The sequence below is a fragment of the Heloderma suspectum genome, chromosome 2 (genome assembly GCF_057233095.1).
Source record: "Heloderma suspectum isolate Gila_16-S chromosome 2, 16-S_ref, whole genome shotgun sequence".
Classification (NCBI taxonomy): Eukaryota; Metazoa; Chordata; class Lepidosauria; order Squamata; family Helodermatidae; genus Heloderma; species Heloderma suspectum.
This window is the reverse complement of record NC_139459.1, coordinates 378,701,029-378,843,693: the sequence shown is the minus strand read 5'-3', so window position 1 is coordinate 378,843,693 and position 142,665 is coordinate 378,701,029. Positions and strand designations below refer to the sequence as shown.

Below are 142,665 nucleotides of genomic sequence, written 5' to 3'. Positions count from 1 at the left end.
CTCCATTGTTATCCAGCGGTCCAATTGCCTCCCTAGCTGGTTTCCTGCTTCTGATATATTTAAATAATTCCTTATTATTGGCTTTGGAGTTCTTAGCAATGTGGACCTCAAAACAAAGTTTTGCATCGCACATTGCGTGTTTTTCACCTCCTTTGAGCAAGTTTGTTTTCCTTTATGTTCTCCTCATTTGGGCAAGACTTCCTTTTCTCTGACAGCTTCCTTGGCACAACTTTTAACCAGGCTGGTAACCTCTTGGACTTGGTGCCACCTTTCCTGACAGGCAGTATACATTTTAGTTGAGTTACTATTGTTGTGGTTTTCGGTAAGCTCCAAGGATTTTGGCAAGAGATAACCCTATTGAGTACCCCTTTCAACTTCCTCTTTAGAGGTTTCCTCTTTCAAAATCAAATTTGACCGTGTTAGACTTCCTCAGCAATTTTACACTTCAGTATTGGATATTAGACTATTGCAATGGATTGGATTAGACTATTGCAATGCACTTTACGTAGGGCTGCCCTTGAAGATGACTCGGAAGTTGCAGCTAGTGCGAAATGCAGCAGCTACACTGCTGACAGGAACACCTCAGCAAAATCATATAACACCAGTTTTAAAGGAATTGCATTGGCTGCCAATATACTTCCAGTCCGAATTCAAGGTTTTGGTGCTGGCTTGGGACCTCGATATTTGAGGGAGCACCTCCCCCTATATATGCCTGCCTGAGAACTGAGATCTGTTAGAGGAGGCCTTCTCCACGTCCCACCAGTACGAGACATACACTATGTTGGGACATGGGAGAGGGTCTTCTCTGCTGTAGCACCCCAGTTGTGGAATGCCCTCCCCTTGGAGGCCCAGTTGGTGCAGACATTGGTCTCATTTCGCCGCCAAGTAAAAGCATGGCTTTTTACCAAAGCCTTGGATGGCTAAATGCATTCCCTGGCACATTGTTTTACCTGTTTCATTGTTTTAGATTTTAACTGGTTTTAGCTTGTTTAATACTTTAATATGTCTTTAGGTGTTTAAATTATTTGTTTCATACAGTTTAAATTGGTTTTATCTGTATGTTGCCCTGAGATCTTAATGATATAGGGCAGGATAGAAACGTTAGAAAGAAAGAAAGAAAGAAAGAAAGAAAGAAAGAAAGAAAGAAAGAAAGTTCCTCCTCTGCAAGCTCTGGGTCATTACTGACCCCTAGAGGGACGCCGCTTGCGCTGGCGTTTTCATGGCAGGCTGTAGCGGGGTGGTTTGCCATTGCCTTCCCCAGTCGTGACTACCTTTCCCCAGCAAGCTGGGTACTCATTTTACCCACCTTGGAAGGATGGAAGGCTGAGTCGACCTGAGCCGGCTACCCGAGACCTGGCTTCCGCTGGGATCGAACTCAGGTCGTGGGGAGAGTTTCGGTTGCAATACTGCCGCCTACCACTCTGTGCCACACGAGGCTCTAGAAATGTTTTAAATAAACAAATAAACAAACAATACATGTACATCCAATATCACTGTGGTCACTGATTCCGATTGGTTCAACAATACACACATCTCGCACGAAGTCCTGCATGGCATGACCTAGAGTTCCTAGGGGTACCTGCCCTTTGGTCAGTTCCATGAGCAAGGGTGAAATCCAGTGAGGCACTTACACCCCCACCGATTCTCTTGCGCTCTGCCCATTTTGTTGCGCAAGCGGTGGGTCTCACCGATTCCATTATGCACACAGGACCCACCGCTTGCACAACAGAGACGTAGAGCTTCTTCACGCGGAGCTTTTTATCCTGCTACTGAGATTGCTCACTCACAGAAGTTTGCGGGCCCTTTAGATGACATCGTGAACCTCCAGGGTGTCTCCTGCACTCAATGACCCTTATTCCATTGTGACAAAGATCAGAGATAATGAGGTATTAAATTACCGCACTTGTGTCCTGCTTGAGTTCTCTCCGTGAAAAAGGAAAAGCCGCAAGAAGGGGACCTAGATCAATGAAACATATGGAAGACGCAGATATGGAGCAGAAGGAGGGGGAAACAGGAGGGGGGAAAGGAAGCATGTGCAAAGGGAGTCCGTTGTGATCCTGCATTTAAAACGGAAGCAGAAAGCCCTCTTTAAAGGCTTATGGGGGATTTTAGGCTGGTGTAGAGATGCTCGAAGTGCTTCCCAGAGGAAGCCTTGAAATGTGAAAATGCTCGTTTCTCAGGGGTATTAGACCAGGTGGCTCTGAGACTCCCTCTCCCCCTGAATACAGCTCAGACTGCACTGTGGTTCACCCCGTGGTTGCGAGCTCTGAAGCGGGAGACAGCTGGAGCGCCAGTGGCGGAAATCTCTCTCCGAAGACAATCGGACACGGGTTAGAGTGGTAGCTTCCGCCTACCACGTGGCGATAAGAGCTGCAAAAAAGAATTTTTATGCTGCCTCTATCGCGTCCGCAGAGCGCTGTCCCAGGAGGCTGTTCAAAGTGGTCCAGAACCTGGTTGGTCCAGTTGTTCCGGAACCAATGAAGCATTCTAAGGCCTCCTGTGATGAGTTTGCAAAGCACTTTGCGGATAAAATCAACCGGATCTGGAGTGCTATTCCATGCGCTGTGGATACAGTTAGTGAATGAGGGGCGGCCAGTGGCAGACTGGTTGTGTGGGATCAGTTCCAGCTTCTTCCTTCTGAAGAAGTGGACAAGGTGCTTTCGTCTTTAAGGCCGACCACCTGCTTACTCGATCCTTGCCCATCTTGGCTCATTATGAGCTGCACGGAGAGACTCAGGGAGGGGATCGAGGTGGTGGTGAATGCCTCCCTGGAGGAGGGAGTGATGCCATCGGCCCTCAAGGAGGCAGTGATAAGACCACTGTTAAAGAAGCCCTCCTTGGATCTCCAAGACATGAACAACTTTCACCTGGTCTCAAATCTGCCATTTTGGGGCAAGGTGATTGAGCGGGTAGTGGCATTGCAGTTGCAGGCACACTTGGAAGAAGCTGATTACCTGCATCCATTTCAATTGGGCTTCCAGCCTGGGCATGGGACAGAAACGGCCTTGGTCGCCTTGGTGGATGATATGGGGAGGGCTCTGGGTAGGGGTGTATGCTCCTTCCTTGTTCTCCTCAACATCTCAGCAGCTTTTGATACTATCAACCATGGTATCCTCCTGGAATGCCTGGAAGGGTTGGGCATAGGGGACATCATATTACAGTGGTTCTGTTCCTTCTTCTCTAGCAGGTACCAGAGAATAGCTCTGGAGGAGGAGACTTCAGACCCTTGGCTGCTCACTTGCAGGGTGCCTCAGGGTACTATTCTCTCCCCAATGTTATTTAACATCTATGTGAAGCCACTGGGGGCTATCAACAGGAGGTTTGGGGTGCAGTGTCACCAATATGTGGATGACACGAAACTCTGCCTCTCATTTACATCCTCGCCAAGGTTGGCTGTAGAAACCCTGTCCAAGTGTTTGGAATCGGTGAGTGGCTGGATGGAAAGGACTAAGCTGAAACTGAACCCTGACAAAACCGAAGTACTTTTGGTGGGAGACAAGGGGAGGTTGGGGGAGGCTGACCTGGTGTTTAATGGGGTGCGGCTGCCCCTGAAAGACCAGGTCCGCAGCCTGGGGGTCATTTTGGACTCCCAGCTGTCCATGGAGACTCAGGTGTCAGCTGTGAGCCAGGCGGCGCTGTACCAACTCCATCTGATATGGTGGCTGTGCCCCCTATCTCCCTAACCATCTCCTCCCATCAGTAGTTCATGCCCTGGTCTCCTCTCGCCGAGACTACTCTAATGCGCTCTATGTGGGGTTACCCTTGAAGATGGTTTGGAAGTTGCAGCTGGTGCAGAACGCAGCAGCCTGCATGATTAAAGGCAGCCGCCGGCAAGATCACATCACTCCAGTGCTGAAGGAGTTGCACTGGTTACCAGTTGTTTTCTGGGCCCAAATCAAGGTGTTGGCATTGACCTTAAAAACTCTATATGGTTCCGGCCCAGCCTATCTTAAGGAGTGCCTCCAACAACACCAAGGACACTGCTCAATGAGATTGGCCTCAGAAGGCCTTCTCTGTGTCCCAGCAGCCAGGACAGCTAGGCTGGTGAGGACTAGGGAGAGGGCCTTTTCTGTGGTGGCCCCCACTCTGTGGAATTCCCTCCCTTGTGACCTCTGCCATGTCCCCTCTTTGATGAGCTTCTGCCAGGCTTTGATAACCTGGCTGGGGTGGGTTAGGGTTTTTTAGAGCAATGTTGTTGCTCAATGTTCAGTTGATTATGTAAATTTGTTGTATTTTGGGTTGTTATTAGTATTGTACAGTGCCTAGAGTGGCAGGCAGCCGACCAGATGGGTGGCGAATAAATCCAATAAATAAATAAATAAAATGTTGGTGCTTGCCTGATCTCCAAAGGCAGGGAATTCCACAGTAAGGGAGCCACCACACTGAAGGCTCTTTTCCTGGTGGACTCCAACCAAGCCATGGGTCCACGTGGAACAACCAGGAACATGCCCTCTGATGGCCTCACTGATGGGGCAGGTTGGTAAAGAAGGAGGTGCTCTCTCAGGTATCCTGGTCCCAAGTTGTTTAGGGCTTTGTACACTAGTACTAATACCTTAAACCTGGCCTGGTAGCGAATAGGCAGCCATTGCTACAACACTTCTACATTTGGATGCCTCTCTGATTTCGTTCTCCATCTGAAGATCACCCTGAGCATTTTGGTCAGGGGGACAATAACATGTCCTCAGTCCTGAATTACTTTTGGAACCTGATATTGTCACTCACAGTTATTCCATGGAGGATGACCCTTCTAAGGTTTCTGCTTTGCTTTACATTATGCCCTCATTGTGCAAAGCACCTTGGAGAGCGCCTTTAGAGTTCTGACTGGTTCTGATTGAAACCCGGAGCGGATCCCTGCGCCACTGACATTGGAGCCACCAGCCTCAGCTGTATTAGGTACTTAGAATGCAGTCCTGTGGATTGCGCTGTCGCCAATCGGAAGCCCCCAAAGCTTCCTATGCCCTGCCAGGCTGAAGCGAGCAGGGCAGGAGTGGGGGCAGAAGTGATCTTTGCCTCCCTGTCCTGCGATGTCCTCTATTTTCGCTAAATGGGCTTTTCAGGCCATCTAGTGAGGGCACTTCAGAGGGGGAGGGAAGGAGGCTGGAGGAGGCTCAGGATAAATTGTATCCTGGCTGCTCTGGTCTCCTCCCCTCCCCACCCAGCGCTCCTTTCCTCCTCTTCTGAGGTCGCTTTTCCAACCTTGGGGAAGGAGCTGGTACGGTACTTTCCACACCAGCTGCAAGGGGGCAGGAAGTGGTTCTCTGATGCCCCCTTCTGAGGTTGGAGAGCGATCTCCAACCTCAGAGGGCTTTTCCAACCTGTCCTATGATCCCTGGGACACTAACCCAGGGACCATAGGATTGCTCCATCCCTTGAATTAGGAGCATTAGTTGCTCCACGCTTAAAGCATATGACCGTATTAGAACAGAGCTTCAAACAGGGCTGTGGGGCTGGCTAATTAGCTGAAATGGAGGGAGGCTGTGCCTGCTGAGATTATTCATGCTCCTGTTTAGAGTTGGCTGGATCCTGCAGGGAAGAACTGCAGTGTTTGAGACTGTGACATATGGAGGAGTACCCTATAGAAGTCACTGTGTGGTTCCACGCTTTTTCTAGGACTCCCCAAAACACAAGCTTCCACCATCGGCTCATTTAGAAAAGAAAGCAGTAGGACTCTACTCTTTATATCCTTAGCCCGTGGGGTGAGATATGCTAATCTTCAAATCCACCCAGACCAAGACATAGGTATTTAAAATAATAAACATGCATTCATTCATTTATTCCTTTATTGAACAGGTCAATGTTCGGAACAACTCTGCAAGTAGGACCAGAACCACCGAAAGAGCCTGCCTTCAACTCCTAACTCACAGAGCCGGTCCAGAACAATACCATGGTCAACAGTATCGAACGCCACTGAGACTTTTTTATTGTAACCCCCCTGGGGAGCAGATAAAAAATAACAAAATAAATGGAAACCATTCCCACCTTCTTTGAGTCAGCACGCGGAATCCACCCCAGACCAAGTCTGCCCTAAGCAAGGCACAGCTGCAGCAAGGAGAGGCCCATTTCTGGAGGAAACCTTTCCAGTTCCAGATGGCTCAAGGAAGTGAGCCAGGCCACAAGCTGCCAGGGAAGAAAGACAAATGAACCCATGGGCCCAGCTGCCCCTGCATTTGGAAGGGCTTGGAAAGACTTGTGTCGGAACCCCTGGAGAGCCACTGCCACTCACAGCAGATTTTCCTAGACTACAGGCACCTAACAGTGTCACTCATCATCCTATAGCTTCCTCTGTGGATATGTAAGCAACCAACATAATCATTTTCATCCACCAGTGGCAGAGCCTACACGTTGCATGTTGAAGAGCCGAAGTTCAGTCCATGCCATCTCCACTTGGCTAGCAAGCCTCGAGAAGGCCCATCTCTGCCTCAGCCTTTGGAGAGCTACTACCAGAGAGAGCAAAGGTGTGGACAAAGAACCTGGACAAACACAGGGAAACTTCCATGTCCATAGCCAGAGAAGAATGGAGAGAGAGAGGGAGAGAGAGAGGGGGCTCCCTTCCCTCGAGCCAACGGAGGAGGGAACTGAGTGAAAAGGCTCTTGATGGTGATATTCTGGGTCAGAAAACAGCAAGCGTGAAGCTTTGTCTTGCATAATCAGTTTTATGAATCGAACTCATAAAATAATGGCTTCACTGGAATCCAGAAGCATTTTTCATGCAGGATGTGGGCTTCTGAGCTATACAGAACTCTTCCTCTGGATGCGTTTTTTTTTAAAGCGGAAAGGTTTCTTCTGAGTAAGGGCCAACTGTCAATGTGTCAGTCTGTGGTGTTCCTTGATGCTTGGGGGTTATGCATGTGAACAAGTATTTATTGGGATAGTCTCGTAAGAAAGGAAATAAAACCCAAGTGTGCCACATCACTGCTTATGGGTTTAATTATTTTTAGTTGACCACATTTCAACTAATGTTCAGATATCTGTATAGGACTTTCCTCAGTAGCCAAGAACATAATGCAAGCTTGCTTGGTATTTGCTGTTTGAAAGACCAAGTAACGTAGGATCTCTGTTTTTCACCAGGAACAGAATTTATTTAGTTATTTGTTACAGTTACAGTGATTACCATTAACTATATCCTGCCTTTCAGCACGAAAGCCTACCAAGGTGGAATATTGCTACAAAAATACACTGATATAAACTCCTATAAAACAATATTAAACCTAATTCATAGGGATCCATCTCACAGGGCTGTGGATGGTAGAAAGACCAGTGGGGAAAGGTGATGGGATTATTTAGTAATGATGCCTCCTGCTAGAAAGGCAATTACCAGGCAAACAAACAAAAAACAAAAGGCAAAACAAAATGAGTGTTCACAAGTCCCATATGCACACAGGCTATCTAAGGAAGCCACACCCTTCTTCAGTGAAGGTGAAAAGTAGTTCCACTCACAAATATTCTTGCATATAGAATGCAGGTACAGCGTGCAGTTTCAAAAGGAGTTTGTTCAGTCCGTTTTGTATTCCATGCCACACACGGGAGTGAGAGAGCAAACACACATGCTCCCAGTCTCCAAACCGTGGAACGTATTTGATAAATGCATCTGAGAGTTCCTCAAAGGTGAGGTAAGTACCCTGGGAGAGGGTCTGGTGGCTCTGAGGAAAATGGCTGGTTCCTCAGGTGCTCACATGGAAGAATCAGCAGCTCCATCTGCATGAATTGCTCAGCCTCAAAAGCCAGGCAAGGGTCAGCAGAGATCCCTGCTGGGCCAGAGGTTGCAGTGATGCTCTCTGACCCTCTGCAGTGGTGGCGGTCCTCTTCCAAGGCTCCTGGCTGGCAAAAGAAAGGTGCTGCTTGGATCCTGCCACCAAGATCCCTGTATCAAGACCAACAGTGGAGTCTTCTAGAACCTCCTAATCCATTGCTTTTACTTCTTTTTTTAAGCAAACCAGGGGTCATGAGAATTACTTCTCAGGGGGTTGCTTCTTTGAAAAAAAAACTTTTGCCCTTCTTCACCGCTAGAGTGATGTGACCCCATATGAATTAGGGCTCTCCTCCTTGCAGTGAAAGCCTCCTTGTACTTCTGTATCTACCTGGAATCCACAGGAAATCAACAGGACATGGATATGTTCCATATCTTTTTTGGACCCACCAGACGCTATGGTTCATATAAAGACACTGGTTGGTGAGGCGTCATCTCTAGGATCAGATGCCACATTTGATTTTGTTCATTAAATGCTCCCTTGTATTCAAATCAGGCCTCAGTAAAATAATGTAGCACTTGGGAAGAAAGATGCAGCCGAGTAAGCCAGCACTTGAGGCCAAGATAGAGAAGACCTGCACAGCTACCATGTATTTCCCCTTCGTGCTCAGGTAAGTAGGCACAAAGGACATCCAAACACTGCAGAAGACCAGCATGCTGAAGGTGATCAGCTTGGCTTCATTGAAGGCCCCAGGCAGCTTCCTGGCTAGGAATGCTACAGTAAAGCAGAGAGCAGCCAGGAAGCCCATGTAGCCAAGGGCAGTATAAAACACGGCAACAGAGCCTTCATTGCACTGCAGGACAATCTGCCCAGACTGTGAGTGCATGTCAGAATCTGGAAATGGGGGAGAGACCCCCAGCCAGATGGTACAGATTACAATTTGGACACTGGAACAGGAAATGACAGTGGAGTTGGCCAAACTCTTCCCCAACCATCTCCTCACCTTGTTCCCTGGCTTAGTAGCCAGGAAGGCCAGTACTACAGTGATTGTTTTGGCCAACACAGAAGAGACAGCAACTGAGAAGATAATGCCAAAGGCTGTTTGTCGGAGAAGGCAAGTCACTTTCCTTGGACGGCCAATGAAGAGGAAGGAGGACAAAAAGGAAAGCAGGAGGAAGACGAGGAGAATGTAGGAGAGGTCCCTGTTGTTGGCTTTGACTATTGAAGTTTCTAAGTATTTAATGAAGATTCCTAACACAAAGCCAGTACTTAAGGACAAGAAGAGGGCAAAGGAAGCCAGGATGATCCCCAAAGATTCTTCATAGGAGAGGAAGGTGATAATCTTGGGGACACATTGATCTCGGTCCCTGTTCGGATGCTGATCTTCTGGGCACTTGCTACAATGGTCTGCATCTGAAAAGAAGGAGAGCGACTTCAGCATCACTGAAAACAGTTGTGCATCAAGAACAGTCTGTGTTCTATTCCATTTGGAACAAAGATGGGGATGTGGCAGAGGTCAGGAAGCCACAGTGACCTGGTTTGCAAGGTGGTTTATACGCCATGGTGGTTTATTACCCACCTATGCTTGATGGTTGCATGCCACCCCAGTTTACATAACTACCCTCACTAGGCATGGCTTGCTGTGACTTCTGAACCTGGTGAGGGTGGGTGGCAGGGGTGGATAACAAACCACCCTGAACCCAAGGCAACTGGCATATGCAACGTGGTTAACAAACCACCATGGCGTATTAGCCACCCTGCAATTATGTGCACAAATGTGTGGTAGGGGAGGGAGAGAGGAAAAGCATCCCAGGTAGGGACCCTGCTTTTTTTCTTTCCTTTTAAAAATATTGTATTAGTTTTCCAAAACAAGATTAAACAACCAACAGAAAGAAAAAAATAAAAAGAAACACACTGAATTTAAATCTACTTATTGACAGAGAGTAGAACATTTAACATATACTATATGTATCTTTTCCCTTTACATTACAAACCAGGATAAAGGTGGGATCCATATGCTGCTTGGATATTTTCTTTATAATACTTGACCATAACAGATTAAATGTAGTATCTTTTCTGTAGCCTGAGGAAAAGCTTCGACAAATACTGCTGTGTAGGCCCCTGATAAGTATAGAAATTAAAATCCTTCCATATTTTATAAAAGTTTTGACTCTGACTTTTGCTAGTTTAAGCTGGTATGTCAATTTTTCTGCCATAGCTATTTAAGCCCCTTTATCCCCCACTCCATGTTCACTTTTCTGACCTCAGAGGACAGCAGGAGCAATTATTTCCATGCCAGCTGTAAAGGGAAATGGAGGGAGTCGGATTTCAGAGCACCCGACCTCAAAGAGGGGCATTAATCAATCTTATGGCCCCTCAGATGATGTCTAGGGATCACAGGATCGCTCCCTAAATTACTCTGAGCCTGCCCTTCAGAAAAACTATTAGGATGAATTATAAACCAGACTACTTTAGTAGAAGAAGAGCAATTAATCACAATAAAATAAAACAAAGAACAGCAGCATCAAATTTGGTAGAAAATATAAAGACATCATTAAAGCCACATTCTTTCTGTGTGCTGAAATGGCTGGGCAAATAAAGACATCTTCAGCTGGAAGAATTGGCAGCTGATGAGCCTTCCTGGGAAGGGCATTCCAGTAGCATAGTGCCACAACCAAAAAGGCCCTCTCTCTGGTCACCACCCAACTAATTTCTGATAGTGGTGGGATCTGGAACACTGCCTCCAACTAGGAACATGGAGTTTGGCAGGCTCGAATATTTGCCATACTTCCCAAGGGAACACACTTTCCTCTGAGGTCACCTACTTTCTTCAGCGGAGACTGTCCCTTCCTTACAGGGAGCACAAGCATAGCAGCAAGGTGGCTCTCCTTCTTGAACCTCCTTCACATATCCAGGGCGACAGTCCTCAACACACCTGGAATGAGGCACAGCCTAGAAATAAAGAGGAGGGTCATCAAGGAAAAAGAGTTACGTGTATTTGTGTCTATGGAAACAAAACATAGGGTTTGGAAAGAACCCAATGGGATCACTAGTTTTGATTGCCCCTAGTAACTCCAGTGACTCCCCCCCCCCTTATTTTCTTTTTTGAGGGAAGCACTTTCAGTGAACAGTGGCATGGCAGGGAAACCGCTTCATTGTACTTCTTTTTTTCAGCATTTATATCCCACTTTTCTGTATATAGGTCTACTCAAGACAATAAAACATTGCACCTGATTAAGGGTGCAATCCTATGCATGTTTAGACAGAAAAAAAGTCCTACAACTCCCATCATCCCTCAGCCAGCCTCTGTATTTCGACCAATGCTTTTTAACTTAGTCCTAAATTATCTGAAATTGGAAGGGAGAGCTGAGGCTTGTTCCCAAGTTTGCAGAAAACCTTCAATGTAAGCAAGTGTAAGGTGATGCACATTGGGGCAAAAAAAAATCCAAACTTCACATACACATTGATGGGATCTGAACTAATGGTGACTGACCAAGAAACAGATCTTGGGGCCATAGTGGACAGCTTGATGAAAAGGTCAGCCCAGTGTATGGCTGCAGTGAAAAAGACCAATTCCGTGCTACACATAGTTAGGAAAGGAATCAAAACTAAAATTGCCAATATCATACAATCCTAACACCGACAGATAAAGACCGCTTTATTCAAGAAGGACTTTAGCTTGCCAGAGGGTCTGTTGGGTTGGGCACTGTTGTATAGTTCGTTTGTTTTTATTTTCTTAATCTGTAATTGTTATGTTTTATTGTATTTTAGTGAATTGTTTTATTGTTTTAATCCATTTTACTTGTGCCGGTAAGTTACCTTGAGTGACATTGTTTGGTAGAAAGGCGGCGTATGATCAAATAAATTAATGAATAAATAAAATACATTATACAAATGTATGATGTGACCACACTTGGAATACCGTGGACAGTTCTGGTCACCGCTCCTATAAAAGGATATTGTGCAGAAAAGAGAAACTGAAATGATCAAGGGGTTGGAGCAACTCCCCTATGCAGAAAGGTTGCAACAGCTGGGATAGTTTAGCTTAGAGAAAAGGTGAGTGAGGTGGGACATGACTGAGGTCTACAGAATTATGCATGATGGGAAGAAAGTAGATAAGGAGACATTTTTCTCCCTCTGTCATAATACTACAACCCAGGGTCATCCCATGAAGACTCACGACAGATAAAAGGAAGTACTTCTCCATACAGCACATAGTTAAATGATGGAATTCACTACAGCAACATGCAGTGATGGCCACCAATTTGGATGGCTTTAAGAGGGGGTTGGATAAATTCCTGGAGGAGAAGGCTATCAGTGACCACTAGTCCTGATGGCTCCATGCTACCTCCAGTCTCAGAGGCAGTACGCCTATGTGCACCGGTTCCTGGGGAACATGGGCGGGAGGGTGCTGTTGCACTCATGTCCTTCTTGTGGGTTTCCCATGGGCAGCTGGTCGGGCACTGTGGGAACAGAATCCTAGACTCGACGGACTTTGGTCTAATGCAGGACAGCTGTTCTGATGTTCTTATGTTAGAGGCAGTGTAGAAAGCAAAACAAGGATCAGAGGCCTGATGCCACAGCTAGGAAAGGAAAGACGTTTTAAGGAGAGCAGGAGAGCTTCCAGACAGAGGGCTTCAAGCACTACCCCTCAAAATGAATAGCGCAGCTATTCTGTCTTTTCTTCCTTAATGGATTCATTTCTGGAAAAATAAAATAAAGGGAGAAGCACTGGGGGAACACGGGGGTGTTACACATGGAAGATCCTCCAGCAGCACCAGACAGGCCGCTTAACAAGATCAGCCTCGGATGGCTTTCTCTCTATCCCATCAGCCAGGACAGCTAGACTGGTGGGGACAAGGGAGAGGGCCTTTTCTGTGGTGGCCCCCACTCTGTGGAACTCCCTCCCTAGGGAACTCCGCCATGCCCCCTCTTTAATGAGCTTCTGTCGTGCATTAAAAACGTTGTTCAGGCAGGCAATTGGGGTGTGTTAGGGTATTTTAGAAAATGTTTTTATTGTAGAATTTCATTGTTTTAAACTGTTTTATTGTACGCTGTACAATACTGTTTGTACAATACAAACAGTATTGTAGCTGTTTTATTGTACGCTGGGTGACCAGCCAGATGGGCGATTAATAAATTTAATAATAAATAATAAAAATAAAAGATATCACCATATGGAAGCCCCATAACCTTCCATGAGTTAGGCAGAGTGACTGCGTGATAAATGCCTTGTCTGGGAGGACTGTGGGAATTCAGAATCCATTTTATTTACCGTATTTTTTACCCTCCTTTCAAGAAAGTGGCCTTCCCAGTGCAGTTCACTGTATAAAACAGTGAAATTGACAATAAACAAACGAGAAAATCACCTTAAACGCCAAGACTCCCAAAGCAATATGGAGTTACAGTGGTTCACAACCACACACAAACACTCGGAATACATCAAATTAACTGCATAAAAGCCATTCAGCATAGGTGATGGTAGGAGGCTAGGGATGAGCAGGCAATCCAAGCCACAGAATTGGCTATATAATTGGCATGGGAGCATTGGACAGGAAAGAGGCAGGGAAGAGAGGGAGCTGGAAGTCCAAGTGGTGGAGACGGATGAGGACCACGTCAAGCCTTGTTTCCTGGGGATTGTTGGAGGTGACAGTCCTGGCAGATAGATTGACTGAGCTGGGGAGGAGGTACAACAAAAGCTTTGTCCACTGTCATGGGTGAGCCATCCCTCGGCCAATGTCAAGAGTGGAAGACATTTAACTTTCTCTGAATCCTTCCTCTGGCCTTGTTCTCTGCCATTTTGCGGTCGCAACATGGAAGCCCTATCCATGGAAGCCCCCGTGCCATCTTTTTTACCTCGATCTGATTCGTCCATCCATTAGTCCACCTTCTACACCAAAATATTTGACCCTCTGCATTGATTAGTAGTTTGCTGTTCAAATGGTGTTTATAAGGCAGCTGAAGATGGATTTACAGGACAATGTGGGTTGCGATGTGTGTTTAGCAACAGGATAGCCTAACATGTGTTGAGAAGCCAGAACAATGATCACAACACAGGGTGGGTTTGGGGGGCTAAACACTCCCCAGCCTGCGCTGCTATGGAAGGATTCCTTTTACAATGCAATCCTGCAGGTGTTTACTCAACAACCTCAATTCCCACTATGGTCAAGGGGACTTATTTCCAGGTAAGTCTTCATAGAATTGCACAAGACATCTCATATCTATTTATTACCCCAGATATTATTAAAGCTTAACAAATAGCACAATCCCATAATATGACACAAATCATTTCCCCTACCTCCTTAAAATGCCCGGGCCACACAATGGCTTCCAGGTTAATGGTGAGCTTTGTAAGAGTGGTTGTCTGTTGCGTGATATTTCCGATTTTCTCCCTTCCATAAGAATAGTTGGGAAACAGCACCCAATTCACAATATCAAAGTCAGCTCCCAGGTCCCCACGCTCATCCAAATACATTCCATCAATGGAAATATTAGAAAGCTGGACTTCTCTTAAGAAAGCATGAAGCTAGAATGACAGACAAAACAATCTGCTTTTAGAAAACATGACAGCTTATTCTGTATATTAGCCCTCCTCACTTTGAGCTGTAGTCTTCTGGGGCCAGTGCACAGTCACCTGGGCTGAATCTACACATAGCAGTTTTACTGTTATCATACTGCGGTGATACCTTTTGGGTCCCATTGGTGTCATGTGCACCAATAGTTATCATTGCAGTATGATAACGGTAAAACTGCTATGTATAGATTCAGCTCTGGACTCCAAGGGGTTGACACTCACTGGTTTTCACAGTCACTACTGAGATACTTTCTTGAGTCCTCTCTTTCTGCTTCAGCATTTTATGGTTGGACAGAGTCAGCATCATTTCCTAAGTCACCCTGTGCCGTACTGCCCTCTGGCTGAAAGGCAGCATCTCTTTTTGACCCTGATGAAAGAGTGTGGGGAGATTCTGAGGGGTGGACATAATAACCCAATTCTGGATAGGAGAACCCAGAACGAAGGATAGGAGAACACTGGATAGGAGAACCCTCCAAATCTTGAGCCATGTTCGATGTCCTCATGGAGGACATGGGACTTCAGGAAGTGTGGGGACTAATGAACCCCACAGCTCGAGACTATGCTTTCTTGTCCACAGTCCACCAAATGAGCTCACAGCTTGATAAATTTTTGGTCTCCACTCCCATTAGTCACACTATTACTTTTGCGCAAAAGGGCCAATTATAATATCAGATCATGCCCAGTGACTATTAAAAAAAACAACAACAACAACTGGGAAATGGAAGATGTTCACAGTGGAAACTCAACCCATCAGTGTGATGTGATCCAAGCTTCCTACATACAATAAAAACAGAAACCCAGCACTTCCTGCATTTTAACGACTCACCAGCTGTCAGCAGAGCACAATTATGGGACATTATGAAGGCATACCTGTGGGACCAAATCATCTCTTATTCTGCCTATCTCAAAAAAGATTGGGCTAAGCAAATGTTAGCAACCTCACCTGCATATTTTAAACTAAAGCCAAGCTTAGAAAGGGTGAATAAGAGTCTGCTTATAAGCAGGAAAAGTGCAAGCTAGCTTCAGTTTGGGCTCAGTTTAGTCCCAGGCTTTAGGCCCTAAACAGCAGTTCATTAAATAAAGCAAGTTTAAGAATCCAGCTTATTGTTTAGTTTTTTAAAAACACACAGAAAAACACACAGATCTTGCAAGCCACAGCCTTCCCAAATCACCTGCCCTTTGTCTGCTGTCCCCTGCAATGACCCATTGAATAGAGGATCTCCCCTAAATAAGTGTCCCATTCACTAGTCTTAATAGTCCTCCTTCCTAAATAGGAATCACCATTCCCTGGGGCGTCAATAGACCGACATTCCCAGCTACTGGAAGCTAGTGCTGATCAGGAGTTCACACACAGCCTTCCTTGCTTTTCAAACAAGGTAGTCCAATCAGATTCACTGCAGCAGCAGTTGGGCCTATCTATATAAGGAAGCATGCTTGTAAGGGACCCCACTTTCCAAGTGTGAGGAGCCTCAGTGACAAAGCGTCAGCAAACAAGCAAGTTAAGCAACTGTGTGAGTTTAGCAACAGGGTGAGGAAGCCAGAGCAGTTGACTCTTTCCTCCCTACTCACAGTAAGTAATTAAAGTAAATTACTATATATAAATTCCTCCCCTTTTCCCACAAACAACTAAGCTTTCCAGGTAAAACATACCCAAATTTAAAAAAAAACACTTATGAAAGTAGAAAGCCAGCAGGGGTGTGGGGGCTATCCAGTGTATTACGCTGAGTGCCACATGTATGACTATCTGCCCACTGGACAGAAGTCATGGGTGTGTGCTTGATGTAATGAGTGCCTGGCTCTCAGGGAACAAGTTCATTCCCTTGAGGCCAAGGTTGCTGAACTGATCTGCTAAGCGAGGCAGAGAGGTTGGTGGATGAGACCTTCAGGGACCTATTAGCGATGTCCCACTCCCAGGGTGATAGCTCCTCTGCTGTCACGAAGAATTGGCATCTCAGGGAAGGAGGGTGTCATTCTGAGGAAGAGCGAAATGATCCCTTAGAAGGGACCCATTTCTCGGAAGATGAACAAATATCCTCTCATGCTGAGGATGTGCCTCCACAGGGAGGGGGGCTTGTGGTTGGGGGGATTCAATCATTAGACACATAGGCAGCTGGGTTTGTGGTGGGCAGGTAGACCTCATGGAGAATTGCCTGGTGTGAATGTTGCGGATATCACGTGCCATCTAGATAGCCTAGTAGATAGTGCTGGGGTGGAGTCAGTGGTTGTGGTCCATGCTGGTACCAACAATGTGGGGAAATGTAATCCTGAGGTCCTGGAAGGCAAAGTTAGGTTGCTAGGTAAGAGTCTGAAATCCAGGATCACCAAGGTGGCTTTCTCTGAAGTGCTGCCTGTTCCACACACAGGGCCAGACCAGAATGCTCAGGCTGAGCTTGAGATGGAAAAAAAAGTCAGGGAGGCCTCCAGATGAGGAACTGCTGTAATAATGGGTGACTTCAATTACCCCATATTGACTGGCTAAATGCAAATTCCAGTCATGATAAAGAGGTTACATTTCTTGATGCCCTAAATGACTGTGCCCTAGAACAGTTGGTCATGAAACCAACCAGAGCGGAGGCGACCCTGGATTTAATCTTATGTGGTGTCACCCGGGACCTAATACGAGATGTAAACATTGTTGAGCCAATTGGAAACAGTGACCACAGTGCTATCACATTTAATACATATTTAAGTGGGAAATTGCCCAGGAATTCCAACAGAGTCACATTTGACTTCAAAAGAAGAAACTTCTCTAAAATGAAGCAACAGGAGAAAGGGAAATTAAAAGGGGAATCAAGAGGATTAAATCCCTTCAAAATGCTTGGGGATTACACAAAACCACAATAATAGAAGCTCAGCTAAAATGTAAACCACAGGTTAGGAAAGGTAGCACCAAGTCCAAGAGGTTGCCAGCAGGGATAACGGACAGTGTCGAGGGAGCTATTAGAGAAAAGCGAGCTTCCTTTAGAAAATGGAAGACTTGCCCAAGTGAGGAAAACAAAGGGAGCACAAGCTTGCACAAGGGTGATGCAAGCAGACAATAAGAGATGCAAAAAAGCATTTCGAAGAGCATATCACTAACAATATCAAGGCCAGCAATGAAGAATTCTTTAAATATATCAGAAGCAGAAAAAAAGCTAGGGAGGCAATTGGACCTTTGGATGACAATTGAGTTAAAGGAGTATTGAAGGAGGACAAGGAGATTTCAGAGAAGCTGAATGAATTCTTTTTCATCCTTCTTCACTGCAGAAGATATAGGACAGATACCTGTGCTCAAACTGATTGTTTCAGGAAGGGAGTCTAAGGAGCTGAGGCAAACAGTGGTGACAAAAGATGAAGTTCTCAACCTTATTGATAAGATGAAAGCAAATAAGTCACCAGGCCCAAATGGGAACCATCCCAGAGTTCTCAAAGAACTCACATACAAAATGGCTGATCTTCTAACAAAAATCTGCAACGTGTCCCTAAGATACCAGAGGACTGGAGAATGGCCAGTGTAACACCAATGTTTAAAAAGGGATCCGGGGGGGGGTCCGGGAAATTACAGGCTGGTTAGCTTCACATCTGTTCCGGGTAAATTGGTTGAAAGCATTATTAAAGAGAAAACTAGTAGCCATACAGAAGGACAAGCACTGCTGAAAAAGAATCAACACAGTTTCTGCAAAGGTAAATCCTATCTCAGTAACTGTTTAGAATTCTTTGAGAGCGTCAGTAGACATGTAGACAGGGGTGATCTGGTAGAAAATGTTTACTTGGACTTCCAAAAGGCATTTGACAAAGTCCCTCACCAAAGACTCCTGAGCAAACTGAGCAGTCATGGAATAAGGGGGCAGGTCCTCTTATGGATCAGTCACTGGTTAAAGAACAGAAAGCAGAGAGTAGGAATAAATGGTAAATTCTCCCAATCGAGGGAAGTAAATGGTGGGGTCCCACGGGGATCTGTATTACAACCAATGCTTTTCAACTTGTTCATAAATTATCTGGAATTAGGAGTGAGCAGCCAAGTGTCCAGGTTTGTTGATGACACCAAATTATTTAGGGATAATAAAACCAATAGGGATTGTGAGGAGCTCCAAAAGGATCTCTCCCAACTGGGAGACTGGGCATCTAAATGGCAAATGTGGTACAATGTAAGACAGTGTAAATTGATGCAAATTGCAGCAAAAACTCCCAGCTTCATGTATATGCTGATGGAATGTGAGCTAGTGATGACCACCCAAGAAACAGATCTTGAGGTTGTGGTGGACAGCTCAATGAAAATGTCAACCCAGTGTGTGGTCAGTGTAAAAAAGGCAAACTCCATGTTAGGCATAATTAGGAAAGGAATTGAGAATAAAACTACCAATATAATTTTGACTTTATACAAATCTATGGTGCAACCATACTTAGAATACTGTGTACAGTTCTGGTCACCATACCTGAAGAAAGATATTGTAGCGCTGGAAAAAGTGCAGAAAAGGGCAACTAAAATGATCAAGGGTCTGGAGCATCGCCCCTATAAGGGAAGGTTACAACAGCTGGGTTTGTTTAGCATAGGGAAAAAAAAGGAGAGTAAAGGGAGACATGATAGAGGTAAAACCTCCTGACTGTTAGAGCAATACAGCAATGGAACCAATTACCTGGGGAGGTGGTGGGCTCTTTGACACTGAAGGCATTCAAGATGAGGCTGGACAGGGATCTGTCAGGGATGCTTTGCCTTGGATTCCTGCACTGAGCAGGGGGTTGGACTAGATGGTCTTATATGCCCCTTCCAACCCTACTATTTTAAGATTCTATGATGCATACAGAATTATGCATGGTGTGGAGAATGCGGATAGGGAGACATTTTTCTCCCTCTCTCAAAATACTAGAACCCAGCATCATTCCATGAAGCTGATTGGTGGGAGACTCAGGACAGATAAAAGGAAGGGCTTCTTCACACAGCACATAATCAAACTATGGAATTCACTACCACAAGAGGTAGTGATGGCCACCACCTTGGATGGCTTTAAAAGGGGGTTGGATACATTCCTGGAGGAGAAGGCTATCAATGGCTACAGGACATAATTACTGGAGGTATGTGCTACCTCCAGTATCAGAGACAGTATGCCCGTGTACACCAGTTGCTGGGGGACATGGGCAGGAGGGTGGGGTTGCACTCATGTCCTGCTTGTAGGTTTCCAGTAGGCAGCTGTTTGGCCACTGTGTGAACAGGATGCTGGACTAGAGGGACCCTTGGTCTGATCCAGCATGGCTCATCTTATGTTCTTATGTTCTTTAGAATGGTAACTGCAGGAAGAAGTGAAACAATGCACCCCACACCTCAAAAATATGGTGTCCTTGTTGTTGTTTTTTATTTAAATTACTTACGTACTGCTTGATATCATAAGATCTCTAAGCAGTTTTCATAAGAAATAGATAAAATTGTATTTATTTATGATATTTATATACCACTAAATATGACAAAATCCCTAGGTGGCTTTCTAAAATACAATACTAAAGCCAACAGAAAATAAATATAAATATTAAATACATTAAAAACAGTACAGAAACAGTACAACAGAGTAGTGCGATTACACATCAGGGAAAGCCCGACTAAAAAGCTGCACCTTCAAGAGGCACCACTTTCCACCTCTTAGACCACATGTGGGAGAGCATTCCAGAGGAGGGCAACCACAACCAGGAAGGCCGCTTACAAGCCATTACTAGACAACACACTGTTGGTCATGGGGGGACCAACAAAGCCTCCTCAGAAGATTTCAGGGGTTGATTTGGTTTATATAGGGGAAGACAGTTTGCTAGGCATCCTGGTCCCAATAACCAAACCCAATATGAAGAAAATAAAACACATGCCCAGCAAGCTGAGTGTTTGTTGGCGTAAACCAAGCAGTCCTATCGGGAGAAGGTAGACAAACGACTTCATTCCAGGCTAAAACACATCAAGAATAAAGCCACCATTGCATGCATTAAATGCAACAAAGGACAAAGACACAAAGACACAGAAGCCATCAATAACATGTTCTAACAGTTTTATGCTACTTTCAACAAAGGTGATATGGCCCTCAGTAATGAAGCCATACAAAATTTCTTGCAGAAAATAAGAGCTTTTCTACATGAGGCTGTTCATCCACTGTATCTACTTTTGGTTTTGTCACAGAATTGAGAGTACTACCACTGAACTGAGATCGACTGCTTGTCTGCTACATAACCTCTAGGTAGCACTGTGGTATAGCAGAATACCGCAAATACAGAAGTAGAAATAGTGTTTTCTTTCGCTCACTTTAGGGCGCCATCCTATGCATGTTTAGACAGAAAAAAATCCTACAACTCCCAGCATGGCCCAACTAGTCACATTGGTTGGGGCATGCTGGGAGTTGTACACCTTTTTTCTGTCTAAACGTGCATAGGATTATGCCGTTAATTAATACCACATTTTCCTTGCTCCAAAGAAACTTGCTGAAAGTGCTGTTTAAAAACAGAAGTGAAACAGGAGGGTGATGACATTGTCTCAAGAACCCATAAACAACGGTTAGTAAGGAATGTCGAGTGCGCAATAAATTGTGTAGAAAAGCTCTGAGATGCCTGGACTCATGATACTGGAAGTGGGGAGGCCTTTGACAGGATCGGTTGGAGTTTCCTCATGGCAGCCATGCACAAACTTCACTTCCCTCATCGATTTCTCACTTGGATCCAAATATTATATAAAGCACCTGCATCATGTGCTTTATACCATGCAATTAGTGGAAGTAATTCAGACCTGTTCCCACTTTACTGTGGAGCTATGCAGGAGTGTCCCTTTTCCATGCTTCTTTTAAACATCGCATTTCAGCCATTCAACAAACCATCAATGCCAACAAAGTGGGAGGCCTCCAATATAGACTTGCTCTCTGTGATGATGGTGTTCTGTTGCTTTTAACCGACCCAGATATTTCCTGCATTTGTTAATGCCGCAACAATCTTTTAGAAAAATAGGTAGCTTATTTAGGACCTTTCTGTGGGTGGCAACAGCAAATCGATGCATTGCATCATCCAAATTACAACTACCTGTAAAATTAGGTGGAGTTAACTTACCCAGTTTACACAGGTATCTTAAAACCCAGCTAATAGCCCCAGCCAAACATTGGAGGCAAGATGAGAATGTCCAGAATGGACAGCACTAGGAGCATTAGTTATGTCACCTGTAAAGGGGTGGGCAGCATTGGGAGCAAAGCATCTCAAGAATTTGATGCATCAGCTACTGACTGTTTGAGCCGACAGGACACCAATGGAGGACAACAGCACAACAGCTTCAGTTTTATGCCCAAGGTGAACTCAATTTATGGCATATATTCTAAGTGACCACAAACCTATAATTTGGAAGACATGGACTAGTACAAGAACCTTAAACCTGACCCAGTAGCAGATCGGCTCCAACGCATAGTGTGCTGCAGTAATGCAGTCTTGAGGTTACCAACTCCTGCACCACCATGGCCAAGCTAAACTTGTCCAGGAGTGGCATATCGGATAAAATTCAGAAAACGCACTGTGAGCTATCACAGTCACATGGGCCTCCAGCAGATCTAGGAGTACTCTCAGACTATGAAACTGCTCTTTCGTGAGGAGTGCAAACCCATCTTGACCAAGTAACAAGCCTATATCCCAGGCATGGGAACCACCACAGGGCCTCCATACCTGGACAACTCATAATAACTCCCTTGGGTGGCTTCTTGAGGATGCTATAGCAAAATAGTCTCTGTTTCCTGCCTGCACTGCTACACATTAGGCACTATTATGTACTCCCACACATTTTTGGCCATCTTCACCATGAGTCTTCTGCTATTTGTCGTGGGGTTGCAAAAGGAAAAGGGAATACCTGCCATGGTTGCAGTTTGTGATGATCCAGCTGTTCTCCTCTACCCATTATCAACATCTGCTTGGACTGGGATAAATATGCAACATTTAAGGCATGGGCCATAGCTTGGACACTGTGGTATGTCCTGTAACTGTCTTGAGACAAGGCTCGCTCGGTCTCCTCCTGGGGCAGCGTCCACAGATTCTCTTTCTCTGTGAATCTTGTCCAAATTTTCATGGACAAAACATGCTTTGAAATGAAGCAATTAAAAGCTTCATCCCAAAACCATTCAGCAGCAAAGGACTCTGGTTCATAGTAATCATGTTTTGTCCCTTTTTTGGTCTTCATTACGAAGGACAAACAGCCATGGAGGAATGGAAAGGTATTTGGTGCCAAAGTCAAGCTCAGGTTGATGTCTTGAAAAGTTGTTGTGATCCAGACTTTTCTCCCAATTTGTTTCGTTTCAAGTATTCTTTGTATGAAGATAATTGGATAAAGGCCATAGTGAGAGTCTGCATAGTAAACAACTACATTCACCTGTCTCCACACGATAGATAGTTCATGCTCAAGCATTTGGTCTATGATATTTCTTGGTAGTCTTTTGGAGAAGGCAACACAAATTCCACTACTGTGCATCAGAGGTGTCATGGCTTTCATGAACCTCTCTCCGTTGTCACTGTCTGGAGCGAAGAGACTGACCCACGTCCATTGGAAAAACAGGAGCAGTTGGACAATCCCCGGGTACTGGGTTTCTTCCTTTGGGGCCATCCGGTAGACAAAAGGGAACTGGGTTTTATCATTAAGAAAATGAGCAGCAAAGCCATAACTGATCTAAGGAGAAAAGGAGGAGATGGGTCTTGTTTTCAGAATAAGTACCACATATTTATTAACCTGAAATTACTAATGAATGGCCCTGCGATAGGAGTGGGGTATGCGGTGATGCAGAGAGCCAAAGTCTCTGAAGACTCTGCCTCTTTCTGGGGCAGCCATTGTGGGTGACCTTTGCTCAAAGAGATACAGTGGGGGAGTTGGCAGTAGAGCGCCACAGTACGAAGCCACCAAAGCCTTTTCCCCATAGGCATGAATGCAAACCTTTCACTTCTTTGTCACAGAGAACAGTGGTACACTTGAGGACACCACTAGATGGAAGATGAACTGGTTCCCTGCCTTGAGTGAGCCCACCATAAAGGGTAGATTTAGCCCCCATCACAGCTCTGCTCCAGATATTGTTTGGGGGGCAGACAAGAGCCGTATTCAGGAATTATTCAGTCAGAAGCAGGGGCTGGCGGATGGGCCCTTCTGGCAGAAGGTTGGGAACTAATCGTGGAAGCAGACCACTGAACACTGCTGCTGTGTGGCACTTCCGGTTGGAGCCAATGTCGCCCTGGCAGCATTCTGCGGAGCCTCCACGGGACGCTATCTCAAACAGCTTTTTAAAAGGTTGAAAAACCTCTTCATCTGGAATTAAAAGGGGAGGCAAGAGCCACATCTGGATGAAGTTTTGGAAGATAATCCTCTGTGCAAATTAGCAGGGGGCTAGGATCCAAGACTAGCCTGCCAGAGCTTAATCATAGCTCAGCGTTGTTTTGAACCTCCTATCTAATTAGGAGAAATCAGGGCTGACGTGCTCCATTGTAGTTTATAGATTAAGAAATACCAACAATATTTGAGGAATGGATTAAGAAATATCAACAATATCTGAGGACCTGCAAGATCTGTTTGAAGAGAAGGATGGCCACATCAAGGCGAAAAAAAGGATCTCCGCCTCCCCCCCCCCCATACCTCCCTTGGCAAAGGCTCCAAGAACTGAAGGTACAGGGGAGTTACTTGCTCTGATAAAAACTTTGTCTTCGCAATTTGCTGAATAAGCTAAGAGACTGGATACTATTCAAAATTCCATCACCGCCCTGCAAGGGGCTGTGGATTTAATCAACACTTCTTGGCAAAAAAAATGGAGGCGAAGTTTAACGAGCTGCAAGATCGGGTGGCAGGGAACGAGACTACATCACAAGCCTTTTTAAACAATTTTTCTGTTAGAATCTCTCAACTGGAGGCTTTTGCGCACAGGGCAAATGTACGTATCATTGGCATTAAAGATTTACCTAGTGATGTAAATTTGTCTACTTTTGTAGATAAGCTTTTGCATGAGATACTCCCTGTGCCATCTGATTATTCATATGATACTGAGCAGGCATTCCGTGTGTCAAATGCCAAAGGGACTGGTTATACAATTATAGTCCAATTTGCAAGAATCTCCTCAAAAAATTATATGCTGCGTTTGGCAAGAGAGGGCAGAAATCTTTTTTGGAAACAAGATAAAGTTATGCTATTTCCAGATTACAGCAAAGAAGTTGCTGATAATAGAAGGCAATTTAGCAAGGCAAAAAAATTGGCAAAACAAATGAACTTACAATATCACTTAAAATATCCTGCTACATTTTGCATTTTTTCTGAAGGCCAGATGACGAAGTTTCTAAATCATGAAATGGCGGAGGCGTGGCTAAATGGAAAATGTGAGATTTCTATTCCAGCCCATGAACTGGAATCTACAAACATGTTTTGTTAACTGGCTATGTTTAGTCTGTAAGATTCAGGCTAGGCCAGAGATAATGGCTCATATATATATCCGTCCTTTTTTTCTTCTCTCATTTTTTTTCTTTCTCTCTTTTTTCTTTTTTCTCTCTTCAATCCTTTCTTTTTAAAATGGGTATGATATACTGTACTTAAATTTACTGTTTGAGAGTGTATAGAAATGTGCACACTCATTTATATATCTAATACAAAATACATTAGTGATTGTTGTAAGGTTGCTTTTAAGCTTTATTATTATTATGTTAGCTGAAGGGCAATATATGGTTGTTGTTGTTGTTGTTGTTTCAGAGAGCTTCGGCTATTGGGTGGTATAGAAATGAAATAAATAACTAAATAAATTGTTGTTGTTGTTCAGTTGTTCAGTCGTGTCCGACTCTTCGTGACCCCATGGACCATAGCACACCAGGCCTTCCTGTCCTGCGCTCTCTCCCGGAGTGTGCTCAAGTTCATATTCATTGCATCGGTGATGCTATCTAGCCATCTCATCCTCTGCCGTCCCCTTCTCCTTTTGCCTTCAGTCTTTCCCAGCATCAGGGTCTTTTCCAGAGAGTTTTCTCTTCGCATTAGGTGGCCAAAATATTTGAGCTTCAGCTCCAGTATCTGTCCTTCCAATGAGCACTCAGGGTTGATTTCCTTTAGGATTGACTGATTTGGCCTCCTTGCAGTCCAGGGGACTTGTAAGAGTCTTCTCCAGCACCGCAGTTCGAAAGCATCGATTCTTCGGCGCTCAGCCTTCCTTATAGTCCAGCTCTCACAGCCATACATTACTACTGGTTAAACCATAGCTTTGATTAGACGGACCTTTGTCGGCAAGGTGATGTCTCTGCTTCTTACTGTGCTGTCTAGGTTTGCCATAGCTTTCCTCCCAAGGAGCAAGCGTCTTTTAATGTCATGGCTACAGTCACCGTCTGCGGTGATCTTGGCGCCCAAGAAAGTAAAATCTGTCACTGCTTCCATTTCTTCCCCTTCTATATGCCAGGACGTGATGGGGCCAGATGCCATGATCTTCATTTTTTTAATGTTGAGTTTCAAACCAGCTTTTGCACTCTCCTCTTTCACCCTCAACAAGAGGCTCTTTAGATCCCCTTTGCTTTCTGCCATTAGGGTGGTATCATCTGCATATCGGAGGTTGTGGATAATTCTCCCGGCAATCTTAATTCTGACCTGTGATTCATCCAGCCCAGCGTTTCTCATGATGTACTCTGCATATAAGTTAAATAAGCAGGGTGACAATATGCAGCCTTGTCGTACTCCTTTCCCAATTTGGAACCACTCGGTTGTTCCATGTCCAGTTCTTACTGTTGCTTCTTGACCCTCGTACAGGTTTCTCAGGAGACAGGTAAGGTGGTCTGGTACTCCCATCACTTTAAGAATTTGCCACATTTTGTTGTGATCCACACAATCAAAGGCTTTAGCGTAGTCAATGAAGCAGAAATAGACATTTTTCTGGAAGTCTCTTGCTTTCTCCATGATCCAGCGAACGTTGGCGATTTGATCTCTAGTTCCTCTGTCTCTTCGAAAGCCAGCTTGTACTTCCGGTAGTTCTTGGTTTGCATACTGCTGAAGCCTAGCTTGTAGGATTTTGAGCATCACCTTGCTGGCATGTGAAATGAGCACAATTGTGCGGTAGTTTGAACACTCTTTGGCGTTGCCCTTCTTTGGAATTGGAATGTAAACTGACCTTTTCCAGTCTTGCAGCCATTGCTGAGTGTTCCAAATGTGTTGGCATATCGAATGCAGCACTTTATCAGCATCATCTTTTAGGATTTTCAATAGCTCAGCTAGAAGACTGTCATCTCCGCTAGCTTTGTTGTTACTAATGCTTCCTAAGGCCCACTTGACCTCACTCTTGAGGATGTCTGGCTCCAGTTCACTGACCGCACTATCATGGCTATCTGGGACATTCAGATCTTTCCTGTATAGTTCTTCTGTGTATTCTTTCCACCTCTTCTTCATCTCATCTGCTTCTGTTAGGTCCCTGCCTTCTTTGTCTTTTATCATGCCCGTCTTTGCACAAAATGTTCCCTTGAGATCTCCGATTTTCTTGAAGAGATCTCTAGTCTTTCCCATTCTGTTGTTTTCCTCGATTTCTTTGCATTGTTCATTTAAGAAGGCCTTCTTGTCCCTCCTTGCTATTCTCTAGAACTCTGCATTCAGTTGGATATATCTTCCCCTTTCTAACTTGCTTTTTGCTTCCCTTCTTTCTTCAGCTACTTGTAAAGCCTCATCAGACAGCCACTTTGCTTTCTTGCAGTTCTTTTTCTTTGGGATGGATTTCGTTGCTGCCTCCTGAACAATGTTACGGACCTCCGTCCATAGCTCCTCAGGCACTTTGTCTATCAGGTCTAATCCCTGAAATCTATTCCTCACCTCCACTGTATATTCATGAGGGATATGATTTAGGTTTAGATTTAAACCTGAATGGTTTAGAGGTTTTCCCTACATTCTTCAATTTAAGCCAAAATTTTGCAAGAAGCAGCTCATGATCTGAGCCACAGTCAGCTCCAGGTCTTGTTTTTACTAACTGTATAGAGCTTCTCCATCTTTGGCTGCAAAGGACATAATCAATCTGATTTCGATATTGACCATCTGGTGATGTCCATGTGTACAGTCGCCTCTTGTGCTGTTGGAAAAGAGTGTTTGCTATGATCAGCGTGTTCTATTGGCAAAACTCTATTAGCTTTTGTCCTGCTTCATTTTGTACACCAAGGCCATGCCTGCCTGTTATCCCGGTGATTTCTTGACTTCCTACTTTAGCATTCCAATCCCCTATGATGAAGAGGACATCTTTTTTTGGTGTTAGTTCTAGAAGGTGTTGTAGGTCTTCATAGAACTGATCAACCTCAGCTTCTTTGGCCTCAGTGGTGGGGGCATAGAGTTGAATTACTGTGATGTTGAATGGTTTGCCTTGGATTCGTACTAAGATCATTCTATCATTTTTGAGATTGTACCCCAGTACTGCTTTTCCCACCCTTTTGTTGACTATGAGTGCTACTCCATTTCTTCTAAGGGATTCTTGCCCACAATAGTAGATATGATGGTCACCTGAATTAAATTCGCCCACGCTTGTCCATTTTAGTTCGCTGATTCCCAAGATGTCGACGTTCAGTCTTGCCATCTCATGTTTGACCACCTCCAGCTTGCCTTGATTCATTGATCTGACATTCCAGGTTCCTAAACAATAGTGTTCTTTACAGCATCGGATTTTCTTTTCACCGCCAGACACATCCACAGCTGAGTGTCCTTTCGGCTTTGGCCCAGCCGCTTCACTCTTTCTGGCGCTACTTGGAAATACCCTCTGCTCTTCCCCAGTAGCATATTGGACACCTTCCGACCTGAGGGGTTCATCTTCCGGCGTCATCTCTTTTAGCCTTGTGATACGTTCCATGGGGTTTTCTTGGCAAGAATACTGGAGTGGGTTGCCATTTCCTTCTCCAGTGGACCACATTTTGTCAGAACTCTCTGCCATGACCTGTCCGTCTTGGGTGGCCCTGCACGGCATAGCTTATGGCTTCACTGAGTTACGCAAGCCCCTTCGCCACAACAAGGCAGTGACCCATGAAGGGGAATATATGGTTACTGGAAATGAATTGTAGGCCTGCTTCCTTGTTATAAGACTGATGATATGATATTGAAATGTAAGGTTGATTATTTATGCTGTATTGAATTGTAATATTGCCAATGTTATAGGTATAATTTTTAAGTAGAATGGGATTTGAAGTTTCTGTATAATGGAGTTTAAATTTAATCCTTTTAAATAACTTTTTATATATATATTTTTTCATGCTTTCTTCTTCCTCCTTCTGTTTTCTTTTTTTCTTTCTTTCTTTTTCTCTTTCATTATTGCTGTGTCCTCCTAAGAATACTGTATTGTTGGGAAATTGTAGTTACTGATTAGGTTGTTGGTACTGTTTATTTTATTTATAAAGATAAAAAATAGAATAAAAAGTATTTTAAAAAAAAAGAAAAAGTAGCAGGGGTTGGCGAATTGGCCCTTCGGAGTCCATGAGCACTCAGCCACTGTCCGATCATGCCAGCCCTAACGACAGTCTTCCTCTGGCCCCACTTTTTGATGTCCTGGCTCCCCTTCCAAAACAACTACACCAGTACTGACTTCCAACACACGCTCCTCAGTACAAACAGCCCCACAGGCAGAGGCACTTTGGAGTGGGAGGTGACTCAAGCCAGGGATCACCTCCCATTTCTATGCAGCAGGCCTCCTCTCCCCTACCGGTTCATACCTGTGGGAGTTTGTAGATACTTGACATGGAAGAAATCAGGACGGAGAGGTCAGATTCAACCCCTTCAAGGATGGGCAGCAGGTGATTCTTTCTCCCACAGCTGTAATTGGGAATATCGCTTTCCCCTCCAGCAAGCAGCTGGAGCATGGCATAGGAAGTGGTTCTTCCATCAAAACTGGTCTCATAGATGTTGTAGCCCAGACTGATGTTGGGTAAGAGGCTGGGGTTCTGATTGGTCTCCTGAATGGCAAATAGGAAGGATAACATGTGCCAGTACCTTGGAGGTAGCAACCTGCAAAACAAGACGGGAAAATAAAAATACACGTGTCTCACTCTCATTGTCCATTCAATGAAAACAAAACATCACTTTCTTTCTTTTATGAATCTAAAGTTCTTTTAAGGCAATATAAACCTCAGAAGAGCCGATCCTCACATGACCGTTTGTATGTCTATAGCACACAGAGAATGCCCATGTTGCAAGGTAAAGGCATAAACATTTGGCACGTGAAAACAAAGATGGAGAGATTATGCCACATGCCTTAAGGGGGGAACGGCCTTTGAAGAACAACATAATTTTAAAAAAATGAACTTTGGAAAATACCTGCAACCGTTGCAGTGGGTTTGGTGGTTTGGGCTGCTTAAAAATGTGGATGGATGGATGGATGGATGGATGGATGGATGGATGGATGGATGGATGGATGCTCCTGTGCTGATACTGAGTGCTCAGCCAGCTGGCTCAGGCATTCTGGGAATTGTAGGACTTCTTGTTGTCTAAACATGTATAGGATTGCACCCAAAGTCAATAAACATTACTTCCAGCCATCCAACCCTTGACTGCAACAAACCACTAGGAGGCCACAAGGCCCTTTGTGTGCATCTCACTTGTGCAAGTGAAATCAGCTGAGGTCCACAGTAATGGGATGTGGGGTGAGCATATGGTAGATCTTGTTTGCTTGGACTTCCAAAAGGCTTAAAATAAAGGGATGAGCAGCATGGTTAATCAGCAGTGTCAAAGAGGCTACGAGAGAAAACTAGGCTTCCTTCAGAAACTGGAAGTTTTTCCCAAATGAGCAGAATGGAAAGGAACACAAACTTGCACAAATGAAATGCAAGCAAGTAATAAGGGATGCCCAAAAAAAAGAAAAAGAAAAAGAATTTTGAGGTGCATAATGCTAATAACATCAAGGCCAAAAATAAAGAATTCTTCAAATACATCAGAACCAGGAGAACAGCTTGGGAGGCAATTGGATTGTTGGATGATAATGCAGTTCAAGGAGGACTAAAGGAGGACAAGAAGATCGCAGAGAAATCGAATCTTTCTGTCTTCACTGCAGTAGAAGTAGGCAAGATACATGTGCCTTAATTTATATTTTCTGGGAGGGATTCAGAGGAATTCAGGCAAATAGTGGTGTCAAGAGATTACGTTCTAGGCCTTATTGACAAATTGGAAGTTAAAAAATCACTGGGTTCAGCTGGTTGGCCACTGTGTGAACAGAGTGCTGGACTAGATGGACCCCCGGTCTGATTTAGCATGGCTCTTATGTTTGTAGGTTCTTATACAAATAATATAATTATATTATATACAGAGTCCAAAGTACAAGCCCTTTGAGCCAAATTGAGTCCCAAGCTGCACTGCACTTGTGTTAGGGTAGTATAGATTTCCATTTTGAATCTGTGTGAACTACTTTGTTTTTTGGTGGGAAGGGGGGATAAGTGCATCTCCAGTTGAAAACTGTTATCTCAAATTATCATTGCACCCAGCTGTAAAGGAGAGACCTTCTTTTCACTGCAGAAAGAGAGTTGCCTGATCACTTGTTTTTCTCCCTGGGGTTTTCTCCATTCTTCCTTCAGCCTCACTGCAATGGGAAAGTCAGGCATGGGACATCAGTTCTCCAGATACCTCCCAGGAGGTGATGTCACAGAGGGACTGGGGAAACTAAAAAAATAACTGGCGCTCCAACCCATCCAAGGAAAACAGTGGTAACTAACACCCAGTTTGTGCTGCCAAAGAACACAGGTTGCACATTCACCCTGCCCCACCTTTCCCCCAACGCTGAATTGCACAATGGATTTGGGAACACGGGAAGCAGCCTCAGACTGAGCCACACTGTTGGTGCATCTAGCCCAGAATTGCCGACACTTTCTGAGTGCCAGCAGCCCTCTGGGTTTTCAGGCAGGGGATTTCACAGCCCTGCCTGGAGATTCACTCTACTTACTGAAGAATAGCTGCAAGTCAGATACACCCAAGTACATTTGCTGCCTCATAGCAAACAGCTATGCTGGGGATGGAGGGGGAAGCTGTGGGATGTCTGTGTTTAGACCACCAGCCAGAAAAAGCCACCCTGGCGCCAGCCTGTGTCTTGACTTTCTTTCAAAGCCAAGAGGGTGGTTGTTGTTGTTGTTGTTGTTTATTCGTTCAGTCGCTTTCCGACTCTTCGTGACTTCATGGACCAGCCCACGCCAGAGCTTCCTGTCAGCCAGGGTGCTTGTTATTTTGGTTCAAACTATGCCAGGAAACCCTGGTTATCCAGCCATATGTGACCATGCTGAACAAAGTGTTCCCTTCATGTTCACGAAGTCCGAATTCTCCTTCAAAAGGCACAACCGGGGAAAGGAGGGAGAGCGAATGACTCGAGGTGACCAGGGGCACCAGGAAATGTGGGCATGGTCCAGTAAATGGGGACAATGGGAATGGAGGTTGGGCAGCACTAAATCAGCATTACTTACGGATCAACCCTGTTTAACGGGGTCTTGGAAAAGACGTATGGCTGTTGTTTTTGAAAATACTGTGAAGATATGACTCCGCCAATGAGGTAGTCTCCTGGCCGGTAATAGTTCGATGCTCCAGTTTGACCTCCGATCAGATTCCAGGGACATTTTGCCTTCTGCATCTCCTGGGCTGCACGGGGCAGCAGCAGCAGCAGCAAGACCAGCAGCACTGATATCATTCTGGGCCAACCTGCTTCCTAGAACTCCCTTGTGACTGCTCCTTTCACCTCCATAGACAGCTAATTAGAAGACATAAAGAAACTTGCAAGACCACAGCTGCAGTGTCTTTGCAAATACAGTACGTTCTGACTGGGAAGGGGACAGGGAGTTATACTAATCTGCACCACAGTCATGGTCATCCAACCTGCCCTAGATCTTAGCTCAATTGCTCAGAACCTATTTTATGCACCAAGCTTTGAGGCACTGTGCGAGAGATTTCCTGACATTGCCCTTGATTCTGGTGTTGATTTTATTGGTCTCAAAGGCAGTCTCCAGTAAGCTCTCTTGAGCATTGGCAAACATTAAAATAAATCACTATGCTTTTGATAATTCCAAGGGGAAGGGTCACCTCGGCAACTTCATGGGCTCTGCGTGGCTTGAGGCACAGATGCGGAGCTGGAGAAAAACGTACTTGCAAGAGCTCACGGACATGGTTCCATCTTCTGCCATGGGTCAGTGAGGGGGAGAAGGTGAGCTTGGTCTCACCTTTATTAAAGAAACATGCACAAAAAAGAGCCAGGATCAAGAAAATCTTTGAGGATGTGTACCAGTGCTGGGGAAATTGTGGCCTTCCAGATATTGCTGAGCTGTGAGTTCATCCTCCCTTGAAAGCATAGCTAATGGTGAGGAATGGTGGGTTTTCTAGTCCAACATCTGGATTGCCACACCTTCCCCATCCCTGATATACATGAATGCACACACAATGTCTTTGTTTGTTTGATTTGTACCCTGCCTGTCTACCAAAATATGGTACTCAAGGCAGCTTAGTCAGACTTAAAATGGATTAAAACAATAAAATGATACTTTAAAACTCAAGAAAAGAGAACAATTGCAGAATAAAAAAATAAAAAACAGCACCCAACCCAAGCAACCCATTTACAAGCCAAAGGCCTACTTGAATAAAGTGGTCTTTGCCTGTCAACGCAAGGACAAGAGAGAAGGAGCCACCCCAGCCTCCTTTGGGAGGGAGTTCCACAACCTGGGAGCAGCCACCAAAAAGGCCCTTTCTTGGGTCACCAGCAAATATGCCTCTGAAGGTGGTGGTATATTTAAAGAATTCTTTATTTCTGGCTCTGGTGCTATTAGCAATATGCTCCTCAGAATTCTTTTTTGCATCACTCATTGTCTGTTTTTCACCTCCTTTGTACAAGTTTGTTTTCCTTTATGTTCTCCTCATTTGGACAAGATGGCCATTTTATGAAGGAAGCCTCTTTTTCTCTAACAGTTTCCTTGGCACAACTTGTTAACCAAGCTCGTGACCTCTTGCACTTGGTGCTACCTTTCCTGATCAGCAATATACATTTTAGTTGAGTTTCTATCATTCTGGTTTTCAGTAACCTCCAAGGATTTTGGTGAGAGGTAACTCTATGGACTCCCCCTTTCAACCTTCTCTCACTTTAGAGGTTTCCCATTTGAAATCAAAGGTGACTGTGTGAGACTCCCGCAGCGATTTTACACTTAAATATAAATTGCATCCAATGCCACTGTAATCACTGTTTCCAGTTGGTTCAACAACACGCGTCATACACAAGGTCCTGGTGGCACCACATCGGATTAAATCAAGGGTCGCCCCCCCCCCTTTGGTCAGTTCCACAAGGGCGGAATCCCATGGGGCGCTTCTGTCCCCAATTATTCTCTTGTGGGCCGCCAACGTTGTTGTGTGGGTCTCACCAAATCCATTGTACAAGCGGGACACAACGCGTACACAGCAGAGATGTGCTTTGCAGAGGAAGCCCTGAAATGTGAAAATGCTCACTTCTCAATTGGGGCAGTTGATCATAGAATCATAGGAGGGTTGGGAGGGGCCTACAAGGCCATCAAGTCCAAACCCCTGCTCAGTGCAGGAATCCAAGTCAGAGCATCCCTGACAGATGGCTGTCCATCTTCATCTTGAATCCCTCCAGTGTGGGAGAGCCCACTACCTCCCTAGGTAACTGGTTCCACTGTCATATTGCTCTAACAGTCAGGACGTTTTTCCTGGTGTTCAGCCGGAATCTGGCTTCCTGTCACTTGAGCCCATGATTCCGTGTCCTGCACTCTGGGATGATGGAGCAGAGATCCTGGCCTTCCTCTGAAACTCTTTAGTGGAACTCCCTGATGTGAGCTCCACCACCCTGCCCCTTTCCAGAGACGAGCAGTTTTGCTGGATTCCAGTGGCCTTAGAAGGGCTAAATCTTCCTTCCACAAGAGGTGGTGCCATTTGCAGATGGGAATTCACGGGCTGTCAAAGATTCGGTGGAGGCGCAAGTGTCCCGTTGAACTCTGCCCCAATTGTTCTAGGGCAGAGTCATTTAAGGTATAGAGAAATGTTACATCTTTATCATTACTAGAATGTGATTTTATCCAATCAGTGTGAGGGTAATTGAAGTCATTCATTGCTACAACACTTTCAGATTTGGATGCCTCCCCGATTTCATTCTCCATCTGAAGATCACCCTTAGCCTTTTACTCAGTGGAAAAATGACATATCCCCAGTCCTGAATTACTTTTGGAACCTGGTATTGTCACTCACAGTAATTGTATGGAGGATGCCCCGTTTAAGGTTTCTACTTTGCTTTACGTTATGCCCTCTTTGAGTGACACCAGCTCCAGGACCCGTTCCCTGTCCTTCTTATAGAGTTTGTACCCAGATATAGTCATTTCCTCATCATTCCCGCTGTATCATTCCCTTAAAACTAAGCTGTCCAATTCTCCTATCTTAGCACAGAGGTTTCTGGCATCCACACAGAAAGCCCTATACATGGTATCCTCTCCAGATATCCCTGGCATGTGCATTTTCCTCTATAGCCCTTAGGCCTCATTGACGAGCTATCATGTTTTATTGTACGCTCATGGCCAATATTCATCCCATCCCAATTTGGGCAATCATAAACGTTTTCATCTCCATCCCCTAGGGGTGATTCAGTGTGAATGGGATGCTTCCGAGCTCCTGTCAGCTTTTCCCCAGGGTTCAGTTTACGGGCTCCTTCACACGGAGCTTTAATCCTGTGATTGAGATTGCTCCTTCACGGACGTTTGTGGGCTCTTTACATGACTCCATCATCCTGCCGTGACCCTCCAGGGCGTCTCCTGCACTAAATGCCCTTTGTTCCGTTTTTAAATAGATCGCAGATAATGAGCTATCAAATTACCCCGTTGTGTTGCGCTTGAGTTTCCTCCATGAAAAGAGTTAAGGTGGCAAGAAGAGAAACGAGATCAATGAAAGAGAATGGAAGTTTCAGCTACAGGGAGAAGGAGGGGGGAAGGGGGGAGGGGGGAAGGGGAGATGGGAAAGGAGGCACGTGTAAAGGGAGTCAGTTGTGATCCTGCCTTTAAAACAGAAGCCCCATTTTAAATGCAGGATTTTAGGCTGGTGTAGAGATGCTCTTAATGCTCTGGCACCGTTTTTATGTTAAGCACCCACACTCTGGTTCCATTCTGGTTCAAGTGGAGCCCATCCCCCTTGTACAGGCCTGGCTTGTCCCAAAATATTCACCAATGCCTAACAAATTTGAACTCCTTCACCACCATCACATCCGCAGATTGAGACTTCTCACCTTCACCTGTCTTGCTGGCTCTGTGCATGGAACAGGTAGCATTTCAGAGAAAGACACCTTGGTGGTCCTGGATTTCCGCCTCCTACCTAGCAACCTAAATGTGACTTCTAGGACCTCACGACTAGATTTCCCCATGGCAACGGTACTGAAATGCAGCATGACCACTGACTCCACCCCAGCGCTATCTACAAAGCTTATTAGATGGTGCATGACATCTAAAAACGTTGCACCAGGCAAGCGATTTATCACGCAGTTGTGGCATGTGATAGATGAGCCAGGAAAATGGCACATTGGCAAGAAGGGAGTCATGGCAACAGTTGTTGGGGGAATGGAAGGTGGGAAGAGTGGTTAAAAAGGAATGGCAGCTGGGAAAAGGGTTGGAGTCAGTGGTGTACTGGTAAATTTTGAAGGGCAGGTGTTCATCATGACAATCCCTATAGCCACACCCCCAAGGAGAGCCCAAAAATTCAGGCAGCTGTGTTGATCCCTTCCCAGTTGTGGAATGAGCTTCCCAGGGGGGCTCGCCTGGCACCTAAGCTGTGCGTTTCCCAGAGCCTCCTTATTTTCCTAGGCATTTTAGTCTTTTAGCTCTGTTGTTTTAAAACTGTTATCATGTTTTAAATGCCTCCATTGCTGCTAGGTTTTATTTTGGTTTGTACTGTTATACCATAGCTTTAAACTTTCAATTTTTATATTGTGTTTTATAACAGTTTTAGTTGTGTGAACTGTCCAGAGAGCTTCGGCTATTGGGCGGTACAGAAATGTAATAAATAAACAAATCAATAAATTTCAACAAACCAGTTCTAGGAGGGGGGCGTTGTATACAAATTTTTATTGAATTTCAGTAATATTAACAAAAGAAAATAAAACCAAACCAAAATAAAATGAAATGAAATGAAATGAAAATAAAGCAATTTCCATCAGGATTACATCTTCTTACCATACAGTTAGATTTTAATGGGTATACAGAGGTCACAGCTAATTTTTGTTGGTGCTACTAGATGTTTTATCAGACAGACTCAGGATTACTCTTCATCTATTTTCTTCCTTATAAAAGTCATAGCGTTTTATAGTGTGAGGGAATCAAATATTGATGTTCTGTTCTGTTCGTATATGCAATAAAGTCAAACCATATCGCATGGAATGGATCGTGTTTGCTTTGACCCCTGGCCACCCTCAACTTGTGCAATATTTTTTCCATTATGGCAGTTCGCCAGTCCATGGCATGCCAATAATCTAATCCCTGGAAGGTGAATCCCTTCCAGAACCTAGCTATTGTGGATCTGGCAGCTACAAGTAAATGAGTAATCAGCTCCTTACTGTTTAATTTTTTTATTTTATTTTTATTTTTTTAAAAAAACAAGACACAACAACAACATAAACACATAATACACGTACACTAAAATATCTCTTAAGATAGTAAGATATCTTACCTTTGGCTCCCCTTACACAACATATGTTCAAATCCACCATTTTTCTCATCTATTTTAAACCTTTCTTTAACTTGCAAATATGAAAACCACTGACATACATGATCTTCTTCCAATAAGCTTTCCCTTGATTTTAACTTATATTCCCCTTGTGACAATTCTATTAAATCATTATATCTTATCCATTTATGCATGCTATCAAATTCTCTTCTGTGCATTGCTTCTTGTGAAGATATCCAAAGTGGGGTTTTTTTATAGAATCTTAATTTATATTTATTCCGAATTCTTAATACAGCCCTTCTTATATAATGATTATTTAAAATCTACATTCACTTTTCTTTTATCATACCACAAATAACCATGCCACCCATATCTCAATTCATGTCCTTCTAGTTCTAAAAGTCTTCTATTTTTCCACATCACCCATTCCTTCATCCACATCAAGCAGCAGGCAGAAAAATAGGCTTTAAAATCTGGTAATCCCAAGCCACCTCTTTCCTTTGCATCTTGTAATTTTTTTTTATTTTAACTCTTGGTTTTTTTGCTTGCCATATAAACTTCATTATATCTCTCTGCCACTGCTTAAAAGATAAATCCGATGTAATAAAGGGTATCATTTGAAACAAAAATAACATTCTAGGTAATACATTCATTTTGGTTGTTGCAATTCTTCCCAAAAGTGATAGTTGTAATTTTCCCCATTTTAATAGGTCTTGTTTAATTACATTCCACACTTTTACATAGTTATTTTGAAAAAGCATACAATTCATATTTGTCAAAAGGACTCCCAAATATTTTACTTTGTTTTCAATTTGGAAGCCAGTCTTATCCATCAACTGTTTTTTCTTGAACATTCATATGCTTTGTTAAAAAATTTGTTTTCTGTTTATTAACTTTGAACCCTGCCACTCCTCCAAATTCTTTTAATTTTTTCATTAAAATTTCAATTCCCTTTAAAGGTTCTTCCAACATAAACACCAAGTCATCTGCAAAAGCCCTCAGCTTATATTTCTCCTTTTTAATCTTTATTCCTGTAATTCGATCATCTTGTCTTATATCTCTGTTCAATAATTCTAAAAGCAATATCAACAGTAGCAGTGACAATGGGCAACCTTGTCTTGTTCCTCTTTTTATCTCACAAGGTTTAGTCAAATCCCCATTTATAATGATTTGAGCCTTTTGATCGGTACATACCGATTTCACCCATTTTATAAAGTTTTCTCCAAAGTCCAGTTCTTCTAAAGTCTTAATTAAAAATTTCCAGTTGAGATTATCAAATGCTTTCTCTGCATCTAAAAAGATCAGAGCTGCTTGTTTTTCTGGGTGTTTTTCCAAATATTCCACCACATTCAAGACCATTCTTACATTGTCTCTCATCTGTCTCCTTGGTAAGAAACCACTTTGGTCCTCATCTACAAACTCCTGCAATATTTTCTTGAGCCTTTCTGCCAAAATTGTTGTAAATATCTTATAGTCATTGTTTAATAATGAGATTGGTCTGTAGTTTTTTGTCGAGGTTAAATCCTGTCCTTCTTTAGATATTAATGTTATATATGCTGTTTTCCATGTTTCCGGTATCTCCCCTTTTTTAAAATACGGTTCATCATATGTTTCAATGGTTGTAAAATTCCTTCTTCACACTTCTTTTAATATAATCCTGAAATTCCATCTGGTCCCGGAGTTTTTCCCAATTTAATTTTTTTTATTGCTTCCACCATTTCATTTACTGTTATTGGGCCATTCATCATTTGTTTTTGTTCCTTAGTCATTTTTGGCAAATTTTGTTTATGAATATATTTATCCATTAATTCTGGGGAGATATCCTGTCCTTTATATAAATTTTAATAATATTGATAAAAGGCTTTCTGAATTGCCACATTATCAGTTAATTCTAATCCACTTTCACTTATTTTCACAATTGTTTTCTTTTTCCTTTCTAAGCCAACCATCTTTCTGGTTTATTAGCAAATTCAAGATTTCTTTGTTTTACAAAGTTTAATTTTTTTGCATATCCTGACCTGTTACATTGACAATTGTTGTTGGAGTAATTTAATCTGTTGGAGGACAATTGCCTTTCCCGGTTTTTCCTTTAGGAATTCTTCTTTCTCCTTTATCTGTTTTAGAATATTTTGTACCTTCTCTTCTCTTTTCTTTTTCAGTTGCATGTTTTGTTGTATAAAATATATAAAATAAGCTCTCATATAGGCCTTACTTGCATCCCATACTGTTCAGATATTTGTTCCCGTATCCAGATTCAATTCAAAAAATTCTCTCAAATTCTTTTTAGTGTCATCCACAATACTTTTATTTTGAAATACCATTTCATTCAATCTCCATCTAAAAGTAGTGCTTCTTTTCACATATGACATAGATATAGGGTTATGGTCCGAAAATGGTCTTGATAGAACTTGTATTTTGCCAATATTTGTAGCAAGCTCTTTAGTTGTCAAAATCATATCAATCCTTGAAAAAGATTTATGTCTTTCTGAAAAATATGTATATACTTTTGAGTTTCCATATTTATCTCTCCATACATCTACTGAAGCAAAGTTGTCTATCAATTCAAAAAAACTTTTAGGTAATTTCCCTTGATTACCCTTTATTTTTTTTCTCCAATACTCTATCAATTTGAGGTGCAATCACCCCATTCCAATCTCCCATTAAACACCAGCTGTCAAAGCTAGATCCACGAGTTTGATCCTCATAAAATTCCGCTTTGTGGTCATTAGCTGCATAAACCCCTAAAATCAACATTGATACACCATTCCGTGTAATTTTAACTCCCACAAAACGACCTTGTTCATCTGACGATACCAATTCCAGTCCAAAATGTGGCTTAATATATAAAACTACTCCATTTTTCTTTTTTTGGCTTGCAGTTATAAACTCTTCACCTAATTTTTAATTAATTAAATATTTGGTATCTTCTTTCTTAATATGAGTTTCTTGTAAGCATATTATATCTTGTTTTAATTTTTGTAAATACTAAAATATTTTCTTTCTCTTTAGAGGAGCATTCACCCCATTAATGTTCCAAGTTAAAAATTTATAATCCATTTTTTAAAAAATATAAGATTAAGGTACATTAAGGTACATCATCCCTCAAGGAGACAGTGATAAGACCGCACTTATCCTTGGTTCCTCAAGTTTTGAACAACTTTCACCCAGTCACAAATCTGCCATTTTGGGGCAAGGTGATTGAGCAGGTGGTGGCGATGCAGTTGAAGGCACACTTGGAAGAAACTGATTATCTAGACCAATTTCAGTCGGGCTTCAGGCTTGGGCATGGGACAGAAACAGCCTTGGTCGTCTTGGTAGATGAAATGAGGAGGGCTCTGGATAGGGGTGAATGCTCCTTCCTTGTTCTCCTCGACTTCTCAGCGGCTTTTGATACCATTGACCATGGTATCCTCCTGGACCGCCTGGAGGGGTTGGGCATTGGAGACACCGTATTGCGGTGGTTCCAGTCCTTCCTCTCCAGCAGGTACCGGAGGGTAGGACTGGGAGAGGAGGTTTCAGACCCATGGCCACTCACTTGTGGGGTGCCACAGGGTTCCATCCTCTCCCCGATGCTATTTAATATCTATGTGAAGCCACTGGGGGCTATCATCAGGAGGTTTGGGGTGCGGTGTCATCAATATGCGGATGACACGCAGCTCTACCTCTCATTCAAATCTTCACCAAGGTTGGCCATAGAATCCCTGTCCAAATGTCTGGAGATGGTGAGTGGCTGGATGGGGAGGAATAAGCCGAAGCTAAACCCTGACAAGACTGAGGTACTTTTGGTGGGAGACAAGAGGAGGCTGGGGGATGTCGACCTGGTGAATGGGGTATGCCTACCCTTGAAAGACCAGGTCCGCAGCCTGGGGGTCATTTTGGACTCCCAGCTGTCCATGGAGGCTCAGGTGTCAGCTGTGAGCCGGACAGCGCTGTATCAACTCCATCTGATAGTTGCACTGGTGGAGTTGCACTGGTTACCAGTTGTTTTCCGGGCCAAATTCAAGGTGTTGGTTTTGACCTTTAAAACCCTATATGGTTCCGGCCCAGCCTATCTTAAGGAGCGCCTCCAGCAGCACCAGACAGGCCGTTTAACAAGATCAGCCTCGGATGGCCTTCTCTCTGTCCCATCAGCCAGGACAGCTAGACTGGTGGGGATGAGGGAGAGGGCCTTTTCTGTGGTGGCCCCCACTCTGTGGAACTCCCTCCCTAGGGAACTCCACCATGCCCCCTCTTTAATGAGCTTCCGTCGTGCATTAAAAACGTGGTTGTTCAGGCAGGCATTTGGGGTGGATTAGGGTATTTTAGAAAATGTTTTTACTGTAGAATTTTATTGTTTTAAACTGTTTTATTGTATGTTGTACATCACCCAGAGTGGCTGGGTGACCAGCCAGATGGGCAATTAATTAATTTAATAATAATAATTTAATAATAATACATTCTTAATGTCCACCTGTTGCACCCTGAGTGCTGTCCTTCTGCATCAGGTTGTAGGTCTGTCCAATCTTTTCCATAAGTTGGAAGGAGCTCTCTTGCTTTTTGAACTGAGTTCAGCTTAAATCTCTGTTCTCTTTAAGAGAAGACCACGCCTTCTGGGAATTCCCACCTAAACATGATCTTTTTGTTTCAGGATTGTTGTTAAAAATGCATAATCTCTCCTTTTCCTCAGAAACCGTCCAGGAATTTCTTTCATGACGATAATCTCTTTGCCCATCTTCTTCAATTTAGTTTTATAGTGCTTCTGGAGAATTGAATCCCTTGTAGTTTTCTTTACAAAATGGACAATAATATCTCTGGGTAGACCTTTTGTTTTTGCATATGTCGAATTCAGTCTATAAGCTCAATCTATTTCCATTTCCATGTTTTTCTCTTCTTTACTCAAAAAGGCTGCTATAGTCTTTACCAATTCCGTTCTGAGGTCAGGTTCTGCGCTGCCATAGCTTTCTGCGACCCCTCTAAAACGTAACAACCGTTCCTTGTCTTTAAGCTCAAACCAAGCTAAGGCATCCTGCTCACATTCTAACTCTGTAGTTACAGTTTCGGCATTATTTTCCAGTACTTCCACTCTGTTTGTCATTATTTTAAATTCTTCTGTTCTTTGATTTAATGCATCATCTAATTCTTGTCTCAATTCTTCCTTCGTGTCTTTAATCTCCTCCTTTACTTCCAGTACTTGCCTTTCCATCCATTTTTCTGTACATTGTTCAAAGGTGCCCATCCTTTGTTCTATACGTTGTTCAAAAGTGCCCATCCTTTGTTCTATGCGTAGTTCAAAAGCCTCCATCTTTTTGCGTATAGCATCTATAATATTCTGTGTTTGTTCACCCAAGGCCATCTTTTGTAAATCTTGCTTCTGCTCAGGTACCCCTTCCTTGCTTATAGATGTTGCTTTCACCAATAATTTTGTAGCTCCTGTCAGAGTCTCTTTTAGAGAGCCTTTCCTGGATTAGGTATTTCTACTTAATTGTTCTGTAGGCATCTCCCAGGTATTCGCTCTACTACGGGTTGTTCCGATATCCTTTGCTGGTTTATCCAAATGCATCGCACTCATTCAATTATCTTCTTCATTACTTCCTTTATAAATTAATCTGTCTGGATATCCAGTAAGTTATTGATCCTCCAATGCCAAAAGAAATCTCTCTCAGTATCAAAAGGAGAAAAAGAGATTAAATAAAAAGAACATGAAAAGAAGAATTTTCATAAGCTGCTGATGTTTTAACATCCAACAGGTGTCAGCAATACTCCTTCTTTAGTCAGCCCACAAGTTGATATTATTCCAGCCTATTCCAGGTTTTCTGCCAAAGATTTATTTATTTTGACTTCATCACTTTCTCAAGGTCATGCAGACGAAAAAAGCAACTGGACAAAAACAGCTTTCAGCCATATAAATTCAAACATTAAAACCTTCAAACAATGATTTAAAGAAATAGAAAGCTAATTAGACTGTAATTGTTGTTGTTATTGTTGTTCAGTCGTTCAGTCGTGTCCGACTCTTCGTGACCCCATGGACCATAGCACACCAGGCCTTCCTGTCCTGCGCACTCTCCCGGAGTGTGCTCAGGTTCATATTCATTGCATCGGTGATGCTATCTAGCCATCTCATCCTCTGCCATCCCCTTCTCCTTTTGCCTTCAGTCTTTCCCAGCATCAGGGTCTTTTCCAGAGTTTTCTCTTCGCATTAGGTGGCCAAAATATTTCAGCTTCAGCTTCAGCATCTGTCCTTCCAATGAGCACTCAGGGTTGATTTCCTTGAGGATGGACTGATTTGACCTCCTTGCAGTCCAGGGGACTCGTAAGAGTCTTCTCCAGCACCACAGTTCGAAAGCATCAATTCTTCAGCGCTCAGCCTTCCTTATAGTCCAGCTCTCACAGCCATACATTACTACTGGGAAAACCATAGCTTTGATTATACGAACCTTTGTCGGCAAGGTGATGTCTCTGCTTCTTACTATACTGTCTAGGTTTGCCATAGCTTTCCTCCCAAGGAGCAAGCGTCTTTTAATTTCATGGCTACAGTCACTGTCTGCGGTGATCTTGGAGCCCAAGAAAGTAAAATCTGTCACTGCTTCCATTTCTTCCCCTTCTATATGCCAGGAAGTGATAGGGCCAGATGCCATGATCTTAGTTTTTTTAATGTTGAGTTTCAAACCAGCTTTTGCACTCTCCTCTTTCACCCTCAACTAGAGGCTCTTGAGATCCTCTTCACTTTCTGCCATTAGGGTGATATCGTCTGCATATCGGAGGTTGTTGATAATTCTCCCAGCAATCTTAATTCCGACCTCTGATTCATCCAACCCAGCATTTCTCATGATGTACTCTGCATATAAGTTAAATAAGCAGGGTGACAATATGCAGCCTTGTCGTACTCCTTTCCCAATTTGGAACCACTCGGTTGTTCCACGTCCGGTTCTTACTGTTGCTTCTTGACCCTCATACAGGTTTCTCAGGAGACAGGAAAGGTGGTCTGGTACTCCCATCACTTTCAGAATTTGCCAGAGTTTGTTGTGATCCACACAATCAAAGGCTTTAGCATAGTCAATGAAGCAGAAATAGACGTTTTTCTGGAATTCTCTTGCTTTCTCCATGATGCAGCGAATGTTGGCGATTTGATCTCTAGTTCCTCTGCCTCTTCGAAACCCAGCTTGTACTTCCGGTAGTTCTCGGTTCGCATACTGCTGAAGCCTAGCTTGTAGGATTTTGAGCATCACCTTGCTGGCATGTGAAATGAGCGCAATTGTGCGGTAGTTTGAACACTCTTTGGTGTTGCCCTTCTTTGGAATTGGAATGTAAACTGACCTTTTCCAGTCTTGTGGCCATTGTTGAGTGTTCCAAATTTGTTGGCATATTGAATGCAGCACTTTAACAGCATCATCTTTTAGGATCTTAAATAGCTCAGCTGGAATACTGTCATCTCCACTAGCTTTGTTGTTAGTAATGCTTCCTAAGGCCCACTTGACTTCACTCTCGAGGATGTCCGGCTCAAGTTCAGTGACCGCACTATCATGTCTATCAAGGACATTACTATCATGGCTATCAAGGACATTAAGATCTTTCCTGTATAGTTCTTCTGTGTATTCTTTCCACCTCTTCTTAATCTCATCTGCTTCTGTGAGGTCCCTGCCTTCTTTGTCCTTTATCATTCCCGTCTTTGCACAAAACGTTCCCTTGAGGTTTCCAATTTTCTTGAAGAGATCTCTAGTCTTTCCCATTCTGTTGTTTTCCTCGATTTCTTTGCATTGTTCATTTAAGAAGGCCTTCTTGTCTCTCCTTGCTATTCTCTGGAACTCTGCATTCAGTTGCATATATCTTCCCCTTTCTCCCTTGCTTTTCGCTTCCCTTCTTTCCTCAGCTACTTGTAAAGCCTCATCAGACAGCCACTTGGCTTTCTTGCATTTCTTTTTCTTTGGGATGGATTGAGTTGCTGCCTCCTGAACAATGTTACGGACCTCCGTCCATAGTTCCTCAGGCACTCTGTCTATCAGGTCTAATCCCTGAAATCTATTCCTCACCTCCACTGTATATTCATCAGGGATATGATTTAGGTCATACCTGAATGGTTTAGTGGTTTTCCCTACGTTCTTCGATTTCAGCCGAAATTTTGCAAGAAGCAGCTCATGATCTGAGCCACAGTCAGCTCCAGGTCTTGTTTTGACTGACTGTATGGAGCTTCTCCATCTTTGGCTGCAAAGGACATAATCAATCTGATTTCGATATTGACCATCTGGTGATGTCCATGTGTACAGTCATCTCTTGTGCTGTTGGAAAAGAGTGTTTGCTATGATCAGCGTGTTCTCTTGGCAAAACTCTATTAGCTTTTGTCCTGCTTCATTTTGTACACCAAGGCCATGCCTGCCTGTTATCCCGGTGATTTCTTGACTTCCTACTTTAGCATTCCAGTCCCCTATGATGAAGAGGACATCTTTTTTTGGTGTTAGTTCTAGAAGGTGTTGGAGGTCTTCATAGAACCGATCAACCTCAGCTTCTTCGGCCTCAGTGGTTGGGGCATAGAGTTGAATTACTGTGATGTTGAATGGTTTGCCTTGGATTCGTACTGAGATCATTCTATCATTTTTGAGATTGTACCCCAGTACTGCTTTTCCCACCTTTTTGTTGACTATGAGTGCTACTCCATTTCTTCTAAGGGATTCTTGCCCACAATAGTAGATATGATGGTCACCTGAATTAAATTCGCCCATGCCTGTCCATTTTAGTTCGCTGATTCCCAAGATGTCGATGTTCAATCTTGCCATCTCATGTTTGACCACCTCCAGCTTACCTTGATTCATTGATCTAACATTCCAGGTTCCTAAATAATATTGTTCTTTACAGCATCAGATTTTCTTTTCACCACCAGACACATCCACAGCTGAGTGTCCTTTCGGCTTTGGCCCAGCTGCTTCATTCTTTCTGGCGCTACTTGGAAATACCCTCTGCTCTTCCCCAGTAGTATATTGGACACCTTCCGACCTGAGGGGCTCATCTTCCGGCGACATCTCTTTTAGCCTTGGGGTTACGTTCCATGGGGTTTTCTTGGCAAGAATACTGGAGTGGGTTGCCATTTCCTTCTCCAGTGGACCACATTTTGTCAGAACTCTCTGCCATGACCTGTCCGTCTTGGGTGGCCCTGCACGGCATAGCTTATGGCTTCACTGAGTTACGCAAGCCCCTTCGCCACAACAAGGCAGTGATCCATGAAGGGGTAGACTGTAATACTTATTGAAAAATGCAGATAGTCTCAGTACTCTTTCTTTTTTCTTCTTTTGAAAGGGCCTCTTGAGCTAAATTCACTTTGTAAAAGTCTGCAACTCCTTGATTTTAATTCAGGTTAGATTTATACAACTGCCATACTTTTGCTTTTTGCTGTGCAAGTGGTGCTTGCTGGTAGCTTTAGTTTCCAAATACTAATCTAAGAGTGGAGCACGCCCATCCTTATATTCTCTTAATTAATTAAGAGTTTCAAAACAGCATTTCAGTAGGTGTTTATCTCCAGTAACTGACCTTAGTTTTGAGCCCCTTTGCATCTTCCACAAAGGCAGCTGTTCTTCTAAGATTTCATCCAGATGGTACTGCAGGCTTCCCCTTTATTTTCCAGAGGGGGGAAAAAAGGTTTCTCAACCTTTCCACAGCTGTTTGAAAAAAGCGACCTGCGGAGCCCCGCAAGTCACTGCCAGGATGACATAGCTCCTTACCAGGAGTACTCACATTATCTCAGCTCCTTACTGTTTAAATCACCAGTTCTTTAAACAGTTCTAGGAGTTTTCTTCTTTACCAGGAGCAGATCTTTTGTAAAGCTAATGGGTCCTAATTCAAGACCAAGCCAGCCCGAACCAGCTCGCCTTGCAACAGGGAACAATATATTGTTGTTGGGGAAATTCATTTCCTCCCAGCTACTGTGACACTCAGTCCATTCGCATGAAAGGCGGGCCTCACCGTGGGTTATTTAAGTCACTGCACATCCAGGCACATGCGGTCGCCATTATGAGTGCGCAACGCCCGATGTTGCAGCATGTCATCCGAACCCAGCCACCCAGGGTTACTCAAGGGTTAAACAGCCCTTGTATAACCCTACTACAAATGGAATCCATGTGAGAGAGAGAAGCCATTAAAATGCTTGGAGTGTGGAAAGAGTGTCAGTCGCATCACAAATCTTTCTCCCCACTAACGAATCCACATGGGAGAAAGAAACCATACAAATGCTCGGAGTGTGGAAAGAGTTTTGGGAGGATCAATAATATTACACAACATCAGTTAATTCGTACGGGAGAGAAAACAATAGGTGTTCACAGTGTGGAAACAGATTCAGGTGGAGTTCACAGCTCTGCTTGCGTCAGATAATTCACACTGATGAGAAGCTATGTAAATGCCGACCACAGTATCTTCCTGGACTGCCTGGAAGGGTTGGGCGTAGGGGACACCATGATACGGTGGTTCCGTTCCTCCCTCTCTGGCAGGTACCAGAGGGTGGCTCTGGTGGAGGAGACTTCAGACCCTTGGCTGCTCACTTGAGGGGTGCCACAGGGTTCTAGTCTCTCCCCAGTGTTATTTAACATCTATGTCCCATCTATCTCCTTGACCATCTCCTCCCATCAGTAGTTCATGCCCTGGTCTCCTCTCGCCTACACTACTCTAACACGCTCTATGTGGGGTTACACTTGAAGACCGATCAGAAGTTGCAGCTGGCGCAGAACACGGCAGCCGGCCTGATTAAAGGCAGCCGTCGGCGAGACCACATCACTCCAGTGCTGAAGGAGTTACACTGGTTACCAGTTGTTTTCTGGGCCCAATTCAAGGTGTTGGCATTGATCTTTAAAATCCTATATGGTTCCGGCCCAGTCTAAAGGAGTGCCTCCAACAACAACAGGGATGCCTTCTGTCTGTCCCATCTGCCAGGACAGCTAGGCTGGTGAGGACTAGGGAGAGGGCCTTTTCTGTGGTGGCCCCCACTCTGGGGAACTCCCACCCTAGTATCCTCCACCATGCCCCCTCTTTGATGAGCTACCGCCAGGCTTTAAAAACCTGGCTGTTCAGGTGGGCATTTGAGGAAGGTTAGGGTATTTTAGAGCAGTGTTGTTTTGTTATGTTGTTGTGTTCAGTTCATTATGTAAATTAGTTGTATTTTCTGTTGTTATTAGTATTATATGCCGCCTAGAGTGGCTGGGTAGCTAATGGCTAATAAATCTAATAAATGAATGAATGAAATGCTTTGTGTGGAAAGAGATTCATCAGGTAATTCACACAGGAGAGAAACCATATACATACTCAGAGTGCTGAAAGGGTTTCAGGTGGAGTTCACACCTTCCCTTGCATCAGATAATTCACACAAGGGAGAAACTGTATAAATGCGCAGATTGTGGAAACAGCGTCAATTAGAGCACAAACCTTACTATGCATCAGAGAATCCACATGGGGCAGAATACTCCGAATCCAAGAAATGCTGGGAGTGTGGAATGTAATGTGGATGAAAGTCACATTTTAATGTCAAAGGATTCAAACTCGTAAGATAGCATATAAATAATAAGGTTAGAGCTTTTCCTGCCATATTGAATGATAAAAGCTCCATGAATTGCACTACAGAGTTTAGTTTCATTTTTAATTTGAGAGGGCAGAGACTTTTGGAGTTACCGTGATGCCTGTTAATTGGCAAATATGTTATTCTGCTTTTATAGATTTGCTGGTTTAGGCTTATTTTGATGTAACTGTTATTTTATGATGATGTTAATATTTTAACTGATGACGGATAATAAATCATGGCTCTAAAAGCCTACTACATCTCTGCTTTCAATAATGTCTTCCCTGCCCTTCTCATACCCACCCTGTCTCTGATTCTACTTACTAACTGAGGCTGCAATCCTGTGCCCACTAAGCTAAGAGTAGGGAGGAGGCGAATGGCTCTGGCTGGCAGGAGGGAAGGGCCACATTTTATGGAAAATAGGTCTTTGTAGTGAATTTGCCTTCATAAGGATCGTCATAGAAGGAATACCTCCAAAGAAAAATTCAAGGCTCTCCATCAAGAATACATACTTTGAAGGTGTACCAGTGAGGATCTACCAACCTCAAATGCCCTCTCCTGGGAAAAGGAAGGGGATCCTATTCTTTCATGGAGGATTTTTCACGTTTGGAAGCATTGATGCCTATGAAAATGTGTGCTGTTACTTAGCTTGGAAAAGTGATGCAGTAGTTGTTTCTGTTGGGTATAATTTGGCTCCTGAGTACCGATACCCCATACAGTTCAGGAACTGCCTCACCACCACAGAATTCTTTATGAAGAATGCAGAGGATTATGGGGTTGATCCTGCCCATATTGTTATTAGAGGAGATAGCCTGGGAGGAATGTTGGCTGCATTTGTCAGCCAAGAGCTGGTGAAAAAGCCAGACCTTCCTAAACTTCGTGCTCAGATCTTGGTTGGCCCTTTTCTCCAGGCTCTGGATTTCAATTTGCTTTCTTATCAGCAAAACCGCTTTGTCCCCATTGTGCCCCAGGCTGTTTTTGTACGTTTTCTATTACTGTGTCCAGTTCTGGGCACCACACTTTAAGAAGGATGCAGACAAACTGGAGAGGGTTCAGAGGAGGGCAACAAAGATGATCAGGGGACTGGAAACAAAGCCCTATGAAGAGAGACTGAAAGAACTGGGCATGTTTAGCCTTGAGAAGAGAAGACTGAGGGGAGATATGATAGCACTCTTCAAGTACTTGAAAGGTTGTCACAGAGAAGAAGGCCAGGATCTCTTCTCCATCATCCCAGAGTGCAGGACACGGAATAATGGGCTCAAGTTACAGGAAGCCAGATTCCGGCTGAACATCAGGAAAAACTTCCTGAGTGTCAGAGCAATACGACAATGGAACCAGTAACCCAGGGAGGTGGTGGGCTCTCCCACACTGGAGGCCTTCAAGACGAGGCTGGACAGCCATCTGTCAGGGATGCTCTGACTTGGATTCCTGCATTGAGCAGGGGGTTGGACTCAATGGTCTTATAGGCCCCTTCCAACCCTACTATCCTACTATTCTATGAAAGCGATATTTTGTACACAAGGGATCACTAATATTTACTTTGGGATTTTCAAAAGATTGCTTAGTGACAATTCTTTAGGACACAAGAGACACTGTTGCTGTTACAAGCCTCTAAGGAACTTTTACCTCAGACCAAATTCCTTAAACCTCCACCCCAGCCAAATACTCTTACAGCCCGGTGCAGCTTCCGGTTACGTCTTCCTCTGACACCAAAGCTCCTCCAGTTGTGTTTCTGGCTGCCTGGACAGTTTATCTGGGTATTTTACTGCCTGCTTGTGTAACCTTCCTCTGGCAAACAAGATCTTAGGGCCACCTCCTGGCATAACACAGCCGCTGCTCCCTGCCCCTAATCTTCATACGGTTATCGCCCAGAGAAAGAGTAGCTACATATTCAAAGTTCCGCTATTTGCTTTACCTCGGCTTTCTCCTCGTCCTTTCAGTACCCCGCCACTAACCGGCAGACCTCCTCCCGCTCGGACTACCGCAGACTGACCAACCCCTAACTCAGTTGTCATTCCTTAGCTGTCCTTTCCCAGCGGCTCTGGAATCCCCAGCCCATCGGAACGGAATTCACCTGATCCAGCCCCACCTAGCAATATTCAAAGCGATGGTCTCTGGCCCAGGTCACTCGGCATCTACGGCACAGGCCTTTGCCAACGACAAAACCAGGCCTCAAGCCTAGTCAATTACATTATTGCCCCACGGAGTAAACCATTAAACGTGGGGCATTTCTTCACAGGAGCTCAACAGCCAGGCAGAGAGGTTGGTGTGAGCTGGCAGAAACAGATCAACCGACAACAAGACTTGCCAAGCCAAGTGGGCCATACGCAACATGCGGAGGGGCCGTTGCTCCGTGGCAGAGCCCTGCTTTGCATACGAAGACCCAGGCTCAGTCCCGGCTGGCATCTCCCGGAAGAGCTCGGGCAGAACCCTCTCGGAAACCTGGGAGTGGCTGCCAGTCAGTGCAACCCGTCCTTCCCCAACCTGGCACCCTCCCGATGCTGCGCACTTCAATTCCTGTCAGCCCAGATCCAGTATGCCCATGGCCAGGAACGTTGGACGTTGTAGTCCAAAACATCTGGAGGGCACCAGGTTAGGGAAGGCTGGGTAGACGATATCGAGGCGGGCCAGCGGTCTGACTGGCGCGAGTCAGCTGCCGATAACCCCTATGATCTTTCAGGAAGAAGCCTCCGATCCAGTATAACCCCTATGATCTTTCAGGAAGAAGCCTCCGATCCAGTATGTGTTTTTTCTTTGTGCTGGGCTGGGGGGAAGCTACGTGTAAATAAACTGATTGACCTGGAGACCCACAGTGAACGTTGCGGTGCGTCTGCGTAACCGGAGCGCGTGGAGGAATGACTGACAGGGCCAGAATGGAGTGGCGGGTGAAGTTAGTGGCAGTTGGGGAACGTCAGAAGGAGGACAGAGACAGTTATGGAGATGTTGGGGGAGAGTAAGTTGTGTTAGGACGGAGAGAGACAGTGAGAAGACTTAGGGGGTAGAGTTAGTTAATTGTACAATCCTATTCATGCCTACTCAGAAATAAGTCCCATGAGTTCAGTAGGGTTAGAATCATAGAATAGTAGGGCTTTGTTTCCAGTCCCCTGATCATCTTTGTTGCCCTCCTCTGAATCTACAACCATTCCAAGATCCTTCTCGCTTGTAGTATTGTTGAGCCAAGTATCCCCCATCTTGTAACTGTGCATTTGGTTCCTTTTTCCTAGGTGCAGAACTTGGCATTTATCCCTATTAAATTTCATTCTGTTGTTTTCTCCCCAGCACTTCAGCCTATCAAGATCACTTTGAATTCTGTTTCTGTCTTCCAGAGTATTAGCCATCCCACCCAATTTTGTGTCATCTGCAAATCTGGTAAGCATTCCCTGCACCTCTTCATCCAAGTCATTAATAAAAATGGGCCCAGGACAGAGCCCTGCGGTACCCCACTTGTTACCTCTCCCCAGTTTGAGAAAATCCCTTTGATAAGCACTGTTTGAGTCCAGTTCTGTAGCCAACTGTGGATCCACCTGCGAGTTGTTTCATCCAGCTCACTTTTAGATCGTTTTCTAATCAGGATGTCATGGGGCACTTTGTTGAAAACGTTGCTGAAATTGAGGTATATTATGCCCAGTCCACAGGGGAGATTACCTGATCAAAAAATGAGATCAGATTCGTCTGGCAGGATTTGTTCTTGACAAATCCATGTTGGCTTCGAGTCATCACTGCATTGTTTTCAAGGTGCGTACAGACTGAGGAGAGACTGGTACAAAGCCCTATGAGGAAGGACTGAAAGAACTGGGCATGTTTAGCGTTGAGAAGACCAAGGGGAGAGATGATAGCGCTCTTCAAGTACTTGAGAGGTTGTCACAGAGAGGAAGGCCAGCATCTCTTCTCAGTCATCCCAGAAATTAGGACACGGAATAATGGGCTCAAGTTACAGGAAGCCAGATTCTGGCTGAACATCAGGAAAAATGTCCTTACTGTTAGAGCAATACGACAATGGAACCAATTACCTAGGGAGGTAATGGGCTTTCCCACACTGGAGGCATTCAAGATGAAGGTAGACAGCCATCTGTCAGGGATGCTCTGACCTGGATTCCTGCATTGAGTAGGGGGTTGGACTCGATGGCCTTATAGACCCCTTCCAACCCTACTATTCTATGATTCTATGATTCTCTTAGATGCTATGCATGATATTTGATGTTGTGAAATCTGCTATATATGGACTGCTATATACAGGCCCAAATCAAATTCCAAACTGAATTGGTAACACAAATGCATTGGTTTCTGCTGAGGGCTTGGGAGATTGCCATAAAAATTAACACAGGATTTTTAATAGGTTTCAGAACTTAGGAAGGAATGATTTTCAGAGCTGTGGCTAACTTCTGGATCCCTGAGATAACAGACTTTACACAGAAAGAGAAGGAAAAATCCTGCACAGTGAGAAAAACAGGTAGCAGGTTCCAGAGCATCTCCCTATAACACCCCAAAGTACACTTCATCCACCAGAACTCCCCCCCCCCACTAGAAAATGCACCCCCTACTCCTGCATGTGACAACTGGAGCCCGGTTCCACCTAAACCCAGCAGATAGTTGGTCAAACAAAATGGTAGATATCATACTAAAAAGAGGGGAGGCTGGTGGATGCGGTTTTGATGGGGCGGAGATGCCATTCTGGGTTTTAGTTACAACCCGCCAGAAGTCTCTTCCCATTTTGGGAACAGGGTCCAGCACCTTGGACAGCGCCTTCAGAATTCTGGCTGGTGGCAAGTAAAACCCAGAATGGAATCTCCGCTCCACCGAAGTCAGATCTACCAGCTTCCCCCGCCTAAAAAGTGTCTGTGGGGGGCCGGATGCAAAGGAGCCCTTCTGGCGAAACTCGGATTTCGTATACTTTGCCTTTTTATTATATACCGGTGATATATCTCATCTGAACTGTCGCCCCGGGCGCGCGGGCTTATGATGCAGGGTGAGGGTAGGACAGATCGATAGCGGGGACCTAAACTGCTCCCGGGTTCCACAGGTCTGTCAAGGAGAAGCACTCGCGTGCACAAAAGGGCCTCTGGAAGCGTTGCTAAGGCGGGCGAGGTAAAAGGCAGCCTGCTTTTCAGACAGATGTGCACATCTGCTTACCGGAGGGGCAAATCATAAAGCCACCGCAAGTATCACACTCCCTGCTGTAATTCGCCCAGACAGCATTAGGTATTGGGCGGGTTGGAAACGCACTCAATGAAATAGCGGAGTTTTCTCGCAACCACAGCCAGGCGAAGGAATCTACAACGCCCGAGTCAATCAAAGCGAAAGTTACAGAATACCAGCAAACGGGCTCCGAGGGGGAGCGGAGGGGAGAGGGGAGGAGAGGGGAGGGGAGGGGAGGGAGAGCCGCTTCCTGGTCCCCGGGTCGGGTGGCCACTCCTTGGGACGGCTTCAGGGGGGCTCGGGCAAGTCCCCGGAGAAGGCCATCGACGGCCACGCTCCGCCAGCAGCAGAGGCAGGGCGCCTGCGCACACCAGTGGCGGGGGAGCATGGGCGGGGGGTGCTGCTGCGCCGTGCCCCGCTTGAGGGTTTCCTGCGGGCGGGCGGCGGGCCGCCGTGCGAACGGAGCGCGGGCAGAGGGGCCCTGGCCCGATCCGGCGCCGCCCTTCCACGCGCTCCCCGTGCCTGGTCCGCCCTCGCGGTCCCGGGCGAGGAGGAGCTCCCCGCGTCGCGGATGCCCTCGCCCTGGACGCGCGCCTGCCGGCCCCGCGTCCGGATCTGGCGGCGCGAGGAGGCGCGGGCAGGCGGGAGGCCAGGCCGCCGGGGGCCGCTCCGCGCGCCCGGCAGGCCACCGCTCCGCGGCCGAGCCTTGCTGCACCCCGGGCGAACGCGGGCGCGGCTGCAACACCCCGCCGGGGCGCCGGAGAGCCGCTGCCGCGCGGGGATCCCTGCCGGCCCCGCCGCTCCGCACGGCGCGCGGCCCTCCGGACGGCTGCGCCTGCGGCCCGGCGAGGGCGGCCCTTCGGACGGGGGGAGGCGCGGGAGGCGCGGCGCCGGGGAGGCGCGGGGAGGCGGGGCGCGCCACTCGCCCGGCCCCGCACGTGGCCGGCGGCTCCGGCGCGGGACCGTCCGGCGGCGCGGCGGGAGGCGCGCCGCGGGTGAGCGCGGGCAGCGGGGCGGGGGCAGAAGCCGGCGGGGCGCTCCGGGGGAGGGGGCGTTCCGGGGGAGTTGCGCCGGGCTCCCCGGAGGGCCGGGCGGCGCTCCCAGGCGGGGCGGCCCAGGGGCGGCCGGGCGGGCAGCCGGAGAGGGCTGGGAAGCGCGCGCGCGGCGGAGGGAGGGGCGCTTCCAGAGGCGCAGCTCCCAGCGTGGCCGGCCAGCCTGCGCGGGTGCTGGGAGGGGCAGTGCCGGACCCGGAGGCGCCCCGCGCGCACGGCGCCGCCGCCCCCAAGCGACTTAAGAGCGGGGGCCGCGCGAAGCGGCGGGGGAGGCGGGCGATGCCGTCGCCCGGACCGCGCCCCGGCATCGCGCGCTTGGGCAGGCGAAGGCGCGGCGAAGGTCGCCTCGGAGGCTGGCAGAGGACGAGAGGCCGCTGCCGGGCGGGCTGGGGGGCGCGGGGCCCGAGACGCCCCCCGCCCCAGGCCGCCGCAGGGAAGGCGGCCTGCTCAGCTGCCCCGCGCGCGGCCGCCCGGCCCGGAGCTCCGGGCTGCCCTCCTGCCGGGCCGGGCAGCCGCGTGGGCCGTGGAGAAGGGAGGCTACACGAGCCCCCGGGAAACCCCCGCCAGGCGGGGGGGGCAGGCGGAGTGCGGGCAGGCCGGGGAGGGGGAAGGCCAGTTGCTCTGCGTCGGGGCTGGGCAAGGCGGGGTGGATCCGCGGGCTGAACGCGCACCGCGTTGTTGTTTTGAGGACTTAAAGCCGACCCAGAAACGGGGGTGAAGGGCCATGAAAAGACGTCCGAGTAAACAAAGCACCGCCCCTGCCTGGTGGGGCTCGGGGCACGGCCCCTGTGCTACAGGGCAGGAGCGGGCCGCCTGTGGCCCCGCAGATGTTTTCCCCACGGCCCCCAGCATCCCCCTCCGTTGGCCAGGCCGGCTAGGGCTGATGGGAGTTGCAGGCCAAAACATCTGGAGGGCCACAAGTGGCCCGTCCCATTTAGGGCTATGTATTGAGTGTTACTTGTCTGCAGCAGCCCTCCAATGTTACTTGCTGCTGACATCCCCATCGTGCAGATGGGGGTGAGGTGGGGTTTATTTTTACGTTTTTAATCCGCCCAGTAACACATGTTCTCTGCTTACAACCCCCCGTGTTGTAATTTCCGCACGTGAGATGTGGGCCGAGGGTGAAGACGGTGGCCCGCGTAACATTACAGGGCAGCCCGCTGTGGTCGAGGCTGCAGCGCCCAGGGGTGCCGTTTTGCAGCGTCCGCTCAGGGTTGTGCAGATCTGGAGGGCACCGGTTTTGCAAGGGTTAAACATTGCATCACCCATGGTCTGTTCTAGGTCTGTTACGGAACCCTCGCATAACCCACGCGGCCAGGCTTGCAGGACACAACAACCGCAAGGCGTCCCCCCCCCCCCATTCGGTTATTTTGAAAAGAAATGGCCTGTGCCTTAGAAAGGGAGCTGTACTTTGGGCTTGGAGGAGAGAGCAGAGTAACAGCTCCATGGGACAATTCAGGCCCTGCATTTCAGGGGAAGCACAGAAAATACTTCTTGCCAACAATTTTCTGGTCAGCCACTGGGTTCTGATTGCTTTCATTCCTCGGTGTTAACGCAGATTTCACATCTAGGGCTTCGGAGCACCAACCACGAATCCCCCCCCCCCCGAAATATTTTATGCTGATTTCTAACCTTCCTGTTTAAGCCAGATGGAAGGAAAGTGTCAGTTTAACCTTTTAAGTATTTTAAATACCCTTTAAGCTGTGAAACCCTAAAAAACCCCTCTGATATTGTGTCCAAATGGAATTGGGAAGGGAAAAAGGCAGCTTCTGCTGTTGTCCCTTCAGTGAGGCCTTTGTCTAAGGCAATTACCCAAATCCCCCAGGCTAGCTTTTTCCCTAGAGCTGTGATCACCAGAAATGTGAATGCAAAGGACCAATCAGCTCCCACACTTTTCCTCACATAATGGAAGAGAAAGAAAAGCCATTTTCTTCTTTCTTGCCCCAGTGCCTGACACCTGAAAAGCCATTGTGAGCAACTCATTTTGTTCCATGTTAATTACTAAATCCTGAGAAGAGGGACAAAAGGAGCACCCCAAATCTTTCCGTTTTTCCATCCAGGAAGGACCCTCACACTACTCTGTTGCTCTCAGAAGAGGCTCAAGAGGGCTTCCGAGGCTCACAAGTCAGCAGATAACGAGAGGTAATTCTTTGCATCAACTTCGGTTTTACTTACATAAGCCAGTAGCTGTGGTTCCGGTGTTTTTCCTAATATTCCTCCCCATTCCCAGCATCAAAACTCTTGGAGGTGGAGCCTCACACCAACCGCTTTCTCCAGAAACCTCTGCATTTGCTGTACTCCCCCCGTTCCCAAAACAGCCTGCTTCCTTCCACCCCATTCAAATTCTCCCAGGCTTGAAACTGCTTTCCTTCCGCCCCCTTTTCTCCCCGCTCTGTCCATAATCAGCCATTCGCGCGCACACAGGCTTGCTTGAAAGGCACTCATGGCTGCCGATTTTTGGCTGGCATTTGCCTCCCTCTTCAAAGGGCTAGTTTTCATCTCAGTGTCAGCTGCTGCCTTTTGGCTCGGTGCATGAATTAAAGCCGTTCTCTTCAAAGTGCCACACTTCCATCACCCCTTTTTGACCACACGCAGACACCGTTACGCACAATTTTCTACCGATTTCTAAATGTTTGCTGCCTTTTAACGTTCCTCGGTGTTAATGTATGATTCTGATGCTCCTGATGTGTGACTTTAATTCAGTTTCAGTCCTTCTTTAATAAAACACAGCATTGCTTTTGAGGGCCTTCTCTGTGGTCTCTGTTTCTCTTAACTTTTGGGGTATCAAGGGGTAGAATCCAACTCAAGTGCTACTTGGAGTAGACCCATTGAAATGAATGGGGCTGAAGTTAGTCATGACTAACTTCAGCCCCATTCATTTCAGTGGGTCTACTCTAAGTAGCACTTGAGTAGGATTATTCATTTATTACATTTCCATGCCGCCCAATAGCCAAAGCTCTCTGGGTGGTTCACAACAAAACCACAAAATACATCATAAAATACAATATAAAAGGTAAAAGTACTTTTATATTGTAGTTTTAAGCTTTCATATTTTATATTGTTTTATACTGTACCTTGTGGTTTTAATTTTGGGGAATTGCCCAGAGAGCTTTGGCAACTGGGCAGTATAGAAATGAAATAAATAAGGGTGCAATCCTACGCAGGTTTAGACAGAGAAAAAGCCTACAACTCGCAGCATTCCCCAGTCAGCAGCTGCATAGGATTGTGCCCTGCATAGGATTGTGCCCTGAAAGTGGAAAACTACAGTATACAAACACAGCCCAAAATAAAACCTAGCAGCAATGCAGAGATTTAAAATGCAGCCACAGACTTAAAACGACTGATCTAAAAGACAAGTAAGGACTGAGAGTCCCCTGGCTCAGGCGGATGGGAGGGGTGGTGGCAGCCTACCGGGTAATTGTTTGCCCGCTGCCTACACTGCAGGGAGGCTGGGCAACCCACTCTCCTCCCTTCGCTTACATGCTTGGTTTACAAATTATATATATGTAATGTGCGTACCATGTAAATTAAGGCAAACGTCTTAACACCAGGGGTGTGTTACTTTGTTTTTCTTATCTTTATGTGGATAACTGGGTAGGATTTTTGCAGGCATAAAAGAGGAGAAGCTGTGTGGGAAGAGACAGGAAGGTCAAACACTCTTGAGCCTTTCTAGACCAAAAGCACAGGGAGACCACGGATTTTGAGGCACAGAACTAGCAGAGGAAACACGTACTGATGTTTGAGTCGTTTTATGATGTTTTGATATTTTTAATGGAAATTGTTCTTAGATATTTGATACTGTGTATTCTGTAGTTACTGTATTACAATAATTTTGTTTAAGAAATTGTTGTAGTTCGCCTTGGGTCTTTTTAAGGAGAAGTGACTAAGAAATTCAATAAATAAGCGATGACAGATTTTTCAAAACAAAACATGCTATCCTTCTTTGTCTTCCTCAGAGGCAGTAGAAAGTCCTCAGTGACACATTCTAGATTGTCTCCTCTTTCTGGTGAAGTAGAAAGGGCCACTATGCAGCCCGCTCAGGTAAGGGAGGGGTCATTCGGACGACACATGAGGGATGGCTGGAATGGGGTTTTTTTTAGTTGTGAGGCTCAGAGGAACCTCTCTGTTACTTCTATAGCTAGAAAGTGTCAAGGCTGTAGAGCAGGAAGCAATGGCCAAATTCCTGTAGTTTGCTCACAGGACACGTTCGACTCTCAGGAAAGCACCCAGGTATCCCTCCCTGTCTTCTCTCTGGCCTGGTTTGCACATAATGCTAACCCACTGTATGGCTTGCTGAATTCTGGGTTGTTGTGATGTGTGAAAGCAGCCATGCTAACAGACTATGGTTTGTTAACCACAGACAACCCAGAAAGGGAACCTATATTTTGTTGTTGGGTTGTGAACTCTGGGTTGTTTAAACCATGGGTTGTTGTTACATGCAAACCCAGAACTGTGGGTTGTTCATGGGTTGTTTCGGCAGGCTACCAAGGTGGCAGGCAAGGGTGATTAAGAAACCCAGCCGCTGTATGTGCTAGTACTACAGTACCACAAAGGCACTTGCGGTACAGGGAGGGAGCCGGTGAAGGAGGAGGGAAGCAAACTACCCAGGGCTTGGGAAAACAGACCAGTTTGTTCAGCTGCCTGCCATAACACTAAACCAGGCCTTTGTGATTAAGTGGAGTGTAGAACCCTCCCAGGCACAAAGCAGAACATATGGGAGGATAAATCCACCCGGGGAGAGTTAAGAAAAAACACAGACCTTTCTTTGAACCAAACAAAAAATGTGTGCAGTAGAACTCTCCCTCTGGGCTGATGGTGTGTGTGGGGGGGGTTATGTTCCTGACAGATGGCATGGAGGTAGCATAGTGTGGGGTAGGTTAATTTACACATCTTTTTGTAGGGAGATATGAGCCTCGTGTGGCCCAGAGTGGTAGGCGGCAGTATTACAACCGAAACTCTCCCCACGACCTGAGTTCGATCCCAGCGGAAGCCGGGTCTCGGGTAGCCGGCTCAGGTCGACTCAGCCCTCCATCTTTCCGAGGTCGGTAAAATGAGCACCCAGCTTGCTGGGGAAAGGCAGTCACGACTGGGGAAGGCAATGGCAAACCACCCTGCTATAGTCTGCCATGAAAACACCAGCGCAAGCGGCGTCCCTCCAGGAGTCAGCAATGACTCGGTGCTTGCACAGGAGGAACCTTTCCTTTCCTTGCAAGTAGATCAGCTTGTACCTGGTACAAGAAATCTGAGGCATGTTGGGATATAGGAAGCCAGTATCCCCAAATGAAGTATATTTTCGTGGGGGCTACTCTTCCTTTAAAAACAGTGAAGTCCCAAGTTAAATGTTTCAGGCAGGAATTAGAACTCATGGGATTCCTATGAGGTACAGGCAAAAGTAAAGGGAGTTTTAATTGGTTTGTATAAAGGTACTGGGCAAGATCCTACTTAGAGTAGACCCATTGAAATCAATGGGATTTAAGTTAGTCATGACTGACTTGCATCCCATTAATTTCAATGGGTCTACTCTAAGTAGGGTTTATGTTGGATTTTATCCACTGTTTGACCATGCTTGTTATGGATAGTTCTATGGGACCATCATGAATTCCTGTATTTTCTATGATGAGCAATGCATTCTTTTTCTTTAAGGTCCCAGTCTCCTTTGAGGAGGTGGCTGTGCATTTCACCAAGGAGGAGTGGGCTCTGCTGGATCCAGGCCAAAGGACTCTGTACAAGGAAGTCATGCTGGAGAATTATGGGAATGTGACCACTCTGGGTAAGGTTGCCTTTGCCTTTGATTAATACACAGATAGATAGTTAAGGCTTTAAACTTCTATTTTATTGTATTGTATAGAAATCTATACAAATCTCTGATGCAACCACACTTGGAATACTGTGTATAGTTCTGGTCGTGATACCTAAAAAAGGATATTGTAGAACTGGAAAGGTGCATAAAAGGGCAAGTAAAATGATCACGAGGCAGGAGCAATTCTCCTATAAGGAAAGGTTACAATGTCTGGGATTATTTAGCTTAGAAAAAATTCGAGTAAGGGGGGACATGATAGAGGTATACAACTTTATGCAGGGCATAGAGGAAGTGGATAGGGGGACATTTTTCCCCTTCTCCCATAATACTAACTCCCAAAGGGGTCATCCCGTGAAGCCTATTGGTGGGAGCTTCAGGACTGATAAAAGAAAGATGTAGTGATGGCCACCAATTTGGACGGCTTTAAAAGGGGCTTGGACAGATTCCTGGAGGAGAAGGCTATCTGTGGCTACTAGTCCTGATGGCTATATGCTTCCTCCAGTCTCAGAGGCAGTGAGCCTACATACACCAGTTGCTGGGGGAGGGGGCTGTTGCCCTCGTGTCCTGCTTGTGGGTTTCCTTCCCATTGACAGCTGGTTGGGCACTGTGTGGATGCTGGACTAGATGGACCCTTGGTCTGATCTAGCAGGGGTCTTCTTACTTTCTGCCCACCCGATGTAGAGAACTCCTGTTACTGTCTTAACATAGCAGTAATGATGTCTTCAAGGAGTAGTGACCAGGCTGTCTACCCTGACCATTTTCATGACATCTTGCTATCCTGTGCTCTTTTTGTCCAGCCTGAATCCCAGAGGGATTCATAAACTCTTGGCGGGGGCAGGGGGGCTACGTGGGGGCCGTGAACCAGAACTATATGAGACAGCGTAGACTAGATGCCAAATGATGCTCCCTGGCTCTCCTTGGGAGGATGTGGAGGATGGGAGCTCCCCCTCCCATGTGTTCCTTGCCTTTTCTTAAATACCTTGCCTGTTCTCTGTTTGTCTTATGGTTGGGAGGAGAAAGAGAAACAGGCTAGTCTGGAAAGGCTGACATTAGAATTAGAAATAAAATGTATTTGGTTTCCCCTTGAAGAAGGGCCTTTGATTCCTCAGCCTCGCCTCATCTCCTGGTTGGAAGAAGAAGAGCAATTTGCCCAGGAGAGACTGACAGGTCAGTGGTTTGATTTGTGGTTAAACTACATCTTGCCTGATTCCCTGCACATATAGGGAGCCTTGCAACCCCTATTCACGCTTCGGTAATTTCCCCTTTGGATTATTGCAGCACAATAAACGTGGTGCTGCCTTTGAAAATGGTCTGGTGACTTCCGTGAGTCCAAAGTAGGGTGGCTAGATTGCGAACTGGAACTTGCCAGTGTGATCATAATAGGCCAGTATTTCTCCATCTGCACTGGCTTCCGGTCAGGTCCAATTCAAACTGTTGGTTTTAACCTTTCAAGGTACAAAGGTTCAGAGAAGGGCAATGAAGATGATCAGGGGACTGGAAACAAAGCCCTCTGAGGACAGACTGAAAGAACTAGGCACGTTCAGCCTTGAGAAGAGAAGTCAGGGGAGAGTTGATAGCGCTCTTCAAGTACTTGACAGGTTGTCACGTGGGGAAGACCAGGATCTCTTCTCGATCATCCCAGAGTGCAGGAGATGGAATAACGGGCTCAAGTGACAGGAAGCCAAATTCCAGCTGAACATCAGGAAAAACGTCCTGACTGTTAGACCAATATGGCAATGGAACTGATGACCTCAGGAGATGGTGGGCTCTCCCACACTGGAGGCCTTCAAGACGAGGCTGGACAGCCATCTGTCAGGGATTCTTTGACTTGGATTCCTGCATTGAGCATGGGGTTGGACTCGACGGTCTTAAGGACCCTTCCAACCCTACTATTCTAAGCCCTAAACAGCTTGGAGCCAGGTTACCTGAAGGGCGTCTCCTCCCATATGTACCTATCCTATTTGTGGAATGCTTTCCCCAGAGAGGCTCTCCTGGTGCTTACATTATGCCCTTTCTAGCACCAGGTAAAGACCTTTTAGGGTGCCATCCTATTGGGATGCCCATCAGCCTCCGAACCTGTCAGCCTCCAAGACATCCAGAATGGCAAGGGATGTGTGTGAGAGGAGAGGTGGAGGTTAGCGTGCCCCCCCCGCCCCCTCTCTCAATCAAACCCTATATAAGTGGCCTGTCTGAGATCCACTTTCTACAAGATAACATTCCTGAGAAATCACCAGGCCCCACCTTGAGAGTTTGAGGCTTTGGGATGCTAGGGACAGGGCAGTCCTGGCTCTGGGATGAAAGTGGCAGAGGAAGCGGTGCTGGAAAGGAATGGAGGGGTGATCTCCCCCCCTCCTCTCTGGAAGGCAAAGCAAGGTAGTTTCCTTGGCTGCTGCGTCAGCGGCTGAGCAGAAACCGGTGAGATCAAAATGGCTTTTGGTGGAGAAAGGGAGGTGGAGACCATATTGCAGATGCAGGCAACCTGGCACTCCCCAGCTGATTTGGACTGCAACCCCCATAATCCCCAACCATTGGCCCTGCGGACGCCTGCCCCTGCTGTACTGCAAAGCTCCAGGTCAGCAGAAAGGAGAGAGAATTCTCCACTCACCCCCAGTCCCTGTGTAGGCGCCCCACATGAGCATCCTCTTTCTGTCCACGCTACAGAGATTTCAAGGAAGGGAGGCTGATGGGTCAGTGAGGTGGGACCTCACAAGAGAGCTTTGGCTATTGGGCAGTATAGAAATGAAATAAATCAATAAAATAAGGCAAAGAGCAGAAGCGTTGGTGGGGGGAGAAATGCTGGGCCACGCCCCCTGAATGTTTCTAGATCAAATCTGACATCTTGAATGGTGCCCCAAAACAGCAAAGATGTTTTGGTTTTCGTACAAGGAATTGCCACAGAAAATACTTACCCTGCCGTCTTTTTCGGTCACCCCCACAGGCCGTGGGGCAGTGACTCCATCCAGGTCCGCTCCTCTGCGTGGTGAAGGGGAAAGAGCTACTCTGCCCTCAGCGGAGGTAAGGGAGGCCTCTCCTGCAGCGGGGGAGGCTACCCAGGACTGGGTTGCTCCCCGCGCTTGGTCCAGAGGCGGGGCTATGCAAATGAAGTCATGCTTCGCCCCCTTCCGTGGGAGGAGCTTTCCCCAGTCCTGCCTGCTTCAGGGCAGTAGGGCTTTCACAGAACTCTAGCTCAAGAAACCTTCTCGATCACTCCTGGGTCATAAAGCGTTTGCCTGGCAGTTGATGTGGCCATGATGAGGGAAGGTTCTTTTTCATGTCTGCTGTATGTGCCATGGAGGAGAACCAGAAACAGCCACAAAGTCGGACACAGCTTCCAAATTGGCGCCAGGCAGAGAGACACAGACATTCCAGGCAGAGCGCGCCCTTAGGGAGAAGAAATGCTGTACTGGCCATTAAAGGAGCTTTACTTTCTGGCCAGGAGACATTAATTCCATCCCAGGCAAGGAACATCCTCCTTTCCACAGGCAGGAAGGCCAACTTTCTGACAGAGGAGAAAACCTGATCAGGCTGCAAAGAGAGTCCTTGCTCTTTGCCTATTTTCTGGCAAGGAGGCTCAGTGGCTGGGTTCACACAAGACTACAACCCACACTCAAGGTTGAATGTGAGTTGTCATTGAGCCATGGGCTGATTGTGTTGTCCGAACCCAGCCATGCTAACAAACCATGGTTTGTAAACCGCAAACAACCCACGAAGAGAACCCATGATTTGTTGTTGGGTTGTGAACTCCACATTGTTTGTGGTTAACAAACTGTGGTTTGTTACCAGGCTGGGTTCAGACAGCACAACAACCCATGGTTCAGCGACAACCCACACTCAACCCATATTCAACCTTGAGTGTGAGTTATAGTGTTGCATGAACTCAGCAAATATCACAGGCAGATCAGGTAAGGGACTGTTCATTGGGAAGATACGAGCTCATATTACTCCAGTACTTCTTCAGCTGCACTGGCTGCCAGTCCATTTCCAGGCCCGATTCAAAGTGCTGGTATTAACATTTAAAGCCCTGAACGGCTTGAGGGCAGGTTATCTGAAAGATCGCCTCCTCCCATATATGCCTGCCTGGACCTTAAGATCATCATCAGCGGCCCTTCTCCGTGAGCCCCTGCCAAAGGAAGTGAGGCGGGTGGCTATGAGGAGGAGGGCTTTTTCTGCTGTGGTGCCTCGGCTCTGGAATGAGCTCCCTGGTGAGGTTCGCCTGGCACCTACATTGTATTCCTTTCGGTGCCAGTTGAAGACCTTTTTATTTTCCCAGGCATTTTAGCGTTTTAGCTTTCTAAATTTTTAGCTTTGCTGTTTTAAGTCTGTATTTTAAACTCCTGTGCTGCTGCTAGCTTTTATTGTGGTTGTATTGTTATATTGTGGTTTTAATGTTCTGTATATTTTAAATTGTTTTCTTGTGTGCTGTTTGGTTTTAATTTTTGTGAACTGCCCAGAGAGCTTTGGCTATTGGGGGGTATAGAAATGAAACGAATGAATGAATGAATAAGAAAGATATTCAGGGACAGGTTGAATGCTCCCTTCCAAAGGAGTGGACTCTTTCAGCTTGGCTTCTGGTGCTACAAGATGACCACTTGGCCACCCGCTCAGAAGATGTGGTCCTGCCTTTTAAGTTTCATAGAGCTCTCCCTCAAGCTCTGTGTCGAATAACCACTCAGGAGAGCACTAGTGGGGGCAGCAGTAGAAAACTGAGAAGCCAGAAGCTATGGACACGGAAAAGCCAGAAGTCATCTGAGCCTGTTTGAGAGACTAATTGGAACTCATGATTCCTTTGTAAGGCAGAGGGCCTAAATAAAGAAAAGCGTTGTAGCCCGACTCATTGTTTTGATGGTGAGTCGTCATAAGAGTATTTTTCTAGTGCCCCTGCTTGGATTTTTCTTTTATTGTTAAGGCACCGACACGATTAGCATTCTTTTTAGTAAGGAGAAAATCCTTTCTTTTTCCAGGGTTTGGTGTCTTCTGAGGAGGTGACTCTGGGCTTCACCAAGGAGAAGTGTGCTCTGCAGGATCCAGGCCAAAGGGCCCTGCAGACGGAAGGAATGCTGGGGAATAATGGGAACGTGGCCTTCCTGGGTAAGGATCCAGTTTCCCTTTCCAGTTTCAGATAGATGCTGAAAGATTTGAATTCTTGTTGTTCTCATTATTTCCTAGTAAGATTGTCCAGTAGATCTCTCTTGGCCATTCTGGCTAAGCCTGGCCTTCCTCCACTACTTTCTTCTGGCCAGGTAATGATTCAGGGACTCTTTGCAGGTAGGGGAAACTTTTAATTTGTTTTGCAGTGCAGTCATTCAAAATAGTTGCACTACTTCAGTGTAACACAAATATGGTAAATCTGTAATTGCTAAATCAATTACCTGGAACCTACTGCAATAGTTGATAAATGATATCCAGTGTTTTGGGAAAATCTGGATTAGAAATGTAAAAGTTCTGCAAATTTTGAAGCCATGGGAGAAAAAAAAAATTTTCCCCAGGGGGTGGGAATTGAAATTTGGGGGGAAATAAGCAATAGTTACTTTTTAGTGCTCTCTATAGATCTGAAGTCACTTTGTTGCTTTCGGGCAGCCTTCCCCAACTGGTGCCCTCCAGTTATTTTGGACTTCAGCTCCCATCATCCTCAAGCAGCATGGCCAATGGTCAGGAATGCTGAGCATTGTAGTCCAAAATACCTGGAGGGCTCCAGATATTCCTACAGTTACATAATGTATAACTTGGTTTGCTTAGAAAATTACCATTATATTTAAAAACTTTAAGAAGTAAACTCAGTTACTAAATTTGTAATTATTGTATGTAAGTAGTCCCTGAAACATCCTAGAAGCCAGAAGAAGCAGGAAGAACTGGAGGCAGAGGAAGACTGGTGTGTAACATCTGCTCCTGTTTGTAAGAACGTTTAGGGAAATTTCTAAATCTGTTGCTGTTTATGGGGTGGAGCTTAGGGAAATCTGGTCTGAAGGAAAACTACTGTGATTTTATTTAGCTCAGAAAGACTCAGTTTAGGAATGGTAAGCAACCATATTTAATTTAAGAACATATAAGCAATCTCAGCCTATTATTTGAAGAGTGACATTTATTCATCTTTATAAATAATTTCCATTGATGAACACCTTATTTTTTGTTCATTTTGAAAGATTGTCTCTAGTGTCAATCCCATACCTATGCCATAGGAACCAGGCTACCTGGTTTCTTTTAGGTAGAGAGGGTTTATTTTAGTGGCAGCAGTTAAAAGGTTTCATAGCTGAGGCAGTATTCCCTATTGGTGAGGTTTGGTTGACTGGGTTCACATGACACATCATCCAATGACGGTTTGTTTTCCGAAACAATCCACAATGGGTTAATGTGTTGTCCGAACCTGGACGGCTTTCCACGGGGTTGGTTGGTTTTTCTCTAACACCCTACGCTGATAACCCATGGTATGCAGTAGGGGCTGTTTTACCTATGATGGGTTAGCGTGTCATGTGAACCCAGACAGCAATTTTATCGTGGGTTATGGCCATCACCTACAGAGCCGCTCAGCAAGAACGGCCAAAGACGCAGCCGCACTGGTCCTCGTGAGCGATCTCTGTTCCCGAAATCTGCCTAGCAACAGACTGCCCTGCCAACGGCGCTCTCCGTTCTTCGCTGGCAGACTCCTGCCTCCCTCTCCCTGCCCAGATGTACTCTGCTGCAAAGTTGCAGCCTTGTTTTAGCTCAGCCGTGTGAGCCAGCTGAGTATAATTGGTGCAGCGACCTTGAGTGAGATAGTTTCCCCGCCAGATTCAGCTGCGTCTGCAAACTTCAACCCCTCTTCCCCCAGCAAGGTTCCAGACAACTTCACTTGTGGATAAATCCTCATTTTCCATGAAAATGAAAAGTGGCGCATCTTTTCAACACTGCATCTACTGCATCCCCATATGGGGAAGCTGTATATTAAATTTCACTGCATTTCTGAAAATTTCCAAGGAGTTATGAGTTCCACCCCCCTTTTGGTAAAAGGTTCCCACAGATCCCTGTTGCCCTAATCTATACTCCCTCTCGCAGTGTCAGGGTTCCCCTTATGACCTGGACCCCCTGAGCAACTCCTTAAGGATCTCTTGCCTCCGTAAGAGTCCCACCTTCCTTCTTTTAAACTTCATCTTCCCATTAATGTGGGGTTTAGGCTGTACATGTGGGGTGACTGACACTCTAGACACAGGGTTTAACCAAAACAGTTTGATTTACCAGTAAACTGTTGTGGTTAAACCCTGCAAGCAAATCACAACTAAAGGCATTTACAGAATAGAGCTGAGTGAATACTAAAGGCATTAAAAGAAAATAAAAGTTGCAAAACTCAAGTTCCTTTACCCTAGCTGTCCTTAGACTTTTCCAGGCTGCTTCTTCCTGCTCCCTCTTCAGGCTCCGGTCTTTCTCTCTCTCTGGTCTTTCTCTCTCTGGCTCTCTCTCCCTTTATATTCTCTCCTTCCCCAAACCCAAAAGTACTGTTTCAAACCTAGAGAAATGAAACCTAACTCAGGGAAATGAAACCAGCCAGGGAAATGAAACTACTCCTCTCAGGGATGCCCCCTTCCAACAACCCCCACCCCACCCCCAAGCCTCTAGGCCTGACTTTTCCTTGCCTCTGTAGGCCTCAGACCTGAGTAGCGGGCTTCCCAGGGCACGGTGAAGTGGCAATTCTGAGGGGCTTGAGTCTAATATTATTTTCAGGAGCTTCAGCAGTGTTTAGAGCCATAGGATCTCTAAGCGCCAGCATGGAGACCAGGGAGGATGCTGAGGGCAAATCCTTGCTTCCCCGCTTCTCAGAGGATCCCAGCACACAGCCATCGCAGGAGGTGGTCCCCGCTGCCTCTGGGGGGCCTTCCCAGCCAGACGGAGAGAAGCCACGTTTGAGACTCAGGGCGCAAAATTGGAGCGAGACAGAACTGGGCACGTTCATAGACCTTTGGCTGAGCCCAGGGGCCCAGGAGATCCTGAGCACCGTCCGCCACGACAATCTCTTCCCCTGGTTTTCAAAGCAGATGCTCCTGTGCGGCTACTCCCGCACCCCCCAGCAGTGCAAAGAGAAGCTGCACGGGCTGAAAAAGAGGTTTAAAGAAATCACGATGTACAACAAGCTGAGCGGCGTCGAACCCCACACCATGCCATTCTACGACAAGCTGGCCAGCCTCCACCGCCGCGATGTGGCGCCTGGTTACACCGCGGGGAGCGGAATGCCATCGACCCACCCCGTCAGGGCCCGGCACCGGCCCGTGAAGAGCTGCTGCTCTCCTCCCCATGACTCGTCCTCCCTGGGCCCATCGCAGCCCGTTCAGCCCTGCGGCAGGGGAGCCCCGTCGAGCACACTGAAGCCCCGAAGGTCCGCAGCTCCGGTTCGTTCCTCCAGCCCTTTCCTGCTGCCCCGGCACCTGTCCTGCAGCCCCTCGGGGTTGAGCTTGCCAATGACATACTCGCCCTGCACAAGCAGCCCAGCAGATTTTACTTCCGCTCGCAGGAGAGATCCGCAGCAGGGATCCTCGCAAGCAAGGCCCGCTCTGCAGCACAGTGAAGAACCAGCCGGGCTTCCAGAAGCGGTCTGGAGTGGTTTCCCCCAAGGGATGAAGTTGGAGCTTGAGTACACCGGGGCCTGCTCCCACGAATGGCTGCCTCTGCGCCCAGTCGCGCAGAGGCAGCCGTCCGAGGAACAGGAGGAGGGGCGCGCTCAGCACAGCACTACCGGCTTGGATGCTCTCCTGATGCAGTCGCTTGCAGATGCAGGGTGGCCCCCAGAAGAACTTGGAGCCGCGCTAGAGGCAAAGCTCCTTCCCGAACTTCCTCCGGTGAGCGCTGGCACACGTCCTGCCCCCAGCGCGGACCTGTGCCGCGTCCTCGCGGATCCCGGCGACCGAGGCGAGGCTGCAGCGGGCGAGGTGGGAGGAGGGGAGCCGGCAGCTGGCGAACTGTGGCGCGAGGAAGGAGCTCCCCGCAAACCGACAGGAGAAGACCGCGCAGTCCCTGGAGAAACGCCACCTGCAGAAGAGCCGCTGCTGACCAATGCGCAGCGGGCTGCGCGTGTGCGCAACAAGCAGAAAAGGGAACGGCTGCAGCTAGCCAGGGACTTGGTGAGCGCCACGGAAGCTGCCGGAGAGCGCGCCTACACCCTCCTCAAGGACATGGCAGAGAAGGACGAGGACAGGCATTCGGCCGAGCGCCTCCTGGCCATCTGGTCTACTCGCACGATAGCTGGAAGCATTTGCGCGTCTGCGCAGGCGCTTCGGGGGTCTGTGCGGACGGGCATGGCTGCCTTTGACGCTGTTTTTGAACGCGCGATGAGGGAACACACGGCCGCGCTGGACAGACAGACCGACGCCATGCGAATGCTGACGGCGTCCTTGCAAGCGGTGCTGCGAGGCCAGCGTGGGCAGCCGCCCTCCTCGGCGTGGCCTTGCGCACCTGCGCAGCAGTGCCTTCCCATGTCACCTGCCGCGGGTGCTCCCGCTCCCCCGCAGGCACCCCTCTTCCCTGCACCCCGCTTCAGTGATCCCTTTCCGGGCCCCCACCACGGCCGACAGGCAGTCGAGCAGCCACCCCGTCCCCCTGCTGGGCTGACGCAAGAAGCAAAAGCAGGCCCCCAGGGACGCCTCCCAAGCAGCAGCCGCCAGCAGTGTTCCTCGACAGAGGGGCTCACGGAGGAGGGGGACGTGTCTTGGGACAGTGGTGGTTCTCCCTAACTCCCTCCCGCTCACGGCATCACTTCATAACCCCCCATCCACCCCTCTTACTGCTGCCCTTCCTCCTCCTCGGTTTCCATATTAACCAACTGGAAACCAAAAAAGCCTCTGCCAGCTGCGCTTTCAAGGCCACTGACAGACACTGGAAAGCAACATAGAATCATAGAAGAGTAGGGCTGGAAGGGGCCTACAAGGCCATCGAGTCCAACCCCCTGCTCAATGCAGGAATCCAAGTCAGAGCATCCCTGACAGATGGCTGTCCAGCCTCGTCTTGAAGGCCTCCAGTGTGGGAGAGCCCACCACCTCCCTAGGTAATGGGTTCCATTGTCGTATTGCGCTTACAGTCAGGAAGTTTTTCCTGATGTTCAGCCAGAATCAGGCTTCTTGTAACTTGAGCCCATTGTTCTGTGTCCAGCATTCTGGGATAATCGAGAAGAGATCCTGGCCTTCCTCTCTGTGACAGCCTTTCAAGTACTGAGTAGTTTCCCCAGAAAGTACTTGCCAGCGCACTGAGCAGGAGGAGTGCCTCATGCACTGCTGCGTCACAGCTGAGATGGATCTCCAACCCACTTCGCCGCACCTGCACGCCGCAGGTGCCGAGGGGGCTGTTCAGAGCAGGTATATACAAGGAGCCTTTCTCAGCCAGGTGGGGGAAGGTTCAGCAGGCTGCAGTCGATGCTGATCGCGGCCTCCGCAGAAGCGGATCGTGTCGCCTTGGCTGGGGCCACCACCACAGAAGACCTGCGCAAAGAGAGATGCACCGTCGGGCCTTCTGCCAACAGCAGCAGTCTGGACATGGATGCTGGACCCGGATGTTTGGGGCAATGCCAGACTCAGAGGAACTTTCTGCACGCCCTGTGCAACTTTTGAACTGCTAGCCTCGGAAATCCATTCAGCAATCAACGCAGCGATGCTGCAGTGGGGCACGCCAGTGGCGTAAAAGAACAACCGGCGCCGACGTCGTACAATGGGACTTTCGACCTGGGCCAGCCGGCGTTCTGCGCAGCTTTCCAAGTCAGCAAGGCTTCTACCTGCGAAGTCTTCAGGGAGGCGGTGCGCGTCCTGAAGGAACTGTGTTTGGGGACGTCATAAAGGTGGGTGACAAGGGAAAGAACACGAAAGACGTCGCGACCTGGGGTTCCCTCAGGCGCAGGGGCCCTGGACTCCTCGGACATGCGCTCCCTGCCCCCACTCGGGAGGAGAGAGGAGTTCCACAACCAGAACTGCCTCTGCAGCATGGCCTTGCAGGTGCTTGTGGGCCCCAAAGGGACGTGTACGTGGCGTGCTGGGGACAGGCCACGGCGCTGCGGTCTTCTGGAATTCTCCTTTGGCGGACAGCCTCGCCACAGGGAGGTTCTCCAGCAGTGCCCCCCCCAACGGTGAGCGGCCTGCCCACGCGCCCACTCATTCTCTGAAGCCAGGCTTTTGCGTGCCAGCCGTGGCCGCTCCTCTTCGCCTTCACTCAGCTCGACCCCCACCCACCAAGCAGTGCCAGAGAGGGCCTTAATGGATCCACAATAGTATTAAGCAAGCCAAAGCCACTTTGTACACCAATAAAAACTTTGGAGTTAAAAATGTGTTTCTTTATTGCTGGTGAGGCTGGTACAGGCTGCTGGGGGGGGGGTGTGCAGGGGAGCATGTAATGAAATCGGCACTCAGGGGTGGTGGGAAGACATGAAAAGGGGCCAAGAAAGGCCCAAGAATGGGGCAGAGGAAAATTGGGGTGGAGCAAGGCGGAGGCAGCAGGTAAAGACCCGGTGGCACCAGGGAAGGGAAGGCAAGAGGCCAAGAATGACCATGGCTGGAGCTAGTGAGGGATACAGGCACAGGCCGCCAGCCAAAGAAATCAGCACCCGGGGAGGAAGCAGGTAGGCAAGGAAAAGAAGGGGCAGAGAGGGTGGTGCTTGAATGCCAGAGTGGGATGGGGGTGCAGAGGCAGGGGAATTAAGAACTGGGCAGGCGGAGAGGGAGGGAAGGGAATGGGATGAAAATGGAGGAGTGGGCGAAGGCGGAAGGAGACTCCCCTAGTGCAAATCGGGCTCAGACTCCTGACGCAGCGGCTGCGCCAAGCGGTGTGATACAGTTTTTGCCGCGAGGGTGGGTGGGATGTGTGCCCGAGCCGGTGGGAGGGCTAGAGGGGGAAACAGTGTACTGAGGATGGTGTGCCTGATCGGCCGGCAGTCACAGCAACTATGTACCATAGGTTGTTAGCAAACCAACCAACAGCACATAGCTTGTTACTCATTGTGGGTTGGCGTGTTGTGTGAATGCGCCCACTGAGAACTAAATGGTGGCAGTGAGTTCTATAGACCCAAGCATCAAGGTTAATTAAAAAAAAACAGGTGGGATAACCCAAATGGTAGGTCTCTTATACCAAGAGTGTTTATATTGATACTATGGGAAACTCAACATGACTTGAGCGTCCCTAAATGCCTATCAGTAAAAGATACATTAGATCAATAATTTTAATAAGAAATGGAAGAAATAACTATGCTGGGTATCCTAAAGAGAGGATTTAAAATAAAAAAAAATCCCCCGAGGCTTCATTATTTCCAGACTTTTACATCTCTAGTCTTTCTATATTACTGTTCTTATTGCACAGTTTTTAGAAATCTATTTGGGGAGAGTAAAGGCTAGGTAACAATATGTAAACACCCTGTCTTAAATTCTAAAAGAAAGTATTGCGTAATCCAAAACGGTTTAATTTTTCAGAAAAAAACAAAACTGGTTGGGGGGGGTGAGTTTTCCCCTGATTCTTCCGGGTTTTTTTCTGGGCTTTCACATCTCTAGTCTGGATAGAGTTCATTCTTCCTTCCCAAAGCAACTGATAACTTGTTATTATATCCATCACCATGGTAATCCAGATCTTCTTTTTCCATTGCACCAGAGACAGTTATTGGGTTTGCACAACATGCTAACCCCCACTCGGTGGTTGAGCCGAACCATGGGTTAGCATGTTGTTTGAACCCAGGACATTTTCTGCAGCGTGGCTTGTTAACCATGCAATGTGGATTATTGTTCTTGAACAAGCCACTTGAGAACCCATAGTTTGTTGTTGGGTTGTTCAGGGTGGTTAACGAGCCACCTTGCAGAAAATGTCCTAATATCAGACATCACGCTTAACCTATGGTTCAGCTAACAACCCGCAACTAACCACTGAGTGTGGGTTAGCGTGTTGTGTGAACAGCCCTATGTATGTTGATCGCTAAGCTTTTGCTAGGAGAATCCTTACAGCTATTAACATATAACTCACCATCACTACTAAACCACTAGTGATCTATCTCCCAGGAGTATTGCTGTTGGAGCTAATTGTAAGTTACAGCCTGTACTTTTTCTGATGCCATTTATTATCTTATTCCTATATTCCTTAACTGGATTACAGTGCCACCATATATGGGTAAAGGTCCCCCTTCCATTTCACACACACACGCTTTATAAAAGTTTTCTCTAGAAGTCACATCCAGTACATTTTGAACAGACCTAAATTTCATTGCTCCTTTGAGGTTGTTATGTTAAATTCTCCTACCTTTGTTTAGTTACCTCCGATCTGTTTTATTTATATAGATATAGATACATATACATACACACACATACATACATACTTTGGGCAATAATCCTTTCTGTATGTTTGAGCTCAATAACTTCTCAAAAGAAATGTAAGACCTGGCCATGTTTATTCCCCTAGTTGCTTCTTGAATATAACTTCTATTGAACATTTATATCTGCCATTTGTGCATATGAAATAATAATGAGATGGGCATATGAAATGATAATGAGATTATATTTATTTATGAGCCACTCACAAACTACACAGAGTAGTCCCCAAGTTCTCTTGCTGTCTAGAACCCAAACCTATTAAGTACTGGAGCAAGTACTGGTGCCGGGCCATATTTTGTTTCTTCCCAAATGTTGGGAATTGGATCTCCGAGTATATGTGTCCGTATGCTCTCTTTCTCCTGGCATGTCTCCCACATCCAGTCTCCCAGGGGTATATCTATCCCTGCTTGTTCCTCAGACCAACGTGGAATGCTTTTAAATGGTTAGGTCCACTGTGCCATAGCCACTAATATAGCTGCTTGGTGACAATACTTAATATTAGGGGCTGAAAGTCCTCTTCCAGCTCTCTGCTGCTGCAATACCAGAGATCTCACCCTTGCCTTTTTATAGTTCCATATATAGTGATTAATTCTTGGTTGAATTTTATTTAAACACCTTTGTAGAACCTTAATTGGCAATGCAGGGAAGAGAAATACAAATCCAGATGGAACGTTCATCTTGACAGCTGCAGTTCTCAGCCATGAAACAGGCAACTTTGCCTACCTCTTGAGATCCTGTCCGGCGTTACATGGCACCCTCATATAATTATCCTCAACTGAATGATCAAAGAACATTATTCCCAGATATTTGGCTCCTCTCGTTTTACATTTTAAGCCGATTATAAATTCAAGTTCTACCTTTTGCTCCCTCTCTGTATATAATGATAATATTTCTGATTCTCCTTGTTTCGCTCTATATCCAAATACATTGCTATGCTCATTTAACTTGTTTTTGAGGATTCTAGCTGATCTTATAGGGGTCTTGCAATAAAAACAGCCTTGTCTGCATATAGCATTATTTTAAGTTCATACTGATTTAGAGTGCTGCCTTTTATTTCCCCTCCTTGTCTCCCCTGCTGAGCCATGATTTCAATACATACATTTAAAAGTAATGGTGGCATCCTTGTGTAATGCCTCTTTGTAGCCTTATAGGTAAGATATACCATTTCAGAATCCTAGCAACTGGTGCCATGTAAATAACCCGAATCAGATTACAAAAGCACGAGCCAAATCCAGACCTTCTAAGGTATTAGCCATTAAATTTCCATTCAATGGAATCAAAAGGTTTTTCAGTACCTACAAAGAAAAATCATGTTGGTTGTTTTTCCTCTGTATATAGTCTTATCAAATTCATCATTTTTGAGTGTGCCAAGTAGGCTGCCTTCTCTTTATAAACCCTGTTTAGTCCTCTGTGATATAATGTCCCAAAGTTTTATTTATTCTGTTGCTTAATATTGTTTTCTTCAGTTTATATTCTCTATTTAATAGTGATGTTGATCCATTTTCAGCATTTTTTCCTTTCTTACAGATCATAATTATGTGTGCTTCTTTCCAAAAGGTAGGTATTCTTTTCCTCATTTAATATTATTAAATATTTTATTAAATATTTTAACCAGTCTTGGGGGTAGTAAATCCTTGATAAAATTCTATAATGCTATCTGGATATGGTGCTTTATCAGTATTAGTTATTTTTCATTGCATATTTAACCACTTCAGTGGGGGTTTCAGCCTCTAATCGGTCCTGATGGTCCCTGTTAAGCATAGTTACGTATGTACTGTTAAGGAAATAACCAAGACAGGTGAGGTTGAACAGTCAGGAATTTATTAAAGCACATCATGGCTGTGGGAGAGACAGACGAAACCGTGTCTCCCCCCAAAAAAGAAAACAGGATGCATTTATACAGACTGAAAGTTGGAGAACAAAGAAAAACACACCACGCATGCTCAGAAACCAGTTAGTACTCAGCACAGTCTTATCAGCACAGTGGCCTTCTTATCTTTAGGGATGACTTTGGTGGATAGGAATTTCTTGCTTATGAACAAGTCACAATTACCTTCTCATGGCCACACACACACACACACTCCCCTCAGGCACCTTGCCTGAACCAAACTACTTACAAGGCCTACCTCGACAGTATTATCCAAATAATTACGGATTTCTTCTTGCAAAGGATTGTTCGATTTGCACAGGTTCACATAGAACTCGTAGATAATTTCTTGATTTGTATATAATCTAGCACTTATTTCCGGCATATCGTCTTTATTCTTCAACAGTGTTACTAATCACTTCTGTGGCTTGATACCATATGCAAATATTCCTGCTGCTTTGGCCACCAAGTAGGCCTCCTGTAGGCTTAATTTATCATTAGCTGAGTCCAGACCACCACCAGCTGATGCTTCCTGGCTCTCCGCTGGAGGCGGTGGGATGGTGTCAGCTTCTCTCTAGACTAGGAATTCCCTTTCCTGCACTGTGAGCAGAGGGCCACTGGCTTCTCCACTACACTGACCTGGTTCCCACAATATGGCAACCCACAGTGGGTGGCCAGCCTGGGTCCTCTCCACATGGGTTATGTCGCGCAAGCCAGCACAGTGGCTTCAGCGTGGATTGTTTACATGGACAAACCATGCTGGGTACCCATGGTTTTTTGTTGGCTGTTCATGGTGGCTTGTTTTCAGAGTGGTTTTTCGTGACGTGCAGACCTGACGCCGTGGGTTGTTCAAAAGGGGCAACAGAGCTGCCTAGTTAGACTGGGGGGAAACCCAACCACTCCCTACAGTCTTGCATGGTGAAGTCTGCCTGGCAACAGGCTTCCTCCCGCTCGGCGCTTTCCTTAACAGCGACCGGCTTTTCCCCCCTTGTGAGACGAGTTTCTCTTGTCCTCACCGAGTGACCTGGAAGAAGGCGGCTATTCTTGCGAGTTTGGTCATGTCTCCATTGCCCCCTGCCTCAAACCAGCCCTGAATTCTCAAGTGTTGAAAGTGTGCTGGAACAGAAGTAACTGCAGAAGGAGTTACATCCTTAACCTCCTACACACCCTGGATCCAATATAGTTATACCCTTGATGTTTGTTATCAGAAACCAAATCGTAGCAACAGCCCGATCTTGTCTGATCTCGGAAGCTAAGCAGGGTCAGCCCTGGTTAGGACTTGGATGGGAGACCGCCTGGGGACCAGGCTTCCTGCACTGAGCAGGGGTTGGACTCGATGGTCTTGTAGGCCCCTTCCAACCGTATGATTCTATTATTCCCTCCGCCCCCATACCCTCCTTAGTCAACAGACCCATAATCTACCGGCCAGCCTACCGCCCTTCCCTGTGTGTGGGAACTGGTGAGCTGGCAGCTGCTCCCTGGCACAGAACAGTTCGCCCCTCAGCCAGCCTGGCATTACCTCCAGCTGCTGGAACAGGCAACACCGTCCATCCACCGCTAGGAAAGACCCCCAGGCCCCAGAGTCACGAATGGAACAGGAGGAGGAGGAGGAAGAGGTTGTCTACTCGGCCCCACTGTTCTCACCTGATCCTGATCCCTTCACAGAAGCATCGCAAGACACGGAGTTGCTGGCCCCGGCAGCACCATCTAAGACGCAGCCCGCCCAGGAACGCCAGAGAATACGCGCCAGGTGCTGGTCTGACGAGGAAACCAGGGTCTTTATCAATCTCTGGATCAGTCCAGAGGCGCAGGAGCATCTACAGACCAGCAGACATGAGACTCTGTTCCCCTGGTTTTCTGAACAGATGTCACAAAGGGGTTACTCGCGCAGACCTGCACAGTGCAAGGAAAAGTTGCACGCACTGAAGAAAAAGTTTAAAGAAATTAGCATGCACAACCAGCGGTCTGGCGTTGAGCCGCGCACCATGCTGTTCTATGATAAGCTGGCGATGATCCTGCTTGGCAGGAAGGACGTGGCACCTGGTTCTGCCTCTGGCAGCAGCATTCCCTTGCCAGACCCACTGAGAGTCAGGCATCGTCCCATGAAGGCCTGCCTTTCTCCAGCCCGTGATTCCTCCCCGCAGACTCCAGGCATGTCAAGGCAAGTGTCTGCACAAAAAGAGGAACCCTCGTGGATTGGACCCTATGCGCCACGGGCACCCAGGACACCGGAGCAGTACCTTGTCCCATCTGCAACTGTCTCCAGGGTCCCCAGTGTGGGACCTCCCCAAAAGCTGCTCTGTATTGACCCGATTTGCCCCCCAGCCTATTCCTCCAGTACCACCAGCTCCACAGCTTTGCCCTCAGTGCTGACAAAAAAAACCTGGGCCTCACAGGCAGCCTCTGCGACGCAGCATGAGTCCAGGGATGCTTTCTCTAGAACAAAGGATGGTGGCAATGCCACTGGGGAGGAGGTGTGGGATACCTTCCCTAGGGAAATGCCCTTGGAGCTTGACCTTCCCAGGGAAACTATGGAGGTCTGCCCTGAAGAGGGCCGGGTAGCACCAAGGCACCGTTCCCAGGAAGAGGAGGACCAGCGCGGGCACCACACCATCTCAGATCTAGACAAGATGGTGCTGCAGTCCATCACTCATTCCGGAACACCTCCACCCGAGGTGGGAACTGACCTGCTCAGAGCCATTCTTCCTGAACTGGCTCAAGGGCGGGGCTCTGGCAAGATGCCCCCGCTTGACCTGGATCTGGGACGCCTCTTTGCCCAAGCAGGCGACCCCACACGGGCCAGCTTCCTGGCAGCGGAGGGAGAGGTGGATTTGGCTGAGCCAGGAGATGCACCCGTTGAAGAGAGGCCTTGGCCGCCAGTGGAGGAGGCGAGAGCAGCCTCCGAGGAGGCTGCTGAGCTGAGGGAGGCGGCAGCGGAGACCAAGGGTCCACTGAGCAACGCGCAGAGGGCGGCTCGTCTGCGGAACAAGAAGAAAGCCGACCGTGTGCAGCTTGCTCGGGACCTGGTGAACGCCGTTGAAGCATCAGGCGAGCGCACGCTTAAACTTTTCCAGGACCTGAATGCAGAGGAGACCAGGAGGCAAGCCAGTGAATGTCTGTGGACGGTCTGGTCCACCCGGACCATAGCAGAGTGCATCCGCAGTTCTGCAGAGTCAGTGCGCGAAGGCTTGGAAGCCTCCGACCGTATGTTTGAGCGGGTCATGCGGGAGCGAAACGCCGTCCTGGAGCGGCAGACAGAAGCTCTCCACATCTTGGCCGCGGCCTTGCAAGCCACCGCTCCAGGGCTGCAGGCACCACCCACTTGCCAGCCGCACCCCTGCGATCCCCCACAGCAGCTCCTCCCCCCTCCTGCCCGGGATCTGCAGCGTGCTACGGGGCCTCTGCTCCACCAACCACTGGGCACAGCTCCGCCTCATCCTGTGTCTCCTGGGCCTGACTTTCCGGGGGAAGCTGCCACAGAACCTTTGGATGTACCGCCCCGGGGGCAGGGACTGCCTGACCCACCTGTTCCAAGGCAGCTGTGGAGAAGGCTGCTCCCAACGGCATCTGTCCCGCAGGCCCCAGGTGGGACGGAAGAGGAAAGCCACCAAGGCAGAGATGCAGCTTCAGATTAGCCTTTGTCCTTGCCCACCCCCCGCCCCGGCCATTGCTCACCCACCAACCCCTGTAATGCATGGTCCTGCCTCGGATATTCTTTTCTGCCTTCAGGTGCACAGCTTGCCTCCTGCCTTGTATATATTACCACCTTGCCTTGAACCCTGCGAGAGGGTTTTCCAAGCTGCCCCGAAAAGTGATTATCCGATGTATCTAAGCTGTGTAGGGTAATAAAGTTTTTATTGGAAATGGAAACCTGCATCAGGTGCTTGTTTTGTGCTATACCACATATATATGTATACATACATATATATTCTTCAAGTACTTGAAAGGCTGTCACAGAGAAGAAGGCCAGGATCTCTTCTTGATCATCCCAGAGTGCAGGACATGGAATAATGGGCTCAAGTGACAGGAAGCCAGATTCCGGCTGAACATCAGGAAAAACTTCCTGACTGTAAGAGCAACACAACAATGGAACCAATTACCTGGGGAGGTGGTGGGCTCTCCCACACTGGAGGCCTTCAAGACGAGGCTGGACAGCCATCTGTCAGGGATGCTCTGACTTGGATTCCTGCATTGAGCAGGGGGTTGGACTCGATGGCCTTGTAGGCCCCTTCTAACCCTACTATTCTATGATTCTATGATTCTATGTCATCTGTCAATGCAGGTGCTTCACAACGGGAGTGCGGGGCGGGGGGAGACTCATCACAGCAGGAGTATAGGCCCTGGGTGACGGGAAGGGAATATATGGAGGGGGGGTTGTTACTTGATAAGAAAGAGATCCAGTGGTCTCAGTGGAGTGGGGCGGGGGGAGCAAACAGCAGAGGATGAAGAAGCTTTTGGCAGGGGGAGTGTAATTACTGCAGGAGAATGTGCTGCAAAGCTGCATGCTCTATTACTGCTAAGGATTCCTGCAGAGGAAATCACAGAATCCTAGAATAGCAGGGTTGGAAGGGGCTACAAGACCATCGAGTCCCACCCCCTGCTCAGTGCAGGAATCCAAGTCAGAGCATCCCTGACAGATGGCTGTCCAGCCTCATCTTGAACGCCTCCAGTGTGGGGGAGCCCACCACCTCCCTAAGTAATCGAATGGCACGGGTAGGGTTTGTGTGTCTATGAGGACGGACAGACAGAACAAATGGAGCGGGGAGACAAACAGTGGGAAGACAGAGGGCAGAGAACAAAAAGAGTAAAAGAATGTGACTACCCATGATTGGTTAGTGTGTCCTCCAAACCTGGACAGCTTCCCATGGAGTGGATTAATATTTTGCAACAAGCTACAGCAACAATCAATGGCTTCTTGTAGGGATTATTTCTCCCATGATGGGTTGGCGAGTCATCTGAACCCAGACAGCAATTTCAGTGAAGGCTGGTGGGATACTTGCCTGGGTTGTAAGACTGCAAGGGAGGAAGAGTGGGGAAGCAATTCATGGCAAGCCCGATTGTCTGTCAGGTACAAAAACCACGCACTCGGTGGTTTTTACAGTGTGTACCTTGTCACTCATGATGGGCTGCCATGACGTGTGAACCCATCCAGTGGCTGGGTTCACACAACACGATTTTCAGAATGAGTTGAGTGTGGGTTGTCGTTAAACTGGATTGTCTTGTCTGAACCCAGCACATGTTCTGCAGAGTGCCTTATTTTTCTTGAACAAGCCACCCTGAGAACCCGTGGTTTGTTGTTGGGTTCTGAACTGTGGTTGTTTGTGGTTAACAGCCCATAGCTCGTTAGCGCGATAGGGTTCAGACAACACGACAACCCACAGTTCAACCCATACTCAACCACTGAGTGTGGGTTATCGTGTTGTGTGGGCCCAGTCAGTGTTGCATGGAATTCCTGCAATATTTTTGCATCGCAAGGGCCGTAAATGACTGTTACGTTTTTGTTATCCCGTGAAAAAGAGAGGCCTCTGATGCCCAAATCTGATGAAATCTCCTGGCTTGAAGATGAAGAAGAGTTGTTTGTCCAGGAAGGAGATATTTATTTGTTTGTTTGTTTGTTTGTTTGTTTGATTGATTGATTTCTATGCCACTTTTCGTTTTTAAAAAAGATCTCTAAGTGGTTTACAGAAAGATTAAAATGCATTGAAATACATAATAATGAATACAAAACATTGATATAAAAATATTTAAACTGGTACTCGCAACACCATAATTAACCAACAGACTGAGCAGCACTCAAAGAAAGCCTGGCTATAAAGATAGTTGGTGCCTAACAAACTTCACAGATGACACCTCCCAAATACGGGAGTGGGGGGTTCCATATGGCAGGTGCCACCATGGAGAAGGCCCTGTTTCCGGGTTGCCAGAAGATGGCAATCTGCAGGTTGCGGTATAGCCAGCAAGCCTTCCTCCAATGAAGTTAATGATCGGCCATGCTCCACACTCAGCACCCTAGCCACCACATTCTACACCAGCTGCAGCTTCCAGACCATGCATGAAGCGTAGCCTCACATAAAACGCATTACAGTAATCTAAACATGAAGTTACCAATGCATGGACTATAGTGGCCAGGCTATCCTTGTCCAGGAAAGGGCGTAGCTGACATAGTTGGTAATAGGCACTCCTCACCACAGAAGTCACTTGGACTTCTCATGACAATGATGAATCCTACCTGTTCTTTCTGACCAAGTGCAACTCTGTCTAGAGCAGGCAAGCTACCCAGTTCGAATATCTGGAAACTACCCAGTAGTACTGGCATGTAGAGCAGCTGGGGGGGGCGGTTACCACTCTTGTCTGCCATCTCTGTAGCCTGCTGAAACAACCCATGAACAACCCACGGTTCTGGGTTCGCATGTAACAACAACCTATGGTTTAAGAAACCCAGAGTTCACAACTTAGTGTGGGTTCTCTTTCTGGGTTGCTTGTGGCTAAAAAATGATGGTTTGTTAGTGTGGCTAGGTTTGGACATCATGACAGAATTCAATAACTCATGAGTTAAGTAAACGATGGGTTCATGTTATATGCAAACCAGGTCATAAGAGTCTCTGACTGGGTTCACAGAACATGATAATGCACACTCAGTGATTGAGTGTGGGTTGTTGAAACCTGGGTTGTCATGTTGTCTGAGCCCATCCATGCCAACAAACCATGGCTTGTTAACCACAAACAACCCATGAAGAAAACCCATGGTTTGTTGTTGGGTTGTGAACTGTGGGTCCGTGGTCAACAAGCCATGGCTTGTTAGGGCGGCTGGGTTCAGGCAACAAAATAACCCATGCCTAAGCAACAACCCACAGTTTAACGATAATCCACACACAATCCCTGAGTGTGCATCATCATGTTGTGTAAATCCAATCTGTCTTGTCAGGATTCAGTCTGCTTGTTGGCCCTTATCCATACTAACCCTGTGTCCACCTAGCTCTGTTTCTTTGTGACATCAGCATACTAGGAACACCTTGCACCAATCCAGGGGCCGCCCCTTGCAGCTTCATAGTGGCGCCGCACAGCATAACTTCCAGTCAGCCAAGGCACAGTCACCCAGTGCTACTCTCTGGAACCCTCCCCGCAATTAGGAGCAGAACCACTGTAGCACAGCGCCTCCCAATTCCCAGGTTGTGGAGATGATCCAAAAGCACACCGTGATCAATGGTATCAAAAGCCACTGAAAGATCAAGCAAGATCCATGGACTTGCAACCCCTCTGTCTCTTTCCCGCAAGAGGTCATCCATCATGGCAACCAACGCCAATTCTGTCCCAAACCCCAGACTAAAATTGGTTGGGATGTCTATCACTGCCCAGCCACCACCCTCTCAAGCACCTTGCCACAAAAAACGGTATCTGTGACTGGGCAGTAGTTGGTTTGGTCCTTGGATATATCGTGAGACTGTGTGGCCCTGTTCGTATGTCACGCTAAGCCATGATAGTTAGGGAATTTCCTCTAACCACTGTGTCTTAGCATGTCATGTGGGGGGAGAAAACCATGTTCCCTGTGGTTAGTAAGCCACCCCGGCTAACCAACCCCCTGGAGCAGGGTTAAGAGTCCCCGTGGGGGCTTACTGTGTCGTCTGTCAGGCTCCTCGGTGACTAAAATGAGCTCCAGAGGACATCCAGGCCACGATAATAGAGTCCATTGGCTAGAGTGTCCGCCACTGCCAGTGATGCTGTAGGAGCCGTGGACTTTTTCTATGGTCACGCGGCCATTTCGGCCACCAGGAGCCCGTTTGCACCGCCGAGGACGACAGGATGCACGCTAACCACACCAGGAAGATCGCCAGGTAACTACGGAGGGCGGTGGTTAGAGGAGCCACGTTGTGGCACGTGGTTCCGCAATCATCTGCCAGGCCCACATGCCGTGGTTTCGTTACTCCCCGCCCCAGTTTCCCTAACCACCCTCCCCCTGTGCACTTCTGAACATAGAGAGGGGGAAAGGGAGGGGTTTGGTGGGTGGGGAAGGGAGGAGACTGGAGAGGCCAGGATATATATGTATGTATTACTTCAGTTTATATGCCACCTTAATGCATGTGGCACGCAGGGTAGCTAGTAACAATAAAAATACAGTAAAACCTTTTCTTTTAAAAAAATGTTCCTAACTTTTAAAGTCATCAGCAAGAAAATAAAAAAAGAATGGCAGACAAAACCAAGACCCCAAGAGAGGGCATATTGAAACATATGTAGACAAACCGTACATTAAAATGTCAGGTCAAGGAACCAACATCCTGTCTAAATTTACCTGCCTTTGCTTGACGGTTGAAGAAAATGGAAGAGAAGGCTGAGTGGGTACCAGCCTTAGCTATGCAAAGGTGCTCCTGGCCAACATTGAGATCTGGCCATCTAGACTAAGAAGTAACAAGCTTTTCTCTTTCTTTGAAAGAAACTCCAAAGACAGACCTCCTCTCCTGGCTGGATGAAGGAGAAGATCCATTTGTCCAGGACTCGGATGAAGAGGAATGTTCAGCAGGTACCTGCTTAGGTGTACGGTGGGACCTTTTCTTGGTGAATTGAGGGGGATCCTTGCTTAATTTTTAGCTTGTCTATAGTCTCACTGAGAAGAGACTGAACCATCAGGTCCCCAATACCCCTGAGGGACATACCGTATAGCTTCACCCTCTCCAGTCACATCCACTTCACCTTCACTTCTTCTCTCTCCCCAGAGTTCCTCTTCTTCATGGGAGCTAAGATGGGAAGTGGAGGTTGAAATAATTCCCTCCATTATGGTTCCATCTGTGTAATTCAGGGTGCAATCTTATCGGCTTTTATTTATTTATTTCATTTCTATACTGCCCAATAGCCAAAGCTCTCTGGGTGGTTCGCAAAAATTAAAACAACAAAGTACAGCATAAAACAATATAAAATATAAAAGCTTCAAACTGCACTATAAAAGTACAACCAGAATAAAACCTAGCAGCAATGCAGAGATATAAAATACAGATGTAAAACAGCAGAGCTAAAAGAATAGAGTATTAAAATGCTGGGAAGATAAACGGCTCCTCCTTGCGCCGAAACGAGTACAATGTAGGTGCCAGGCGAACCTCTCTAGAGAGCTCATGCCATAGCCGGGGTGCCACAGCAGTAAGGGCCCTCAACTCCCATCTGCCCTAGCCAGTATAGCCAATGATGAAGGATGACAGGAGTTGTAGGCCAAAACCTGTAGGGGGCCACAAATTGCCCACCCCTTGGTCTAGTGTAAGGTTATTTAGAGAGGAATCCTGTGATCCCTGAAGAGCATCCCAGAAACCATGGGATAGTTCAGGTTCCCACCTTCCACTGTCGGAGACAGCGCTCCAACTTCAGAAGGGGGAGTCAGAGATCAGACACACACACACACACACCCCGCCTCCTCGCAGCCGGCGCAGAGAGAACCTCACCAGCTCCCTCTCCGAGGAAGGAAACTTGACCTCAGAGAAGGGGAAAGGGAGGGGTTTGGTGGGTGGGGAGGGGAGGAGACTGGAGAAGCCAGGATATTATTTATCCGGAGCTTGCTCCAAACTCCTTCCCTCCCCCTCCAAAGTGCCCTCGCTAGATGGGCTGAAAAACCTGTCTAGCAAAAAATCAAAGAGCAGAGGAAAGATCACCTCCGCTGCTTCTCTCGCCCTCCCATTTCAGCCCAGCAGGGCATGGGAACCTCCGAAGCCCCTGAGTTGGGGACTTCCAAACAGCGAGGACGCAATCGATAAGATTGTGCCCTTGGAGAATAAACGTAGTACTTTTTTATAGTTATTTTTCTAATTTATCCTTCTTCCCTTATCCTAAGACATAACAGTTAGGAATTTGGCTGGGTATTTTGACATTGCAAGGATTATTGCCCATGTTCCAGGCCTCTCATTTATCCGTGCGATGCGTTTCGTCCAAAGGGAGATAAGGGGGCAAGAGATTGGAGTCCGCACAGTAGTGGCTGGGAGGATTCACTATGAGTTATTCCCCTCCTAGGTCAAACCTCACAGATCTTGGGACTGCCCTGCCTCAGTTCTAGGGTGAAAAGAGTAAACTGGTATTTTATAAAATGGTATAAAGTGAGGCAGTAAACTAAATAAGTTAGAGCGAAGTGCTGGAGCCTGGCCCAAACTGCAGGGGGGGTGACACTCCATTCTCTCTCTCTCTTTTTTTAATACTTTTTATTCTGTTTTTTATTTTTGTAAATGAAATAAACAATGTTGTTGTTGTTCTTCAGTTGTTAAGTCGTGTCCGACTCTTCATGACCCCATGGATCATAGCACGCCAGGCCTTCCTGTCCTGCGCTCTCTCCCGGAGTGTGCTCAAGTTCATATTCATTGCATCGGTGATGCTATCTAGCCATCTCATCCTCTGCCGTCCCCTTCTCCTTTTGCCTTCAGTCTTTCCCAGCATCAGGGTCTTTTCCAGGGAGTTTTCTCTTCGCATTAGGTGGCCAAAATATTTCAGCTTCAGTATGTGTCCTTCCAATGAGCACTCAGAGTTGATTTCCTTTAGGATGGACTGATTTGACCTCCTGGCAGTCCAGGGGACCTGTAAGAGTCTTCTCCAGCACCACAGTTCAAAGGCATAAATTCTTCGGCGCTTGGCCTTCCTTATAGTCCAGCTCTCACAGCCATACGTTGCTACTGGGAAAACCATAGCTTTGATTATACGAACCTTTGTCGGCAAGATGATGTCTCTGCTTCTTACTATGCTGTCTAGGTTTGCCATAGCTTTCCTCCCCAGAAGCAAGCGTCTTTTAATTTCATGGCTGCAGTCACCGTCTGCGGTGATCTTGGTGCCCAAGAAAGTAAAATCTGTCACTGCTTCCATTTCTTCCCCTTCTATATGCAGGAAGTGATGGGGCCAGATGCCACGATCTTAGTTTTTTTAATGTTGAGTTTCAAACCAGCTTTTGCACTCTCCTCTTTCACCCTCAACAAGAGGCTCTTTAGATCCTCTTTGCTTTCTGCCATTAGGGTGGTATCGTCTGCGTATCTGAGGTTGTTGATAATTCTCCTGGCAATCTTAATTCCGACCTGTGATTCATCCAACCTGGCATTTCTCATGATGTACTCTGCATATAAATTAAATAAGCAGGGCGACAATATACAGCCTTGTCGTACTCCTTTCCCAGTTTTGAACCAATCAGTTGTTCCATGTCCGGTTCTTACTGTTGCTTCTTGACCCTCGTACAGGTTTCTCAGGAGACAGATAAGGTGGTCTGGTACTCCCATCACTTTAAGAATTTGCCAGAGTTTGTTGTGATCCACACAATCCAAGGCTTTAGCGTAGTCAATGAAGCAGAAATAGATGTTTTTCTGGAATTCTCTTGCTTTCTCCATGATCCAGCAAATGTTGGCAATTTGATCTCTAGTTCCTCTGCCTCTTCGAAACCCCACTTGTACTTCTGATAGTTGTCAGTTCACATGCTGCTGAAGCCTAGCTTGTAGGATTTTGAGCATTACCTTGCTGGCATGTGAAATGAGTGCAATTGTACGGTAGTTTGAACACTCTTTGGCGTTGCCCTTCTTTGGAATTGGAATGTAAACTGACCTTTTCCAGTCTTGTGGCCACTGTTGAGTGCTCCAAATTTGTTGGCATATTGAGTGCAACTCTTTAACAGCATCATCTTTTAGGATTTTAAATAGCTCAGCTGGGATACTGTCATGTCCGCTAGCTTTGTTGTTAGTAATGCTTCCTAAGGCCCACTTGACTTCCTCTCGAGGATGTCCGGCTCAAGTTCAGTGACTGCACTATCATGGCTATCAGGGACATTCAGATCTTTCCTGTATAGTTCTTCTGTGTATACTTTCCACCTCTTCTTCATCTCATCTGCTTCTGTTAGGTCCCTGCCTTCTTTGTCCTTTATCATGCCCATCTTTGCATAAAACTTTCCCTTGAGATCTCCGATTTTCTTGAAGAGAACTCTAGTCTTTCCCATTCTATTGTTTTCCTCTATTTCTTTGCATTGTTCATTTAAGAAGGCCTTCTTGTCTCTCCTTGCTATTCTCTGGAACTCTGCATTCAGTTGCATATATCTTCCCCTTTCTCCCTTGCTTTTCGCTTCCCTTCTTTCCTCAGCTACTTGTAAAGCCTCATCAGACAGCCACTTGGCTTTCTTGCATTTCTTTTTCTTTGGGATGGATTGAGTTGCTGCCTCCTGAACAATGTTACGGACCTCCGTCCATAGTTCCTCAGGCACTCTGTCTATCAGGTCTAATCCCTGAAATCTATTCCTCACCTCCACTGTATATTCATCAGGGATATGATTTAGGTCAGACCTGAATGGTTTAGTGGTTTTCCACACGTTCTTCAATTTAAGCCGAAATTTTGCAAGCAGCAGCTCATGATCTGAGCCACAGTCAGCTCCAGGTCTTGTTTTTACTGACTGTATAGAGTTTCTCCATCTTTGGCTGCGAAGTACATAAACAATCTGATTTCAATATTGACCATCTGGTGATGTCCATGTGTAGAGTCACCTCTTGTGCTGTTGGAAAAGAGTGTTTGTGATGATCAGCATGTTCTCTTGGCAGAACTCTATTAGCCTTTGTCCTGCTTCATTTTGTACACCAAGACCATGCCTGCCTGTTATCCTGGTGATTTCTTGACTTCCTACTTTAGCATTCCAATCCCCTATGATGAAGAGGACATCTTTTTTTGGTGTTAGTTCTAGAAGGTGTTGTAGGTCTTCATAGAACCGATCAACCTCAGCTTCTTCGGCCTCAGTGGTTGGGGCATAGACTTGAATTACTGTGATGTTGAATGGTTTGCCTTGGATTCGTACTGAGATCATTCTACCGTTTTTGAGATTGTACCCCAGTACTGCTTTTCTCACCCTTTTGTTGACTATGAGTGCTACTCCATTTCTTCTAAGGGATTCTTGCCCACAGTAATAGTAGACATAATAGTAGACATAATATAGAATAGTAGAATATTATGTCTACTAGAATAGTAGACATAATGGTCACCTGTATTAAATTCGCCCATGCTTGTCCATTTTAGTTCGCTGATTCCCAAGATGTCAATCTTCAATCTTGCCATCTCATGTTTGACCACCTCCAGCTTATCTTGATTCATTGATCTTACATTCCAGGTTCCTAAATAATATTGTTCTTTACAGCATCGGACTTTCTTTACACCACCAGACACATCCACAGCTGAGTGTCCTTTTGGCTTTGGCCCAGCCGCTTCACTTTTTCTTGCGCTACTTGGAAACTCCCTCTGCTCTTCCCCAGTAGTATATTGGACACCTTACCGACCTGAGGGGCTCATCTTCCGGCGTCATCTCTTTTAGCCTTGTGATACGTTCCATGGGGTTTTCTTGGCAGGAATACTGGAGTGGGTTGCCATTTCCTTCTCCAGTGGACCACATTTTGTCAGAACTTTCTGCCATGACCTGTCCGTCTTGGGTGGCCCTGCACGGCATAGCTGATGGCTTCACTGAGTTACGCAAGCCCCTTCGCCACAACAAGGCAGTGATCTTGCAGCTCGTTAATCTTCGCCTCCATTTTTTGCCAAGTGTTGATTAAATCCACAGCCCCTTGCAGGGCGGTGATGGAATTTTGAATAGTATCCAGTCTCTTAGCCTGTTCAGCAAATTGCAAGCACAAAGTTTTTATCAAAGCAAGTAAATCCTTTGTATTTTCGCTTCTCGGAGCCTTTGCCAAGGGAGGTGGGGTGGGGGTAGGTGGAGAACCTTTTTTTCGCCTTAATGTAGTCATCCTTCTCTTCAAACAAATCTTGCAGGTCCTCAAATATTGTTGATATATCTTAATCTAGTCCTCAAATGTTGTTGGTGTTTCTTAATCCATAAACTATAATGGAGCACGTCAGCCCTATTTTCTCCTATTTAAAGAGGAGGTTCAAAACAACTTTGAGCGATGATTTAGCTCTGGCAGACCAGCTCTGGAGTCCAGCCCCCCTGCTAATATGCAGAGATAGCTAATCTTCCGAAACTTCATCCAAAGCTGCTCCTGCCCCCCCCCTTTTCATTTCAGGGGAGAGATGAAAAGGTTTTTCAACCTTTTAGAAAGCTGTTTGAGATAGCGTCCCGCGGAAGCTCCACGGCATGCTGCGAGGGCAACATTGTCTCCGACCCGGGGTGGCACTCCATTCTCAACGCTACATCACCCAAAAGTGACATGACTTTTGCCCCACCCCCACAGAAGACTCCAGAGTCCCACCTACCTTTACAGGGGCAGAGCGTCCGATGAAGTTTGGGGGCGGGGGTTGCTGTGGAGGAATTCACTCTGCCCTGATCAGGGATGGTTTTTGGGATGCTTTTTCTTTATTGTCACATCACAACTGCTGCCTCTCGTTATTTACTGTGTAACGCAGCACCATTTCCCTGACTGCTGCCTCTTGGTTCCTCCAGCAGGCTGAAAGTGGCTTTGCTTCATTCGATGTACTGCGCGTATTCGCCAGTTGTGCGTGCACAGGGTGTTCCCCTTGGCAATGGGGAACGTTCCAGGAGGGTGCCTGGGGGGAACGATCTCCCTTCAGCGGCAATTTGCATAAAATCAGTCTCTCCCTGCTTTTGCGGATGGGGGCCCATCCCATTCGGCTGCTTAAGGGGCCTGGTGCTGGTGACCGGACCAATCGGGTACCCACACTGAATTGAGCTTTAAAAAGCACACACCATGTGGCGTGCCAAATTTCATGTCACCTAAAATAAATTCGTCATTTATTGATGATGAATAGGTAAGAGTGCAATCCTATGGCCCCTAGACAGTGTTTGGGGGACGGACATAGGAGATTTCAGTTTCTGGGATCTGATATTGGGACCAGGGCTCCAACCCACGCTCCCAACCCCTTCGTCACCGGCACGGTTTTCCCGTGTCTCCGCGCTTGGAAACGGAGCATGAAGTCAGGGAAAGGGGCGGTCCCGGGGCTGTGGAGGAGAGGAGACTGCAGAAGCCGCTTTACTCAGCTTCCTATGCGCCGTGTGGCTTCTCCCTGTCCCCCTGATTTGGCTAGACGCGAAATCACCTGTCTCGCCAAAACTGCAGGGATACTCTGCAATTGGCCTTCATTGGATACTCGACTATCAAGGTAATACTGCGCTCTAAATTATATAAATTACATACATTCATTAGCAGCCAGTTAAAACAATTATTGCAGCCAGAACATCCCACCTTGATTAATGGGGTTTGCACTCATGTGACTGTGCCTAGAACGTCAGCATTGGGGGACATGGGATTGTGGTCACTCTGTCCTTGCTTTCTAGGACAGTATAGCACAATCACAACAAACACCGTCGAAGCCCTGCAGCGAACTCCATTCTCCAGGCTGTCTGCAGCCAACAAGCTACGGATCAAGGAGATGGGGCCAGACACGCCCGAGCTGATGCTCCAGCAATCTGCGAGTGAAAGAGGAAAGGAATATACTCGGCGGTTCACCTCATCGTGGTACGAACGCAAAGCCTGGCTCTGTGGGAGCCAAGTGCGAGATGCTCTTTTCTGCTTCCCCTGCTTGTTGTTTGGGGGTGAGAAGGCCTGGACAGAGACAGGTGTCAGGGACTTGAAGCATCTCACTGAGAAGACGAAGAAACACGAGGCCTCCAGGAGCCACATTGAGAGCTGTATGCAGCTGTCAATGTTAGGCAGATCGGAGATTTCTCACCAGCTGGATGAAAGCCAGTGTTCCTCCATGAGGAAGCACAACCAGAAAGTCAAGAACAACAGATACATCCTGTCCAAGATTATCGACTGCATACGCTGCTGTGGAGCCTTTGAACTGGCGCTCCGTGGACACAACGACAAGGAGAATTCAGAGAATCCAGGGATTTTCAGAGGGCTGGTCGACCTCATGGCGTCCATTGACGCGGCCATGGAACTTCACCTGCAGAGCATCAGGGTGTTCCGAGGTCTCTCAAGGTCAGTCCAGAATGAACTGCTGGACTGCATGTTGGCGGTGGCCAAGGATCACATCAAGCAGGAGTTGAAGAGTGCTCCTTTTGTGGCCATTGAAGTGGATAACACCACAGACATCGCCCCCGACAGCCAAGCTGTTCTGATTTTTCGTTACCTCAACAAAGAAGGCTCGCCGGTGGAACGCTTCTACAGATTTGCAGAGGTGCCAGATGCTGAGGCCAAAACCATTGCTGCCATCTTGCTTCAGCAGCTGACAGAGCTGTTCCCAGAGGAGAGCGACAGGAAGAAAGTCATTGCTCAGAGCTACGATGGGTCGAGCGTGAAGCGCTTTGAGCACGCGACAGTGTACAAGAGGGTCCGTGATGTATTCCCTAATGCCCAGTATGTTCACTGCTACACACATCAGTTGACCGCGATCATGCGACAGGCAGCGTCCCAGATCAGGGAAGTGCGGCTTTTCTTTTCAAACCTCTCTGGGTTTCCGGCGTTCTTTGGCCGCAGCCCAAAATGGGATACAGTGCTGAAGGAAGCTGTGAGAAGAAGACTCCCAAATTCATCTCAGACACACTGGGACATCAACATCCGAACGGTGAACGTGGTGTTTGAGAAGAGGCGGGAGCTCATTGAATGCTTCCTGGTGATCAGAGATCAGGGGAACTTTGATGGCACAGCAGTCCACGAGGCCTGTGCATTTATTCACATGCTGCAAGAGGATGGTGTTTTCCTGTACCTGCTGTGTCTCTTCCACAGGATCACTCCTCACATAGAGGTCCTGTACAACCAGCTTCAGAGAACACCCCTCGAGCCCGTGGGAATGAGGAGAGCTACCTCAGATTTTGTGAAGGCCATCAATTTGGTTAAAGATTCGATTGGAACCTTGTACTCTGAATTACCTCAGGGATCCAGGCTCCCCAAGGGCAAGACGAAGGCAACCATGGACCGGATCGCGGCAGAGGTCTGCGACATCATCACCACACACGCCAAGGAACGTTTTGCATTCACTGGGCACCTGTCAGCTGCAATGCTGGTAGATGTGAGTTTGTTTCCAGCTCACAACCAGAAATTCCCTCAGAAAGCCTTGAATGATGCTGTGGAGGCTTATCCGATGCTGGAGAAGGCTCAGCTCAAGACAGAGCTCTCCATCTTGTACAAGAGGGCAGAGTTCAGCAGCTGCGAGGATGCCTCAGCACTCCTGCACCTGCTTTTGGAGAACCATTTGGAGACCACTTTGGAGCAGACGGTGATGCTGCTGAGAATCCTCATCACCACGCCTGTGAGAACGGCGGCAGCGAAGCGGTTGTTCTCGGCTCTAAAGAGGGTCAAAACTTTCCTGCAGAACACCATGTCCGCGAACAGACTCAACGCCTTGGCAATGCTGTCCATAGAGAAAGAGATGATCAAAGAAATCTCCGATTTCAATCACCAGACAATCGAGCTGTTTGCCAGTCGGAAAGAACGTCGGGCCCAACTTCTCTACAGATGAGGCATGCCTACGTGGAGGACGGGGTGGCTGTAAGGGGAGGTGGAGGCCATACCATCTCCGCCCAGTCAGCCCAGAGAAAAGGTAAGAGACGTCCCTGCACCTTCCTGATTTGCTGCACACGCTCCTTTTTGGTGCACACGCTCTTTGGTGCACATGCTCCTTTGGGGCACACTCTCCTTTTTGCTGTACACGCTCCTACGTGGAGGACGGGGGGGCTGTAAGGGGAGGTGGAGGCCATACCATCTCCGCCCAGTCAGCCCAGAGAAAAGGTAAGAGACGTCCCTGCACCTTCCTGATTTGCTGCACACGCTCCTTTTTGGCCTCTTTCCTCCCTTGTTTTCTCTCCAATCCCCATTTTCCAGGCAGTGTTCCTGAGAACCCACAGAAGAGGACCAGCTCCGCCACTGAATGCTCCAGCGCTGTGCCTCTTCTCCCAGTGCAGAGCCAGCTGTGACAGCAGGCAGCCCTTGGTAAGAGACGTCCCTGCCCTTTTCCAATTTATTTATTTCTTTACAGCATTTATAGACCGTTCCACATCTAAACCAGAGCAGTGAACAATAAATGATAAAATATAATAAAATCAAAGAAATAAAACACCATATTAAAAATTGTACTGGTAAAAACCGTGGCTGCCGTTTTCAGGAGGCGCCGGTAACAACACAGTGTTGGTGCCTGCCTGACTTCCAGAGGCAGGGAGTTCCACAGAAAGGGGGCCACCACACTGAAGGCTGTTCCCCGGGTGGACTCCTATTTGCTGCACACACGACTTTTTTTTTTTACCTAAATGCATTCCCTAAAGCAGCGCACTGTTTTAACTGCTTTTGTTAATTGGTATTAGCTTGTTCATGGTTTAATATGTTTTAGGTGTTTAATTTGTTTCATACTGTTTAAATTAATTTTATCTATATGCCGCCCTGAGATCTTAATGATATGTGGGGGGGATACAAATGTTTTAAATAAGTAAATCAATACCTTTTCCCTGGCTTCTTTTCTCGCCAATCCCCATGTTCCAGGCCAAGTCTTCCAGAGGAGTGGCGAGCTTAAGTGGAGGAAGCGGGTGGCTGTAAGGGGGCCACGCACCTTTTCTGCTAGCACAGAGCCAAGCATGGCAGCAGCCTGCCCTTCTGAACCAAGGTAAGACGCCATTCTTACGTGTACTTATGCATTGCGTAAGCACATTGAGACCCGCCAGGATGGAGGCTGTGTCACTAGGTCTAGTTGGCCCCACCTCTGGTGACCCACCCGACATCGCTCACTCCGCCAGCCGCCACTGGCCCTCACCTCACCCTCCTGAATCGTAGCCTTGGAAGAGACCTTGGAGGATCTCCAGTAGTCCAACCAGTGCACAGTGCAGGATTCACAGAGCAGGATGCAGCTGCAGCGACCCTGACACAGGGCCATCCAGCCTACGCTTACATATCTTCAGCGAAGGGGAGCCCACCAGTCTGTTCCACTGCCAAACAGTGGAAATTTCTCCTAATGCTGAGCTGAAATCTGCTTCGCAGCAATTTCCACCCACTGGTTCAAGTCCTGCCCTCTGGAACAACAGAGAACAAGGCTGCTACATCTTCTGTATGATGGCCTTTCACAATATTTGAAGATGTCTGTCATGTTTCTCTTTGATCTTCTCCAGGCTAAATATTTCTAGCTCTTCCAGCTGTTCCTTACGTTGCTTTTCTCTGGATGTGCTCCACTTTGCCGATATCCTTAAAATGGGGTGCTCGAAGCTGGATGCAGCACTCCAAATGTGGCTTGGCCAGTGTAGAATAGAGCAGGAAAATTACTTCCTGTAATCTGGACATTAATGCTTTGTTTAATGCAGCCTAAGATTGCATTAGCTTTTTCAGCAGCCGCATCACAGTGCTGGCTCATATTCAACTTGTGATCTACTAAGACACCGAGGTCCTTTTCGCATGTAGTGCTGCCATCCCAGGTATCCCCCATCCTATATTAGTGTCTTTGAATTGTTGGGGGTGGAATTTATAACTAAATGCATTTATCTCTGTTGAATTTTTTTATTAGTTTTGGCCCAGTGCTCCAGATCCTTTTGAATCTTGTATTTGTCTTCCAAGGTGTTCACTGTCCCTCACCAATATGTGTCATCTGCAGACCTGATAAGCATCTTCTCTATAAAAATGTTGAACAGGACAGGGCTCAGCACCGAGCCCTGCAGCACTCCACTCAAGATTTCTTTCCAGGTTGATGCAGAGCCATTAATAGCCGCATCTACTCTTTTGATTGTAGACAAGTTAAAAGGAAGGAGAGAACAATGAGCCTTTCCCAAGCTGGCATCTTTGTTAGTCGAGCCTGGCTAGAGTTCTGTTTTTTCCCCTTTCTCATTCCATAATTTTGTTGAAATTGACTCCACATTTGTAGCACAGCAGGAAAAAAAAACCCCACAGATCTGTGCTTACTGAAAACAATTGGGAAATGGACCAGAAGGGAATTTATGTTATTGTCTGAGACAAGGGCATATTCACACAGTAACCTAGGTTTCAGCAGAGTGTACCAAGAGGAAAGTAGAAAACTTTGGAGATGCTAGATTAGAAACGGCTAATTGGTCTGGCTCTAATATCCTCAGTTACTGCCTTAAATTCCTAATGGGATTTTCTTTTTTCTCCCCCCTCACCCACCTCCAAACAGATAATGGGCAAGACAACAAGAATTATAGGGAGCCATCTGTAGTGACATCGAAAAGAACCAAGAATGAAGAAAACTTATTAATGCATAGGGTCTGGAAAGAAATTCAATGATCACAGAGCTCTTACTGCATAGGAAAGAACACACATAGGAGAGAAACCATCTAAATGCAGGAAATGTGGAAAGAAGTTCCGTCAGAGTGGAACCCTTAGCTTATATCAAAGAACCCACACAAGGAAGAAAACACATAAATGCACAGAGTGCGGAAAGAGCTTTGTCAATAGTAGTGCTCTAACTGTACATCAAAGAAACCACAGAGGGAACCCTATAAATGTGGTGTGTGGAAAGAGTTTCAAGGATAGCACTGCTTTTAATGTACATATGGTGTGGGCAACTTTGGGTGGTCCAAGGGTCATTTTTCCCCTAGCAGGCCATACCGCTCGCTGCGAGGCACAAGGGGAAAAAAATCAGCGGTTCACTAAACGGATCAAATTCAGCTTGTTCTCGAGCTGAATTTGACCCTTTTAGTCTGTACAGAGTTTGGATAAACCATCTGTCAGAGGAGACACGTCATTCCACTTCAGAGAACCCACGCAGGGGAGAAACTATTTAAATGTATGGAGTCTGGCCTGAGCTTCAGGCAGAGGACAAACCTTAGCTTACATCAGAGAACCAACGCAGGGAGAACCCATTTGGAAGGCGCTTTAATTGCAGCCATGTTCTTACTTCATATCCAAGTATATAGATCAGTCTTCACCAACCTGGCTTCCCTCCAGATGTGGTGGACTAAAGTCTCTTCATCAATGGGAGGTAGAGTCCAACACATCTGGAGCATGCCAGGTGGGGGAAGACCACTTGAGAACATGACTGTGATTAAAGGATGAGAGGGCAAGTGCGGGAAGAGCTTCAGTCAAACCAATGTTCTTCTTTCCCATTAAAAAATCCACAGAGGAGAGAAATCATTTAAATGCATACAGTGTGGGGAAAGCTTCAGGGATGCGGGAAGCCTTATTCCACATGGAGGAACCCATGCAGGGAAGGAACCATATAAATGCATGAAGTGCAAGGACTTTTAGGGTGCAATCCTATGCATGCTTAGACAGAAAGAACTCCTACAACTCCCAGCATTCCCCAGCCAGCATAGGATTTTTTCTGCCTAAACATGCATAGGACTGCGCCCTTAGAGAACAGGGAACTTCAAAGGAGCCAGATAAGGGGAGAAACAATTTGATGACATGGTGTGGAGAAAGGGCTTCAGTCAATGACCCAGCCTTACTAGACTCCACAGAACCCAGGCATGTAAATGCTGGGAGGTCTTTCAGAGAACTCACAAAAAGACAGGCTGTACAAGAAAGCCAAGTGGCTGTCTGAGGAGGCTTTACAAGCAGCTGAGGAAAGAAGGTAAGCGAAAAGCAAGGGAGAAGGGGGAAGATATATCCAACTGAATGCAGAGTTCCAGAGAATAGCAAGGAGAGACAAGAAGGCCTTCTTAAATGAACAACGCAAAGAAATCGAGGAAAACAACAGAATGGGAAAGACTAGAGATCTCTTCAAGAAAATCGGAGATCTCAAGGGAACGTTTTGTGCAAAGACGGGCATGATCAAGGACAAAGAAGGCAGGGACCTAACAGAAGCAGATGAGATGAAGAAGAGGTGGAAAGAATACACAGAACAGGAAAGATCTGAATGTCCCTGATAGCCATGATAGTGCGGTCACTGAACTTGAGCCAGACATCCTCGAGAGTGAAGTCAAGTGGGCCTTAGGAAGCATTACTAACAACAAAGTTAGCGGAGATGACAGTGTTCCAGCTGAGCTATTTAAAATCCTAAAAGATGATGCTGTTAAAGTGCTGCACTCAATATGCCAACAAATTTGGAACACTCAACAATGGCCACAAGACTGGAAAAGGTCAGTTTACATTCCAATTCCAAAGAAGGGCAATGCCAAAGAGTGTTCAAACTACTGTACAATTGCGCTCATTTCACATGCCAGCAAGGTGATGCTCAAAATCCTACAAGCTAGACTTCAGCAGTATGCAAACCGAGAACTACCGGAAGTACAAGCTGGGTTTCGAAGAGGCAGAGGAACTAGAGATCAAATCGCCAACATTTGCTGGATCATGGAGAAAGCAAGAGAATTCCAGAAAAACATCTATTTCTGCTTCATTGACTATGCTAAAGCCTTGGTTTGTGTGGATCACAACAAACTGGCAAATTCTTAAATCGATGGGAGTACCAGACCACCTTACCTGTCTCCTGACAAACCTGTATGAGGGTCAAGAAGCAACAGTAAGAACCGGACATGGAACAACCGATTGGTTCAAAATTGGGAAAGGAGTACGACAAGGCTGTATATTGTCGCCCTGCTTATTTAACTTATATGCAGAGTACATCATGAGAAACGCTGGGTTGGATGAATCACAGGTTGGAATTAAGATTGCCGGGAGAATTATCAACAACCTCAGATACGCAGACGGTACCACCCTAATGGCAGAAAGCAAAGAGGATCTAAAGAGCCTCCTGTTGAGGGTGAAAGTGAAGAGTGCAAAAGCTGGTTTGAAACTCAACGTTAAAATAACTAAAATCATGGCATGTGGCCCCATCACTTCCTGGCATATAGAAGGGGAAGAAATGGAAGCAGTGACAGATTTTACTTTCTTGGGCTCCAAGATCACCGCAGACGGTGACTGTAGCCATGAAATTAAAAGACACTTGCTCCTTGGGAGGAAAGCTATGGCAAACCTAGACAGCATAGTAAGAAGCAGAGACATCACCTTGCCGACAAAGGTCCGCATAATCAAAGCTATGGTTTTCCCAGTAGTACTGTATGGCTGTGAGAGCTGGACTATAAGGAAGGCTGAGCGCCGAAGAATCAGTGCTTTCGAACTGTGGTGCTGGAGAAGACTGTTATGCGTCCCCTGGACTGCAAGGAGGTCAAATCAGTCAGTCCTAAAGGAAATCAACCCTGAGTGCTTATTGGAAGGACAGATACTGAAGCTGAAGCTCAAATATTTTGGCCACCTAATGCGAAGAGAAAATTCCCTGGAAAAGACCCTGATGCTGGGAAAGACTGAAGGCAAAAGGAGAAGGGGACAGCAGAGGATGAGATGGCTAGATAGCATCACCGATGCAATGAATATGAACTTGAGTACGCTCCGGGAGAGAGCGCAGGACAGGAAGGCCTGGCGTGCTATGGTCCATGGGGTCACGAAGAGGTGGACACGACTGAACAACAACGACAACTGCTGAGCCACGTTCCAGTAAGAGGGAATGGCAAGAGAGAAAGGACACCGTCTCTGGGGGTTGACGTCATTCTGGACTAGCGAAGGTCAAATGTGTCGGGAGGCACTACAGTGCAAGATGAGGGAAGAAGAGGTGGATAAAGAGGGCTAGAGGCATTTAAAACAAAGAGGTTTAGCCAGCGTAAGAGAGCTAGAGGCATTTAAAGAGGTTTAAAACAAAGAGGTTTAGCCCAGCGTAAGAAGAGGAAGAGGACGCCTGTACAAAGAATAATGGGAAGGAATTGGTTGTGACTGTAACGTTGGACACAGTAGAATAAATGAACATGGACTCTCATGGTGGCCATAGGCAAGTTGCTCTCTTTAAGCCTCAGTCCCTCTATCTGCAATGGGAGGGGGGGATAATAACAGTGACTTAGCTTACAGAGTTCTTGTAAGGGTTAAATGTGGAAATTATTGTTACATCTACTCAGAAGTAAGCCCCACTGTATGCAGTGTCTTCCTCCCCTGTAAGTGGGCATAGGTTTTCACTCTTCATGATGTCATTAAGGCTGTAATCCTTTATTTACATATCTTGGAGCAAGCCATATTGAACCCAGTGTAATTTACTTCAGAGTAGACATGTGCAAGATGGTAAGTTGCACTGATGTTGCTGAGAGGAAATTATTAAATTTTATTAATACCTTCAAATAAGGTGTTTTATAGAACAATAAAAGGGTCAGCTTATCTTGGGATACTTGTCTGTTTAGACAGCCTAGATCCTGGCTCTGATCACATGCGATTTCGGGGTGGGTCCCAGCAATGAAATAACAGATCAAGTTGGAAAGCAAAAATGTGTAATCATTGCTGTCAGAGACCCATTACCCAAAAGCCTGGTGAAAAAGGAAAGCTTTCTGTTGGCACCGAAAAGTATATACCATATGCGCCAACCAGAGTTAGGAGGGGAGAGCGTTCCACAACCACGGTGCTTGTCTCGAGATCTGACAGATTTACAGTGTTTTTGGGGTGGTGGGGGGGATACTACAGTCTCTGTGGAGATGTGGAGTTTTATATGAGGGTGTGTGTGCAGGTGTATTAGTGCCTACTCTTTCAGCCTAACCTACCTCACAGGACTGTTGTGGTGAAAAGGATGGATGGACAGAACCATACACACTGCCCAGCAGTGGAGGCTGGTGTCTCCGATGTCAATGAGGCTGTGAATCCGCTGTGGGCTTCAGCCAGAACTCTAAAGGAGCAATCCAAAGTGCCGGACCCAATCCCCAAAGTAACCAGCACCTTGGATAGCTCCTTTAGAGTTCTGGCTGAAACCCAGAGCAGCTTCCACAGCCCCACTGACATCGGAGACACCAGCCTCCACTGCTTCCCAGAGTTGCTTGGAGAAAGGACAGGAGGAGATAAATGTAATAAATTGACAGAGACAACAGCATCTTTCGATACACTTGCTTTCAGTTGTTGCTCTGTTTTCTGGGTGCCTTCACATAAGAGGTAAGCTTAGCCATTATATGTTGCTGTCTTTGCTGGTTTTATTGTTGGCTTTTGTTCTTACTGCCATTTTATTGTGTTTCTGTTTTATTGCTTTTAATATTTTAGCTGTTTTTGTATATTGTATTGATGCAAGCCGCCTTGGGGGGCTTTTCCCCTGAAAGGTGGCCAAGAAATGTTTTAAATCAATAAATAAATAATATCGAAAATGTGTAAACATTTTGTTTCGGCTGTCCCCTGGACTCCTCGCCTCACAAGCATCGCTTTGTGCATCTCTGTCCCGAGTGCCTGCAACTCTCCCTTGGAGTTTGGGTCTTGACTTCCCCATAGACGGCTCTCGCTGTTGGAACTCATGGAAGAGAGCAGATGCGTGCACATTCACACACCCGTGTCTCCTACAGGTGACCCCTGTTTGTGTTTTGTTGTTCTGATGGTTAGCAATTGGGGAGGGGGTAAAAATACAACAAAACTGACACCACCACCCCCGCCGCCTCTGCAATGGGGAAAAGTCCCTTTCCAGAGGAAACCTTTCTGGCTCCGGATGGCTCAAGGAAGTGAGCCAAGCCACATGCTGCAGCGGAAAGAGAGGATGGGAATTGATCCCACTGCATTTCTAGGAGAGCCAGGCAGTGTGGTGAGAAGTTGGAGCCACATTACCTAGGTAACCCTTGAGAAGTGAATGGGGGGGGGGCTCCCGACTTTGTGGGCTGACTGCAGACAGATGGTCACCCCAGGGTCCATCTCCAAACCGTAAAATCCAACATGAGCCCTACTTAGAGTAGACCCTTGAGGTGAGCGGGACTGAAGTTGGTCATGATTACCCCTAGGGGCATTCATTTCAATGAGTCTAGTGCTTACCTTGGATTTTATCCCAGGTTGCCCACCCCTGATGTGAAGCTTCCCTGCCAGATTTCTGCCGATGAAGCTGCGAGAGCAGGAGGCTGGGTTTGGGGGCAGTCAGCGGGGCACCCCGAAAGGTGTGCACCCCCCCCCCGCCTTGCAGATTAAGCTCTTTGCACGGGATCGCCCCCCTTGGCGCGGCGGGTCTTCATTGTTCTGTGTGAACTTCCCACCCACCCTCTGCTTCTGCCTTCGGGTAGAAGCCAACATGAGTCTTCCTTGGAGCAGACCAGTTGAAATGAATGGGGCTGTCATGGCTAGCTCTCATCCCATTCGTTTCAATGGGTCTACTCTTAAGTAGGACTTGCGTTGGATTTTGCCCCTCGTAACTGCTACGCGAGGAATAAACTCCCCGCATTGTGGATACACATGCATTAAAAGGGGGCGTGGGGAAGAGAGGCGTGCGCCCCCCATCCGGCTGCTGGGGTCTTTCGTCGTGTGGTTTAAAGTGAGGAAAGGGCTGGTTTCCTAGAGAGGCGAGGGGGGGGTGCGTCGGCGGCACTCCTTGCTCGCCCCTAGCCATGTGCGCGTGGCCTCTGGTGCGCTCCGCCTCCTACGGGGGCGGCGGCAGCTCCAGGCTCTGAGCGCACAGCTCGGAGAGAAGCCGGCCGGGCGGGTCAGTAGGGGACAGCCCTACTGTCCTACAGTGGGGAGGGGGCTGTGGAAGGAGGGTCCCGGGGCAGGTGGAGAAAAGCCCCGCCAGGGGAGGGGGGGCAGTCCCAGAGGGGGACGGGGACAAAGGGTCTGGAGGCGTTCCCAGGTTGGGGAGCACGAGAAAGGCAGAGTCCGAGATTCCCCCGCCCCAGGCTCAGCCCCGAGAGGTTTCCAGAGGGGCAGCCGGGCTGAGGCTATTGCAGAGCCCTGAGGCCCAAGGCAATCTGCTGCCTGAGGCAGCACAGGAAATGGAAGCACCTCACCCGCCTGCCCAAAAAACCAGGCGAGGCGCACCGTGCCCGAGACCAAGTTATTTTGTCCCTTGGGGCAGAAAAACCCACAAGCGTAAGTGTCTGTTGTCTTCCATCGATTAGGGTGCAGACCTACGGCTTGCGCCCTTGATGATCATTAGCCCCCAAATTCGGGAGTTTCTGATCATCCTGTGCTGGGCGGGGGAAGGTCGGCGGGGAGGGGAGGAAGGAAGCTGGGCGAGGCTCAGGATAGCTGGTATCCTGGCCTCTCCGGTCTCCTCCCCTCCCCGCCCACCGAAACGCCCCTTTTTCCCCTTGGAAAATGCCCCTTGGAATACTGCGCCCAGTTCTGGTCACCGCACCTAGAAACGATATTGTAGAGCTGGAAAAAGTTTCCAGAAAAGGGCAACTATTATGACCGAGGGACTGGAGCATCTCCCCTAGGAGAGAAGGTTACAGCTGGGCTAAACGGCTGGGCTTGTTTAGCTTGGAAAAAAGGAGGGTACAAAATTAGGCATGGTGTGGAGAATGTGGAGAGGGAGACATTTTCCTCCCTCTGTCAAAATACTAGAACCCAAAGGGGTCATCCTATGAAGCTGATTGGTGGGAGATTCAGGGCAGATAAAAGGAAGGGCTTCTTCACACAGTGCAGAGTTAAACTATGGAACTCGCTAACACAGGATGTAGCGGTGGCCTCCATTTTGGATGGCTTTAAAAGGGGGTTGGACAAATTCATGGAGGAAAAGGCTATCAATGGCTACTAGTCCTGATGGCTATGTGCTACCTCCAGCACCAGAGGCAGTGAGCCTGTGTGCACCAGTTGCTGGGGAACATGGGTGGGAGGGTGCTGTTGCGCTCATGCCCTGCTTGTGGGTTCCTGGTCAACAGCTGGTTGGCCACTGTGTGAACAGAATGCTGGACTAGATGGACCCTTGGTCTGATCCAGCAGGGCTCTTATGTTCCCCCTCGCTGAGGTTGAGTTCCCACAGCTTTCTGGGGGCTGTAGGATTGCTCTCTCCCTGTATTTTAAATCTTTGCATTGCTGCTAGGTTTTATTTGGGGGGGGGGGGTTATTTTACACTGTAGCTTTAAAGTGTTTAAACATGTATATTGCATTTTATGGTTGTTGCGAACTGCCCAGAAAGCTTCAGCTATTGGGCGGTGTAGGCGTGAAGTAAATAAATAAATACATGCCTCTCCCTGAAAATGACCCTCGTTTGGTGCAGAGTGGCAGGCGGCAGTATTGCAACCGAAACTCTTCCCACGACCTGAGTTCGATCCCAGCGGAAGCCGGGTCCCAGGTAGCCGGCTCAGGTCGACTCAGCCCTCCATCTTTCCGAGGTGGGTAAAATGAGTACCCAGCTTGCTGGGGAAAGGTAGTCACAACTGGGGAAGGCAATGACAAACCACCCCGCTACCGTCTGCCATGAAAATGCCAGCGCAAGCGGCGTCCCTCTACGAGTCAGCAATGACTCGGTGCTTGCACAGGAGGAACCTTTCCTTTTTCTCCCTGAAAATCAAAAAATGCAACAACAATACGTTAAATAATTCACCCTTTGTGCCCATTTCACGAGTCTGCTGCCAGAGGCGGCCATTGCACTCTGCCTCATGGGAGGGCCCTCCCTGCAGAGCTGGACAGGGGGACAAGGACTGGGAAGCCGTTGCAGGTTGGGAGCTTGGTGAGCCAAGAAGGGAGGGACTCAAGACACACACACACACCCCGCTCCCCATTCAGCCCAAGGAGAGGTGTGATCACTGCAGAGTATCTTGGGGAGGGGAGGGGATGCAAGGCAAGACAAAGCAGTGGTGGGCTTTAGAGGTGCCCAGGGGGAGAGAAGCCTAGCCAGGCAAGCAAGAGGTGCTTCCAGAGGGCCTGCTCCTAGCCTTGCTATTCTGCCTTTTCCTCCTCCAGGGGTTTTCTGCAGCAAGTAAAAAAGATGGAAGAAGTGGTGGGGAAATCTGGGAGGGTTACAAATGGAAGACGATGACGCCCACTCCCCCCTGTAAAAATTCTGCGTTTGAGGCACCCTCAGAGCTTCCACTGGAAGCACTCCACTCCCATGGCCGCACCGGGTGCCATTTTCTTGGTAGAAAGGTGGGCTACAAATCAAATAAATAAGCACCAAAAGATGGCGAAGGGCAGAGAGGCAGCTGCTGATTTGGGGGCAGGGCCTGAGGAGAGAGAGCCTGGGATGCCCTCCCCATTTGCCCCAGGGGGAGGTGACTTGTATGTCTGCCCCATCCTGGGATCCTCCCCAGCTCCCACCCACCAATCCACTCCTGGGAGCATCTTCCTCCCTTCCTCTCGGCAGGGCCTGGTAGCTGATTGGGTTTGGCTGCAAAAGGGGAGACAAACGGAGACCCCTGTGCAAAACCCCAGGCAGGCAGAAAGGAGAGAAGGAGAAAAGGCAAGTCGCCCTGGATCCAGACGGGAAAGAGGGAGCAGAGAGGCCTTCTCAAAAGCAGATTTGCTGTTTTAACTGCTCCTGCATTATTCTTTTCTACTGTTATGTAAACCAACCAGAAATATGGGTGTGGGGCAGTATGAAAACCCTTTAGAATAAGTAAATAAATGTACCGTCTGGGTTTGGTGGGGTTCAGGAGCAAGGGCCCGTTTTTCATGACAGACTGCTCCCATGCGTGCAGGCTCTACACATGGACTCTACATATGTTTAGGCATTTCCAATGTTGTCACAAATTGGGGCAGAGGTGAGCCGGGTTCAACTGAGCGTTAAACATTAGTGGCAGCCTTGCAGAGGGTAGCGGGTGAGGGGCTACAACCACCTTATATCATAACCTCCACACATTAGATGGAGGCCAGGCTTGGAGAGCCTTTGCCAACCTGGTCCCCTCCAGATGTTTGGGACTTCAACCGTCACCAGCCCCAGCTGGCATGGCCAGTGGCCAGGAGTGCTGGAAGTGTTTGTCCAAAACAACTGGAGGGACCCAGGTTGAGGAAGGGTGCAGTAGTTTATACAAGCTCCTTTGGTAAGGGCTTTAAGGACCATCACCTACCTTATTCTTACTGAAACGCTGCGTATCACCGCTGCAGCACTACACTACTCACGTATTACTGAAATGCAGAGAATTACATTACATAGATGCAGACATTAAATGTTCATGCAGACATTAAATGCAGAGAATTACATTACGTAGATGCAGACATTAAAATGTTAATGCAGACATTAAATGTTAATGCAGACATTAAATGCAGAGAATTACATTACGTAGATGCAGACACTAAGTTGGAACAGTTGGTCCCCGTTCGAAAGGCAATTACTGGCAGACCCCTGAATATAAGGACTAGGGAGAATCCCTCCCCATTTCCCTTGGCTCCTCTGGGCGCAGCCGTTCTTTGAGCGCCAACCGGGCTCCTTTCCGCGCTCTCCTTTCCGGGCTCTCCATTTGGCGCCGCTCTCTGCGTCTGCGCCGCGCATCCACTAAGTCTGCTATCTCTGCTCTGTCACTCCCTGGACTGCTTTCAAGTCTAGGAATGTTGGTGGGAGGAATCTCCGCCAGCTGTGGGCCCTGGGAAAGCGGAGCACCCTCCTCTCCCAGGAGCGACTGCTCTTCCTCAGAATCAGAACTACTCTGGGATTCTATGGGCTCAGTGTCCACCCTGACAGTGGGGAAGGACCTTATCAGGCATAGAATGGAAGAAGCTGTTCGGGAAGAGATAGGATCAAATCCTCTGAACCTTCCTAGTAGATCAAAAGCAAAGAGGGAGACTGCTGGTTTTCACACATGCAGCTGAAACAGAAATTTATTAAAGCACCACGGCCATGATGTGCTTTAATACATTTCTGACTGTTCAACCTAACCTGCCTTGGATATTTCCTTAACAGTACATACGTAACTATGCTTAACAGGGACCATCAGGACCGATTAGAAGCTGAAACCCCCACTGAAGTGGTTAAATATGCAATGAAAAATAACTAGTACTGCTAAAACACCATATCCAGATAGCATTATAGAATTTTATCAAGGATTTATCAGTGATTTACTACCCCCAAGACTGGTTAAAATATTTAATAAAATATTTAATAATATTAAATGTGGAAAAGAATACCTACCTTTTGGAAAGAAGCACACATAATTATGATCTGTAAGAAAGGAAAAAATGCTGAAAATGGATCAACATCACTATTAAATAGAGAATATAAACTGAAGAAAACAATATTAAGCAACAGAATAAATAAAACTTTGGGACATTATATCACAGAGGACTAAACAGGGTTTATAAAGAGAAGGCAGCCTACTTGGCACACTCAAAAATGATGAATTTGATAAGACTATATACAGAGGAAAAACAACCAACATGATTTTTCTTTGTAGGTACTGAAAAACCTTTTGATTCCATTGAATGGAAATTTAATGGCTAATACCTTAGAAGGTCTGGATTTGGCTCGTGCTTTTGTAATCTGATTCGGGTTATTTACATGGCACCAGTTGCTAGGATTCTGAAATGGTATATCTTACCTATAAGGCTACAAAGAGGCATTACACAAGGATGTCACCATTACTTTTAAATGTATGTATTGAAATCATGGCTCAGCAGGGGAGACAAGGAGGGGAAATAAAAGGCAGCACTCTAAATCAGTATGAACTTAAAATAATGCTATATGCAGACAAGGCTGTTTTTATTACAAGACCCCTATAAGATCAGCTAGAATCCTCAAAAACAAGTTAAATGAGCATAGCAATGTATTTGGATATAGAGCAAAACAAGGAGAATCAGAAATATTATCATTATATACAGAGAGGGAGCAAAAGGTAGAACTTGAATTTATAATCGGCTTAAAATGTAAAACGAGAGGAGCCAAATATCTGGGAATAATGTTCTTTGATCATTCAGTTGAGGATAATTATATGAGGGTGCCATGTAACGCCGGACAGGATCTCAAGAGGTAGGCAAAGTTGCCTGTTTCATGGCTGAGAACTGCAGCTGTCAAGATGAACGTTCCATCTGGATTTGTATTTCTCTTCCCTGCATTGCCAATTAAGGTTCTACAAAGGTGTTTAAATAAAATTCAACCAAGAATTAATCACTATATATGGAACTATAAAAAGGCAAGGGTGAGATCTCTGGTATTGCAGCAGCAGAGAGCTGGAGGAGGACTTTCAGCCCCTAATATTAAGTATTATCACCAAGCAGCTATATTAGTGGCTATGGCACAGTGGACCTAACCATTTAAAAGCATTCCACGTTGGTCTGAGGAACAAGCAGGGATAGATATACTCCTGGGAGACTGGATGTGGTACAAACGCCAGGAGAAAGAGAGCATACAGACACATATACTCGGAGATGCAATTCCCAACATTTGGGAAGAAACAAAATATGGCCCGGCATAGAATCATAGAATAGTAGGGTTGGAAGGGGCCTACAAGGCCATCGAGTCCAACCCCCTGCTCAATGCAGGAATCCAAGTCAGAGCATCCCTGACAGATGGCTGTCCAGCCTCGTCTTGAAGGCCTCCAGTGTGGGAGAGCCCACCACCTCCCCAGGTAATTGGTTCCATTGTCATATTGCTCTTACAGTCAGGAAGTTTTTCCTGATGTTCAGCTGGAATCTGGCTTCCTGTAACTTGAGCCCATTATTCCGTGTCCTGCACTCTGGGATGATCAAGAAGAGATCCTGGCCTTCTTCTCTGTGACAACCTTTCAAGTACTTGAAGAGCGCTATCATATCTCCCCTCAGTCTTCTCAAGGCTAAACATGCCCAGTTCTTTCAGTCTCTCTTCATAGGGCTTTGTTTCCAGTCCCCTGATCATCTCTGTTGCCCTCCTCTGAACCCTCTCCAATTTGTCTGCATCCTTCTTAAAGTGTGGTGCCCAGAACTGGACACAATACTCCAGATGAGGCCTAACCAGTGCTGAGTAGAGGGGAACTAGTACTTCCCGGGATTTGGAAGCTATGCTTCTATTAATGCAGCCCAAAAGAGCATTGGCCTTTTTTGCAGCCACATCACATGGTTGGCTCATATTCACCTGGTGATCGACAACAATTCCAAGATCCTTCTCACTTGTAGTGTGGTTGAGCCACGTATCCCCCATCTTGTAGCTGTGCCTTTGGTTTCTTTTTCCTAGATGCAGAACTTGGCATTTGTCCCTATTAAATGTCATTCTGTTGTTTTCTGCCCAGCGCTCCAGTCTATCCAGATCACTTTGAATTTTGTTTCTGTCTTCCAAAGTATTAGCTATCCCGCCCAATGTTGTGTCATCTGCAAATTTGATCAGCATTCCCTGCACCTCCTCCTCCAAGTCATTAATAAAAATGTTGAAGAGCACTGGGCCCAGGACTGAGCCCTGCGGTACCCCACTCGTTACCTCTCCCCAGTTTGAGAAGGTCCCATTGATAAGCACTCTTTGAGTCCGATTCTGTAGCCAACTGTGGATCAGCACCAGTACTTGCTCCAGTACTTAATAGGTTTGGGTTCTAGACAGCAAGAGAACTTGGGGACTACTCTGTGTAGTTTGTGAGTGGCTCATATATATATATATATATATACACACACACACACACACACACACACAGAGTACTGTGCAAAAGTCTTAGGCCACCATTAGATTTGTTGTTTTAGCAATGGTATAATGACCATATATAATTATTTATCAGTCTCTTCATTAGAATACAACCAGAAAATACAGGACATTTGTATGCAGTATTCAACAATAGAAAAATATCAGAAAAAACAGCTTCCATAGGCTAAAGTAGCAAGTATTTAGTGTGACCTCCCCTTACACTAGAGTAACAGCAGGCGCCTGGCCAGGAATGGTCTTTGTGGAAGGGTAGCAGCCAAGAAACCACTTTTGCGGAAGGGGAACAGGGTGAAAAGGCTAAGATATGCTAAAGCTCACAAAGATTGGAATGAGGATCAGTGGAAAAGAGTATTATGGAGCGATGAATCCAAGTTTGAAATTTTGGGGTCCAATCGTCGACAATATGTGAGAACAGTTGGAGAGAGATGGAGGAATGAGTGCTTGCGACCTTCAGTGAAACATGGTGGAGGGTGTGTCCTGGTTTGGGGCTGCATTTCTGCCAGTGGTGTTGGCGATCTTGTCCGTATTGATGGGCTCATGAATGCTGAAAAGTACGGACAGGTTTTAATATATCATGCCATTCCTTCTGGAAAGCCCGTTTGGGAATGGTTTCATTCATTTTTCAGCATGATAACGATCCCAAGCACACTGCTAATGCAGTGAAATCATATTTAGTGAAGAAAACAGCTGATAAAACACTGACAGTCATGGACTGGCCTCCACAAAGTCCGGACCTGAATATTATAGAGAGTGTATGGGATCACCTGGACAGAGAAATAAATAAAAGACAACCTACATCTAAAGAAGAACTCTGGGAAGTGCTGAAAGAAGCCTGGTATAACATACCAGAAGATTACTTCAGAAAACTTCAGGGTAAGTCTCCCCAAAAGAGTTCAAGATGTGCTTAGAGCCAAGGGAGGTCACACTAAATACTGACTTTTGCCTGTACATATTTCCTGTATTTTGTTTGTATCTTAATACAGAGACCAAAAAAGAATTATGGTCATTACAACTTTGCTAAAACAACAAAGCTGGTGGTGGCCTAACAGCTAACAAAGCTGGGGGGGAGGGGTGTATGCCACTGGCTGTGCTTCCTGAATGGTTAGTGCCCCACTTTCGTCACACCCCTTGAATTACAGCTGAAAGTCCTGACTTCGCTCCCATCTGGGTGTCTCTCCTTTCAACTTCAATGTGGTGGTGTACAGAGGCCAACAGCCAAAACAGTTATCCTTGTTCCAATATTTCTGGCCCTGACTGTATGTGCTGTTGGTTGGTTTGCCAACAACCTATGGTACGTAGTTGCGGTGACTGACGGCCAATCAGGCACACCATCCTCAGTACACTGTTTCCCCCTCTAGCCCTCCCACTGGCTCGGGCACACATCCCACCCACCCTTGCAGCAAAAATTGTACCACACCGCCCTTCGCGCTGCCGCTACGTCAGGAGTCTGAGTCCAATTTGCACTAGGGGAGTCTCCTTCCGCCTTCGCCCACTCCATTTTCATCCCATTCCCTTCCCTCCCTCTCCGCCTTCCCAGTTCTTAAATCCCCCTGCCTCTGCACCCCCATCCCACTCTGGCATTCAAGCACCACCCTCTCTGCCCCTTCTTTTCCCTTGCCTACCTGCTTCCTCCCTGGGTGCTGATTTCTTTGGCTGGCGGCCTGTGCCTGTATCCCTCACTAGCTCCAGCCATGGTCATTCTTGGCCTCTTGCCTTCCCTTCTCTGGTGCCGCCGGGTCTTTACCTGCTGCCTCCGCCTTGCTCCACCTCAATTTTCCTCTGCCCCGTTCTTGGGCCTTTCTTGGCCCCTTTTCATGTCTTCCCACCACCCCTGAGTGCCGATTTCATTACATGCTCCCCTGCACACACACACCCCCAGCAGCCTGTACCACCCTCACCAGCAATAAAGAATCACATTTTTAACTCCAAAGTTTTTATTGGTGTACAAAGTGGCTTTGGCTTGCTTAATACTACTGTGGATCCATTAAGGCCCTCTTTGGCATCGCTTGGCAGGCGGGGCTGGAGCCGAGTGAAGGTGAAGAGGAGCGGCCACGGCTGGAGCGCAAAGGCCTGGCTTCTGAGAATGAGTGGGCGCATGGGCAGGCCGCTCACCATTGGGGGGGGCACTGCTGGAGAACCGCCCTGTGGCGAGGCTGTCTGCCAAAGGAGAATTCCAGAAGACCGCAGCGCCGTGGCCTGTCCCCAGCACGCCACGTACACGTCTCTTTGGGGCCCACAAGCACCTGCAAGGCCATGCTGCAGAGGCAGTTCTGGTTGTGGAACTCCTCTCTCCCCCCGGGTGGGGGCAGGGAGCGCACGTCCGAGGAGTCCAGGGCCCCTGCGCCCGAGGGAACCCCAGGTCGCGACGTCTTTCGTGTTCTTTCCCTTGTCACCCACCTTTATGACGTCCCCAAACACAGTTCCTTCAGGACGCGCACCGCCTCCCTGAAGACTTCACAAGTAGAAGCCTTGCTGACTTGGAAAGCTGCGCAGAACGCCGGCTGGCCCAGGTCGAAAGTCCCATTGTACGACATCGGCGCCGGTTGTTCTTTTACGCCACTGGCGTGGCCCATTGCAGTATCGCTGCATTGATTGCTGAATGGATTTCCGAGGCTAGTTCAAAAGTTGCACAGGGCGTGCAGAAAGTTCCTCTGAGTCTGGCATCGCCCCAAACATCCGGGTCCAGCATCCATGTCCAGACTGCTGCTGTTGGCGGAAGGCCCGACGGTGCATCTCTCTTTGCGCAGGTCTTCTGTGGTGGTGGCCCCAGCCAAGGCGACACGATCCGCTTCTGCGGAGGCTGCGATCAGCATCAGCTGCAGCCTGCTGAACCTTTCCCCACCTGGCTGAGAACGGCTCCTTGTATAAACCTGCTCCGAACAGCCCCCTCGGCACCAGTGGTGTGCAGGTGCAGCGAAGCGGGTTGGAGATCCATCTCAGCTGTGACGCAGCGGCGCACGAGGCGCTCCTCCTGCTCCGTGCGCTGGCCCGTAAGGGCTCTCGCTGCAGCGTCCACTGCAGCAGAAAGGAGTGCTTCCGCAGCCCGTTCTTTCTCCGAGCACTAGGCAGCGCCGGGGTGGGGTGCGGCGGACACAGCTGCAGAGACAGCAGGAGACGGGGTGAGAAGAGGGGGGGAGGGGGGCAGGAGAGGCATGAGAAAGCTCGGCTGCTGCTGGTGCCACGGTCTCGGCTGCTGAAGGGAGGGGGAGGAGGGTGCAAGGGCGGGAAAGGGGGGCCAGGGAAATGGGATTGTTAGACAGCCAAACTTGGATGACATGTCTGTTAAAGGAGCAGGATGAAGGGGCAGAGAGGGAGGGAGCTACAGCACAAAGACAGGACGAGACAATTCACACCATCCTTCGCAGCAGCCCTCCGGGCCAAACGGCCGCCCCCTCTAGCCGGCCGCCCCAAGACCAGGTGGAAACACACCTCTGTGGTGCAGGCAGCAGATTCTACACAACCAGCAGAACCTGCGGCCCGGCAAGCACGCTTCCCCTGCTGCGCGGTATGCCCATGGCTCCAGAAACGCAGCTGAACTACCCAAAAGAAACATCCCAACGGTACCCCGAATTTGGTGCCCACATAACAATAATGCACAGTTGCATCAAATGCACAGTTACAAGACTGGACAGAGCCTATAAGACCATGAAGTCCAACCCCCTGCTCAACACAGGAATCCAAGTCACAGCATCCCCAACAGATGGCTGTCCAGCCTCATCTTGAATGCCTCCAGTGTGGGAGAGCCCACCACCTCCCTGGGTCATTGGCTCCATTGTGGTATTGCTCTAACAGTCAGGAAGTTTCTCCTGATGTTCAGCCGGAATCTGGCTTCCTGTCACTTGAGCCCATGATTCCGTGTCCCGCATTCTGGGATGTTCGACAAGATATCCTGGCCTTCCTCTCTGTGACAACCTTTCAAGTACTTGAAGAGCGCTATCCTATCTCCTCTCAGTCTTCTCAAGGCCAAACATGCCCAGTTCTTTCAGTCTCTCTTCACAGGGCTTTTTTCCAGTCCCCTGATCATTTTTGTTGCCCTCCTCTGAACCCCCTCCAGCTTGTCTGCATCCTTCTTAAAGTGCAGTGCCCAGAACTGGGCACAGTAGTCCAGTTGAGGCCTAGTTAGTGCTGAGTAGAGGAGAACTAGTATTTCCCAGGATTTGGAAGCTATGCTTGCATGAATGCAGCCCAAAATAGCATTTGCCTTTTTTGCAGCCACATCACATGGTTGGCTCATATTCAGCTAGTGATCTACCACAATTCCAAGATCCTTCTCGCTTGTAGTGTGGTTGAGCCACATATTCCCCATCTTGTAACTGTGCATTTGGTTTCTTTTTCCTAGGTGCAGAACTTGGCATTTAATGTCTCCAGGCCAGAAAGTAAAGCTCCTTTAATGGCCAGTACAGCATTTCTTCTCCCTAAGGGCGCGCTCTGCCTGGAATGTCTGTGTCTCCCTGCCTGGCACCAATTTGGAAGCTGTGTCCCACTTTGCGGCTGTTTCTGGTTCTCCCCCCATGGCACATACAGCAGACACGAAAAAGAACCTTCCCTCATCATGGCCACATCAACTGCCAGGCAAACGCTTTATGACCCAGGAGTGATCGAGAAGGTTTCTTGAGCTAGAGTTCTGTGAAAGCCCTACTGCCCTGAAGCAGGCAGGACTGGGGAAAGCTCCTCCCACGGAAGGGGGCGAAGCATGAATTCATTTGCATAGCCCCGCCTCTGGACCAAGCGCGGGGAGCAACCCAGTCCTGGGTAGCCTCCCCCGCTGCAGGAGAGGCCTCCCTTACCTGCGCTGAGGGCAGAGTAGCTCTTTCCCCTTCACCACGCAGAGGAGCGGCCCCGGACGGAGTCGCTGTCCCACGGCCTGTGGGGGTGACCGAAAAAGACGGCAGGGTATTTTCTGTGGCAATTCCTTGTACGAAAACCAAAACGTCTTTGCTGTTTTGGGGCACCATTCAAGATGTCAGGTTTGATCTAGAAACGTTCAGGGGGCGTGGCCCAGCATTTCTCCCCCCACCAACTCTTCTACTCTTTGCCTTATTTTATTGATTTATTTCATTTACTGCCCAATAGCCAAAGCTCTCTTGTGAGGTTCCACCTCACTGACCCATCAGCCTCCCTTCCTTGAAATCTCTGTAACGTGGACAGAAAGAGGATGCTCAAGTGGGACGCCTACACAGGGACTGGGGGTGAGTGGAGAATTCTCTCTCCTTTCTGCTGACCTGGAGCTTTGCAGTACAGCAGGGGCAGGCAACCACAAGGCCAATGGTTGGGGATTATGGGGGTTGCAGTCCAAATCAGCTGGAGAGTGCCAGGTTGCCTGCGTCTGCAATATGGTCTCCACCTCCCTTTCTCCACCGAAAGCCATTTGGATCTCGCCGGTTTCCGCTCAGCCGCTGATGCAGCAGCCTAGGAAACTACCTTGCTTTGCCTTCCAGAGAGGAGGGGGGGGAGATCACCCCTCCATTCCTTTCCAGCACCGCTTCCTCTGCCACTTTCACCCCAGAGCCAGGATTGCCCTGTCCCTAGCATCCCAAAGCCTCAAACTCTCAAGGTGGGGCCTGGTGATGTCTCAGGAATGTTATCTTGTAGGAGGATCTGAGACAGGCCACTTGAATAGGGTTTGATTGAGGGGGCGGGGGGCGCTAAACCCCATCTCTCCTCTCACACACACCCCTTGCCATTCTGGATGTCTCAGAGGCTGACGAGTTCAGAGGCTGATGGGCATCCCAATAGGACGGCACCCTAAAAGGTCTTCACCTGGCGCTAGAAAGGGCATAATGTAAGCACCAGGAGAGCCTCTCTGGGGAAAGCATTCCACAAATAGGGTAGGTACATATGGGAGGAGACGCCCTTCAGGTAACCTGGCTCCAAGCTGTTTAGGGCTTAGAATCATAGAATAGTAGGGTCGGAGATGCAATTCCCAACATTTGGGAAGAAACAAAATATGGCCCGGCATAGAATCATAGAATAGTAGGGTTGGAAGGGGCCTACAAGGCCATCGAGTCCAACCCCATGCTCAATGCAGGAATCCAAGTCAGAGCATCCCTGACAGATGGCTGTCCAGCCTCGCCTTGAAGGCCTCCAGTGTGGGAGAGCCCACCACCTCCTGAGATCATCAGTTCCGTTGCCATATTGCTCTAACAGTCAGGATGTTTTTCCTGCTGTTCAGCCAGAATCGGGCTTGCTGTCACTTGAGCCCATTATTCCATGTCCTGCACTCTGGGATGATCGAGAAGAGATCCTGCCTTCCTGTGACAACCTTCAAGTCCTTGAAGAGCGCTACCCTATCTCCCTTCAGTCATCTCTTCTGGAGGCTAAACATGCCCAGTTCTTTCAGTCTGTCATCAGAGGGCTTTGTTTCCAGTCCCCTGATCATCTTCATTGCCCTTCTCTGAACCTTGAAAGGTTAAAACCAACACTTTGAATTGGGCCTGGAAATGGACCAGAAGCCAGTGCAGATGGAGAAATACTGGCCTATTATGATCACACTGGCAAGTTCCAGTTCGCAATCTAGCCACCCTACTTTGGACTCACTGAAGTCACCAGATCATTTTCAAAGGCAGCACCACGTTTATTGTGTTGCAATAATCCAAAGGGGAAATTACCAAAGCGTGAATAAAGGGACATCTAACCTACACGCTCGGGGAATCAGGCAAGATACAGTTTAGCCACAAATCAAAGCACTAACCTTTCAGTCTCTCCTGGGCAAATTCTTCTTCTTCCAACCAGGAGATGAGGCGAGGCTGAGGAATCAAAGGCCCTTCTTCAAGGGGAAACCAAAAGACATTTCATTTTTAATTCTAACTGTCAGCAATTCCAGACTAGCCTGTTTTTCTTTCTCCCTCCAGCCATAAGACAAACAGAGAATAGGCAAGGTATTTAAGAACAGGCAAGGAACACATGGGAGGGGGAGCAGACCTGGGATTAAGGGTGTACAAAATGTGCTCCTTCCGTTCCTCTTGACTTCTGCAGTTTGTGTCCATTGCTCTGTTCCGCTGTTCACAAGCCCCTGGAATTCTCCCCTTTTATTTAGTTCTGAAAACTGCGTAGATAAATATGTACCAACAAACAAATCCTTCTCACCCAGCCGTCTCCACGAGTCCATGTAACTTCCATAAGAAATGCTATTTTTCGTAAATATGTTTTGGGGCGGGAATTTTTCCTGCTGCATAACTTCCGTAAGAATCGCTATTTTCATAAATGTTTACATATTTTTTCCGGAATTTTCCCGCTTTCTGTGCGTGCCGCCGCTGTCTTGTTTTCTGGAACAGGGACTATGATTTTATTAATTTCCGAGTATTTCTTGTTTTCCTCTCGTTTACCTCAGAAAAGCCAGGGTCTCGCATAGAAAAACGGGCCTCTGCTTCAGCAAAATCTGTCGTAAACTTCCTGGTCACTTCCAGGACATGGTGGGCGTGGTGGCCTGGGTCAGCCAAGCTTGCGAAACAAACAGTTCTGCTTCTGCTCTTTTTTTTTTTTCCCCCCTCCTCCAAGCTTTTTCTTTCTTTCTTCTTGTGGTCTGCTCCGCTTTATAATGGCTGCAAAGGAGCAGTCTTAGGTAGGAGGTGGGGGCGAGAGAAAACTAAGGCCTTGATCATTAATATAAAGAACTGCAAGGCGGTGGGAGTTCTGTTCGGGAGCGACTCCTGCAGAAATGAAGTTTACTGGGAGCAGATCAGGAGGCGCATGCCACAGGTGGGGCATGAACGTGCCACGGGGCAATTGCGCTCAAAGTGGGTGTTCCTGAAGTGCTCCTTTATTAAGGAAGGGCTGGATGCAGCCGAGAGGACACCACTGCCAAACCCACCCCCGCACTATTGGGAGGGTCAGGGCAGCGTGGCTCAAGGCGGGGAAGCCTGCATTCTTTGAGGCATATGCCAGGTAAGTTATCCCATCATCAACCTGGATTGAAAACAATGCTTTATATCAGCGGTCCCCAACCTTTTTGGGCCCAGGGACTGGTTCTGTGGAAAACAATTTTTCCACGGACAGAGGGGGGCTGGGACCGGGCCGCAGCAGGTGTGAGAGAACCCCCCCTTACCTTGGGTCCGCGGGGGGGGAGGCGATCCGCCCCCCCCGAATTCTGGCCAGCTCCACTCCAAGTCCACAGGGCTGCCGGCCGACTCCGGCCACTGGCGGACTTCTGGCCGCTGGGACGGAAATGGCATCTGTGCAGACACCATTTCCGTCCCAGGGGCCGGAGCCAGCCGGCAGCTCCGCAGACTCGGAGTGTAGCCGGCCAGGGCTGGCGAGGCTTTCGGGGGGGGATCGCCTCCCCCCCCCCCATGGACCCAAGGTAAGGGGAGTTCCCACACCCCTGCTGCGGCCTGGTCCCTAACAGGCCACAACCCGGTATCAGGGACCCCCGATTTATATGGTGTACTCCTGTCTGCCACTCCTCTTGGACACTTCCATTCTTATTCCCATGTCCCATCTCATTTTGCAGCCACCCCTCACAAGTTAATGCAAAAGCCCACATAAAAATAAAGCTGTGTCTCATCTTCGTGGTCTCAGGTAAAGTCATGTAAGGATAAACAAACAAATTCTGACATTTAGCATGCAATCCTATGCTTGTTTGGACAGAAAAAGGTCCTACAGCTCCCAGCAGCCTCCGGCCACTTTGGCTGGCTGAAGAGATGCTGGGAACTGTATTACTTTTTCTGTACAACAACATGCATAGGATTATGCTGCACTCTACAAATGATATTATAGTACACACACTGTCCATTTGCAGTGAAATGCTGCTCCTGCCAGTCTCTGTGCACTTCACCTTTATTTATTTAGTGATTCCTGAATTTTTGCACCCCACCTTTCTACCAAGAAACTGGCACTCAAGTCAAATGATGAGCAGCTGTGGCGTAGTGGGGAGAGTGTTAGACTAGGAGCCGGCCAGCCGTGAGATCCGGGTTCTAGTCCCCACTCAGCCATGGAAGCTCACAGGGTGACTTTGGGCCAGTCACACACTCTCAGCCCAGCCTACCTCACAGGGTTGTTGTTGTGAGGATAAAATGGAGAGGAAGAGGATAATGTTATGTAAGCCGCCTTGGGCTCCTTGCACGAGGAAAAAAGGTGGGATATAAATGCAATAAATAAATAAAATCGGACCTCAAGAAACATTAAAGTGCACACAGAGGTGGCCACAACATTGCAATATCAGTTGTGCATTGGCTAAAAGTGCAATCCTGTGCATGTTTACAGAAGTCCTATAGTCCCCATCATCCTGCAAAAAATGGCGATGTGTAATCTGCCTCCTTAATTATCACCTTAATAGACTTTGCTGGCACAGTAATTATGCAATACACTTACAACCTTACAACCAGCCCAGAGGAAGGATGTGAAACAGTGTTTGAACGTATACCTAATTTTGCATTGTAGTGGGACAGAATCTGTGGTTGATATGGTAGGAAATGGTGATTGACAGATCAATGACTGTGGTTTCGTCCACCACATATACAGTATAACCGAAATCATTCTGCTACTGTAAAATTCCACAGTGGCACATCATGCATTGGGCATGTATGCATTAGGCATGCCAGTGGAACCGGGTCACTGGTGTTTATTGATGACCTGACTGCTGATAAAAGCAGCAGGATGAATTCTGAAGTGTATAGGGCTATACTTTCTGCTCACATTCAGACAAATGCTGCCAAACTGACAGGACGCCGCTTCATATTGCAGATGGAGAATGACCCAAAACATACAGCAAAAGCTACGCAAGGGTTTCTCAAGGCAAAGAAGTGGGATGTTCTTCAATGGCCAAGTCAGTCACCTGATCTCCACCCAATAGAGCATGCTTTTCACTTACTGAAGACAAGACTGAAGGCAGAAAGACCCACAAACAAGCAGCAGCTGAAGGCAGCTGCAGTAAAGGCCTGGCAAAGCCTCTCGAGGGAGGACACTCAGCACCGGGTCATGTCCATGGGTTCCAGACTTCAGGCAGTCATTGACTGCAAAGGATTTTCATCCAGGTACTAAAGGCGACCCTTAAGTTTGAAATGATGTTGGCTAGTTCCATTACTTATGAGCCCCCAACGATGGGTGTGTGTGTATGCCACTGGCTGTCCTTCCTGAATGGTTAGTGCCCCACTTTTGTCAAACCCCTTGAATTACAGCTGAAAGTCCCGACTTCGCTCCCATCTGGGTGTGTTTCCTTTCAACTTCAATGTGGTGGTGTACAGAGGCCAACTGCCAAAACAGCTATCCTTGTTCCAATATTTCTGGCCCTGTCTGTATGTGTATATATGTGTACTTTAAAATGTGGAAATGTTTTGGCAGAAAAATAGTAGCTTCATTCGCAAAATACTATTATTCTGGCTCAGGAATCCAGTGCCACTTCTCTCCTTGAAGTGTACTGTATGTACTAATATTAATTTGTGAATGAAGCTTCTGTTTGTTGCTAATTAAGAGTTTCACCACAACAAATCTAGATTTTACACATGTATTTCAAGGAATTAAAACAGGAATATCTTTAATCTGCACAGTACTTCACAGAATGCACTATTAATAATTTTCCCATTTTACTCACGTCTTGAAGAATAAGCACATGTAAAACTAAAAGACAGTAAACAACTTGTTTTTCCATACTGATCTCTCTGTTTACTTACTGTTCCACAAACGGCAACAACACGAATGCTGTATAGGCTGCCGGACAGGCAGGCGGGCAGCACAACTGGACTCTGCATATCGGTGGGAGTTACGCCCAGACCAGCAAAGAACTGCTTGCACAAAACAAGAGGCTGCTGGCTACAGTGTGGAGTGTGTCTGCTGCTGGTGGGGCAACCACCACTCTGTGTTGCCTCTTCATGCACATCTGGAATGGGTTCTCTCCCATTTGCAAATGTGCACGAACTGAAGGTCACACACAATCAAAGGCGTACACAGTCTGCATTACTCCAAACATGGCAAAGATGGAAACAGGACACGGGCATATGTGCGCAAGTCATTGCTCTTTAGAACGTCAAGTAACATTAGTGGCCGTGTCATCCTCCAAGGGGTCCTCCTCGTCACTTGATGACTGCTCTATTCCTCTGGCAGTTTCAGCTGGTGGTGGTGGTGGTGGAGGGAGGTGCTGCTTAGGAGTCCATTTCCGGTTAGAACGTATAAAGGCAAGGGTGGAGACGTGTGCTGGTGTGAGTCTGCTTCGGCGGGTGGTGACAATGTTTCCAGTGGTGGAGAAAAGCCTTTCAGAGGACACACTCGAGGGAGGGCAAGATAGATGCCAAATGGCAACTTTGGTCAGATTTGGCCAAACTCCACATTTTGTGTTCCAGTAAAGGAGAGAATCACTCTCTGGTCTGCTGTGTGTTACAGAGAAACTGTCTCGGGCATAAGCTTTCAGTTCCTGGACAGCCACATCATAAGCCGATCCTTTTCTGTGTCTTTCTGTACAGTTCTCCTGCCCAGTTACACCGAGTTCCACTGCCAATGAGGAGTACAAGTAGAACTTTCCACGAGCTGCCTCTGTATGTTGTGGTGGTGCAGCTGCTGTAGCATCATCGCCCTTCCTGCTGGTGAAGTTGCTGCTGCAGCGATTATCTTCAGGGGAGGTAGTAGTCCTCCTAGCCTCACTCTTCCCCAGTTCCTCCTCATCCAGAACATCTTTCTTGTAGAACTCTATGATTTTCTCAGTTATATAGGTTTTAAGACTTTGGGAACCAGGGTCCCGGCTTTGCCGCACCTCCTTCAATGTGCTATCCCTGAACCGCGGTTCAAGGAATGATGCAGCAATGTATTTCATATCCCTCCGCATCAAAGTGATGTGTTTGTTGGTGCCCATCTCCTGTAGAAGGAATTCAGCAAGCCTAACTGCAGCGTTGGGGCCTTGACTGTGTTCAGTAGTGGCGCGCTTACAAAGCCCAGCATGGCATTTTCTCAGCGCTCCCTCTATAATCTTCAGCACGGGTAGAACTTGGCCCAGTGTAGCATTCTCTGCACTAAGTAGTATTGTGCATTCATCAAATACTTTTAATATGTCGACCAGGTCTTGCATCAACACCCACTGCTCTGGTTTGACATAAAATTTGAAAGAATGCTGTTCCTCTAAAATGTAATCACTTATAGCAGCTTTCTGCTCACAGAGTCTCTCTAGCATATGCAATGTGCTGTTCCAGCGTGTGCACACATCCAAGATGAATTTGTGTTGTGGAAGACCACGCCTACATTGGATGGCACCTATTGCCTCCATTGACGAGCAGGACTGTCTGAAGTGGGTGCAAATGGATCGGGCCTTCTTAAGTAGCTTGCCTATTTTAGGGGATGCGTTCTTCAATCCCGAACACACCACAAGGTTCAAACAGTGCGCAATGCACTGAACGTGGTTTATCCCTGCAATGTGGACTGCTTTCAGGTAGTTGGAGGCATTATCTGTCGCTAAACAGCCCACTGCTAGATTTAAGGGGACAAACCAGGATTTAACAACACCATCAATTTTCTTTGTAATGCTTTCTCCTGTGTGTGTCCCAGAGAACATTGTGAGGGCCAATGTCGCCGTTCTCCGAGTCAGTCTGCAGACCTCATTGACAGATACCCATTGCGCAGTGACACACAGATAAGACTTTGTTTGATTGCTTGTCCATGTGTCACTCGTTAGATGAATGCTTCCTCCAACTGCGCGCTTCAAATCCTGCTGGAGTACCCTCCTGACTTCAGAAGCCAGGGCTGGAATGGCAATGTCACTAATGTAGTGACGAGAAGGGACCTCCCACCGAGGGCACAATTCCTTCACCAAGTCTCGGAAGGCCTCCTCTTCCACTATGGAGAAGGGCAGCATGCAATGAGCAATGAACTCTGTCAGGGCACGATTCAACCTTGCTGCCTGGATGCTGCCTGAGGGGAATTTCTGTGTCAGCGAGAGGCATTTCTCCATTGACAACTGCCTCTTAAATACGTTGCCTTCTGTGTTCTTCTCACCCGAACTATTTTGTGTTTGGCCTTTGCAAGATGATGCTAAGAAGGCAGAAAAGGTCTTTCGGGTTTGTTGTGAGAGTGACTTGCCTTTACTATCTTTTGGCACGAGTTGCGCATGATGCACCTCCATGTGTCGCCGCATGGCAGACGTGCCCACTCGTCCACAGCCCCCTTCCTTTCCTAGGCGCACACGTCTTCGGCAAACATTGCAAAGTACAACATACCGATCGTTTCCTTCATATTTGAAGAAGCGCCACACGTAAGAACCCACCCTTCCGCCATCTTTTCGTTGGTGAATGGGAATTTCAGTTTCAGATGAAGTGGCATTGGCAACTGTGCGTTTCCGCTCATCTCTGTCTGTGGATGCTGTTGGTGGCATTGGCAATGATGGTGATGACCAGTTCTGAGGAGCAGGGGATCTCAGTTCCTGAGGTCTGGGATTGCTCCCAAAGAACCCTGCAGGCTTGACCACAGACTCAGTCTCAGGGACATTGGTACTCAAAGGCTCATCACCATCATTGTCTGAATCACTGATGAAATTAAGTCCTTCGGGCCTATTTTCCAAATTACATGTACCACTGCCCACAAGATAATTATCAGAAGGTAGCTCTGGACCTCGTTCATCTTCTGTCCCACTTTCACTCTCTGATGCAGGGAGGACGGTTGTGGCCATTTCTGTAAAGAATCCAAACAGAAGCAGAATTTCAGGACAAATGCACCGTTCTACACATGAAAAATAGCAATGAGAAAACACTTATACAAATGTATGAAACATAGCTTGGAACTGCAATCCAGAAGGTGCAGATGTAAGGCACTACTGCACTGAAAGCGCTGAGAAAACATGCGCCACAAGGTGCAAATAAAACGTACATACTTAAAAGCTCCGCAAGAGTTGTGTAAAATTGTCCTCGCTGCTCAGACTCTGAAAAGACTGTATCATTGCCGTGCGAGGATTCATCCTTTGGAATGAGGCAGACTTTGTGACTGTCATTCTGCTGCTGTAGAATCTCCATGGGAATATTTTCATCTGCTTTGGACACACTTCTACCCTTGTTCACCATCCACGCACATTTCCTGTTCCTCCAGAAATGTGGCTGGCTGTGCCACTTTCGGCAGCAGTATTTGGTGGTGTGTGCTGCTTAAGGTTGCAGGGTGAACTGGTGCTGCGGCTATTGGCGATGGTTACACCTAGGGCTTCCTGCTCCTCCAAATAAAGGCTCATTTGACTTTCCATTGAAAGAAGCCGCCTCTGCAGCCTGAAACACAGGCTGCTGGAGGATGGAGTCCTTCACAGCTGAAACACAGGCTGCTGCCCTTCCCCCGCCATGTGCAGCCACCCCAAATCCCCAAAATAAAGGCACATTTGGCTTTCCATTGAAAGAAGCCGCCTCTGCAGCCTGAAACACAGGCTGCTGGAGGATGGAGTCCCTCCAGGAGCCCTGGAGGGATCTCTCACCTCACCTCACCTGACAATAAAAAAAAAAAGATTGAGGATAGTATACCATGTATTTGTTCTACAAGGGTTATGTTCTCGTATTGTTTATGGAGCTGTACAATTCATTTTGTTTGAAAAAATATGTATTTATATGCATCACATTGCATCCATCCGATTTACAAATTATATTGCGTATTTATATATGTACATTTTGCGACGCTGCGAAGAGAAAGAAAGCCATGTGGTCGCAGGGAAAATACATAATTATTATCGTAATAATAGGAAACGCATTTGCATACTATCCTTCCGATTTACGAATTACATTGCATATTTATCTTTGTAAATTTCGCCATTTTGTGAACCAAAAAAAAGGAGCCGCGTGATCGCTGGCTCCGCAGGACTTCGTGGCACTGTTCCACTGAGCATTCTGCAACACGGATTGATGGCAATTCGATCCCATTTCAATTCGTGGTGGAATTCTCTGACATCCCTACCTAGAATCATCCTTCTGGTGTCTGCTACTTGCCCAGTTCACACTGGAATACGAGATAGGAAATGATGTAATGGAGAAGTCAGTGGTCCTCTGCTCACAGCCATTTCCCTACGCAGAGAAAGGAAGGCCCAGCCTAGAGGGATGTGCCTGCTGAAGATCACGCACATCCTCCCAAGGAGAGCCAGGGAGCATCATTTGGCATCTAGACTACCCTGTCTCATATAGTTCTGGTTCACGGCCCCCACATAGCCCTCACCCCACTCCCACCAAGAGTTTCTGAATCCCTCTGGGATTCAGGCTGGACGAAAAGAGCACAGGACAGCAAGATGTCATGAAAATGGTCAGGGCAGACAGCCTGGTCACTACTCCTTGAAGACATCATTACTGCTATGTTAAGACAGTAACAGGAGTTCTCTATATCGGGTGGGCAGAAAGTAAGAACATAAGAAGACCCCTGCTGGATCAGACCAAGGGTCCATCTAATCCAGCATCCACACAGTGGCCAACCAGCTGTCAATGGGAAACCCACAAGCAGGACGCGAGGGCAACAGCCCCCTCCCCCAGCAACTGGTGTACGTAGGCTCACTGCCTCTGAGACTGGAGGAAGCATATAGCCATCAGGACTAGTAGCCACGGAGAGCCTTCTCCTCCAAGAATCTGTGCAAGCCCCTTTTAAAGCCGTCCAAATTGGTGGCCATCACTACATCTTTCTTTTATCTGTCCTGAAGCTCCCACCAATCAGCTTCATGGGATGACCCCTTTGGGTGCTAGTATTATGGGAGAAGGGGAAAAATGTCCCCCTATCCACTTCCTCTACACCCTGCATAAACTTGTACACCTCTATCATGTCTCCCCTTACTTGCCTTTTTTTCTAAGCTAAATAGTCCAGGACATTGTAACCTTCCCTTATAGTAGAATTGCTCCCGCCTCGTGAACATTTTACTTGCCCTTTTCTGCACCTTTCCAGTTCTACAATATCCTTTTTTAGGTATCACGACCAGAACTACACACAGTATTCCAAGTATGGTTGCATCAGAGATTTCTATAGATTTCTATACAGTACAATAAAATAGAAGTTTAAAGCAGCAATGAAAACCTTGACTCTATCAATCAATCAATCAATCAATCAATCTATCAAAGGCATCCTTACCCAGAGCGGTCACATTCCCATAATTCTCTGCCATGACTTCCTTGTACAGAGCCCTTTGGTCTGGATTCAGCAGAGCCCACTCCTCCTTGGTGAAATGCACAGCCACCTCCTCAAAGGAGACTGGGACCTTAAAGAATGCATTTCTCATAGAAAATACAGGAATTCATGTTGGCTCCATGAACTATCCATAACAAACATGGTCAAATAGTGGGTAAAATCCAAGATAAACCCTACTTAAAGTAGACCCACTGAAATTAACGGGACTCAAGTTGGTCATGACTAACTTAAATCCCATTGATTTCAATGGGTCTACTCTTCGTAGGATCTTACCCATTATCTTTATACAAACCAATTAAAACTCCCTTTACTTTTGACCTGTACCTCACAGGAATCCCATGAGTTCTAATTCCTGCCTGAAACATATTTAACTTGTGACTTCACTGTTTTTAGAGGAAGAGTAGCCCCCACAAAAATATACTTCTTTGTTTGGGGATACTGGCTGCTCTTCCTATATCCCAACATGCCTCAGGTTTCTTGTACCAGGTACAAGCTGATCTACCTGCAAAGAGTTGTGTAAATTAACCTACCCCACACTACGCTACCTCCATGCCATCTGTCAGGAACATAACCCCCCACACACACACACACCATCAGCCCAGAGGGAGAGTTCTACTGCACACATTTTTTGTTTGGTTCAAAGAAAGGTCTGTGTTTTTTCTTAACTCTCCCCGGGTGGATTTATCCTCCCATATGTTCTGCTTTGTGCCTGGGAGGGTCCTACACTCCACTTAATCACAAAGGCCTGGTTTAGTGTTATGGCAGGCAGCTGAACAAACTGGTCTGTTTTCCCAAGCCCTGGGTAGTTTGCTTCCTTCCTCCTTCACCGGCTCCCTCCCTGTACCGCAAGTGCCTTTGTGGTTCCGTAGTACTAGCACATACTGCAGCCAGGTTTCTTAATCACCCTTGCCTGCCACCTTGGTAGCCTGCTGAAACAACCCATGAACAACCCACAGTTCTGGGTTTGCATGTAACATCAACCCATGGTTTAAACAACCCAGAGTTCACAACCCAACAACAAAACATAGGTTCCCTTTCTGGGTTGTCTGTGGTTAACAAACCATAGTCTGTTAGCATGGCTGCTTTCACACATCACAACAACCCAGAATTCAGCAAGCCATACAGTGGGTTAGCTTTATGTGCAAACCAGGCCAGAGAGAAGACAGGGAGGGATACCTGGGTGCTTTCCTGAGAGTCAAACGTGTCCTGTGAGCAAACTACAGGAATTTGGCCATTGCTTCCTGCTCGACAGCCTTGACACTTTCTAGCTATAGAAGTAACAGAGAGGTTCCTCTGAGCCTCACAACTAAAAAAAACCCCATTCCAGCCATCCCTCATGTGTCGTCTGAATGACCCCTCCCTTACCTGAGCGGGCTGCATAGTGGCCTTTTCTACTTCACCAGAAAGAGGAGACAATCTAGAATGTGTCACTGAGGACTTTCTACTGCCTCTGAGGAAGACAAAGAAGGATGGCATGTTTTGTTTTGAAAAATCTGTCATCACTTATTTATTGAATTTCTTAGTCACTTCTCCTTAAAAAGACCCAAGGCGAACTACAACAATTTCTTAAACAAAATTATTGTAATACAGTAACTACAGAATACACAGTATCAAATATCTAAGAACAATTTCCATTAAAAATATCAAAACATCATAAAACGACTCAAACATCAGTACGTGTTTCCTCTGCTAGTTCTGTGCCTGAAAATCCGTGGTCTCCCTGTGCTTCTGGTCTAGAAAGGCTCAAGAGTGTTTGACCTTCCTGTCTCTTCCCACACAGCTTCTCCACTTTTATGCCTGCAAAAATCCTACCCAGTTATCCACATAAAGGTAAGAAAAGCAAAGTAACACACCCCTGGTGTTAAGACGTTTGCCTTAATTTACATGGTACGCACATTACATATATATAATTTGTAAACCAAGCATGTAAGCGAAGGGAGGAGAGTGGGTTGCCCAGCCTCCCTGCAGTGTAGGCAGCGGGCAAACAATTACCCGGTAGGCTGCCACCACCCCTCCCATCCGCCTGAGCCAGGGGACTCTCAGTCCTTACTGGTCTTTTAGATCAGTCGTTTTAAGTCTGTGGCTGCATTTTAAATCTCTGCATTGCTGCTAGGTTTTATTTTGGGCTGTGTTTGTATACTGTAGTTTTCCACTTTCAGGGCACAATCCTATGCAGGGCACAATCCTATGCAGCTGCTGACTGGGGAATGCTGCGAGTTGTAGGCTTTTTCTCTGTCTAAACCTGCGTAGGATTGCACCCTTATTTATTTCATTTCTATACTGCCCAGTTGCCAAAGCTCTCTGGGCAATTCCCCAAAATTAAAACCACAAGGTACAGTATAAAACAATATAAAATATGAAAGCTTAAAACTACAATATAAAAGTACTTTTACCTTTTATATTGTATTTTATGATGTATTTTGTGGTTTTGTTGTGAACCACCCAGAGAGCTTTGGTTATTGGGCGGCATGGAAATGTAATAAATGTAATAATGAATAATCCTACTCAAGTGCTACTTAGAGTAGACCCATTGAAATGAATGGGGCTGAAGTTAGTCATGACTAACTTCAGCCCCATTCATTTCAATGGGTCTACTCTAAGTAGCACTTGAGTTGGATTCTACCCCTTGATACCCCAAAAGCTAAGAGAGACAGAGACCACAGAGAAGGCCCTCAAAAGCAATGCTGTGTTTTATTAAAGAAGGACTGAAACTGAATTAAAGTCACACATCAGGAGCATCAGAATCATACATTAACACCTAGGAACGTTAAAAGGCAGCAAACATTTAGAAATCGGTAGAAAATTGTGCGTAACGGTGTCTGCGTGTGGTCAAAAAGGGGTGATGGAAGTGTGGCACTTTGAAGAGAACGGCTTTAATTCATGCACCGAGCCAAAAGGCAGCAGCTGACATTGAGATGAAAACTAGCCCTTTGAAGAGGGAGGCAAATGCCAGCCAAAAATCGGCAGCCATGAGTGCCTTTCAAGCAAGCCTGTGTGTGCGCGAATGGCTGATTATGGACAGAGCGGGGAGAAAAGGGGGCAGAAGGAAAGCAGTTTCAAGCCTGGGAGAATTTGAATGGGGTGGAAGGAAGCAGGCTGTTTTGGGAATGGGGGGAGTACAGCAAATGCAGAGGTTTCTGGAGAAAGCGGTTGGTGTGAGGCTCCACCTCCAAGAGTTTTGATGCTGGGAATGGGGAGGAATATTAGGAAAAACACCGGAACCACAGCTACTGGCTTATGTAAGTAAAACCGAAGTTGATGCAAAGAATTACCTCTCGTTATCTGCTGACTTGTGAGCCTCGGAAGCCCTCTTGAGCCTCTTCTGAGAGCAACAGAGTGGTGTGAGGGTCCTTCCTGGATGGAAAAATGGAAAGATTTGGGGTGCTCCTTTTGTCCCTCTTCTCAGGATTTAGTAATTAACATGGAACAAAATGAGTTGCTCACAATGGCTTTTCAGGTGTCAGGCACTGGGGCAAGAAAGAAGAAAATGGCTTTTCTTTCTCTTCCATTATGTGAGGAAAAGTGTGGGAGCTGATTGGTCCTTTGCATTCACATTTCTGGTGATCACAGCTCTAGGGAAAAAGCTAGCCTGGGGGATTTGGGTAATTGCCTTAGACAAAGGCCTCACTGAAGGGACAACAGCAGAAGCTGCCTTTTTCCCTTTCCAATTCCATTTGGGCACAATATCAGAGGGGTTTTTTAGGGTTTCACAGCTTAAAGGGTATTTAAAATACTTAAAAGGTTAAAGTGACACTTTCCTTCCATCTGGCTTAAACAGGAAGGTTAGAAATCAGCATAAAATATTTCGGGGGGGGGGGCATTCGTTGGTGCTCCGAAGCCCCAGATGTGAAATCTGCAAGCGTTAACACCGAGGAATGAAAGCAATCAGAACCCAGTGGCTGACCAGAAAATTGTTGGCAAGAAGTATTTTCTGTGCTTCCCCTGAAATGCAGGGCCTGAATTGTCCCATGGAGCTGTTACTCTGCTCTCTCCTCCAAGCCCAAAGTACAGCTCCCTTTCTAAGGCACAGGCCATTTCTTTTCAAAATAACCGAATGGGGGGGGGGGGACGCCTTGCGGTTGTTGTGTCCTGCAAGCCTGGCCGCGTGGGTTATGCGAGGGTTCCGTAACAGACCTAGAACAGACCATGGGTGATGCAATGTTTAACCCTTGCAAAACCGGTGCCCTCCAGATCTGCACAACCCTGAGCGGACGCTGCAAAACGGCACCCCTGGGCGCTGCAGCCTCGACCACAGCGGGCTGCCCTGTAATGTTACGCGGGCCACCGTCTTCACCCTCGGCCCACATCTCACGTGCGGAAATTACAACACGGGGGGTTGTAAGCAGAGAACATGTGTTACTGGGCGGATTAAAAACGTAAAAATAAACCCCACCTCACCCCCATCTGCACGATGGGGATGTCAGCAGCAAGTAACATTGGAGGGCTGCTGCAGACAAGTAACACTCAATACATAGCCCTAAATGGGACGGGCCACTTGTGGCCCTCCAGATGTTTTGGCCTGCAACTCCCATCAGCCCTAGCCGGCCTGGCCAACGGAGGGGGATGCTGGGGGCCGTGGGGAAAACATCTGCGGGGCCACAGGCGGCCCGCTCCTGCCCTGTAGCACAGGGGCCGTGCCCCGAGCCCCACCAGGCAGGGGCGGTGCTTTGTTTACTCGGACGTCTTTTCATGGCCCTTCACCCCCGTTTCTGGGTCGGCTTTAAGTCCTCAAAACAACAACGCGGTGCGCGTTCAGCCCGCGGATCCACCCCGCCTTGCCCAGCCCCGACGCAGAGCAACTGGCCTTCCCCCTCCCCGGCCTGCCCGCACTCCGCCTGCCCCCCCCGCCTGGCGGGGGTTTCCCGGGGGCTCGTGTAGCCTCCCTTCTCCACGGCCCACGCGGCTGCCCGGCCCGGCAGGAGGGCAGCCCGGAGCTCCGGGCCGGGCGGCCGCGCGCGGGGCAGCTGAGCAGGCCGCCTTCCCTGCGGCGGCCTGGGGCGGGGGGCGTCTCGGGCCCCGCGCCCCCCAGCCCGCCCGGCAGCGGCCTCTCGTCCTCTGCCAGCCTCCGAGGCGACCTTCGCCGCGCCTTCGCCTGCCCAAGCGCGCGATGCCGGGGCGCGGTCCGGGCGACGGCATCGCCCGCCTCCCCCGCCGCTTCGCGCGGCCCCCGCTCTTAAGTCGCTTGGGGGCGGCGGCGCCGTGCGCGCGGGGCGCCTCCGGGTCCGGCACTGCCCCTCCCAGCACCCGCGCAGGCTGGCCGGCCACGCTGGGAGCTGCGCCTCTGGAAGCGCCCCTCCCTCCGCCGCGCGCGCGCTTCCCAGCCCTCTCCGGCTGCCCGCCCGGCCGCCCCTGGGCCGCCCCGCCTGGGAGCGCCGCCCGGCCCTCCGGGGAGCCCGGCGCAACTCCCCCGGAACGCCCCCTCCCCCGGAGCGCCCCGCCGGCTTCTGCCCCCGCCCCGCTGCCCGCGCTCACCCGCGGCGCGCCTCCCGCCGCGCCGCCGGACGGTCCCGCGCCGGAGCCGCCGGCCACGTGCGGGGCCGGGCGAGTGGCGCGCCCCGCCTCCCCGCGCCTCCCCGGCGCCGCGCCTCCCGCGCCTCCCCCCGTCCGAAGGGCCGCCCTCGCCGGGCCGCAGGCGCAGCCGTCCGGAGGGCCGCGCGCCGTGCGGAGCGGCGGGGCCGGCAGGGATCCCCGCGCGGCAGCGGCTCTCCGGCGCCCCGGCGGGGTGTTGCAGCCGCGCCCGCGTTCGCCCGGGGTGCAGCAAGGCTCGGCCGCGGAGCGGTGGCCTGCCGGGCGCGCGGAGCGGCCCCCGGCGGCCTGGCCTCCCGCCTGCCCGCGCCTCCTCGCGCCGCCAGATCCGGACGCGGGGCCGGCAGGCGCGCGTCCAGGGCGAGGGCATCCGCGACGCGGGGAGCTCCTCCTCGCCCGGGACCGCGAGGGCGGACCAGGCACGGGGAGCGCGTGGAAGGGCGGCGCCGGATCGGGCCAGGGCCCCTCTGCCCGCGCTCCGTTCGCACGGCGGCCCGCCGCCCGCCCGCAGGAAACCCTCAAGCGGGGCACGGCGCAGCAGCACCCCCCGCCCATGCTCCCCCGCCACTGGTGTGCGCAGGCGCCCTGCCTCTGCTGCTGGCGGAGCGTGGCCGTCGATGGCCTTCTCCGGGGACTTGCCCGAGCCCCCCTGAAGCCGTCCCAAGGAGTGGCCACCCGACCCGGGGACCAGGAAGCGGCTCTCCCTCCCCTCCCCTCCCCTCTCCTCCCCTCTCCCCTCCGCTCCCCCTCGGAGCCCGTTTGCTGGTATTCTGTAACTTTCGCTTTGATTGACTCGGGCGTTGTAGATTCCTTCGCCTGGCTGTGGTTGCGAGAAAACTCCGCTATTTCATTGAGTGCGTTTCCAACCCGCCCAATACCTAATGCTGTCTGGGCGAATTACAGCAGGGAGTGTGATACTTGCGGTGGCTTTATGATTTGCCCCTCCGGTAAGCAGATGTGCACATCTGTCTGAAAAGCAGGCTGCCTTTTACCTCGCCCGCCTTAGCAACGCTTCCAGAGGCCCTTTTGTGCACGCGAGTGCTTCTCCTTGACAGACCTGTGGAACCCGGGAGCAGTTTAGGTCCCCGCTATCGATCTGTCCTACCCTCACCCTGCATCATAAGCCCGCGCGCCCGGGGCGACAGTTCAGATGAGATATATCACCGGTATATAATAAAAAGGCAAAGTATACGAAATCCGAGTTTCGCCAGAAGGGCTCCTTTGCATCCGGCCCCCCACAGACACTTTTTAGGCGGGGGAAGCTGGTGGATCTGACTTCGGTGGAGCGGAGATTCCATTCTGGGTTTTACTTGCCACCAGCCAGAATTCTGAAGGCGCTGTCCAAGGTGCTTGAGTTCCTCAAGCTGACCCTTTCCCGCTGCCACCAATCCTGTTAGAAGACTTTAAAACTTCCTAGTAGCTGATATAAGAGGCTAAGGGTGCAATCCTATGGCAGCTAGTCAGCGTTGTAGGCAGTGCGGAACGGCTCCGTGCTCAGAAGAGGAGCACAGAGTGGCGAAAACGGGGCGTTCCTGGGAGCGTTCTGGGGTGGGGGAGTCGGAATTCCAGTACGACACATCCAACATGTCATCTGGCCACCGCTTCCCGTGCTCCAACTTTCTGTGGCTCGACAGCTGAAATTGGTGGTCTCACTGCAAATGCAGGGCGGCTGAGGTGTGGAGGGGACGATTCTCTCCATGCTTCTCCTGCCATGCATTGGATAGGTGGGCACCTCCGAGTAGGATTGCTCCCTCCAGCGTTAGATGGGAACCAACACTAGAAACAAGATGAACCACTAAGCAAGTAATTTATTAAACTGAACCTTGAAAACAATGCAGTGATTACTCAAAGCCAACATGGATTTGTCAAGAACAAATCCTGCCAGACGAATCTGATCTCATTTTTGGATCAGGTAACCTGCCTTGTGGACTGTGGGAATCTTGCGGACATACTATATCTTGACTTCAGCATAGCTTTCGACAAAGTGCCCCATGCTATCCTGATGAGCAAACTAGCTCAAAGTGGGCTAGATGAAACAACGATCTGGTGGATCCACCTTTGGCTACAGAATGGGACTCAAAGAGTGCTTATCCATGGGATCTTCTCAGACTGGGGAGAGGTAACGAGTGGGGCACCGCAGGGCTCAGTCCTGGGCCCAGTGCTCTTCAACATTTGTATTAATGACTTGGAGGAGGAGGTGCAGGGAATGCTGATCAAATTTGCAGATGACACAACATTGGGCGGGATAGCTAATATCCTGGAAGACAGAAACAAAATTCAAAGTGAAATTGATAGGCTAGGGCACTGGGCAGAAAACAACAGAATGACATTTAATAGGGATAAATGCCAAGTTCTGCACCTAGGAAAAAGAAACCAAATGCACAGTCACAAGATGGGGGATACGTGGCTCAACCACACTACAAGTGAGAAGGATCTTGGAATTGTTGATCACAAGCTGAATATGAGCCAACCATGTGATGTGGCTGCAAAAAAGGCCAATGCTCTTTTGGGCTGCATTAATAGAAGCATAGCGTCCACATCCCAGGAGGTACTAGTTCCCCTCTACTCAGCACTGGTTAGGCCTCATCTGGAGTACTGTGTCCAGTTCTGGGCACCGCACTTGAAGAAGGATGCGGACAAGCTGGAGAGGGCTCAGAGGAGGGCAACAAAGATGATCAGGGGACTGGAAACACAGCCCTATGAGGAGAGACTGAAAGAACTGGGCATGTTTAGCCTTGAGAAGAGAAGACTGAGGGGAGATAGGATAGCGCTCTTCAAGTATTTGAAAGGTTGTCACAGAGAGGAAGGCCAGGATCTCTTCTCCATCGTCCCAGAGTGCAGGACATGGCATCGTGGGCTCAAGTGACAGGAAGCCAGATTCCGGCTGAACATCAGGAAAAACTTCCTGACTGTTAGAGCAATACGACAATGGAACCAGTAACCCAGGGAGGCGGTGGGCTCTCCCACACTGGAGGCCTTCAAGACGAGGCTGGACAGCCAACTGTCAGGGATGCTCTGACTTGGATTCCTGCATTGGGCAGGGGGTTGGACTCAATGGTCTTCTAGGCCCCTTCCAACCCTACTATCCTACTATTCTATGAAAGCGATATTTTGTACACAAGGGATCACTAATATTTACTTTGGGATTTTCAAAAGATTGCTTAGTGACAATTCTTTAGGACACAAGAGACGCTGTTGCTGTTACAAGCCTCTAAGGAACTTTTACCTCAGACCAAATTCCTTAAACCTCCACCCCAGCCAAATACTCTTACAGCCCGGTGCAGCTTCCGGTTACGTCTTCCTCTGACACCAAAGTTCCTCCAGTTGTGTTTCTGGCTGCCTGGACAGTTTATCTGGGTATTTTACTGCCTGCTTGTGTAACCTTCCTCTGGCAAGCAAGATCTTAGGGCCGCCTCCTGGCATAACAGCCGCTGCTCCCTGCCCCTAATCTTCATACGGTTATCGCCCAGAGAAAGAGTAGCTTCATAGTCAAACTTCCGCTATTTGCTTTACCTCGGCTTTCTCCTCGTCCTTTCAGTACCCCGCCACCAACCGGCAGACCTCCTCCCGCTCGGACTACCGCAGACTGACCAACCCCTAACTCAGTTGTCATTCCTTAGCTGTCCTTTCCCAGCGGCTCTGGAATCCCCAGCCCATCGGAACGGAATTCACCTGATCCAGCCCCACCTAGCAATATTCAAAGCGATGGTCTCTGGCCCAGGTCACTCGGCATCTACGGCACAGGCCTTTGCCAACGACAAAACCAGGCCTCAAGCCTAGTCAATTACATTATTGCCCCACAGAGTAAACCATTAAACGTGGGGCATTTCTTCACAGGAGCTCAACAGCCAGGCAGAGAGGTTGGTGTGAGCTGGCAGAAACAGATCAACCGACACCAAGACTTGCCACGCCAGAGGGCTTGCGTGGGCCATACGCAACATGCGGAGGGGCCGTTGCTCCGTGGCAGAGCCCTGCTTTGCATACGAAGACCCAGGCTCAGTCCCGGCTGGCATCTCCCGGAAGAGCTCGGGCAGAACCCTCTCGGAAACCTGGGAGTGGCTGCCAGTCAGTGCAACCCGTCCTTCCCCAACCTGGCACCCTCCCGATGCTGCGCACTTCAATTCCTGTCAGCCCAGATCCAGTATGCCCATGGCCAGGAACGTTGGACGTTGTAGTCCAAAACATCTGGAGGGCACCAGGTTAGGGAAGGCTGGGTAGACGATATCGAGGCGGGCCAGCGGTCTGACTGGCGCGAGTCAGCTGCCGATAACCCCTATGATCTTTCAGGAAGAAGCCTCCGATCCAGTATAACCCCTATGATCTTTCAGGAAGAAGCCTCCGATCCAGTATGTGTATTTTCTTTGTGCTGGGCTGGGGGGAAGCTACGTGTAAATAAACTGATTGACCTGGAGACCCACAGTGAACGTTGCGGTGCGTCTGTGTAACCGGAGCGCGTGGAGGAATGACTGACAGCTAGGGCCAGAATGGAGTGGCGGGTGAAGTTAGTGGCAGTTGGGGAACGTCAGAAGGAGGACAGAGACAGTTATGGAGATGTTGGGGGAGAGTAAGTTGTGTTCCCCTTCATGGATCACTGCCTTGTTGTGGCGAAGGGGCTTGCGTAACTCAGTGAAGCCATAAGCTATGCCGTGCAGGGCCACCCAAGACGGACAGGTCATGGCAGAGAGTTCTGACAAAATGTGGTCCACTGGAGAAGGAAATGGCAACCCACTCCAGTATTCTTGCCAAGAAAACCCCATGGAACGTATCACAAGGCTAAAAGAGATGACGCCGGAAGATGAGCCCCTCAGGTCGGAAGGTGTCCAATATGCTACTGGGGAAGAGCAGAGGGTATTTCCAAGTAGCGCCAGAAAGAGTGAAGCGGCTGGGCCAAACCCGAAAGGACACTCAGCTGTGGATGTGTCTGGCGGTGAAAAGAAAATCCGATGCTGTAAAGAACAATATTGTTTAGGAACCTGGAATGTCAGATCAATGAATCAAGGTAAGCTGGAGGTGGTCAAACATGAGATGGCAAGATTGAACATCGACATCTTGGGAATCCGCGAACTAAAATGGACAGGCATGGGCGAATTTAATTCAGGTGACCATCATATCTACTATTGTGGGCAAGAATCCCTTAGAAGAAATGGAGTAGCACTCATAGTCAACAAAAGGGTGGGAAAAGCAGTACTGGGGTACAATCTTAAAAATGATAGAATGATCTCAGTACGAATCCAAGGCAAACCATTCAACATCACAGTAATTCAAGTCTATGCCCCAACCACTGATGCCGAAGAAGCTGAGGTTGATCGGTTCTATGAAGACCTACAACACCTTCTAGAACTAACACCCAAAAAAGATGTCCTCTTCATCATAGGGGATTGGAATGCTAAAGTAGGAAGTCAAGAAATCACCGGGATAACAGGCAGGCATGGCCTTGGTGTACAAAATGAAGCAGGACAAAAGCTAATAGAGTTTTGCCAAGAGAACATGCTGATCATAGCAAACACTCTTTTCCAACAGCACAAGAGGCGACTCTACACATGGACGTCACCAGATGGTCAATATCGAAATCAGATTGATTATGTCCTTTGCAGCCAAAGATGGAGAAGCTCCATACAGTCAGTAAAAACAAGACCTGGAGCTGACTGTGGCTCAGATCATGAGCTGCTTCTTGCAAAATTTCGGCTTAAATTGAAGAATGTAGGGAAAGCCACTAAACCTTTCAGGTCTGACCTAAATCATATCCCTGATGAATATACAGTGGAGGTGAGGAATAGATTTCAGGGATTAGACCTGATAGACAGAGTGCCTGAGGAACTATGGACGGAGGTCCGTAACATTGTTCAGGAGGCAGCAACGAAATCCGTCCCAAAGAAAAAGAAATGCAAGAAAGCCAAGTGGCTGTCTGATGAGGCTTTACAAGTAGCTCACGAAAGAAGGGAAGCGAAAAGCAAAGGAGAAAGTGGAAGATATACCCAACTGAATGCAGAGTTCCAGAGAATAGCAAGGAGAGACAAGAAGGCCTTCTTAAATGAACAATGCAAAGAAATCGAGGAAAACAACAGAATGGGAAAGACTAGAGATCTCTTCAAGAAAATTGGAGATCTCAAGGGAACGTTTTGTGCAAAGACGGGCATGATAAAGGACAAAGAAGGCAGGGACCTAACAGTAGCAGATGAGATTCAGAAGAGGTGGCAAGAATACACAGAAGAACTATACAGGAAAGATCTGAATGTCCCTGATAGCCATGATAATGCGGTCACTGAACTTGAGCCGGACATCCTAGAGAGTGAAGTCAAGTGGGCGTTAGGAAGCATTAGTAACAACAAAGCTAGTGGAGATGACAGTATTCCAGCCGAGCTATTTAAAATCCTAAAAGATGATGCTGTTAAAGTGCTGCATTCAATATGCCAGCAAATCTGGAACACTCAACAGTGGCCACAAGACTGGAAAAGGTCAGTTTACATTCCAATTCCAAAGAAGGGCAACACCAAAGAGTGTTCAAACTACCGCACAATTGCGCTCATTTCACATGCCAGCAAGGTGATGCTCAAAATCCTACAAGCTAGGCTTCAGCAGTATGCGAATCGAGAACTACCGGAAGTACAAGCTGGGTTTAGAAGAGGCAGAGGAACTAGAGATCAAATCGCCAACATTCGCTGCATCATGGAGAAAGCAAGAGAATTCCAGAAAAACGTCTATTTCTGCTTCATTGACTACGCTAAAGCCTTTGATTGTGTGGATCACAACAAACTGTGGCAAATTCTTAAAGTGATGGGAGTACCAGACCACCTTACCTGTCTCCTGAGAAACCTGTACGAGGGTCAAGAAGCAACAGTAAGAACCAGAGATGGAACAACCGATTGGTTCAAAATTGGGAAAGGAGTACGACAAGGCTGCATATTGTCACCCTGCTTATTTAACTTATATGCAGAGTACATCATGAGAAATGCCGGGTTGGATGAATCAGAGGTCGGAATTAAGATTGCCGGGAGAATTATCAACAACCTCCGATATGCAGACGATACCACCCTAATGGCAGAAAGCGAAGAGGATCTCAAGAGCCTCTTGTTGAGGGTGAAAGAGGAGAGTGCAAAAGCTGGTTTGAAACTCAACATTAAAAAAACTAAGATCATGTCATCTGGCCCTATCACTTCCTGGCATATAGAAGGGGAAGAAATGGAAGCAGTGACAGATTTTACTTTCTTGGGCTCCAAGATCACCGCAGACGGTGACTGTAGCCATGAAATTAAAAGACGCTTGCTCCTTGGGAGGAAAGCTATGGCAAACCTAGACAGCATAGTAAGAAGCAGAGACATCACCCTGCCGACAAAGGTCCGTCTAATCAAAGCTATGGTTTTCCCAGTAGTAATGTATGGCTGTGAGAGCTGGACTATAAGGAAGGCTGAGCGCCGAAGAATTGATGCTTTCGAACTGTGGTGCTGGAGAAGACTCTTACGAGTCCCCTGGACTGCAAGGAGGTCAAATCAGTCCATCCTAAAGGAAATCAGCCCTGAGTGCTCATTGGAAGGACAGATAATGAAGCTGAAGCTCCAATATTTTGGCCACCTAATGCGAAGAGAAAACTCCCTGGAAAAGACCCTGATGCTGGGAAAGACTGAAGGCAAAAGGAGAAGGGGACGGCAGAGGATGAGATGGCTAGATAGCATCATGGATGCAATGAATATGAACTTGAGCACGCTCCGGGAGAGAGCGCAGGACAGGAAGGCCTGGCGTGCTATGGTCCATGGGGTCACGAAGAGTCGGACACGACTGAACAACAACAAAGTTGTGTTAGGACGGAGAGAGACAGTGAGAAGACTTAGGGGGTAGAGTTAGTTAATTGTACAATCCTATTCATCAGAAATAAGTCCCATGAGTTCAGTGGGGTTATTCTTAGCTTAGTGGGCACAGGATTGCAGCCTCGGTTAGTAAGTAGGATCAGAGACAGAGTGGGTATGAGAAGGGCAGGGAAGACATTATTGAAAGCAGAGGTGTAGTAGGCTTTTAGAGCCATGATTTATTATCCGTCATCCGTTAAAATATCATCATCATAAAATAACAGTTACATCAAAATAAGCCTAAACCAGCAAATCTATAAAAGCAGAATAACATATTTGCCAATTAACAGGCATCACGGTAACTCCAAAAGTCTCTGCGCTCTCAAATTAAAAATGAAACTAAACTCTGTAGTGCAATTCATGGAGCTTTTATCATTCAATATGGCAGGAAAAGCTCTAACCTTATTATTTATATGCTATCTTATGAGTTTGAATCCTTTGACATGAAAATGTGACTTCCATCCGCATTACATTCCACACTCCCAGCATTTCTTGGATTCGGAGTATTCTGCCCCATGTGGATTCTCTGATGCATAGTAAGGTTTGTGCTCTAATTGACGCTGTTTCCACAATCTGCGCATTTATACAGTTTCTCCCTTGTGTGAATTATCTGATGCAAGGGAAGGTGTGAACTCCACCTGAAACCCTTTCAGCACTCTGAGCATGTATATGGTTTCTCTCCTGTGTGAATTACCTGATGAATCTCTTTCCACACAAAGCATTTCATTCATTCATTTATTAGATTTATTAGCCATTAGCTACCCAGCCACTCTAGGCGGCATATAATACTAATAACAACAGAAAATACAACTAATTGACATAATGAACTGAACACCAACAACATAACAAAATAACACTGCTCTAAAATACCCTAACCTTCCTCAAATGCCCACCTGAACAGCCAGGTTTTTAAAGCCTGGCGGTAGCTCATCAAAGAGGGGGCATGGTGGAGGATACTAGGGTGGGAGTTCCCCAGAGTGGGGGCCACCACAGAAAAGGCCCTCTCCCTAGTCCTCACCAGCCTAGCTGTCCTGGCAGATGGGACAGACAGAAGGCATCCCTGGTGTTGTTGGAGGCACTCCCTTAGACTGGGCCGGAACCATATAGGATTTTAAAGATCAATGCCAACACCTTGAATTGGGCCTGGAAAACAACTGGTAACCAGTGCAACTCCTTCAGTACTGGAGTGATGTGGTCTCGCCGACGGCTGCCTTTAATCAGGCCGGCTGCCGTGTTCTGCACCAGCTGCAACTTCCGATCGGTCTTCAAGTGTAACCCCACATAGAGTGTGTTAGAGTAGTGTAGGCGAGAGGAGACCAGGGCATGAACTACTGATGGGAGGAGATGGTCAAGGAGATAGATGGGACATAGATGTTAAATAACACTGGGGAGAGACTAGAACCCCGTGGCACCCCTCAAGTGAGCAGCCAAGGGTCTGAAGTCTCCTCCACCAGAGCCACCCTCTGGTACCTGCCAGAGAGGGAGGAATGGAACCACCGTATCATGGTGTCCCCTACGCCCAACCCTTCCAGGCAGTCCAGGAGGATACTGTGGTCGGCATTTACATAGCTTCTCATCAGTGTGAATTATCTGATGCAAGCAGAGCTGTGAACTCCACCTGAATCTGTTTCCACACTGTGAACACCTATTTGTTTTCTCTCCTGTACGAATTAACTGATGTTGTGTAATATTATTGATCCTCCCGAAACTCTTTCCACACTCCGAGCATTTGTATGGTTTCTTTCTCCCATGTGGATTCGTTAGTGGGGAGAAGGATTTGTGATGCGACTGACGCTCTTTCCACACTCCAAGCATTTTAATGGCTTCTCTCTCTCGCATGGATTCCATTTGTAGTAGGGTTATACAAGGGCTGTTTAACCCTTGAGTAACCCAGGGTGGCTGGGTTCGGATGACATGCTGCAACATCGGGCGTTGCGCACTCATAATGGCGACCGCATGTGCCTGGATGTGCAGTGGCTTAAACGACCCACGGTGAGGCCCGCCTTTCATGCGAATGGACTGAGTCTCACAGTAGCTGGGAGGAAATGAATTTCCCCAACAACAATATATTGTTCCCTGTTGCAAGGCGAGGTGGTTCGGGCTGGCTTGGTCTTGAATTAGGACCCATTAGCTTTACAAAAGATCTGCTCCTGGTAAAGATGAAAACTCCTAGAACTGTTTAAAGAACTGGTGATTTAAACAGTAAGGAGCTGAGATAATGTGAGTACTTCTGGTAAGGAGCTATGTCATCCTGGCAGTGACTTGCGGGGCTCCGCAGGTCGCTTTTTTCAAACAGCTGTGGAAAGGTGAGAAACCTTTTTTTTCCCCTCTGGAAAATAAAGGGGAAGCCTGCAGTACCATCTGGATGAAATCTTAGAGGAACAGCTGCCTTTGTGGAGGATGCAAAGGGGCTCAAAACTAAGGTCAGTTACTGGAGATAAACACCTACTGAAACGCTGTTTTGAAACAATTAATTAAGAGAATATAAGGACGGGCGTGCTCCAATCTTAGATTAGTATTTGGAAACTAAAGCTACCAGCAAGCACCACTTGCACAGCAAAAAGCAAAAGTATGGCAGTTGTATAAATCTAACCTGAATTAAAATCAAGGAGTTGCAGACTTTTACAAAGTGAATTTAGCTCAAGAGGCCCTTTCAAAAGAAGAAAAAAGGAAGAGTACTGAGACTATCTGCATTTTTCAATCAGTATTACAGTCTAATTAGTTTTCTATTTCTTTAAATCATTGTTTGAAGGTTTTAATGTTTGAATTTATATGGCTGAAAGCTATGTTTTTGTCCAGTTGCTTTTTTCGTCTGCATGACCTTGAGAAAGCGATGAAGTCAAAATAAATAAATCTTTGGCAGAAAACCTGGAATAGGCTGGAATAATATCAGCTTGTGGGCTGACTAAAGAAGGAGTATTGCTGACCCCTGTTGGATGTTAAAACATCAGCAGCTTATGAAAATTCTTCTCTTCATGTTCTTTTTATTTAATCTCTTTTTCTCCTTTTGATACTGAGAGAGATTTCTTTTGGCATTGGAGGATCAATAACTTACTGGATATCCAGACAGATTAATTTATAAAGGAAGTAATGAAGAAGATAATTGAATGAGTGCGATGCATTTGGATAAACCAGCAAAGGATATCGGAACAACCCGTAGTAGAGCGAATACCTGGGAGATGCCTACAGAACAATTAAGTAGAAATACCTAATCCAGGAAAGGCTCTCTAAAAGAGACTCTGACGGGAGCTACAAAATTATTGGTGAAAGCAACATCTATAAGCAAGGAAGGGGTACCTGAGGAGAAGCAAGATTCACAAAAGATGGCCTTGGGTGAACAAACACAGAATATTATAGATGCTATACGCAAAAAGATGGAGGCTTTTGAACTACGCATAGAGCAAAGGATGGGCACTTTTGAACAACGTATAGAACAAAGGATGGGCACCTTTGAACAATGTATAGAAAAATGGATGGAAAGACAAGTACTGGAAGTAAAGGAGGAGATTAAAGACACGAAGGAAGAATTGAGACAAGAATTAGATGATGCATTAAATCAAAGAACAGAAAAATTTAAAATAATGACAAACAGAGTGGAAGTACTGGAAAATAATGCCGAAACTGTAACTACAGAGTTAGAATGTGAGCAGGATGCCTTAGCTTGGTTTGAGCTTAAAGACAAGGAACGCTCGTTATGTTTTAGAGGGGTCGCGGAAAGTTATGGCAGCACAGAACCTGACCTCAGAACGGAATTGGTAAAGACTATAGCAGCCTTTTTGAGTAAAGAAGAGAAAAACATGGAAATGGAAATAGATTGAGCTTATAGACTGAATTCGACATATGCAAAAACAAAAGGTCTACCCAGAGATATTATTGTCCATTTTGTAAAGAAAACTACAAGGGATTCAATTCTCCAGAAGCACTATAAAACTAAATTGAAGAAGATGGGCAAAGAGATTATCGTCATGAAAGAAATTCCTGGACGGTTTCTGAGGAAAAGGAGAGATTATGCATTTTTAACAACAATCCTGAAACAGAAAAAGATCATGTTTAGGTGGGAATTCCCAGAAGGTGTGGTCTTCTCTTACAGAGAACAGAGATTTAAGCTGAACTCAGTTCAAAAAGCAAGAGAGCTCCTTCCAGCTTATGGAAAAGATTGGACAGACCTACAACCTGATGCAGAAGAAGAGGACAGCACACAGGATGCGACAGGTGGACATTAAGAATGTACCTTAATCTTATATTTTTTAAAAAATGGATTATAAATTTTTAACTTGGAACATTAATGGGGTGAATGCTCCTCTAAAGAGAAAGAAAATATTTTAGTATTTACAAAAATTAAAACAAGATATAATATGCTTACAAGAAACTCATATTAAGAAAGAAGATACCAAATATTTAATTAATTAAAAATTAGGTGAAGAGTTTATAACTGCAAGCCGAAAAAAGAAAAATGGAGTAGTTTTATATATTAAGCCACATTTTGGACTGGAATTGGTATCATCAGATGAACAAGGTCGTTTTGTGGGAGTTAAAGTTACACTGAATGGTGTATCAACGTTGATTTTAGGGGTTTATGCAGCTAATGACCACAAAGCGGAATTTTATGAGGATCAAACTCATGGATCTAACTTTGACAGTTGGTGTTTAATGGGAGATTGAAATGGGGTGATTGCACCTCAAATTGACAGAATGTC

The 142,665-nt window shown here is 47.5% G+C and overlaps 5 protein-coding genes across 5 annotated transcripts; 3 read left to right on the top strand and 2 right to left on the bottom strand.

The window, feature by feature from the left end:
- Nucleotides 1–46,960: 46,960 nt before the first annotated feature.
- LOC146356333 (arylacetamide deacetylase-like 3) lies at nt 46,961–50,365 on the top strand. Its single transcript, XM_084830055.1, has 3 exons — nt 46,961–47,179; nt 48,728–49,342; nt 50,303–50,365. Exons 1-3 carry the CDS (start codon nt 46,961–46,963, stop codon nt 50,363–50,365), a joined length of 897 nt encoding a protein of 298 aa, XP_084686181.1.
- Nucleotides 50,366–50,694: 329 nt separating this feature from the next.
- LOC146356331 (uncharacterized) lies at nt 50,695–97,030 on the top strand. Its single transcript, XM_084830054.1, has 14 exons — nt 50,695–50,820; nt 53,620–54,493; nt 56,611–56,692; nt 58,507–58,591; nt 60,194–60,320; nt 61,440–61,517; nt 63,289–63,365; nt 65,312–65,438; nt 75,167–75,196; nt 83,935–84,021; nt 90,724–92,933; nt 93,215–93,322; nt 93,866–93,986; nt 95,496–97,030. The coding sequence occupies exons 1-11, from the start codon at nt 50,695–50,697 to the stop codon at nt 92,850–92,852; spliced, it is 3,822 nt and encodes a 1,273-aa protein (XP_084686180.1). The 3' UTR covers nt 92,853–92,933; nt 93,215–93,322; nt 93,866–93,986; nt 95,496–97,030.
- On the top strand, nt 68,087–71,606 carry LOC146356332 (uncharacterized). Its single transcript, XM_084839711.1, has one exon. The coding sequence runs from the start codon at nt 68,087–68,089 to the stop codon at nt 70,040–70,042; it is 1,956 nt and encodes a 651-aa protein (XP_084695837.1). The 3' UTR covers nt 70,043–71,606.
- A 13,453-nt stretch (nt 97,031–110,483) lies between the features above and the next one.
- On the bottom strand, nt 110,484–119,242 carry LOC146356330 (uncharacterized). Its single transcript, XM_084830053.1, has 4 exons — nt 119,165–119,242; nt 116,226–116,374; nt 113,345–113,495; nt 110,484–111,653 (listed from the first exon to the last, which is right to left on the bottom strand). Exons 1-4 carry the CDS (start codon nt 119,240–119,242, stop codon nt 111,171–111,173), a joined length of 861 nt encoding a protein of 286 aa, XP_084686179.1. The 3' UTR covers nt 110,484–111,170.
- On the bottom strand, nt 118,457–139,783 carry LOC146356329 (uncharacterized). The gene is made up of 7 exons (XM_084830052.1): nt 139,534–139,783; nt 131,120–131,184; nt 130,074–130,947; nt 127,874–127,955; nt 125,967–126,051; nt 124,545–124,671; nt 118,457–122,141 (listed from the first exon to the last, which is right to left on the bottom strand). The coding sequence occupies exons 1-7, from the start codon at nt 139,781–139,783 to the stop codon at nt 119,518–119,520; spliced, it is 4,107 nt and encodes a 1,368-aa protein (XP_084686178.1). The 3' UTR covers nt 118,457–119,517.
- Nucleotides 139,784–142,665: the final 2,882 nt, after the last annotated feature.

Coding starts and splice junctions, on each gene's coding strand:
- LOC146356333 (XM_084830055.1), top strand. CDS start 46,961: ATGCTTGGAGTGTGGAAAGAGTGTCAGTCGCATCACAAATCTTTCTCC. Junction 47,180..48,727: donor GAGTTCACAGCTCTGCTTGC/GTCAGATAATTC, acceptor AGCTAAGAGTAG/GGAGGAGGCGAATGGCTCTG. Junction 49,343..50,302: donor TTGTGCCCCAGGCTGTTTTT/GTACGTTTTCTA, acceptor TCGTCCTTTCAG/TACCCCGCCACTAACCGGCA.
- LOC146356331 (XM_084830054.1), top strand. CDS start 50,695: ATGCGGAGGGGCCGTTGCTCCGTGGCAGAGCCCTGCTTTGCATACGAA. Junction 60,321..61,439: donor TGGGAATGTGACCACTCTGG/GTAAGGTTGCCT, acceptor TTCCCCTTGAAG/AAGGGCCTTTGATTCCTCAG. Junction 63,366..65,311: donor CTACTCTGCCCTCAGCGGAG/GTAAGGGAGGCC, acceptor TTCTTTTTCCAG/GGTTTGGTGTCTTCTGAGGA.
- LOC146356332 (XM_084839711.1), top strand. CDS start 68,087: ATGGAGACCAGGGAGGATGCTGAGGGCAAATCCTTGCTTCCCCGCTTC.
- LOC146356330 (XM_084830053.1), bottom strand. CDS start 119,242: ATGCAGAGTCCAGTTGTGCTGCCCGCCTGCCTGTCCGGCAGCCTATAC. Junction 116,375..119,164: donor TTGTTGCCGTTTGTGGAACA/GTAAGTAAACAG, acceptor CCCTCCCAATAG/TGCGGGGGTGGGTTTGGCAG. Junction 111,654..113,344: donor CTACTCTGCCCTCAGCGCAG/GTAAGGGAGGCC, acceptor CTGTCTCTGCAG/CTGTGTCCGCCGCACCCCAC.
- LOC146356329 (XM_084830052.1), bottom strand. CDS start 139,783: ATGCTTGGAGTGTGGAAAGAGCGTCAGTCGCATCACAAATCCTTCTCC. Junction 130,948..131,119: donor GCGTTGCTAAGGCGGGCGAG/GTAAAAGGCAGC, acceptor TCGCAACCACAG/CCAGGCGAAGGAATCTACAA. Junction 127,956..130,073: donor CGGCGGGAGGCGCGCCGCGG/GTGAGCGCGGGC, acceptor TTTTCCATCCAG/GAAGGACCCTCACACCACTC.